At 39.8% G+C, this 144,179-nt stretch overlaps 2 protein-coding genes and 1 long non-coding RNA gene across 3 annotated transcripts; 1 reads left to right on the top strand and 2 right to left on the bottom strand.

Annotated features, from left to right (window-relative positions):
* Window positions 1–75,298: 75,298 nt before the first annotated feature.
* IL7 (interleukin 7) lies at window positions 75,299–86,380 on the top strand. The gene is made up of 5 exons (XM_048286343.1): window positions 75,299–75,421; window positions 78,483–78,625; window positions 83,028–83,114; window positions 83,909–84,061; window positions 85,349–86,380. The coding sequence occupies exons 1-5, from the start codon at window positions 75,412–75,414 to the stop codon at window positions 85,493–85,495; spliced, it is 540 nt and encodes a 179-aa protein (XP_048142300.1). The 5' UTR covers window positions 75,299–75,411; the 3' UTR covers window positions 85,496–86,380.
* Window positions 86,381–93,157: 6,777 nt separating this feature from the next.
* ZC2HC1A (zinc finger C2HC-type containing 1A) lies at window positions 93,158–124,932 on the bottom strand. Its single transcript, XM_048286342.1, has 9 exons — window positions 124,815–124,932; window positions 113,371–113,444; window positions 112,524–112,640; window positions 112,182–112,317; window positions 108,573–108,721; window positions 107,594–107,693; window positions 106,783–106,891; window positions 95,046–95,153; window positions 93,158–94,377 (listed from the first exon to the last, which is right to left on the bottom strand). The coding sequence occupies exons 1-9, from the start codon at window positions 124,915–124,917 to the stop codon at window positions 94,191–94,193; spliced, it is 1,083 nt and encodes a 360-aa protein (XP_048142299.1). The 5' UTR covers window positions 124,918–124,932; the 3' UTR covers window positions 93,158–94,190.
* On the bottom strand, window positions 120,914–123,353 carry LOC125316930. Its single transcript, XR_007199915.1, has 2 exons — window positions 121,581–123,353; window positions 120,914–121,103 (listed from the first exon to the last, which is right to left on the bottom strand). It is a non-coding gene; the product is annotated as an uncharacterized LOC125316930 (long non-coding RNA).
* Window positions 124,933–144,179: the final 19,247 nt, after the last annotated feature.

Raw genomic sequence — 144,179 nt, 5'->3', positions numbered from 1 at the left:
CTCCTTGGTTTTTAAGGGCTGTTTCCCAAGGTACTCTCTGAGTCAGCATCCTGGGTAATAATCAGAAGGCTGAAATAGTTCAGGGAGTGTCCTGGTAATATCCCATACCAGGGCCCCAGGGAGCCAGCAGACTTCCTGTGGAAGGGTCTGGTCAATATACGGGGTCCTCAGTTCCCCTCAGAAGGGAGTCACCTACTACGACTGCCCTTCTTTTCCTCTTAATACCTGAGGCTGTGATCTGTCTGACAGACAGAGTGCAACTGGGAGAACTTCCAGACAGATTTTTTTTCTCTAGTGTCATCTGTCCAACCCTCTGGATCCAGGGCCTTGTACCTATTCTTAAGGGTACCTGGGAAGCTGATGGGGGTTGGGAGGGGATTATTTTACCTCCCCTACTAGGGACCCATTTACATTCCCTTCCATCTATTGGGTCTCCTCCTTCTGCCAGATGGCAAGAGGAGAGGGGCTCCTTTGACTCCTGCTGAGCTTCTCTCAGGGTTGGAAGGGTGTAACTCAAACAGTCTATTTCTCTTTTCTTCTCCCTAATACTCCTTAGCCTTTCCACTTCTTCCTTAAGCTCTGCCACCAGACTCACCATGGTGAGAAATACTTCTCCGCAGCAATTTTGTTCTGAGGAGTCAAGTTTCCCCATAGCCCCTCAGTTTAAATCCTGCTATGCCAAATTTGTGACTGTGATGCTATGCAGCATTTTCTATCATGTTACAGAGGTCTCATCAGTCCACACTGAAAAACAGAGACACCTCCAGCACTATCAGTTTGGGCCAAGGAAGGAATTACTTCTATAGGGTTTTAGGTTACCTCATTTTTCTGCTTCATTACCTCTTACATATAAGTTGGGGGTTTTGTCAAATGTGAATGCTACTTAAAAGAGTAGAGCAGGTACCCAGTGTAAAAAGTGTCAGAAATATCTCTTTTTTTAACTATTTTCATGGCATTTGGCATTTTTACTTTGCTGCCAGGAAAAGGTTTCTTCTTACTTTTCAGAAGCTGAGTGTGGCACTTGACCAGTGTGAGCATTACTCTTGTACCAGGAGAGCATAGCAAGGGAAGGAGGTCATGGAAGTGTTACAGGACAATATTGTCATCTCAGAAACAGCAGCCTCTGATTGTTCCATTGGCCTTATTAAAGCTTTTATTTATATTATATCCAAGGATGAGGGAACTGCTTCTGATAAAATAAGTAATAATTCATGGGATGATGTCTCAGGATCACAGATAACAGTATATCTCCTCTGGATGCCGCAGTCATCCAGATATTGTTTGACAATATCTGTCTTGTCCTGGATATGCAGGCTAGAAAACTGTATTGAAGAACTGCCTAAATCTAACCATGATTCTCATCAAAACTCTTATTGTAGCTTATAAAATTTTTATTTATAGGCAAAAGAACTACAGGCATGTATCAATTTTTATTAAAGAAAAACAGAGCTGTTTCCTTGTAAAATTAACAAACAAGCTGGCATTTTAGTCTCCGAGGTATTTGATTTTTTAGATCAGTGTTAAAACTTTCACCACAGAGAAGGCATTTTTGCTATCGTAACAGTTAAGAAACCATCTCCTATATACCCACATTGTCCCTTTATTCTGGAAATGAAAGATATCATTGCTTTAGGAATCAGTATTCAGTATTTTTTCTTGCTCCCCTCCTGAAGTAAAAAAAGACTGGTGAATTTGAGTATGGTTAGAATGCTGTGCCAGGTATTACAGCTGCTCCCCTGAGAACAGGACAAAGGGTTCTCAAAGACCCCAAGGCACACAAAACCTTCTCCAGCAGAACAGCTTGTGCATGTTCCTACATACATATCTAGGTTTGTTTCCATCTGTGCAATGAAGATCAAAAGAACTGAGCAAATGTGTACTTTAGCATCCTCTGAAATAAATAGACCTTGTAAGAAAGAAGTATTTAAATGTTTTGCTCAGTTCAGGTTAGAGCTGATCAATCCTAGAGAAAGCAGAAGTCTGGATTTTATTACAGTCACTTGAATGCAAGCTAAATTGCATGGGTTTGATGTTTTTAATCAGTGGGTTTATATGAAATCTAAAAAAAAAAAGATTCATGACTTAAACAAGGCAACACGAATAGAATTATCACGAATGACCTCCTTTTTTATTGTCCCAGAAGTTGAGCAAGAACCTTTCTATATAAAACTATCTTTCTTTTTTATGGTCTAGTGGCACAGCAGCAAAAAGGTTACTAAGAGAGCAGTTCAAGATTTTGAAGCAGAAAAATATAACTGTATTGCAGCCTACCCTAGGAATAGCTTTCTTTTATTTAAGGTAGCTTTTGGGACTGTCAAATATTTGTGTATTTTGTTTTAAGAGTTTGGACCAATGTGATTTACAATAGTAAATTATGAAAAATATCTTTCTAGTCCCTGTCTTTATGCATCATTTGAGATTAAGTTTCCAGCATCTCTGTCACAGTATTTTGATGGTCTGTTAGCACTGGGCTTCCACTTTCAGAGCCAAGCAGAGAAGAAATAGTTAAGAATCTTAATATAAATAAATGCTAAAATAAGGTTACCTAAGTCTTAAAAGCTGATGCAGTATGCTAAATTCTAAATGGTTCTCTCAAATCCACAGTGCAATTTAAATTCTACCTGTTTTTTACTGTATTAAATTTTTTTGTTGTAAGAAAGTCTGGCCAGTTTTTTGTATTCTTCAGTTAACTGTGATGGAATACAAGGAAGAATAGTTTCCTGAATGACAAAAATTAGAGTAATTCAGGATTCTGGAGTATATTGCTTTCTCATAAAATGTGCAACTATCATATTTCAGTAATGTTTCTGAATTTATTCCCTTGGTTATGTGGAAGATGGGGAGCATGGAGCAAATCACTTGGCTCAGCCTTTGAGCCAATTATAAAAAATATTGGTTTAGCAGAGGCAGAACTCTTTTAAGGGATTTCAGTCTTAAATGGCATCAGATTGTGAATGTGGGAATACTTCACAACATCTACTTTCTAGACATAAAAAACTGAAAATCTGTTGCTGATTTGAGGAAGAGAGATGAGGGAGTGGAGAAGAGGATTTCAAGGCAATTTTTCTAATATTGGTCCAAGACCTATAAAATTCTGCAGTTGTGTAAGCCAGCAGAAGACTTCAAAACCAGGCATGTTCAGTATGAGTACAACACATCCTGTCTGTGTTCCAGCAAATGAATTGCTAGCAACATAATTAGGCTTTTAGTTACACAAATAACAATATGTACATACAAATGAAAACTTAGTTTTGAAACTCTCTGTGTTCCCTAAAATATCTCCAGCTGACAGTAAATATATCTGTTTCTACCTAATGGGAATATCCAGGTAATTTGCTTAATTTTTATCCATATTCCTTCACAAAAAAGAAATAGTAAGCTAGATTTTGAATCAGCTGTATTTTGCATGTAATCCTGGAAAGGGGAAGTACATGATTTTACAACTTCAGTAAAATAATGGGCCAAGAAATACACATTTTGATTCATAAATTCATTGTGAAGTTGACAGCTTTTCACTTAATCTGCAGAAACCCTGTGCTGGCTTCCATTTCTTTCCTTTCTAGGACAAGTATCATGTGATCCACCCACCAACTCTCCTTCTTTGCTCATTTGCACATGGAAGAAGAAACAGGAGTCCTTTGGATCTATATAACTGAATTTCAGTTCCCATCAGTTGGAAATTCAGATGTTTTTCTTTTTATGACCATGAGGAGATCATCCACACACAGCTCTTTACAGGGCTGCCAGCACCATCAAAATTACAGCCTCTGTCCTGGGGAAGGAAACCACTGAAAGTTCCCTCAGGGCATGCCATAGTGTTGTAGTGGGGATTCCTACAACACATATATACAGCGAGGCCTGTGGAAAAGAAATATAAGGACCGATTCTTGATAGATGTTTTCAGAGGGATGTTTATTTTTCAGCCGCATGGCCGGGATCTGCCGAGGACCTGCTGCAATCACGGGACCCAAGGGTCCTTGCTGGGTAGGGGAACACAAAACAACCAATGGGGAACGAGGCTGACCAGGGAGTAGGGAAACCCTGTGCCTCCACCCCAGGGTCCCCCTCTCCCCGGACCCCACGCCAGGGGGGAGGAACCCCAACACCATAGCTTCAGCAAAAGTATGATCAGTACGAGATGTTTTCATGCTGAATTATTCTCTGATGAATGAATAAGCTTTCTCCAATGAGTCAGTTGCAAAACAACTTTAAGTGGAGTGCCCAGAACAGTGTATTATGAACAACCCCACAATTAACACTAGAAGGTTAAGGTATTTTAAACTTTTCATCCCTGACTTTTGAAGCTACATTTGAATTTTTCTCTCACGCTATCCCCACAGGGCAGAAGTTATGTATCGATGCATTTCCACCCTTCTAAAGGTTTTCATGCTGACAATGATGTTTACTCTGACCTGTAGAAAGGTACCATATCTCTTAATTCCTCATCAATTTTTGAGCTGTCTAGGAATATCTTTCACTGTTAAATTTTAGCAATAATAATGCAATTATTAAGAAATCTAAGGACACATTATTTTTACTTTTTTTTTAACTGCTCAATTCATAATCACTTAGGAGTTGTTAAATGTAACCAGAGTAGTCTAGCAAGGCTAGGTTTCACTAAGCAGCTGGGTGACGTGTTACTTTTATCTTTTGCAATAATGACATTACTTTTTGGTTGTCTTCCTGTTACACATTTACTCTTGCCCATAGCTATATTTGTTTAAACATGTATGTAAATTATACCTGCACTGGTGGAAAATAAATATCTAAGGGGAATCTTCACTTTTGCTGCTGTTTCCAAAGCAACTACAAAAGCTCACACCCCTTGAGATCATGACCTGTCTTGTGAGGAGGTGCTGGATGGCAGCAATGACCATCATATAGAATCACAGATGCATTTAGGTTGGAAAAGGTCTCTAATATCACGGAGTACAACTATTAACCTAATACTGCCAAGCCCACCACTAAACCATGTCCCTAAGTGCTACATCTATGAGTATTTTGAACAGCTCCAGAGATGGAGACTTTGTTGGGCAGCCTATTCCAATGCTCAAAAACCCTGTCAGTTGAAAGAATTTTTCCTAATATCCAGTCTAAACCTCTCCTGGTACAACTTGAAGCCAATTCCTCCTGCTGGCCACAGAATCACAGAATCAATTAGGTTGGAAAAGACCTCTGAGATCATCAAGCCCATACTATTGCAGACACAGGCCAGGATGCCATTGGCATTCTTGGCCACCTGGGCACAGCTGGATCATGTTCAGCTGCTGTCAACCAGCCAGTTTTTTATCCAGTGAAACACTCGCTCATTCCAGCCATGAGCATCTTTGGCAAAGGAAGGTTCTGGTTCCATTTGCATCAAGTGCAGTGGGAGGTAGAAGCTCTTTGTATACACAGCAGAGTCCTCACCAAATTTTGTTGGAGTGTGACCAGCAACGGTGCTTGTTCTCCTGAAGAATATTTATTAGTGTACTTCAATTCTTTAAAATCCATCAATGGAGGATGGATCCTTCCCATACAGTCAGGCAGTTGCCATGGGGCAAATCATAGCTTAATTGCATTGCCTATAAACAAGCACTTGCATTGACTTCAGAGTCAGAAAGCCTTTGCAGGTCAGAACTCACAGCTATGGAAGGTAACAATGTCTCTTTTTTTTTTTTTTCTATTGCAGCCTTGTGGATGGAATATTTATCTTAGTTTAAATACAGTCTGTATTTATTCACATGACTCTGTTCACATGCTATTTCAACTCATTAATTTGACTACATTGTCTTTTTGGAACACCTAAATACTTTCTGTCACCTAGAGTTATGTTTCTCATATGTTCAACTACTAATAAAACTAGAAGCCAAGATTGCCCCTTGTTTGTTTCCTTCAAGCTTTAGAAGCAGAAACCAAGCAGGGTTTTTTCAGGTATTTTTTCCTGGATATGGACAGACTAGGTAAAATAACAAATGTATTTGCTATAAATACTAGTTCAAAGTTGCCAACACTAACCACAGTTTATCTATTCCTTTTATGCTTTGTATCTTAGCAAGAAATATTTATGATAATCATGCCCCATCTTTATTCATATTAACATTGAAGCCAGCTTACAAATATCTTGAGTTCTCAGGATTTTAACTGTACCAGCTAGACAAGTGCTGGAAGTTTTGTTGGTTAGAAGCAGCAAATAGATATTAGTGTTTTCACTCCTACAGATTATGTTCTAATCACTCATTTTTAAATTAACTAAAAATTAGGATAGAATAGCAACAACAAATTGAGTCGTGATGGTGTAGTGATAGATTCCTTCCTTAAGATTTCCTATGAATTCCTTTTCCATGCTTTTTATGGGTATACCAAATTCACTTTATCTGTTTACATTCTATCAGAGAAGAATTCTTTTTATCATAGAGATTTTGGTTTCAGAATATGCTATGTCTCAAAAGAGTGAGAATGGGGAATAATCATGAACATAAAAACATCTGGCAATACATTTCTCTTTTTTACTTTAAATGGATAACTCAGAGGCTTATTTTCAAAGGACCTAAATGATGCAGCTCCTGAGAAAGTCAAGCCATTGTGAAAGCAGGTCCTAAGTATTTTGAGAGACACATTTTGTTCTTTACTAAACAAATATAACTTTTAGTAATACTGTTTTTATTGTATGTTGAAAAATGCACTGTTTTCTCTGTAAAAAAGCATGACTTCTTAACATCTGCAATGCTGTGAGGTCACCTAGTCCTGCACTGACTTGTTTAGACCAATATACTCTATACATTTTTCTTTGTTGTAATGGTGACTTTAATAATAGTGTATATACTGAGTCTCTTCTGGCAACATCTTAGAGCATTCTCAAAGCAATTCTAGGACCTTGATATTAACAGTTTTCTTTGGTCAATAGTTCTCAGTTTTGTTTGAAATAGAGCTTATCTGGGTATACATACCCAATTTTCTGGATCCTTTTAGAGTCAGAGTTCTTCTTCTTGGAAATATAAGTCTTTGTCGTAAGTAGGTGTTTTTCCAGATAACCATTCCCAACACACACGTTTTAAAAAAAAGATCTAATGTCTCTTTATCAGACTATAGTTCTACTCTTTTTTACAAATATCAAAGGATGTCATTATTCTTCCTCTCACAAGAACTCCAATTTCCCTGTCACACAGGCAGACTTTTGGATGAAGATTCTGGTATTTGTTTCTGTTGCACTTAATCCACTGCCAGCAGAAGTTTCAGGGCAAGGGGTGGAGGTTGAGCTCTTTCATGAAACCTTTAAATTTCTGGTACTGCTTTTGTAGAAGCTTATGAATAAAAATTAGGAAAGGCATTTGATAATTCCATGCAATCTGTATTTCATCCTGGACTCAGAGTGGCCATTTCTCCATCCAAATTTGTGTGCTTAAACTCCAGTTAGAGTATATCCTTCAGAGTGGGTAGCGTCACTCCACACAAGCTAGATGGAGAGATAATATTCAGTGTTTGCAATTTCATATTAAAATAAGCCCAAGGATATTAGAAAATGTTGTGATTAACATTAGTAATGGCATAATATCAAAGGCAGAAACATCGGCTACTTGTCTGTCTCTACCACAAGGAATAATGAGCGACTGCAAACAACAGAAGGCAAATAGTATAATCATAAATGAAGAATAATTTTCTCAATATCGAGATGACAGTGAAGGAAAAATTTTTGCTGGGGACATAGTTGGCTGCTGTTACTTCATCTTACTATTTTTTCAGGTTTTTAGAGGATTTTCTTGGAAGAGAAAACTCCAGGGAAGAAAATAATGTCAAATAACAAGACTGTCAAGAATTAGGGTTTTTATACAGTTCTAACTGAATTATCCTCAGCTGCTATTATAATCTTTCTTTGATTTATTTTAAGCTTATGGTTTACCTAAGTAAAACTCTTTCAAAGTAAATATATCTTCAATAATGCATTCCCTTAATATGCATATTTTCTCAGAGTCAAGCCAGAATTTTATAGCCTGTTCCAACTTTTTATTTCAACATTTCATGAATGACAGCAGTATTTCTCTCTGGAGATTTTTGAATGTCCCATTAAAAAAAAGTAACAACCCAAAAATGTTGGGCAGTGGTCACTTGTGGGAAACACAAAAAATGGAAAGGGTCTTAGGTGTGAGAAAAAAGCAGGCTTCAGAAACAAAGCCAAAGAACTTAGGAATCAGCTCTGGCTGAGAAAACTTGAAGATAGAAGAAGATACAATGATATATCAAGCAAGGACACTAAAGCAATGGTTAGAGTTTTTAGGTTTGGCTGAGATGGGTCTTGAAGTTGCAGAAAATATGCTTAGCAAGATAGATAAGTTCAATCTTAACAATGGAATATTGTGCATTATTATATAAGGCATAACAAGCAAGTATTGTGTGCAACAGATATACGTGTGTTACTGAAGTTTGGTTAAAACAGTTGTCTGTAAACTTTAGAAGCATACTATTGGCTAAAAAGCCTTTGAGAATGCCTGTAACAGGGAAATCTTTGGCTGCCTGTGACGACGTGAGCCTTGTACCATCTCTTGTGTCTCAACTCTGTATGTGAGACTGATGCTGGAATAAAGTAATAAAAAGGCTCCTGGAACATCTGCCTGGGCTCCCTGTCCCGTTTGCTCTTCAAAAACGCTGACAGTCACTGAACTTAGGGAAATCTGGTAACACAAAGTCTGCTCCAAGCCTACGCAGCTGGACAGTGGTCTGGTGCTGACTGCTTATTAGAAGAGCTCCCTCACCCCTTTTTGAGAATGGAAGTGGACACTGTGAGGTCACAGCTCATCCTACTGCTTACAGAGGGCACAGTGTTATCCCTTTTCCCCACAGATGGTCAGGCTCTTCACAACATTCTGCTGCCCAGTGAAGTGCTGTGAAGCTCAGGCTGCAGAATCACATGTTCCTGCTTTGCAGAATCACATGTTCCTGCTTTGCAGAAATGTATTCAACCTGGATCCCATGCCAGAAATCTGCTATGAATTTCACTAAGCAGAGTCTTGTGGCAAGGCATTCTGGTCTTTGATATCTTTGCAAACTAAGCCATCAACACCTGGCATTACAACAGTGGCATGAAAGGTCGTTTTTGTAGGTTTTTTTTCTGTCTTCATTTTAGAAATCAAGAAAAAAAGCCTGGAGGCTTTTCTAATTGTAAACTTTGATTTTCACCTCACTGTTCAACTAGTTTAGCATTTGTTCCCACAATGATACATTACTCTGATGTAACCCTAGTCCCACATTGTTAAGAGCATGGGCAAACAACTGTAGTCTGTCTCACTCTCTCCTCCTCCTTTTTCTTCCTAACAATAAAACAAATGTAAAACACAGCATAAATATAGGATAAAGAGGTAATAACAGAAGGAAATTAATTATGCTGCTGAAAGTGTAAACACAAAGCGTACATAGAACTTAATCCAGTTTTGCAAGGCTCAATTCAAGTCTCTAGTAGTACGGAATATTGTTAAACTTACTAAGGCCCATATAATACATATGAAAGCATTATTCCACCCACAAAGGATAAATTCCTTGGTTACCTGTTGCAGGTAATTTTTCCATGAAAAGGATATGCAAATTCTAATAGTTTTAAAGATGAGCACAAACAGTAAGAGAGGAGATCAAATGTTTCAGATTAGGGATTGCAAAACAGAATCTGTAAAGAAGCTCTTCTGTGTCTCTAATCCCCAGAGTTCATCCATGCAGCATAATTTGACATGTACATGAGATACTGCAGGCTGGCATTCAGAGTGACAGACATAATGGAGGACCTTTTCTTTACTGAGAACTAAACATTGAAACCAAAATATTCATTTATCATGTGGGACTATCACCCTACATCTTTTTCATTACAGTCAGGTTCTAGTATAATTATCTTATCCATAACAGCAGTTAGAACTTGAAATCTAAAATGAAATAACTGAAACCTTAAAAAATTTAATCTGTAAAGCAAATAACCTGTAAAGGAAACAAACTTAAAAGCAAGGTAAAACAAATTTCTTTCCTTGCTCCAGTTAGTAGGAATTTAAAACACTGGACGACAGAATTTGCATTGCTAAATCCAGTGTTTAGATGTCAAGTCTCAAAATAAGTTAGAAATTATAACTGTTTAAATCATGACTCATAAGATGTGCAAGACCATGCTTGCTTTTTCTTTAGTCATATTCATTAAAAATACATGGATCCTGCATCAAAAAGATACCACACAAGGCATGTAACTTTATTTTGCTTATTTATAGTTCTATACAAATTAAAAAGCAAATTTTCTTATTCAGCTTGAAAAACAGCATTCTTTTCTCCTATGTAAATTAATGTAATGGTACAGAATAAGACCTTAGATGGTAACATGCACTCAGACACAAAGTCACGAGTCCTACTTACATGATTCACATTCATATGAAGACAATGGGATGCAGTAGAAAATTCCGTTTGCATGGAACTACATGCAGACACAAGTTCTTCATATTGAATAATTTTGCTTTTTTTTGCAACAGAAAATATTCCAGGCTTCTCTACATATTCACTACAAAATGTGCTAAGTTAGATCATGTCACTGCTGCAAAAGCAAGTAGAGGGGTAAAAATTCCCATTCCCAGTATATTTATTGTTACTGATAGTTCTTGTTCTTCATGCAGGAATCAGGCTCAGCTTCACAGTTCCAGCCCCATCTTCTCACATCATTCATGGCTTTCTCTGTTACAGAGGAAGAACAAGGTGCCTATGGCTCCTGTTCATGGTAATTTTGTTAGAGGCAAAACTCATCTAAGAAGTTCCCATTCGTTTAACCATTTACACTTTCACACAGAGAGTGACATAAATAGAGCTGAAGAGGGATGCCAGATGAATGAGTAAAGTGAAAAGAATGACTAGCTGGAAGTAAGCAGAGATGATTTTTTTTAAACTGGTATTAACACTTGGAAAATGTTAACATCAATCTGGAGTCTTAGCATGGGATCCACAAGGCTAGTGCACTGTACATAGATGTTCACTGTAGGAGATGGGGATCTGGAGACCCTTGCTTTTCTACAGGTTTTGAATACAAATCTCTGTACAGGAAGGAGTCATCTCCTGCTGAGGATTTGAAAGCATGAACCGCCTCACTGAGATAATCACTTCCTCTTTTTGACTACAGCTCCCAAGAAAGAAGAATGCCAGTCTTTATACCAGCAGTTCAGCAACCCAAATGTTCATTTAAAAGTAGATGTTCAACTTTTCTCCTACTTTTGCTAAGATAGCAGCAAACTAAGCTAAAATCTCCTACCTGTCAGAGAAAAGTGCTAAGCTCTGGGCTACTGGAGTGTCCTGTCATGTCCTGGACCATATTCAGTTGCTCTTCCTAAAGCTTATGTATTTACTGGGTCAATATTCCGCTAGGACAAGGCTAGGTATCAGGCTGAAAAATTCTTGGTCTTACATATTTTTGGCTCAGTATTTTTTGACACATGATACTGCTATAAAACAGAAAAACTAAAGGACACAGCTTCCCACAGCTCCATAATACAGGATTCCACCACTGTCTACAATGCTTACAATTATTATTGCAACCTTATAATAAAAATAACCAAAGAAAATACTATTTTCCCTACAGTTTCCATCTGACATAAGAAAAATAATACAACAGTCTTGTAGAGCAGAGCCCTGAGTTCTAAGAGGACTAAGAGGAATTGATTTGTGTCTAAAGTGCAGAGTGGACTCACAATGCACCATTTTTCAGCCTTGTACGCTGAAGATCAGATATTTCTTAGGAGATACCCAGAAAAGTGTTTGGTGGCTTCTCATATGCCTTCTGTTTTTAAAGTACTTGTGACTGTGGGGAATTGAATGCAAAGATTCAAATGGCACCTTTCAGTGCTGTACTCCTGAAGGCTTCACAATTTAAAAAAATATTTAATTGGAATGTTTTCACAGCCTGTTGAAAGTGAGAATCAACTTCACTCAGAAAGGCAGAAAAAAAAAATGTCTAGCACTGATGGATTTTGTGCTGCTTCAACTTGCTGTTTGCATCTCTGGCTCTGTAAAGAGTTAGTTTTAATTGCCTGAATTTCAGTGTCATTTATATTGTAAACAACACATGAGATGCAGTTGTAAGATTATCACTCAGTATAATAGTTCTCCCAAAGAGGGCAAAGAAAAAGGCACAGGCTTTACCATTACACTTTCACTGAGGGATACCCCATAGGTTTCAATGATCTTTGTAACCTCTCAAACCTATAAGTGTGATAAGACCTATGTAAAATGATATAAAATACCCTCATGCTTAAAATGTAGATATGGGGAAGCTAAAAAAAATAGAGTTTGAGATTAATTCACTTCCAGTGCAACAAAAATCTACAGAAGAAGAAATATCTACTATAAATATAGTGGAAGTAGGAATTATTGGCTTTGGTTATGGAATGCAAAGTCAATCACATTGTAATGCACTCAATCTTTTTTATATTTATTGACTTTTATTTGTATATACTACTCTCTTCCTCTAGTAGGGTTAATTTCTCTGTATGTTTTCTTCTGCTATATGTACTCCAGGTATCATTTCTATTTTAAAAGTCTGTGTGCTTGTAGACATACAAAATTACCAATGACACATTTTCTGTGGGGTGGGGGAGGGAAAAATAAGAAGGTACTTTGTTCACACAAGACACAAAATTTTGCAAAGCAGGTAATTTCTTTGTTCCCGTTTTGTTTTGGCATCTTTTATAATCTTCCTGCAAGTCCTGACGTGTTTTAACATTTGCTAATACCATTTCTTCCTGTAAGCACTTAATGCTCGCACAAGATTCCCTGAAATCTTTACAGAACAAAGCTCCTGCTGTCATCCTGTGGAAGTCACAGCTCCATGCCAGTGCTCCTGAGCAGAGAATTTCTCCTGGTCATTTCCATATCATGTAACAGATGATGTCATCACCAGAACATGCCTAGATAATATCCTCCTGCTATGAGAAGAGTGTGCCTCTCTGTTCACCTTTTAATTATTTTGCTCTTGATAGCATATATTAGCAAGTGTTTTAATATGCATCCAACACCCTGATTTCTCAGGAAGCAAAGATATCTCCACACAGAGATATGAACATACCAGCATTGCTGACAATACACAGTGCATTGGGATGAAAAGTCAATCCTCTGTTGTGACAACTACAGTGGTTAAACAACTTTTACAGATATTTTAGTGACAATAAACAATCTGCCAGTGTTTGATCAATTTCAGGTTCTGAATATATTCGCAGAACCACCGAATAGCAAAAGAGTTGGGGTTGAAAGGGACTTCTGGGGATCATCAAGTTCAATGCCACAGGTCAAGCACTGGAGCAGGTTGCAGAGAATCATGTCCAGGCAGGTTTTGAATTCTTCCAGAGAATTTCTGGAACTTCTCTGGGTAGCCTGTTCCAGTGCTCTGTCACCCTCACATTAAAAAAGTTTTTTCTCATATTCAGAAGGCACTTCCTGTGTTTCAGTTTGTGCCCACGTCCACTTGGAAAAGAGTCTGACACCACCCTTTTTGACATCCACCGTGCATGTATTGATAAATGATGTATTGCTTGCCCTCTGTCTTTTACAGGCTAGACAGAACCAGTTCATTCAGCCTTTTCTCATCACAGACATGCTTCTAATCATCATCGTAGCCCTCCACTGGATCCTCTCCAGCAGTTCCTCATCTTTCTTGAACTGAGGAGCCCAGAACTGCACACAGCACTCCACCTGAGGCCTCACCAGGACTGAGTAGAGGGGCAGGATCACCTCCTTTAACCTGCTGGCAATGCTCTTCCTAATGCACCCCAGGATACCACTGGCCTTCCTGGCCACAAGGACACACTGCTGGCTCATGAACAGCTTGTTGTCCAGCAGGACCCCAGGTCCTTCTCCACAGAGCTGCTTTCCAGCAGGTCAGCCCCCAGCCTGTACTAGTTATGCTTCCCCAGGTGCAGGATGCTGCATCTGCCTTTGTAGAGCTCTGCCCTGCCAAAAGGTGAATCTACCAAAGTGACAAATAGGATAGGAGAAGAGAGCTACAGATGTGCATAGAGCAAAAGGTTCAACTAAGACAACAAAAATCTGGATTAAGGGGTAGTGCTTCAGAGTTCTATAAATCCATACGTTCATTATCAGGACATAAATTATATTTAAGAGGCTATAATCTAGACAAGTAAAATGTGCTGATGGTAATTCACTGTAGCCTAATGTGAAGTAATACATGTATGAATCAAACATGATAAAAACTGCAGAAACTTACATTTAAGAAGTGGCCATACACTAGTTTATAAAGGATTAAACTAATCTGAATTGTATTTCCCTGTACGACTAGTTGGGAAGCTTTTTGTTTTACTAAAGGCTATTGCTTCTGAAAATGTTACAAACTTTTAATCAAAAGAAAAATGCAAGAAATCAATTCCTATGGTTTTCACATATTGAAACAGACCATCTTTATGCCAACACAGAAGAAAAACTAACTGAATCAATAGCAATGAAAGTAATGGAATAAAGTTAGCATATTATCATTTACACTTCCACAACCATTCAGGCACCAAGTTGGACAGTATCATAAATCATCTCAGGCTAGAGAGAAAGATCTGACAGAAAGGGGATTTTTGACAGAGGTAACTCCACATAAAACAGTGACCAGGAGTTGAAGGCAGTAAAATAAAATTTCTGGAAGTTTTAATCTTGATCTTTTCTACTACTTTATAGACAATGGTTTGTAATTAAAGAGCAGAGATTAAGCATTAAGGATTTTTTTTTCTAATATTTGTAATCAAAGTATCCTTTTGACCATTTAAGCTTTTGTAGGCAAGACCAAATGTTTTAAAACTACAAGGCAATGTCACCTCTTGTTCTTAAAGGCTAGTTTCAGCACGTCAGAAAGTTAACAATGACAAATTGATGTGGAAAGGTCATGACATTTCATCAAGAGAGGTCTCTTGTTCTCAGGCAATCAGGCCTGTAAATACACACAATTCTGGAAAGTTCTGCTGCTCCAGTAGCTGCCAGTTTAGAAAATGTTCTTAAATGCCATGAATCCCTGTTCTAGTAAATCTGTTTCTATAAAAACAAGAGTCTTACCAAAACATAAATTCAAAGAAATCAATCAGTTTAGATTAGCAATGCGAATCTTGTGTTTCTGTCAAAACTATTTCTTTTGTTTAGTTAATTTCATTTATTTCTGTCACACTCGTTAGAAATATAGGAATGCACAGACAGGTAAGAAAGGAAAATTCAATAGCAATCAAATGAGCTGCAGAAAGGTTTACCAATGGCATAAACTTTTGTGTGGCAATGAAGGCCACTTGTCATGAACACTGAGGAGTGTTGCTCTGTGGGATGCTCTGCCCAAAAAAAAATAGGATTCTATAATGCTTCCTTTCTGCTCTTATTTTGTTTCCATGGATCAGTAAATGTAGCTATTTAGGGAAGAGCAGGGATTAGCTCTTCAACACAGAAGTTATGTTTCCTTGCAGTTCAGGGAGAAATGCAGCCACATTTAACAAGGGAAAAAAGAGAACCTGGACACAAAAGACACACACGCCCTGCTAATTATGGTCTTAGGGCACCAGGAATTCTCTGCTGTATTTAGTACTGGCAGGGGGGGAAAGAGAAGGAGATAGTGTGTGGTTCTAAACTATGGGTTAACATAGCTGCCTACAGACCAAGAACAGTAATCTCTGCCATATAACACACCGCTTACAAAAAAGTGCCTACTGTTATCAGCTGAACTGGAGCACAGCTCCAATAGTTCAGAGTACCTTTACTGAAGGGAGAAAAACTAGCTCAGTAGAGGCAGGTGGAAATTTCAGAGAAAAGAATGAGGTTCTGCTAGCTTCCTATCGACAGCACTGTGTTCTACAAGTACTTCCACTGATCTGTGGAACTATTCATGCAGTAATGTTCTTTGTGTAAGGGAACAAAACTGGTTAAACGTAAATTCAACCTCAGCATGGTTAAGGTGCACAATCTGGCTCATTTGTTTTGTAGCTACAACCCACTGACTTTCTAAATTATTATAAAAGTATCAACAGCTGTTCTCTCCACCCAACTATTTCGTATTGAGCTGGAATGCACACTTATCCATCAGTAATGAGAACCAGCCCTTTCAAAAACTATGAATAAGCAAAGAAAATCATACTGGAAAAACTGGAGATGTAAAAAGTTATTTAGAGATAAAAATATCCCAACTGTCTCAGTGAAAATAACACATAGTTGATCCACATGAAAAATCACCCTTGTGAAATGGGGAAAAAAAAGAATGTTCTGTTTCTGTGCTAGGTGAATGAAAACCTGTGACAAATTTGGGAGGAGAGATTCATCCACCCCTGGGGTAGAATGTTATTAGCATTTACATACACAAAAAATGACAGCTGTTAACAGCTGAAACTCATAATTTCCTTCTGATCCTTAGCTGTCAGGGGACTTTACAGGCAGCCCAAGACAGAAGGACATTACAAGTGCAATGAAGAATTTTGCACTGCACAACATTTCTCAGCAAAACCAGAGCTCTCACAAAAATATCTCTACAGTATTTAAAGGTGTGAAATGAAAGGAAAACTGGTACCTCTGCTATTCAACAGAAAGACTGTTCAAGCCCAGGTTCAGAAAAGCATTCAAAAATAGTTTATTTTTGACAAGGTTCTCTCAATTTCAGTTTTCATTACATGTGCTATTCAGGAAGGAAAAGGGGGCAAAGAGCACCTGAAAATTCCTAGCAACCATCACAGGCACACTGCTTGTTCTTGACAAGACCTCTCAAGTCCTTTTTTCTCTATGAAATTACCTGAGTTAGAACTAAGATGGAGACTCTTGGACTGTTGTGCTTCCTTCCACTGTAAGTCCCAATGCAGGTTGCATGAAATGTCATCATCATCAACAGCACCCAGCTCAGCACCCAGCTCTGCACCAAGTGTAACTTTAAAACAAAACAAAAAAAACCAAAACCAACTTTGATATTAAACTTAGAAATATGTTACTTTATCCTACATTAAACATGAGAAATACAGCTAACGCACTTTTTCAGATCTTAAGCTTTAAAGTTGTGTTTCCAACCTGTTTGCAGGCCACAGAATCACAGCTGAAGACAACAGAGTGCAGATGGACTGCACATGATTAGGAGGATATCCTGCACCAGATAAGGCAGGTGTAGACAGTTGTGTAGCATGTAACTCATTACTGGACAGAGACAATGGCAGGAAGTAAGGTAAAACTCTCAAGCAAGTACATCTAGGCTGTGATTTAAGCAACCATCAGCCTGTTCTTGAAGCCAAATGTGTCTCTCATACTCCCTGATGGACTCTTTAGATGATAATTAGCGATAACTAGGGAGAAAATGTCACCCTTGCTACTCAATGCATGCACACATATATAGTTGAGGGGCAAGATTGGCATTATTAATCTCCTCTGCCCTTGTTTTGTTGTTGATGATGAACAGCCATTTGGTCCTGTAAGCTTTTCTGGAACTGCCCAATGCTGCAAACTGCCAGAGTAGTGGGATTTATGGCCAGTGCAAGCTAGAGCTGTCTTGCATAATATGGGGTCATAACTGCTTGGCTACAGGCACCACAAAACTGGCAGAGCGAGAGCTGGTGCAAAGAGCTACATTAACAAACAGGCACTAGCCCAATCCATTATCCAGTATAAAAGGATGGGCATGGGGATGGGGTCCAAAGGAACACTGTTTACTCTTCATCATTGCTAACAAAAGCAGGAGAGTCCCACACACAGTGGTTAGAAGGATAAAGAGCAGTGGGTAACTAACTGTTCTTTACTGCACCCAGCTGGCACAGGACAAGATGAAATAAATCCCTTGGAATAAGTAAATTCACAGGAAAACTATTCCTGACTGCAAGCCATCTGTAGCTGTAAATGTTCCATGAATAGCAGTTTATATGAGACATGTTTGAAATTACTGAGTAGGTTAGCAAGACTATTTGGCCTTAGGTTTCAACACAAGATTTTTAGCTGAATCACTGAACTGGTGTGCCAGTTTACTGCCTCCATATGGCATTTAGGTCCTCAGCACATTCATAGCTAATGAATACCAAATGCCCAGAGTGAGACCAGCAAAAACAACAGAAGGAAGAAAACAGCAAAATAGCAGGCCTAACTAGAGAATTAGGGATACTCTGGTTTTTTTGTGCAGCAGAAAAACTATGACATAGTTGCCATCACAGAGACATGGTAAGATGACTGATACATATGGAGTGGAAGGAAAGGCAAGGAAGGAGAGGCGGTGGAGTGGCCCTGTATTTTAGGGAGGGTTTCAGTTGTATAGAGCTTAGTGATGGCAAAATAGGGTTGAGTGTTTATGCTTAAAAATCAGAGGAAAGACTAACAAGGCAGATATCACAGTGGGAGGCTGTCACAGACCAACCAAACAGGATGAAGAGGAAGAGGAGATATTTTATTTCCATTAGAAATTAATATTTCTATTTCCTGCCAGGAGAAGTCAGAATCGCTAGCTCTTGTTCTTTGGAGGACTTTGGCTTACGAGATATCTGTTGGGAATAAAATACAGCAGGAAGGAAACAGCCTAGGAGGTTCCTGGAGTGTGTGAAAGGTAACTTCCTGGTGCAAGTGGTGAGTGAACCTATAGAGAGAGCCAGTTCTTGTGAACAGAGACAGACTGGTGGGTGATGTGATGCCCAGTGGCCACAAAATTATAGAGTTTTCTTTTCTGGTCAGCAGAATTGCCGCCTTGGACTTCCAGAGGGCAGACTTTGGCCTGTTTAGGTGACTGTTTGACAGAGCTCCTTGGGACGCAGTCCTGAAGGGCAAAGGAGTCCGGGAAGTCTGGACCTTCTTCAAGAAAGAAATACTGAAGGTCCAGGAGCAGGCTGTTCCCACGTGTTGAAAAATGAGCCAGTGAGGAAGAAGATTGGTCTGGCTGAACAGGGAACTTTGTATGACATTTGGAAGAGGGAGTAGACAATGTGGGAGGACTACAAGGATGTTGTGAGGTTATGCTTGGAGAAAACTAGAAGGGCCAAAATGCAACTAGAACTTAATCTGGCTACTGCTGTAAAAGCCAGCAAATAATTGTGCTAGAAATAAATCAGCAAGAAAAGGAGGGCTAAGGAGAATTACTGGAAGTGGGGGGAGAGGTAGTGATGAAGGAAGAGAAAAAGGCAGATGTACTCAATGCCTTCTTTGCCTCAATCTTTTAATATCAAGACCAGTTGTTCTCTGTGTCCCCGGACCCCTGAGCTGGAATACAGGGATGGGAAGCAGAATGAAGCTCCCGTAATCCAAAAGAAAATGGTCAGGTACCTGCTACACCACTTAGACAATTGCAAGCCAATGGGGCTGGATGGGATCCACCCAAGGGGACTGACAGAGCTGTTGGAAGTGCTCACTCAAGCATTTTCAACCATTTACCAGCAGTTCTGGTTATCTGGGGAGGTCCCAGTTGACAAGGAGTTGGCAAATGTAAAGCCCATCTACAAGAAGAGCTGGAAGAAGGGTCTACAGGAAGAAGAGGATCTACAGGCTTGTCAGTTGACCTTGGGGCCAGGAAGGGTCATGGAGCAGATCATCTTGAGAGCCATCCCACAGCACATGCAGGACCGCCAGGGAATGAGGCCCAGAGAGCCTGGGTTTAGGAAAGGCAGGTCCTGCTTGATCACTGGTGAGGTTGCACCTCAAAGCCTTTGTTCAGTTCTGGACCACTCACTACCATAAAGACACTAAGGTGCTCGAGCATGTCCAGAAAAGGGAAATGGAGCTGGTGAAGGGTCTGGAGCACAAGTCATATGAGGAGTGGATGAGAGATCTAGGGTTGTTTTTCCTGGAGGGAGGAGGGTCAGAAGGGACCTTATCACTCTCTATGACTACCTGAAAGGATGTTGTAGTGAGGTCGGGGTCAGTCTCTTCTCCCAAGTAACAAGTGACAGGATGAGAGGAAATGGCCTCAATTTGTGCCAAGGGAAGTTTGTATTTGGTATTAGGAAAAAAATCTTCATTAAAAGAATTACAAAGGAAGGGTTACTGGAAGTGGTTGAGCCACCATTCCTGAAAGTGTTCAAAAAAAAATGTGGTTGTAGCATGGCTTAGTGGTTAAGATAACAGTGCTGACTTAATATTGGACTCAATGATTTTAAATATCCTTTTCAACTTAAACAATTCTACGATTCTATGAAAAGTCCTAAGATACTCACTGTCATGATCTGAGCATTACTGATGCTCTTATAACTGCCTTCCTTTTGTCAGCAGTGCCAAACTGAGAAAGGTGCTCATGCTGCCTTGTAGCTCACTGCCTGCTCTGAATTCTCACCCTTGAGTAGAATGAGTTTAAACCTCCCTTTTACATGACAATGTCCAACATTGTAAAGCATGTTCTTGAGATGCTGGGGAATGAATGAAATTATTTTCAGCTCTCCCTCTGAAATGAACTTCCAAATCACACTGGGGGAAAAAGAGATTTATTATAGAGCTCCGCACATTCATTTTGGCTTTTCCTATTCTTTTTCCATTACTTGAAAGCATGCTTCTCCTACCCATATTAAGCACCTAAAGCTATTGCAGGCTTTATATTTAAGACACATAAAATGGTTAAAGTATTCTATGCTTTTGGTGTAAAGAAAAAAATTAGAAACTTTAAGGCAGCTGCTACCTAACTGTTATTGAAACATAATCTTTTCCAGATCAAAGTACATTTGTGTCAATATTTAAGTGATTTTCAGAAGCAGGGAACATTTTAGTGGTTAAAAAAATTACTAAAACCATTTTAAGACACAGATATTGCAACAAAACTCAAAATGGCAGATTTCTTTGAAGATCTGAACCCAAATTCTTAAGTAATGAATAGCTCAATTAAGAGTAGTTTTTCTTAAGAGTCCAAGTGTTTCTTTTCATCTTCTGCTTACAAAAGAAAATCAAAGAAAAATATTTGGCTGTGAAAACTTTTCCTTCTATATGTCTGGATGCCAAATTAGCAGTTACATGATTTATAGCTGCCATGAGATACATTAGTAGTGTGCATTAAAGTGAAGCCTCTTGTTCCCTCTTCATTTGCAGGGAATTCACATGTCTTAAATTACAAACTAATACTGGGCGTTAGGGTTTACTAAGGAGATCTGTAGTTATACTGCACCTCTGTACTACAAAGAGAAGGGCTGCTGTAACACCACGTAATTTGATACACTAAGATTTTTAGAAACTAAATGCCAGTGAAAAGGAGAAAACACATCAGAACATAGTACACATTCATGAAATATTTGATCTTTAATCCACTCACAACCTGTTTGTTTACTTGTGCTGTAGAAAATGTGGCAGGACTTAGGTCTCTCTCTCCCTCTCTCCCCATACACACAAACACCCAACCACACCCACGGCCATGCATGGCTTATAAAATTCTTTTTATTGATCTTCAATTTAACACCCTTTAACATAATATATTACTGAGTTTCACTAAAATATGGCAAAGTGAAAAGAAAATAATTTCTCTGAAACTTTCATCACTTACAGTATCTCAGGCAAGTGCTCCCAAATTCTTCTTTGCTTCAGGCTGAATAATATTGGCAATTTATTTTCAGTTTTTCATTGTAATATAATGGTATTTTCCCCTACAGATACCTGTAATTCCTCTATGGTTCATCTAGGCTATTATCCACAGGGGACTTCTACTTAAACACAGAAAGAGGAATTCTTCTTGAGATAATTGATACCCAGTATTTGTGATTAGGTGTAAGTCAGATCAATGCAGAGATCACTAATGATTACAAAGACACATTTTAAATCATAACAAAAATTCACTAGAAAAACATGGGGAAAATAAATAATTCTTTTTGCTGCTTCTTGGAATTTTTGTTTATTTTACTTTAACAAGAATAAAAAAAGTCACAGGATACTAGAAATTAACGTTTGAAATAAAGCCCACACCCGTCTGTGTTTTGACTATGCTTTCATCACTCTGTCTTGGTAATTTTGACCACATGACAACAGCATGCATTTGCATAGAAATATTCCAGACTTTCTTATCTAGATCCAGTAGTAATAATTCTTTCTGGCACTCATATGAGTTTGGTTATTAAATATTTGTAAAGCTTTTCATAGACAATTGCAAACCCAAATTATACTTGTTTTGCTTTTTTTTTGCTAACATATACCATTTGCCAGCAATACCTGGACAGCCAAACTAAGCAAGACACCTGCACAGACTGCAAAAGCATTTTGCCACCACACACTGTGAGAACAAGATGAGAGATGCAAGGCTGTCCCATTTTCTAGCTTTATTTAACTGAGAATGAATTCCTTCTGAAAATGTCATATTCCTTCTTTAAGTACAAAACTGATATATCCAAGACAGCCAAAACTGGGACTGGAAACAGATAAGTCCATTTTTAAGAGGTTTTTTTTACTGTCCCGAGACCTAGGGAGATGAACAATTTCTCTGACAAAGGAACAAAGCCCTCCATAGGAAGAGGTTGTGGAATAGTTTAAAACACACCACATGAATGAGATGTGTTCTCATGGCTAGGATAAAATATTCTTTGATGTATTTCAATGAGAAGTTTGAGTCATAACTGGGAACTGTGATGAATAACAAAGCAATAGCTAGAAAAGGTCATGAGAAAGGGAAAGGAACACATGCCTGGCTGTGGCAAAGTACTAATTCTGTCTCCTGCTACAGCCAGCCTCTACCGACCTGTTCCTGAGGGTCCTTCACCCAAGTCTAAAAACCTCTTTAAGGCAATGGGACATTTAAATCCTGAGTATTATTTTCTTCTAATAGTACTGGTATATACTGAGGTGGTGGTGTGAACTGCTCATGATGCTCAAAGCTCTATTTCTTTTTGCAGTAAAGTCAAGCAGTGGTGTGTTTGCTTCCCCTGGATGTAAATGCTGATGAAGGGTACCTTGCAGCATGAGTTACAGAAATACTGTCATGGACAAGACAAGATCTGCTTGTTCTCTCCAGTGACCTTATATAGCAGAGGGAAATGGAGAGAAAAAAAATCTGAGAGGGAAGAAATTCTCTCATCTCATTAAAAAAAATTTTACATATGTGAGACTATTTCCCAGTAAATCAGACAGAGAAAAAAGCGGACGCTGCCAAAACACACAAACAACATTCCTTGCAAAGTGGCAGGACAGTGATACCTTCATTCATCATGTGCCTGTGAGATCATAGCCAACACCATGTTCCAGATTGACAAACTGTCAAGATACAAGATAAGTACTTCTTTTCACACAGGGGCAGCAGAAAAACTGGTGCATTATGTGTTCATCAAATAATCACAGGGTTTTTTTGTATTTAAAAAAAAAAAAACACGAAAAAAATCAAAGAAGTTGGATGGGAAATCTCAGTTTGCTCCTCTTAAGAGTGCTATATAAAGTATTACAGCTTTTATTAAAAAAAAAATATGATTTTCTTGTTCAATTTCACAGTAGTACTACATCTTCAAACCAGGGCCAAAGCAGAGACTGATTTATTTATGGATCAATAAAAATCAGGTACTCTTATAAATCTCATTGCCCTCTCATCTTCTGTGGCTCAGTTAGCATTCCTAGTTTTTCACCAAATGAAGCACAGTGTCTCAACACACCTGGGAGACCCAGGGCCACCTGCTACAATAACAATTAATACTTTGTAAGACCTTTCATGGTTCACAAACCCAAAGTAACATGCAAATCATATGTATTATATGTGAATTATAGATATAAAAATGGGGATCATAGATATGATAATTTACATATAATGATAATTTATGATATTTTGGGCTTGAAGATAGGAATATGGTAACTGATTGAGACACAGAAAGTAGGCAAAATAGCTTAACTTGTTCATCAATGACTTGAACAATGGGATGGAGTGCCTCCTCAACAAGTTTGCTGATGATACAAAGCTGGGAGGAGAGACAAATACGCAAGTGCTGTGCAGCCACGCAGCAAGACCTGGACAACAAGCTGCAGAGATTGTCAGAGAAGAACCTAATGAAGTTCAACAAAGGCAAATGTAGGGTCATGCCCCTGGACAGGAATAATACCGCTCACCAGTACAGGCTGTGGGCTGAACTGCTGGGAAGCAATTATGCAGAAAAAGACCTGGGGGTATTGGCAGACAACAAGCTGTCCATGAGCCTGCAGTGCCCTTGTGGCCAAGAAGGCCGATGGTATCCTAATGCATTAGGAAGAGCATTCCCAGCAGGTCGAGGGAGGTGATCCTGCCCCTCTACTCAGCCCTGTGTCCAGTTCTGGGCTCCCCAGTACAAGCGTGACATGGAGCTCCTGGAGCAGGTCCAGCAGAGGGCTACAAAGATGACTGGGGGACTGGAGCATCTCTGTTATGAGAGAATAGTTTGAGAGAGTTGGGCCTGTTCAGACTTGAGAAGAAGAAACTGAGAGGTAAACTCATCAATGTCTATCAGTGGCTGAAGGGAGGGTGTCAGGTGGATGGAGCCAGGCTCTGCTCAGTGGTGCCAAGCCACAGGACAAGAGGCAACAGGCAGAAACTGAGGCACAGGAAGTTCCACCTAAACATGAGGAAGAACTTTACTGTGCAGGTGACTGAGCACTGGAACAGGCTGCCCAGAGAGGTTGTGGAGTCTCCCTCGCTAGAGATATCCAAGACCAATATGGACACAGTCCTGTACAACTTGCTCTAGGAAGACTCTGATTGAACAGGAAGGTTGGATCACATGAACCAGGTCCCTTACAACCTTCTGGGATTTTATGGAAAATCATGTTACTGCCTGATCTAGTATTTGGCAACCTCTAGTGCTCAGTATGCTTGCCTCCATAAGAACTATTCAATATCTGTAACTGGTCCTAAAACATACTCTGTTTCTATGATGGTTTTCCCCAAACTTGTTGGTCCACAGGCAACAAAAGCAAATAAGTAACCCACTACTTAGATTTTCTTATAGACCTGGGGAAGAAAATACATCTGCAGAAAGTGACATAAGACAGTTTCAGAACCTGTAAATTGGGGCACTCTGGCTTACAATCGTGGCAATGAGCAGAAATGGCTCTGTTTTATTCTCACTGAGTAAGGAATCTCTGGCAGTATTTCCCTTAGCCTTGTGCTGATCTACAGATCTCCACTAACTTCAGTTCTGATACTGAAAGGACTTAGGTCAGTCACCATGACTGCATACAATCACAATTATCTAGGAATCACAGTAAACAAACCACACAGGAATGACTCCTGCCTCTCACTGCAGGTATTACTTACTTAAGTAAATAATTAGGTACTTAATTAAGTACTTAAGTACTTACTTAAGTAAGTTTGGAAGATATTCTATTCAGTATTCTGATCCACCCCAAGCTTGCTTCATTTGGAAAACTTGACAAATGTTGTTTCAAATCTGTATTGGTATTTTTCTTCCAAGAATTCTGATCTTATCAGAGCAAGACCATGCCCAACATGACAAATCATGAGCCTGCATAGCAGATGTTATTCACTGAATTCAAAAGTTACCTTTGATCAAGCAGTGTGGGTATTGTCAGGAAGAGTATAAGCCTTCTAAGAGGACAAAGTTCATGTGTAACATGAGGGCCACAAGCCAAAAGAACAATTTTGTCTTTACTCCTCAGGAAACTTATTTCTCTTAAGAGTAATTCCTGCTGTGCTCAATCTTAATTACAGGGCAAGTAGATTGCAACATAACTAAAGGAATACATATGGGCCATTAATTTCTCCATATAGAAGTTTATAGTTTACTCATTGCACAAATTATTTTAAGGTAGCTGAATACATAGATACAAATGTTTTCAAGGATGAGGATCTGGCTATTACCTGTGGGACAATTTTACTTGCAGTCACTGTGACAGCTGCTATTGCAGGACAGTTTATGAATCCTCAGCAACTCCAGACAGCCTGTATAAATGCTTTTAAGTCTGAAAGATAAACAAGTCTCTTTTATTGAGATATATCCAAACCTTGGGAGCTGCTGATGGCAGAGCATTTGCAGCCTCGCCCTCCTGCGCTTGCAGCCGAGGAGCTGGGGCTGCTGCCCTGCCTGCTGCCAGCACTGTGATGCCAAAGGGGAGCATGGAAAGTGACTAAGACATACATATGCCTCTGTATCTATTGGTGAACACACACACTGGATTTATTTGCCTCTAAAACAATCTTTAATGATTTAGTACTCTCAAGTTACCTGCACTTAGCCTGGACTTGTGTCACTGAGATCAACTACTGGCAGAGGAACAGAGCCAGGGCAGCATGAAAGCATATTCCTAGTGCTGTTATGTTCATTGACACTTGCAGTTTGCTCTTCACTGACTACTTTTGTTCCCATGGCTTGCTGGGACCTGTTTCATATTGGACTGCAAGTTGCTATGAGCAAAGTATGTGTGTACTTGGCCATACCTACAGGACCCTGGCTTGGGGCTTAATTGTTTTTATTATAAGTAATGCATAATAAAATTAGTCACATAACCCAAGAGAACAAATAGCACTAGGAAGTTTCTAAACAACTTGCTGATGGGAATTATACAAATAATTCAACAAGTATTCAGTATGAGATATTTGACTAAAATAAAAATGTCTCATGAGTCACTATCTATAGGCAAAGCTGTCCATGACAAACTTGAACTGAGCTCTACTTCATGTGCAAAGGCTTTACTTCCAATTGCTTAGAACTTTTCTAATTGTTAGCAGTTTTAAATGAAAGTTGTCTATTCTACCTATTACCTGAGTTGTACCTCCCCCCCCCCCCCCCCCCCACCCAGTGTTTCTGTCTGAATATTTCTGAGAATGAGGTAGGGAGAAGAAAACCCAGCTGTTTGGTGTCATATGAAAATATTTTAATAGCGTTCAGGGTTTTACAGTTTGAAAGGAAACAACAAAAGACGTTTTTTATCTTGATCAAGAACACAAATCAAAGAGTTCTGCTAGGAAATATTTAGAGATATTTTGATGAAACCTATGTGCACAGTGAATATTCTTCGAATGTGTTTATTATTACTGTCAGAGAAATTAACCAGGGAAAATAAGTCGTGTCTTTTGGTTACTGACAAAAGCATACACACCTTGCTAATTATCAAAAATTAGGAGGATCCAAAGCATGTTGTTAGAGCTGGTATGTTAGTGATCTGTATGTTAGTGATGAACATACTGCTCACTGCAGGGGGTTCGGATTAGCTCACCTTTAAAGGTCCCTTCCAACCCAAACAATTCTATGATTCTATGAGTACAGTGTATGCTAACAAGGTCAAGCTAACCCAGAGTCTTATAATACAAAATTAATTATATTTCTTTTTTCTTTTTCATAGAAGCTATTTCATATTCACAAACATTGAAAAATGTCAGCAAATCAATTTGTCTTAAGAAAAAGTAAGTTAAGCTCTATTCTGATGGAGCTAGCATAGTGGGTAATCTCAATGTATACTACAATATGGTTATGGCCTAAAATGTTAACAGTTGAACACAGTAAATGACACTGGGTAGTCCATAAACCCAAGCATGGGCTGTGCTAAGTGTGCTGATAATAGAGGCAGCCCCATACTCTAAATTCAGTTCTCTTTCCTGTGCACATCTTCACTCCTAACATTTGTGATGAGTATGATAAAGTTGCCACAGAAACTGACTTTATTCCTGATGGTAGCTGAGTTTGAAAGCAAGAAGACAGCATGCTTTAAACTGGACTGACAAAAGAAAGACACTATGGCAGTATATACATTTTAGGACAAAGTATATATACATATATTTATATTTATATTTATATTTATATATTTTTAATAAACCTTTGTGTTATTTGCACCAAGAATTCACTTGCTTTGGAAAAAAGGTCCTAATTCTGATCTTACTGAACATGCAGGTTTGTGCATTGCAATGACATAAAACATCAAGATTATAATTTCTAAAGTTTATATAAGACAATTTCTAGCCATGTTCGTGAAAATGGTAGGGGTATGGTAGAAGTAAAATTATAATCTCAAGAAGAACTGCAGAATATATACAAAGAAATATGAATTCTGTACTACTTTCTTAATGATGAATGACAAAGATCATTAAAGCTCCAGATAATAGATTTCTAGACATAATTTACTTCATGCAACGTATAATGAGCCATCCATCTTACACGGTCTGTCATTCTGGAGAGACAAGACAGTGGAGTTGCTTTGGGTTTCTGTTTGTTAATTTGCTGTACAATTTACTGCTGAAAGCTTGAGCATAGTGAGTCTATGACACAGTGAGTCTATGGTCAAGGTGTGACAGAACTGGATCAAGATGAAACAGTACCCTAAAGTCAGAGGGACTTCAGGTGAAATCTCAAAGCCTGTGTAAATAAATCTCCAGGAACAATTCTATCAATCTTCTGTGTAGGTACAAAAATGCTGTTAGTGAGGATCTTCTTGTTATTTTTCTAAGTCCGTGAGAGACTTTTCTCTCTCACAGAAGAGGTAGCAGGGAATGTAAACAACCAAGCCACCTGCAACCTTGGAAAGTCTTGTTTATGGTATAGTAGAAAATATTTTGATAATGGATGTTTTAGGATTTTGGCCAATCACCCCCAAGGGGTGGCTGGTCCTTTGTCCAATTAGACTATGAAGAAAAAAGTCTATAAAAGAGTTTGTAAAATAATTAAATAAATCAATCTTGCTGCACAATTCCTGCCTGCTGGATCTTCTTCTCCTCCTCCTCCCTATAGCTGCGGGACACGGTGATATACCGTAGGAACCAGGCCTGCGGTAATATTTGGTGACCCCGACGTGATTTGCACTCTCTGACGTGTCCTGCTGCTGCGAGCCAAGCCGAATTCCTGTAGAGGTACGCTGTTCCTTTACCCCCCGGGACCGGGAGGTCCGACAGAACTGAGAAATGGCAAACAGCGGCTCACAGAACGACGCTGTCGTACTGGTCTGGAAAGGTGTGTTTAGCATATTGCGCACCTCCATTCCTGAAAACTCAGTTCGGGAATTATTAGACTGGGCTACTTTAAAAGGGATTTCCATGGACAGAGATAGTGCCTTGGACTTTGCCTTATGGCAGGAACTCGGCTCTGCTGTCCGACACGAGCTCCCGACTAGGGAGCCGGCGGCGTTAGAATTATACAAAACCTGGCGTTCATTATTTTTTCTGCTGACAGCCCTTGACTGTGATAGCAGGGCTGGATCGCCTGTCTCGGTGATAAGTGACGGAGGAATGTCCGAGGGGGGCCCCGCTGACTGGGCTTCTGGGGCAAGTGATGGCGGATTTGGAATAACCCCCCCGGCTCCACAGGCAGAGCCTGCGCCGGCTCACCCTGCACAGTCTCAGGACTCCGCAGCCCCCAGGGACCCCGCGCCGCCAGAGGCGGGGGGGTCAGGGCAGAGGCAGGGTGCACAGCCTGCCTTGCCGTTCGGCTGGACGGCAGCCACAGCTTATCCAGGGCCGCAGATCAGCGGCTTAGCCAACTGGACGCCCAGAGAGCGTCCTAGTTCGGTTCCGTATGCACCTGGATCTAACTTAGCAGGCGTAGCGCCGGGCGTGCCCCCCCCGGAACTGCCTGGCTGTGCTCCGCTGCCCTCCCTGGCGCTGGACTGTTCTGCGCAGTCGCAGAACCGAACCATGGACCCTTTTATGCAGCATTTGCCCTTTCTGTCAGAGCTGCGAAACCTATCCCGAAGGATGGAGGACTTGCTCAGCCTGTTAGAGCGGAAGATGCCCGAGCCCGCGCCGCAAGCGGCGCCAGCGCCAGCCGTGCCGCCCGCGCCGCCCGCGCCCCCCCCGCCAGAAGCGGGAGGCGCGGCTCCGAGCCGAGAAACGGCGCGGCCGGCGGCAAAACCGGGAACAGCGCTGCCGTGGGAAAATGCGGAAGCGGCGGCGGCTGCTGAGCGGCGGGCAGAAGCGGCGGCGCCGGGAGCGCCCGCAGAGAACGGACCGGCAGCGGCGCCGGGCGCGTCCGCAGAGCGCCAGCCAGAGACGGCGGCGCCGAGCGCGCCCGGGGAGCGCGAAACAGCGGCGGAAGCGGCGGCCGCGCAGAACGTGGCTGCTGTGCGGGAGACGAGCGCGGCGCCGACTGCGGCGCCGGGCGCAGCCGTAGTTCCAGAGTCGGCTGCAGCTTCAGTACCGGCTCGGTCGGAACTGGCCGAGACGGCCTCCCGTAAAGAGACTGCTATAAAAACTGCCACGCAGCCAGCTGCAGTCTGTCCTGTCTGTTCTGGCTCTGGCGAACTTAGCCAAAGCGCCTCCCCTCCCCGTACATTTCTGTTCCCTCCCAGCACCCCAAAGTTGCCTTTGCCTGATGATTCCTCGTCAGGCAGTGAGGCAGATGAGGTTCTGGCCCCAGGTCATCAGACGGCTGTGGCCGCGTGGCGAAGAAAAAGGCTGCGCCGGTCTCGCCCCTGGACCTTTCCGGACTGCACAGTAACAGTGCGTCCGACGCATCATAATCGCTTCCTAGAGTCTCTTAAGGTGCAAGCATTGGGGGAGGGTGACTGGAGGTTATTAGAAATCCTTGGACTGCCAAATAGATCTGAGGATTCTGGGGGTAACCGGGGAGCTGTTACACTCCATCCGCAGGCTGTGCCCGACGTTCAGGATGGTACTGGTTCCCCAAAAGAGATCCGAGCTTTCCCAGTGTATAAGGCTCTCCCAGATTCAGGAGAGCATGACAAGCATGAGGTAATTGCTTGGAAAGTTGCCCAGGACCTCCAATCCAAGGTGGCACAATATGGGCTGGGTTCTGCTGAGGTTATGCAAATAATAAGGGTGATAAATACAGATTTGCTTTCTCCATTTGATATCAGACACTTAGGTCAAATTCTATTTCAACCTGTACAATTTACAGTTTTTGAGACAACCTGGAGAAAGCTGGCCAACAAGACTGCATTAGCAAATTTGCAGCTCCCTGCTGCTGATCCTAGACAGACAGCAGGAGTGGATGCTTTGATGTGGACTGGTCCCTTCTCTGATCCCAGTCTACAGGGTAACTTGCCCTCTAGCATCCTGCAGCAAGCACAACAGGTCGGCATGGCTGCCCTGTTGAAAACCATAGAGTTGTCAGCACCCAGAAAGCGATATACTGAAATAGTTCAAGGGAAATCAGTCATTCCTTTCTCTCGAGAAGCAGGTTGAAGATGACGGGTTAAGACAGTTGTTGTTAAGGCAGTTAGTGAGAGATAATGCAAACGAGGAGTGCAGAAAAATCATAGATGCCTTACCAGGGGATCCTGAGGTAACAGACATGGTCGAAGCCTGCGCTAAGGTGGGATCTGGGAGCCAGAGAAGGTCTGCTTTGGCTGCGTTCCTGCAGCCTGTTCGCGCATCTTCTGGTCGTGAACCAAAGCAACCAAAACAGGTGAAGAAACGGAAGCGGCCTAAGCCTAGCCAAAAAGAGAACACACCGATCCCCCAGTGCAAAAGGTGTGGCAGGCCAGGGCATTGCACGGGCTACTGTAGATCCCAGACTCATGCCAATGGTCAGCCTTTGTCGGGAAACTTCCGCCGGGGTGCAAGGAGGGGGAATTGCTCTCCGATGCAGTCGCTCCCCCAGGGAGTGGCACAGGTACAGGCACAGGCCTACCCAGCCACCCTAGAGACGGCACCCAGGGATCAGACGGCACCCAGGGATCAGACGGCACCCACGGATCAGACGGGTTTGACGTCCACACCACAGCCGCAGTCGTCTTAGACTCTAGCGGTATTTATAAGGTTCCCTTGGATGCATATGGACCCTTAGCCCGGGGATCCAGTGCGATGCTGGTGGGAAAACCTGATGTTGCCCATCAAGGAATCTTAGTGCACTCAGGAGTTATTGATGCTGACTTTAAAGGTCAGATTTGCGCTATGGTCTCCACGCAAAAACCCCCTGTAACTATTCCTGAAAAGACCTGCCTTGCTAAATTGGTGCCTTTTAAGTCTTGTGTCCCCAGGATAGAGCAACAAACTCATGAAGATAACGGCAGTGGATCTACGGGACTTCCGCAGGCCTTCTGGACTGCAGACATCTCTGACCAAAGGCCACAGATGACATGTACCCTGATCCTGCCGAACGCCCATCTGCCCCGGATTCAGCTTCGAGGTTTGATTGATACGGGTGCTGATGTAACTATCATCTCCTTCTCTGCGTGGCCTCCCTCATGGCCTTTAGCCCCGGTGGGATCGGCCATCGCAGGATTAGGAGGATCCACACAGAGCTATCTAAGCGAACGGCCTGTGGTGGTGAAGGACTCAGAGGGGCACACAGCTACAATCAGGCCTTATGTTGCTACCACTTCCCTTAACCTTTGGGGGCGGGATGTGTTGGCAGCTTGGGGCGTACGGATTGGGACAAATTTTTAGCAGGGGTCACTGTGTGTAAGGGCGCACAGCATCCTACACTGCCTTTGCGGTGGTTGACTGACACACCAGTCTTTGAGCCGCAGTGGCCCCTACCAAAAGAGAAGTTAGACGCCCTTCATCAGCTGGTTCAGGAACAGTTGCAACAGGGGCACCTTGAACCTTCTACTAGCCCCTGGAACACTCCTGTTTTCGTAATTAAGAAGAAATCAGGGAAATGGAGGTTATTGCAGGACCTCCGGAAAGTTAATGCAGTAATGGAAGGTATGGGGGCATTGCAGCCTGGCATGCCCCCTCCCACCATGATTCCTACGGGGTGGGACATCCTGATCATTGATTTAAAGGATTGTTTTTTCACAATTCCTTTGCATCCTGATGACAAACCAAAATTTGCCTTTACTGTGCCTGCCATTAACAATGCTGAACCTGCTAAGAGATACCAATGGAAGGTCCTCCCTCAAGGGATGAGGAACAGCCCAATTATCTGTCAGTGGTATGTCGCCCAAGCTTTAGCCGGAGTTCGCAAGCAGTTTCCTGATGCACGCTGCTACCACTACATGGATGATATCCTGGTGGCAGCGTCCACTCGGGACGAGCTGCTGAGAATACAGCCTCAGCTGCTCGCTGCTCTGCATGCCTATGGATTAGAGGTAGCTCCGGAGAAAGTTCAACAGCATCCTCCTTGGAAATATTTAGGAGTGAAAATTTTGGACCAAATTATCCAACGCCAAGAGGTGCAATTCCCGGATTCGATTAAAACCTTGAATGATGCTCAAAAGCTGTTGGGTGTCATCAATTGGTTACGACCTTATTTAGGTCTAACTGCAGAGCAGCTTTCCGCTCTTTTTAATTTATTAAAAGGGGACCCTGGTCTGAATTCACCTCGGGAGTTGACTCCGGAAGCACGGCAAGCACTGCAGGAGGTCCAACGGGCTGTTTCCGCTCGTCAGGTTTATCGAGTGGATCCCTCCATTGCTATCACTGTTTACATTACTATTCCAGACCTCCATCCTACAGGTATCATTGGCCAGTGGAATGCACAATGGCCTGATCCTTTGCATATCCTAGAATGGGTCTTTTTGCCTCACCAGCCAAAAAGGACGGTGACCACAGTGTTTGAATTGGTCGCTTCTCTGATAATCAAATGCCGTCAACGGTGTTTGCAACTGATGGCTGCGGATCCTGCAGTAATTGTCATTCCGATCTCAAAGGAATACTTTGAGTGGAGCCTCATCCATAGTGCTCCTTTGCAAAGCGCGCTGCAAAACTTTTCAGGGCAGATCACTTACCATCTGCCCAGCCATAAATTACTGCAGCTGGCAAAATCGACCGTACTTTCCTTGCGGCCGAGAAATAGCCGAGTGCCGGTGCAAGGACCCACCGTCTTTACGGATGGTTCAGGGAAAACTGGGAAAGCCATTGTTACCTGGAAGGAGGGATCGGAATGGCAGGTGCTGAAGGGACTCGAGTCAGGCTCTGCTCAGTTAGTTGAATTAAGGGCTGTTACCATGGCTTTTCAGCGATTCTCACAGGAACCTTTGAATTTGGTTACTGACTCTGCTTATGTAGCAGATATAACTCAACGCTTAGATTGTTCACTTCTGAAGGAGGTGAACAATGCGGCTCTGTTTTCACTGTTGCAAACCTTGTGGTCTGCAATTCAGGCTCGAGTGCATCTGTATTACATTCTGCACATTCGAAGCCACACCAATTTACCAGGGTTTCTAACAGAAGGCAATGCCAGGGCTGACATGCTGGCCAACCCTGCGTGGGTAGGGCCTCAGCCTGACAAAATTGCACAAGCCAAGGCATCGCACGGTTTCTTCCATCAAAGTGCACATACCCTGCAGAAGCAGTTCCATTTAACGCCAACCGAGGCGCGCGACATTGTCAGCACTTGTGCTGACTGTCACGGACTCGCTGCGCCTTTGCCAGCGGGGGTAAACCCCAGAGGGCTAAAAGCCTTGCAGATTTGGCAAACGGATGTAACTCACATCCCAGAATTTGGTCGGCTGAAATATGTGCACGTGTCTATTGACACTTTCTCCTCGGCTATGTGGGCTACTGCTCACACTGGAGAGAAGGGCCGTGATGTCATTGCCCATTGGAAATTGGCTTTCTCAGTCCTGGGCGTGCCAGCTTCTGTGAAAACCGATAATGGTCCTGCCTACGCCTCGGAGAAGACGCGGCAATTTTTACACCTATGGGGTGTAGACCATACCTTTGGTATCCCACATTCTCCTACTGGCCAAGCCATTGTCGAACGCGCTCATGGTACCTTGAAGCGTGTTTTGGACAAACAGAAAAGGGGAATGCATGGAGAAACCCCACAGAGCCGACTAGCAAAAGCTTTGTATACAATTAATCACCTTACAGTACCACAAAATTCAAATAATCCTGTTATTCTGAATCATTTTCTCTCATTGCAGTCTGCAGGCGACAGACAACTGCCCCGGGCAAAAGTCTGGGTACGGAATTTACTCACTAACCAATGGGAAGGCCCACATGAGCTTATCGTTTGGGGTCGTGGGTATGCTTGCGTTTCCACAGATACTGGAGTACAGTGGCTACCTTCAAAATGCGTTCGCCCTGACCTGTGGCACCAGAGGCAGAACAGGCAACCTCCAAATGATGACCAAAACGCCAACCATCCAAATGGTGACCAGAATGTAGATCATCAGCCTAATGACTCTTCTGATGATGACCAGGATGTCAACCATCAGGCAGATGGTCCTTCTACAAGCAGAGACTGGGATGGTCCTTCCACAAGCAGAGACTGAATTTTGAATTTCTTGTTATGGAGTCAGATAGTTAAAGCCTTAAGGACATTTTTAGAATTAATAACTGGTGTAGATTTCTATTTAGGATTAATAGTAGGGTTGTTATCTTATAAAACAAAAAGGGGGAATTGTAGGTACAAAAATGCTGTTAGTGAGGATCTTCTTGTTATTTTTCTAAGTCCGTGAGAGACTTTTCTCTCTCACAGAAGAGGTAGCAGGGAATGTAAACAACCAAGCCACCTGCAACCTTGGAAAGTCTTGTTTATGGTATAGTAGAAAATATTTTGATAATGGATGTTTTAGGATTTTGGCCAATCACCCCCAAGGGGTGGCTGGTCCTTTGTCCAATTAGACTATGAAGAAAAAAGTCTATAAAAGAGTTTGTAAAATAATTAAATAAATCAATCTTGCTGCACAATTCCTGCCTGCTGGATCTTCTTCTCCTCCTCCTCCCTATAGCTGCGGGACACGGTGATATACCGTAGGAACCAGGCCTGCGGTAATACTTCTGTAATCTGCATTTTTTTTTCTGCTATCACTTCATGGTGTTTGGAGAATTGATTAGAGGTGTTATAATTGGACTAAATGCTAGCAAAACAGATACAAAACAAAAACGACTCAGAGTCCTCCAGGGGAGACAGGCCACAGGAAAAGCAGAACATTGTCTTTATTTCTTAACCTAAATTCCTGATCAACGTGTTCCATTGAAGGCAGTGAGGTTTTCCAATTTTTATTGCATTTGTTTTAATTAAGACAGATTCATACTTTTAAAAAATCATTTTTATGAGTCACTGTAGATTTTGAAGTTCAAGTATTGTCTGCCAGTCAGAATACAAAGGCTCAGATACATACCTCCATAGAACTAACTTTCTATCTTATGCTCTGATATTTCTAGGGAAAAAATCAGGGCATTTTCAGAACTTCTATTTCTCCTGTGGGGCCAACCACAGAAGAACTGAGAAACTTAGAAGTGATTCCCTTGGACACTGTGCTTTCTTTGCAAAGGTGAGCACTCAAAAAGATAGCTCATGATTGAGCCCAAATTCATTGTGTCAACAGCCAGACTTTCTTTTTTTTAGGGCTTTTTTGGCTGGACTTCCTTATACTTCTAGGAAGTTCTGAAGATCAGAAAAAATAATAACTCTGTGTGCAAAAGATATTTTTCTGGCTTTAAAAAGATTCTAAGGAATTGAAAATGTTTTATGCTGTTAATATTAATATCAAATTATAATATTATGAACTTCCCACAAAATATTCAGTGATAGAAAAGACACTGTGTCATTGGGCAGTTCTATTATTATCATGGAAAAAAGCACAGGTAATGATATGCAGTGTTTTGAACACCACAATTTATTGGCCTTGATTTACAATAAGACTGAAGCATATACTCACTAGGACTAAGCTTGAATGCTTTCCTGATTGGCACTTCATTAAATTTGAGGAAAAACATAGCCTGCTTTTTCATTTTCAAATTCAAGAACCATGGTATGAAAATTAATTTCCTTTAGCTAAAAGGAAGAGAAACCAGGTAGGAGCTAGTACTGTCCCAGTTCATACAAACCATAAATGAAAATACAAGCTTAACTTGCACTACAAAATCCATTCTAAAACATGCAAAGAACCTCTGTGAGTTATCTTGTTCTCCCTTGTTTCCGTCTCCTTTCTGCTTCCAAAAAAATCCTCTGAAGTTGGTGATGATTTGGCAAAAGCTCTGAGTTCCCCATCTGGTTCAGCCTTTGCTTCCTAGCTCAGAGCAGAATCACTAAGGTAACTTTCAATGCCAGACTAATGCTCCCTGAGGGTGCTCTGACAGTGCATGTGTGACTAAATGACACGTTACACTGCATATTTCACACTGCGAGAACTAAAGGGATTTAATAATGTTTATTGCCTAGTTAGAGTCCTCCTCTCCCTCTCTCTAGCCTTCCTTTCAATCCATAAACCTATGCAGAACTGATGGATTGCACAATATTGCTGAGGAGTATACCCATTGTTTCAGCAAAGGAAGAGCTATTTTTCAAACCACTCATCCAGAAATTTGGCTGATCACAATAGCACTCTAGGTCCCTTAGGGTATTTCCCTTTTCTTCTAGATAAGACAAGACACTGGAGAATATGTAATTAAAAAAAAAAAAAAAGCCAACCAAATAACAGGAACAAAAAAACCTCCAAACCCTACATATGGCAAAGTAAAGCAAACAGGCATTGGAATATTTTGCTTTTGTGACTCATTATATTCCTGAATTGGGTATGACAAGTATGCTAAAGAGAACATTTGGATGCTTGACTAGCTCTGGATGTCCTGAATTTCAGCCTTACTTCAATTCAGTAGTGTACCTCTGAGATGAATTTTCTGATCATCCTCGCTTACCAGTTAGATTCACAGGGGACCAGGCTCTGGATACCCATGTGTTGCGATCCGGTTTAAACCTAGAAAAGCAAAGCAAGCTAAGTCTCTGTGCATAAACCATAAAGAACTTAGAAGGTTCAAAATATTCCCAGAAACAAGGTTAAAACCAAACGAGGTTAGATGTTGATGCCAAAAAATGGATGTATTTGATTTAATAGTGAAAGAGGCAAAGAGAAGGGAAGAGAAAAGAAAGAAAGAAAAAAATAGAAAAAGAAGTGTGTGTGAGGGGTGGGGGTACCGGGAGAGGTGACAGGGGTTAGGTGGAAGCAGATCACCCATCCAAGGGTCCCAACGACGTCTCGTTGCTCCCCTCCATCTGGTCTGCTGGTGGTGAGGGTCCCCCATCGCCGCCATGGCCACGCCACCACGTGCCACACCATGCGGCCACACCACGCGGCCACACACCGCGCCACACCATGCCGCCACACACCACCACACGCCAGAGAGTGCAGAATCCCATGGATTAATGCACACTTTGGGCCAAGTGGGAATGCCCACGTGTCTCCCTTTGCAGGGGCCAGCTTGACACCGTCCCTTGCAACACTGAGGGTTTGTTGCATCATCTCTGGCGCTCTGGTGCTCGGTCTGGGGACCCCTTTGGGGGGCCCCTGTGCTGTGGATAAGCTTCCCCTCACCACAGTGAGGACCCCTCAGCTGGGCTCTGCACAGTGGAGGATGGCCAGTCACTGCGCCTCTCACCAGAGGCTTTTCCAAAATACCCAGAGCCTCTCCTCCCTCCACCCCTTGGTTCGAGGGTCTGTTCGAGCCTGGCAGTTGATAGCCCTGGGGCTGTGGTCCTCATCTTGGAGGTGTTAAGCCTGTGCTCAGTGAATGTCCCCAGCCCTGAGTTGTTACTTTATCTTATCTTCATCAGCGAGCAGCATCGTAAGGCCTCAGTCAGGGCCCCATTCAGGGTGCAGTAGTCTTTTTTGCAGCTTTTGTAATACAGTTTTAAAAGTCCTTCAAGAAAATATTTAAGTCTTAAATGATAATATTTCAGTCTCTGACACCATGTGAAATTTCTTTCAGATTAAATCAAACCTGAAGTGGGGTCCCAAAGGATGCTCCTCCAAAGTCTAAAATATTTGGTCCACGGCCTGTAAAGCTGCAAGTAAACTTCCCCTGAAGTCCATATGGTGTCAGTGTCAGACCTTAGCACACATTCATTTGCTCTCCAAGTGCTTCTGTAGTGCTGTACTGATTGTTGCTATGATCGCTGCCTCTATGGCCACATTAGGATACAGTTTGTGCGCACAGTCATGAAACCTATTTCTGCAAATAAGAAAGAGTTTTGCCTACAACCATTCTGGGAAATCAGGCTCAGTGAGTGTTCTTTCTGTGACACAGCTACTCTCCAAATGCTGCAGGTCAGTATTTCAAAGCATATGACAGAATGACTAAAGCTGAAATCAATAAAGGCAGAAACTCCGGGTGTTTAATCCCTTAAGATTTAAAGATCATTTTTATTTGTAAATAAAGATATGTCTAACAAAAATTGCTGTTCAGAGATTTTCAAAGGATGTCACAATTTTTACTGTTGTTCTTATATTAACATACTTACACCTATGTATAGCTTCAAACTGGTGAACCATCAATCCATTTGATTAAAAAGACCATTTGCAGACCCATGTTCATAGTGCTTCTATACGCCTGTAGGGGGAAGATCACAGCAAATTACTACAAAACCTGATGGAAGTCTCCAGAAGCAGTAAAATTTTAGTTTATTGCCAACACGTGTGACCCCAGACATGATGAACCCCACTAAAAGCATTTCGGGCAAGTATATATGTATGAACACGTGAGAATGATCAGAGAAAGCTGGATAAATTACTCTATGAAAGCATCAGTGTCTCATTACACAAAGAAAGAGTAGTTTGGCAGAAGCAAGTATTTCTGCATTCAGAAGAAAATGGAATATGTACACGTGAGTTGTTTAAAAAGTTGAGGTCATAATATTTGTGTCATATTAAAGACTTTTTTTGAGTATGAAAGCACATTTGTGCTGTGTTTCTTAAAAAAAAGTATGTACGAAAAGTAGATAAAAATGGAGTCCATATTTTCACTGTCTTTGGGGATCACACAGGTAAGAGCTGAAAATAGTTACTAATGGGAAAAGTTTTGTACAAAAGCTCTCGCTCCTTGCAAAGAACGAGAAAGAAGAAACAGAAGACAGTGCAATAGAACAGAATATCAACGCGCACAGCTGGTTAAGAAGAATTTTTGACTCAGGCAAATGCGGGAGGAAAAATTGTTGCTCTGCTGCAGTTTTCTGAGATGTAAAGCCCTAGATTTTTAAGCAACAATTTATGGAGCAAGCAGACAGTGTACTGTAGACATGAACTTGCATTTATAGGATGTAGAACAGGGAAGAAGGTAATAGGTCTTTTTCAATCCAAATACACTGTTCTTTTCCTTGCTGAAATTAATTCTGGAAAATGGGTCCATAGATGATGATCACTGCTTCAGAGCCAAAGTTGCAAAATCCAACAGAGTACAGTGTCAACTACAGCCAGGGAGTAGTTTCAAGAGACAAAATACAGTTTAATGTGACTGGTTTCTCAGCTCTTTTTCAGAAGGGTATGCTGAATTTTTTTCAGAAAAGCTCTAAAATATGAAGGAAGTTCAGAACACTGAAGTACACTTTTAAGGATTCTTTAATTACCTTGTTTCAGACATTTCAAACTCCTGACCAAGGCTACTCTCTGAACAATAAAGTCCCATATTAATATATTTTTCTGAAAAGTATTGTAGGCTGAAGCCAGAGATTAAGTTAAACTAACCTATGTTAGTGTCTTTGGAATATTGTTGCCTTTTCTCTCAGTGATGCCATAGTAAAGATGCTGGTCAATGTAAAGAACAAAACAGGGTGATTACTCAGACTTTTGTGGTTTCAGTGTTAGGTTGGAACAGAGTTTCAGTGGCAGACACAGCTGGATAAAACAGTGATTTTATCAAGATGGAGAAGAGGACTCCAAAGACTGGAAGAGTCCCCAAAGGTCTTCAAAGAAGAAAATATCTTCATGTTTTCAGACATATCATATTTGTCTTTTTGATTGCACTCTAAGGTTCATTAAGTGTAGGCAGACCCTACATTTAGCTCAGGAATACACAAAATCAGTTATTCAAGAGTGCAGTCAGGCCCTTAGGCACCAGAAAGCAGATCAACTCTGCATCCTGAACCTTGCCAGCTGCTTTTGTTCTCCCCCTCTCACTTTGTTAGGGCTTTGTTTACATGGAAATATGCTATAGGGAGTGTATCACTTTTTAAAAAACTATATTTAATAGAGTAAAATGATGAAATGGCCTTTTGGTGAAGATGGCTTGGACTGAAATTCATATATAGTGACGATCAGGATTAGGGGTTCCAAACAGAATGGGTGAAACACCGTGAAATACTGTAAGATGACTTGAAGTATTGATTAAGAGTTCACAGCTTTCCCTGATAATGAATGGCATCAGTCTATGGAGATTTTTTTGTTGTTTTTTGGTGGGCTTTTAGCCCTTTTCTTGCAACACTTTATTGTTTTTAGGTTAAATGCTTGTACTATAATATCTTAAGTTTATAATGGCATTCTAGAAGGAGAGCTGTCAGAAAAGCTAGAGCCACTTGCTTGTTCAATGGCAATATGTTTTGTTGAAAAGCTTTTTAGGAGTATGTGGAAAACATAAGTGGTATCTGTTCTGGTAATACCATAATTGTGTGTCCCACAAATGATACTTGGTCCTTCAAGGCTCCAGCATGGTAAATCCTGGTGATGCATTTCCTCATAAAACATATCAATACTCCAAAGCAGAGAAAAATACCCCACCACTTTATCAAAAATATAATTAGAAATAAATATGAGATTTCAGAGACTACCAGAATATTGATGTGTAAAAATCAATTTAATCATAATCATAGAAACCCATATTCTTTATAATACACATCAATGATTAGTAGAGTTAACAGTCTGTGAGGTAATTTTTCAGGTGATATTTCAATTGGCCATGCAATGATATTATTACCCCTGGAGGTATTTAAAAGACATGTAGATGTGGCACTTAGGGACATGGTTTAGTGCTGGATTTGGCAGTGCTGGGTTAATGGTTAGACTCCATGATCTTGAGGGTCTTTTTTCAACCTAATGATTCTATGATTCCACTGCCATAATGGCCTTGTAAAGGCAACCACTCCAAATGCTCCTTTCTGGAATTTCACTCTGACCGGAGTCCACAGCTGAGACTATTTGGCTTGGGTAAAAAAAACCCCAAATCAGCATAAAAACTCAAACATTTTTCTCTTAGGATTTGTTCCTTGTGAAACAATTTTTGCAAGGGCAATTGTGAGTCACCAGAAGGACACTATGACACAGCAGCCCTGCTGATGGGGTGCAGAGGCACATTGGATAAAATGGTGCACAGCTGAAGAAGCAGCATCAGAGGCTTTGCAGATGGAGTATTAGAGATCATGACACTGGCCACAGGAGTACTGCCAGGCTGATTGCATTGCAGTTCCTCTACAGTGACCTCCACAAGGCTTTCTTACCCTACTAAAGAAAAAAACTTACTCTTCATCCATATTATGGATGAGTAAGATGGATCCTTTTCATTTCCAATTCTACTCATTTTCTATGTTCGTTGTTTAAAACTGGTCACCCAGCACCAGCATATTTATAAAAACTGATTAGTTATATCAATCTAGCTGCTGGCTTGTTTATGAGGTTTGTTATTTACAAGATAGGAAATTAAACTTTGCATAGTGAATAAAATCAGATTGTTACTATTCCAGTCATTAATTGTACTTCACTTGTAATTTTCATACTGTCAAACATATATTCCAGTTTGCAATTAGTTTAACAGCTTTTGTTTATTCCATCATATCAACTTTCCTCTTAATTTTAAAAAACGTCTAGGTTTCCTAATCTGAATCCTGTAATTTCATTATAGAATTATGATTCCAATGCTGATAATACTTTCCAAGGCAGTGTTTAATTATTTTGGGGTGGATTGAACCAAATGTTCGGGAAGAAAAAGAGGACAGAGAATACAATATCACTTACTTGATAGTTTGGTGTCATTATGGATTTCACTCACTTATTCTGACCTGGATTCTCAAAGAGCCTTCTGCAGATGCAAAGCATGCCTGCTCACTTACAGCCTGGATATTCCACAGGCAGAAAGAGAAATTTAACTGGATAACTGGTCCCACACACAAAGTCCACTTCCTACATACATCTGCAGTTACTTACACCTAATCACATCAGTCTAAGTCTATTTATAAAATTGCTTACCTTCTCACATTGCCTATGCAAGCATAGGAAAAAGAAGCTATAAATGTCCCTTACCCCACTAGTCTGGCCACATAACAGATATGCACTTCCCATTTAACTTCCCACACTGTTTTCCACTTGAATATGAACTACAACTCTGTTACTTTAAGAGACAATCTATTTTTTGCAGAAATATCATACAAAAGCAAAATATTAAGGATATTTAATGAAGCCCCATCCTCAAAACATAATGGAAATTGGACAGATTACAAACAACTAAGTGAAAATTTGACAAATATTTTAGGCTTTACAGTATTAAAATTAATCCAGATGATCAGAATAAATTAGGTTAGGAGCTTGATTATTATTGTTTAATGCAAGAATAGCAGATCCTGATGGACACTCCTATTTTTATAAACTATATTTCATTCTGTCACTTTTGCCTGCTTTACAAATAATTTTTAAAATCTAATGTTAGACACACTACTAAAAATTGAATAGTTCAGATGTATAATTTGGAAAACTGAGCCATGAGACTTGTGGATGGAGAGCTTGTCACTTAAGAATGTGTTTGTTTGTCATTTGGTTAAATCAGATCCAGACAATGTAAGTACCACCAGATGGGAAGTATTAATTACAATAATAGTAATAATAATAATTACAATAATATTAATAATAATAATAATAAAATTTTAAAACCTTCACAGAAGTACATTTGAGTATGCACTGATTTGTACTGGTACATAAATACACAAATGAAATCTGTGGAAGTAAAGATACATATGGGGTCATCCTGAAACTTGCAAAAGCGTGGAGAAGCCTCCACCGAAGGAGTTCAACTTCTTCTGAAAGACAGTGGAAAACTCCAGCCAAGTTTTATAATGGCTGAGTGAAACAGTCACAGTAATTGAATCCTTCTCCAGCATAAAAAACTAGATGGCTTGTAACCCAGTATTACTGCATCAGGCCATATGTGCTGGATCATTAAAGGCAGTTAAATAAACAGATAAGCAGGAAATCCAGTCTGGCTTTAAAAATCTAGAGTGCAATCAGCCACTTCCACAAACTTAGTGAAGTGATCCAGAGCTCAGCAATGAACAATGAAAAATGTTTATGCATTTTACTCATGAATTGTCCTTCACTGAATGCTTGGGGCATGCAAATAAAATGCTTTGTTTGTGGGTTTGTGACATTGAGAGAACAGGTACTCTTAATCCATAATAAATATGTATTTTAAAATCTGTTCTTTAAAACAATACATTAACAAGGAAATGAAAATCAAGAAATATCAGTAGCCTGTTTTTCAGTGATTTTTTCAAACAGATATTAATAAAAAAAATAATTAATTAATGGAAGAAGCACAATTTTTACTTAGTTTAGGGTACAGCCAGCCAACATATCTAGGTGATTGATATCCAGTATGCATAGTCTTGTTCAAATGGTCTGCTGAAACCAGAACAAAATGTCTAAATCTGAGGCAAAATTAAACACTCTGAGAGACAGGAACAAAGCTAATTATTTGTAAGGCAGATATTATATATTGGTATTTTGAACTGATTGTTTATTTTGCCTGGAAGCAAGCCTGTCATTTTTATACAGCTTTTTGGGGATTTTTTACCAGTTTTATGCCACTGGGTAGTATCTACTGATGAAATGCAGTCAGAAGAGCTTTCTGCATAATTGCACTTGCAGTGAAGCAGTCAGATCCTCTTCTTCAGCACTTGCTTGCTCTCACACCCACATATTCTTATTCGTATGCAGTGTCTTATCTCTTGCTGTCTGGCCTGTGAATTATGTGTCTGCTTTTATGTTTTCTGCCAGTGTTTGCTCATCACTGGTTGGTCATTTTTCACCTCCTGAGCTACACAGTCATCACTGTTACCACTCATACTTCCATGATAGAAAATGAAAAGTATGTCCCTTCACTTCAATATTTAACCCTGTTTCTGCTGAAAGAGGCTGAGGACTATTCTAATCACAACATGTGGAAGTTTTTTTCCTAATCAAGATGTATCTAAAGCTGAAAAATAAGGTAATGTTTCCATAGTATATTGTTACTAAAATTATCAGAGTCAGCAACAGTCTTGGCCTCTGTCTATGAAATACTGGGCCATAACAGATGACTGTGAGGTTAAGTCTGCTCTTCCATATTATGGTGCACAGCAGGCTGAGTGGGGGAGAGACAAATTAAATGGAGATGCACACAAGTGTGTGCGAATCAGAGAACACTGCAGGGCAGCAAATGGCTTCCGGAAAGCAGCAAGAAGCACTTAATCAGAGGGACCATGTGAGTGGCAGGAATTTCTTGCTCCCTTAGCTGGGAGGTGTGAGAGCATCTGCTCCAATGCTGCCATTAAGTCATCATAAACAACCCCCATTCTCTGCCTTGCAGCACTAAGAGTCAGATACTGGTGGAATGACTGTCTTTCTGGTATTTCTGTCAAAAATACTTCAAGGGCATGTGGGAATGGAGGAAAAAACCCAACAGTTTGCTTTTCAGACTGAATTACCAGGACAAAAATACATGCATTTTAATGAAAATTCTGTTTACATAGCAAAGTGTTCAAGAAATTGAAATACCTATGGGATTTCCAGTAGTATATCCTAAGAGGATTCCTCTATTTACTGTGACTTTTATTAATAAATTAATTGCTGGCAAATTTGTTACACATTGTGTGCACAGATCTTCAATCGTCTTTGGCTGTGCATTTCTTTAAAAGCACTTTGTTCTTGACAACACCACGAAAGTCTCTAGACTGAAATGAGTCTAGAAATGCCAGGAATAGTAATATTTATGCAAATTCCTTGGCCCCAACTGAAAGTCAAGAGAAAAAAAAGACAGTTAACCATTTGCTAGAAAAACACCAGTATTGCTTACAAAGGAAAAAAAAAGAAAAAATACTTAAATGACTATTTATTTCTGAAATGCTGAGTCATGGAACCAGATATGCCAGAAACCTTGCCAGGATATGTTTCCCATCCTGTTTGGGGTTTTTTTACTGAAAATGGATTGAGAGAAATGAGTGCATTCTCCAGATCACAGACTCTTTGGCAGCAGTTACCAGAAAAAGATTGATCATGAGAACAAACTCATCTCCATCTGGGAAATGGGTTCCATGGGTTCTGTGCCCATGGCAGAAGGGTTGGAAACAGATGAACTTTAAGGTCCCTTCCAGCCTGAACCATTGTATGACTGTATGGAATTACAGTCTGACGGCCCACTTTGCACAGCAAAGCCCTGTGGCCAGACACAGGTGGGACTCCAGCTTCAGAAGCACGAGACTGTCTGACCTGACCCCAGGGTCCAGCCACACCCCTCCTGGGGTAGCTCTGGGGGAAAAAAAAATCCCCCCTCGCCCAGCCAGGGCACTAGCAGCCTGCCAACATGGGTGAAGCTGAGCTGATCAGAGGCACAGTCAAGTGCCTCTTACATGGTCAAGTACCATGACAAAGCTGGCCAGTCCTCAGAGAGCTACAGGCATGTGCTGGAAGTCATAGCCCCTTATTTCCAACAGACACTCAAGGAAAATCAGCACCCGAGGCAAGGTCAGAGGAATGCCATATAGGACAACTTCTGAAACACCTCCAGTTAAAGTTTCAAAAAGCACAAAAGCCTAAAGAGAAGCAGTTAAAAGCTGCCTTTCTGCAGATTGGAGCTAAATCGCAAGTCACACAGCAACTTCTTTCTCAGGAGGTCTCTGAGAACAATTAGCAAATTTGCTGCTGGGAAGTATAAAAGGTAACATATTCACAACTATGGTTCCCATTCCTGAAATGGCTGTGCTGCCAGCCATGGTCTACAACCCCTGTGTATTTTGTGCTGAAACTGCCCTTTCTTTCCTGAGAGCTAGAATTAGGGTGAGAATGTTCAGGCAAAGACTGTCTGGTCTGAAGACCAACACTGTAGAAATGAACATGCAAAAATTCATTGTTGTTTTCTGCAGTGTGCAGCAGTTAAGTATTCATACCCAACATTGTGAGCCTGAAAATGTACTGGAAGCCTAATTGAATAAAACAACTGCTGTAGAGCATGGAACAGTATCTTGTGCTGCTTTAGAATGTAGCTGTGTAGCTAAACAGTGCTGCTGGTGGGAGCCTCTTTTATAGAACCAAAACAAAGGACTGTGAGCAGCGTGTGGACAAAGCATCTTGAGTTTTGTGCAAGCGACCTGTGCTGCCAACACTCTTCTGACCAGGGAGTAATTTTTAAATGTATGGAGAGAAGAGTGCCCTAAATGAGGCTTGCTCCTTGCAAGCAGACCAACCTGAAAATGTGTGAATCTTGGGGTTTACAGAGCAAAAGTCTAGACAAATCTAGGAAATTTAATACATTTTGAAAGGCTCAGAGGGGACACATACTTGCTTTCTCTCCCATTCAGGACCTAGAAGCATCTTCCATAGTCACAGTAAAAGGCCGTAATTTTTCACCTTCCAGCTCACTGGAGGGCAGACAGGCCACTATTCACAATTCATGTTTACATTTTGTTATAAAAAACCGTGCCATTCTGGTCATCTATGTCAAGTACTTGCCAATAAAAACCTAAAATTTGAAAAATTTTCCTTACATGACACATGAATTTTCCTGAGGGCTGAAAGATTTTTAGGACATGTCTTTTACATGAGTACTCCATTGCAAAATATCACCTTCTGTTATCTGCAGTTTTGGAGGATGTGATTGAGTTCCACTGTGCTTGAAGAGAAGAAAAACAAGCTGTTTTCTCTGGCTCTGGAGACTGAAACCACTGAAACAACATGGTTCTCTAACGCAAGAGCCAATTTCTATAATGAACAACTTGAAAACAAATCCCAAACCTTTCATCACCTTGAATATTCTAGAACAGACAAACCTATTTTATCTCACACTTGTTATTTTGACTTCAGAAACATCATGGGTTCAAAAAGTGGAACAGCTGGGCAAAAAAAAAAAAGATAAAAAGGAAAAGGAAATCATGGCAAACAAAGCTGATGGGATGTTCAATTGTGGAGAGATCTGGAGATATAGGAAAACAAGCCCTTCCCTACTCCAATGGGCTGATTCCTGGTGCCTGGGTTTATGTACCAGTCATGACTTTTCCTGCTTTACAAAGGATGCTAACACCATAAGCCCTTGCCTTTCCCTCCACTCTCTGGCAAGGAGAACACTCATGGCAGGGAGAGGCTAGCACAGTTCGGGAGGCAGCGAGGCCTGGGAAACCCTCATCTCCCCAGGGATGCCTCTCCCAGCTGGCTTCCCTCTCAAGGCTCCCACTGTGCTTCCACATCATCTCCCACTGCTATGTAAGACTCTCAAATGCTTTGCTGTGGGCATCTAGCAGAGTATCACTTTCAGGAGGTGAGCAAGGGGGAAAAGTTATTCCACGCGCATAAGGTGAAATTCCAGGTAAAGCTCTCTGTGCTGCTGAGTAAACAGTCTGGTTTATCCTGCGCAATTGCCTCCTATCTCCCCATGAGATAAGGACTGGGGCAGTCCATTGGGACAGTGACCCAAAGTCTTTTCCAAAGCACAAGAGATAAGACAAAATTGAAACTGAAAGAGATTACATTTAATTTCCTAGCTGCTGCCAGAAGTCGTGATCCGGTGGGAAAAACTGTGTGTGTGCATACACATTCACATCCTCTGTGCTAAAGGGAATGGTCAATGTCTGGTGTTGCCAGCAATTGTTGTTTTGCCTTTCAGGACAAAAGCTCCAGAAAGGAGAAGGCATTGAGGCATAATTTTAGTCTGGGGATGCAATTACATACTTCCACTTACACTTTTTTTTGCCTTTTTTTTTTTAAAATCGGCAGTATTCTAGCAAGTTTTAGATGTGCTAAAACTTATGCCAAATCAACAGCACACAGTTGTGGACATGCACTTCTGACAAGTGAAAGAAGCCCTTGCTCCTGAGCCACTTGTTGTAAGCAAAATGCAAAATGTAATTGTGAAAAAGAACATGAAAATTCTGCTAAACCAGACCTTTACATGGTCTACTACCTTTCATTATGCAAAAGTTTTCAGGTTAAAATAACAGATTCAGTAGGTTATTTTTAAGTAGATAGACAAATCCTTTCTCAGGCAAGCACAACACATTCTGAACAAATTATTACCACAAATGCTGTTTGTAGACTATTCTCCTTTCCTCTTCCAATGTTTTTCATTCAAATTAACTTTTATAATTTCTCTTTTTTTTATAAGTACATTAGTAGTAATAAATACTCTAAAATAACATAAAATTATTGTTCATGTTTCAACTTTCACCTTTCAACTACTCTCAAAAAAGTAAAAAAAATCTTGCACAAAATTTAATTAAAATATGAAGTTAATAGTCAAGAATAAAAACAGGAAAATGAAAATCCCTTGAGCTATTATAACCTTCTCTGATTCAACAGACATAAAATACTGTAGCATAAAACCAATTTCATGCTGCCAGATAAATCAGTGTGTCATGCTCACATTACTATGTGTTCTTGTTAAGTAAATGTTCACTTGAGACAAAGGATATGCTACATTATTTTTTAAAAGCATGTAGAAATGCATGTATATATATATGTTATGTGGCACTTAGTGTAATTACAACTGAGCTGAATTTTGCAGGAAAATTGGGATTCACCTGACTTTCAAACCTCTGCAACAATAATTTCAGCCTGCAGACATCAGCCCCACAGTCAAGAATTCAAAGGAGAGCTTTATATCAGGATTCAGTTGACCCATCATTTATTTTCACTTCATGAGAAATATTTTTCTTCATTTGCAGTAATCATCTAAAACAGAGAAACATATTTCCAAACAAAGAGATGAAGTAATTTTATACATCTTTACCAGCTATCTCCTTTTGTTATGTGCATTGATAAAGATGACTTTTTAGCTTAAGATTGTTTTCACTAATCATTAACAAATGTCATCCTATCAAAGATGTTATTCAATACATGTGTACTTTAGAGTTTTCTAGGGAATATTTATTGCGAAATGTATTTAAAACCATGCTTTTTTATAAAACTTATTATACGTACATCAATGAATTCAAGACAGCTTCAGTTTTAATTATGTTTTTTATATTTTTTGCCTATTAGTCCTCTTATATTCCTGAATATATTAAAGCAATCTCTCGAGGCATTGTTTATAAATTCCAGAATAGCTTGTATTTTCTTATATCCTTTTAGTTAAAAGCTTGTTTTCCTTACTCTTTTCATATTCCATGGAGATATTTTAAAATTTCAAGTTTATCTAATTGTTCATTTCAAATTTTCAATTGACTTGTGTTCAGCATTATTGCCTGTATTCAGTTTTGATATACTTTCACGCCATGCAGATAAACCCCAATAATTCTGGAAAGCTTCCAGTTGTATCAGCACCATTGGCACATACTGAAGTCCCATTTGTTATAACAATGATCATAATAAGTTTGTCCTGTTCCAGTGAAAATTCCCGGAGGGAGCCCAAAGTGCATGGCAAAGGCTACAAAGGTCTTATTTTAGAACTTGTTTTGGGGTTGCCATTGCTTGGGGACAGTATCCAGCCATCAGAACACCAACACTTCACAGCACTCTGCAATATTCAGCTGTCACGTTCTCAGCCTCTGGCTCCTCTTTGATACCTGATTAATTTGTTTTCTCTGGCTGTGGGGCTGACTGCTGGTGCCAAGGCTCCCACAGTAGCAGCTCCCCAGTTGCTGGTGACCAGGAGCAGCGTGGGGTCGGCCAGGAGATCCACATTCTGTGGAGCCTCACTTCTGGGGAAGGCTGACAGCATGGAGAAGTCACAACATGAGCTCTCAGTTCCTGCATGTGTGGCACATGAGATGTTATACAGACATCAGAACAATCTGTACCAAAATGCTTTAACTTAAATTGCTTAGCTGGACTTTAACTCACACTTCAGTTTCACAGCAGAAGGCACTGTTTAGCTAGGTTACAGGGTCAGCACGGGAGAGCCAGGCTACGTTCCTTCCATTGTATTCTGCTCAATATCCACTGTGCTGGGTTTTGAGGCATTGCAATTTCATTTTTGTAATGATTCAGCTCTCATACTGGGAGTTAGCATCTTCTTATATACTTCTTTGTCCCCCTGCAGTTTTTCATGAGCTTCATTCAAATTCCACTGAATGAGAGCACTGCCCAAATGAAGCCATGATACTTTTTTAATAATAACATTTTTCAACCATGGTTTTGGCCGCCTTTATAAGAGAAGTTTTAAGAAACAAAAGAGAAAATGTGCAGCCATTCAATCTATTTTAAGGAAAACCAACAGAGACAAGCTGCTAACAGGTACCTACTACTCTGGATGTCCTCTCTGATCACTGAAGTCAGGATGTCTTTTTTACATGATATGTATTTTCTTTTTCTCTAAATAAATATGTACCATGCTGAGTCTGAGGTTCCTTAATTTCACAGGTCAACCATAATTTGTGTTTACATAATGAGCTTTAGTCCAATTGTCTGTACGGTGATTACATCTATACCTATTAGAGACTTCTAATTTTCACTCTTTGTTTTAGTAAATATTGATTATCTGTAACTATTTTTGATATCCAGATATGCATTGGGAACTTATGCATTTTACATAAGCAAATGATTAACAGAGAGCCTTGTAATATAGAGAAGACATGGAGAATTATGTAGTATAATAATCAGAATGTGAAATTTGGGATTATGTGCACAGTGAGAAAAATAAATACTGAAAGCAAAACAATAAATATTTTAAACTAAAAGATTACCTTGAAACACTAACAGAGAGGTAGCTTATTTGATTAAACTGAGTGTATTAGAGTATTTTATAGTTTTTGTAAACGAAATGATCTATGTAAGCACACTTTTAGCCTTAGAGAAACAACAGCCTGAGGTTGCATTTGACTCACTGGGATAACAGATGACTTAAACATCTTCCTTCACTACCTTTAATGGTTGAATTGGATAGCTTCCTGTCTGTCAGAAAGAAACCTTCTTTCCCCATGGACCTGTTCTTTCATAAAGGTCAGCACAGCCTCTGCTTTGCCTTTGTCACTTTAAAAAAAAAAAAGAAGTCTGTAAGTGTACCAGTATATTTGCTAACCCTTGACTTCCTAAGGGGTTTTTTGCCCTTTTTTAATCAACTAAAAAAAAAAAAGAAAGGAGAAAAAATGAAAGATACTTTTCACTGAAGATGTTTGCTTTATGATTTTGTAATATTTATATAACAACAATCTTTAAAAAAACCCCATATTGGTGTTTTGCAAGTATTTCTTCCCTTGTCAGAAAAAAAGTTATTTTTACTTAACAATTAAGGCACTTGCTAAGATGCTTCTCAAAGATATTTCTTCCCATGCAACTGTTTTGTCATATAAAGAGGATAAATGACTCTTAAGAGATGTTTTCAATGAAACAAGCTGGCTGAAGAAAAATATGAGTGCACTTCCAATTGCTGGGCACAAGGTATTTTAAATGCATTTTGGTTCTATACAGTCTTCCAGTTGTTTGCATTAGCTGTCAACCATAAGTTGACTATAAATTTTAGCCACACATTAGTTGGTGTCTGAGCTTACTAGTGATGCATTTTGTATTTTTAAGAATCAGTCATAATTCATAGAGCATGCCAGTGTAACAAAGAAGCCTGAATATGATCTTGCTCAGTGTAATTTGAGGTGGCACTGCTAGGCACATGCAAATGTCAATATTATTCTCTATTTGTAAATATTCCTTTTGTTCGCATAATCCTCATGGGTACCATGTTTCAGTATTTGGCTGCTTCTAGCAAACCAAAGGGTAAAGTGGTGGACAGATCAGCAGTAATGTATATTATAAGAAGCCTTCAAACAAGAAAGGCCTTGGCAAAACCGAAGTCACCAAAGTTAGTTTCTGGTTATGATTAGGTCAGTTTTACATATGACAAGTGATGTTTTCAGGAGTTAAACCAACAAGATACTGCCTAGGGCTTCACCCTTCTCCCACAACCCTCACTACAGCACAAGTATGAGGAGGACATGCTAACAATTCCACCCTGGGGTGCGATGCAGCAAGTGCTTGTACATCCACACACGTTCACACTCCTCCACAAATAAATGGAAACCATACTTTACAATCCAGAACATATCCCCTGCCTTAAGAAAAAAAATTTCATTCACTCTTTTTAACCAGCTATTAATGCCCCTCAGCTCTGGCAATTGGGTCCATCAGACCAGGCTCAGGCCAACAAGACTAACTGGACACACACAGTGGATCCCAGAGGCAAGGCAGCTGTGTCAGGGGACCTCATCAATGTCTGTCAGTATCTGAAGGGAGGGTGCCAAGAGGATGGAGCCTGGCTCTTCTCAGTGGTGCTGAGCAATAGGACAGGAGGCAACGAGCAGAAGCTGATGCACAGGAAGTTCCACCTGAATGTGAGGAAGAACTTCTTTACTGAGCCATGACTGAGCACTGGAAAGCCTTACCCAGAGAGGCTGTGGACTCTCCCTCACTGGAGATACTCAAAAACCATCTGGACACAATCCTGTGCCGTGTGCTCTGAGATGACCCTGCTTGACCAGGGAGGTTGGGCCAGATGACCTGCTGTGGTCTCTTCCAACCTCACCCATTCTGTGATTCTGTAATTGAGGGGGTTTGCCTCTCTTTCATACACACTACTTGTCAAATCCTGAAATTCTTCTACTTTATGCCTGAAGAACAGTGTTTGTTGCATTGTAAAATCCAGTGATACAATAAACAATAGTTTTCCCTGTAAAAATGACACTATTTTTGCTTGATATTGTTGACTTTAAAACAATGGCATTTTTATACTTTGTTCATTTAAAAGTTTTCTAAAATGTTTCATTCTCTTTATGTACCTACAGGCTTTCCTGCTTGCAGACCTCTGCCTCAGATTTTGGACACTTGTTGACCCAGAAACCTCCCTGAAAAGGCATCTTCACAGGATGCCCCTCAGTGTACAGCCTTGCTCAGTTAGCTCCACATTTCCAGCATGGGATTCAGTTTAAGCTTCATGTGTTCAACCAGCAGCTCCAGCTGACCTCCTTAAGGGACACTTACTTACCAAGGGAGTTTTTGTAGCAGTAGTATTTTTTAGTATCACTGACTCTTACTTCAGATCAGTTTACTTTTATTGCAGTCAATTTCAAAACTCCGAATTGTTCCAAAGTCCATTATCACCCACAATCTGGCTTTGTAAGTCTGTGTTTTTTCCATGTAGCACATGTATTCCTAGAAGAAGGATTACAATTAGAGACTCTGTTGTTTTTTTAGTCTTTAAGTCAGTAGGAAGCACATCTTTGCATATGCAACTCAGTGATCCAAAAAGTATTCTTGCCTTCTATTGCACTGTCAGGTGCTGAATATTTTAATTCCAGTTTCACCCCTCAGTTTGCCCCCCTCATTTACTGCCTCAGCTAAGCAGAATAATAAACTCCAAAAGCATATAAGGGACTGTATTCTTTGCCGATTATCCCAACAGGGCTAACAGCAATGAGACACACTCGTGTCTTTGCACAGCCACGGCAGAATTTCTTTGCACTGCTGGTAATTCCTCAGCACGGTACACACCGAGCGTGAAGAAGGAGAAGAGGAGGAGGAGTTGAGGATGGCAGCCGGGGTGGATCAGAGCATGTCCCTCACTGCCGTGCAAGCCTGGGCTGCCCTGATGCGAGCGGGGCACAGCCTGTGCAGCAGCAGCTTGATGGGTACCAGCCTTGGGCAAAACACTGCCTTGGCCAGAAGGCGATGGCAGCGCCTCGGGTCGAGCTTATAAACTGCATGATTATTTCACAGGGTTTACTGCTGACGTTTTAAAGACAGTTCTGGCTCCCTCTGGTGGAGCATGAGTCACAGGCAAGGTTTTCCCATGCACTGGTTACACGTTTACCTATTCCAGGCCCTAAAGTTCATAGAATAATAAGATAAGCCTTTTCATTAAACAGATGAAAAGGACTTCACACTCTGATTGCTAAAAAAAAAATATAGTTCCTTTATCTGCACTGTATTCCTACACTAAACTACCACACTCACCAGCATAATGCCCCAATTCTTCACCAGAGTTCAGCAAAGCTCCAGAAGGCTCCTTTCCTTCCTCAGCACTTCCCTGACTGCCTACCTGATATTCACCTTCCACCTCTAGCTCCTGCATGCACCAGACCTGAAGACAGAAGATGCTCTTGCCAGAGTTTTCCCTCAGCACACAGTATCACACAAAGTTCTACCTCTAGGATAAACAGGACCAATACTGAAGATAATATTTCTAGTTCATTCTTGTGGTTGTTTTCTGAGATGATTCAATTTTTTTTACAGCATCTCTTTCATATGAGTGAAATCAAAAGTGACACTGCAATGTGGTAAGAATAGCTAATGTCAGATACATAAGTAATGCATATTTTCCTTTTCTTCCTGTGTGTTTCAATTCAGCTCTCCATGGATCCATAAAATATGAAGATGACATCATCTTACTCAATGCTCATGTTTATTTGATGGTTCTTCGTGATCCGAAGTCCTTTGTTTCCTTCATTAAGCAGAAGAAAATGCAAAGTGAAACAAGAACCGGGGGAGAGAAAAAGCATAATTTAGACTTAAATCTAAGAGGATCCCATATTGTGTTTGACTGGTGAGATAATACCTTGCTGTTTCACTTCTACATGAAGTTTTCTATGCAATTTTTATATGAGGTATTAATTCTTATGGCATATCAAAATAAGCAATATTTTTTAAGATCAGAATTCTACTATGTGCCATGTTCATCATTGCACTCAAAGTACAGACCACAACAGAAGAAGTCAATTTTTTGTACAAAAACTGTTTTTAAAAAAGCAAGTTGTATAGCCTTATAGATGCAAAAAGGAAAGTGATGGCATTGCAGGATTGTTCTGCAGCACTTAAAATGCCATCCATTAGTCTTACTGTTCATTAATAAACTAAAGCAAGTAGCTTTTATATGACATGTTTTATTTCTGTCTATAAGTGGTAATAGATATTGCAACTAATAAGTGAAAAAAAAAAATTCACAAGACTGTCAATAAGAGAGGTGTATGACTTTACAAAGAAGCATGCCCCAGAAGAGGGTTACTTACATTTTTCCCAGCCTCTGCAGGCCTCCACTGAACCAGGGAAATGCTTCCAGCACAGTAAAGTGTTGTGTTTCCCTCCATGACAGCAAAGGGAACAAATGCAACAGCTGCTTTCTAGGAAATTGCAGCCAAAATGAGTAATATGGGTGCTCCTGGAAAAAGAATGGATACCTCCTACACCCCTCACATGTATTCTAGTCTTGAAAATGTTTATATAATCTCAATCCAATCTACAGCAGGCTACTCAGTTATCCCAGGCTGAACTGTTTGGTTAGCCTAATCCTTCTTACTGTGTAAGCACTCATGCCAGAAATCAAATAAATAATAATAATAATAATGCTAAGTAGTGCTCCTTGAGAGAATGTAATAATTTTGATTTGAAACTTCTGCACTAGTGAAAGCTGTCAGAGACAACAACCATCTTTGGAAAATTCCTGCTCCTCATAAATTAAGGCTGTTATGGTGGTTATACTTTTTCCTCTTACATTTTTTATGTGTTTTATTTTCATTTTTAATTTTCAGAAAAACAAGTACCCAAAGAATCTAGTTTGCAATAACACAAATCTGTGAAAGTACAAATGAATCCGTCAATAAGAACTCATTCATTTCAATAAGAACTCATTTCATTATGGTTGTGACTGGTCTTTGCAATATTTTCTTTCAGTATTTTGAGGCAGCTCACAATCAGCAAATTCACATCTACCAGGAACTTACCCTCTTACTCAGATGAACTGGAAGAATTAAGTGGCAAACACCGATTCTGCCAATATTGCTGGTTCTTAGCCAGTCAAAGCTCTCAGCAAAGATGACTTGCACAGAATTATACTTTTTTTGGCAAAAATATTTTTAAAATATGATATGACAGGATAAAAAAAAGCCAAAACAAAATGAAAACCCTCCGTATTTCACTCTTGAACATAAACATAAATTACATACTGGAAATTGTTCCACGCATAACAAGAGGCTTACAGGAATGTCAAAAACAATGCATGTGTGTTGCTAAAACCTTCAAAACTCTGATAAAATCAAAACTTTAGGCTTCTTACCACCATTACAGGGCAAGAAAATATTTTATTTGTATGTAAGGAATCAAATTATATCATAATTGCTTTTCACAGGGAAACCATTGATTTTAAGATGAGTGATCAGTTCTTGGGGACAAAGTAAAAACATAACCAGGAGTTACCAGTTAATTCTTTAAATAATCATTAAAATCAAAGAAACTCTCTTTTCTCTCCCCAGAAAACTACTCTTTTTAACTTCCACCTTCAAAGAATCAGCAAATACATTAGTGCAGTTGTGCTAAATCTGTTTTTGCTTTTAATTATGCAGGAGATATAAAAGTGTTTATATAAAAAAAAAAGTGAGTGTGAGAAACATGCTTTGAAAATATTTTCTATAGGACTGAAAGGTACTATTGGGTCATTTTATTTTGTCTCCAATAGCCTGCTAGCAACAGTATTTTTGTATTGTTACCACACCTTTTTTTTTTTTTTTTTTTTTTTTTAATCTCTATTTATCTCTGCCACAACACAGGTTAAAGGCTAAAACACAAAGATATGGGTTTTTTTCCCCTTGGTTAGAAGCCATCTTCCAGGATCTTGCCTGAAGTTATTTGCAAACTAATTACACACATCAATCACCCATTGGTTTATCTAGCATCAATTACCCATTAGTTTATCCAGCTCTTTCCCATAGTGCTCAGTCTCTAGATTTACCCTTGAGTAAACCCTGTTCTCCCTCTTTGGTAGACAATAATCAGCCAGGTCAGTTTGCTTCCTTTTGCACCAAAGGATCTCTGCCCCCTTGATATCGAGTGTCTGCATCAGTTCTTGTCAACTTTTATTTTTCCTGTGTATGCTCCAGTTGTCTTCCTTCAGATCTATATTTCAACGGCACCTTAGCACTAACGTTTCCTCTATTCATGGGAAATGCCTTTACTGATGATCTGCCTGTTCTCTCTGCCTAGAAATGAGAGTGATCTGGCATGATTATTCCTTAAAATAAGTCCTTAAAATTCCTTAAAATGCAAGCTGGAAAGGGAATGGAAATGAACAGCCCTTCTACAAAACACTTCAGACATCTGTACCAGTGAAAGAAATGTAGGATTCTGAATGGAAGCCCCTAAAAGTCTGAAATACTAGGTGTGGTTGCCCAGACCAGTTAGCATAGCTGAGAATGGATTGGGTAATTGATGTAGGCTGAATGTGGGGAGAAGAAACATCCTGTTATCTTGTACCAGGAGACCATACCACTTGGCAGAGTGGTATATACTTTGGCAGTGGGAAGTGTTATGTTGGAAGTGACCTGGTAAAGGTGATGAGACCCAGAATCCCGTCAGAGGAGTTACCCATGTAGTTGTCCAAAAATCTGTGTCCTAGTGTTGAGAAAGAAAAGCAAATTCTGCTAATGATTTCAGGGAGGAGAGAGTTTGGCAGAGAAGGTGAAGAAAGCAGGGAGAGAAGAAGACTTCCAATGGTCAGCAGTGCTGCCAGGAGAATCAGCTGTGCATACATAGGTAGGTCAAGTAGCAGAACATTATATGCTAGTTTAGCATTTCTAGGGGAAAAAAAAGAGGAAGAGGAACAAGGAACACCAAGAGAGAAGATACCAGTTTCAAGGAACTGATTATATTTCATTGGCAGAAAGGAAGTACACCTCCAAAAATATTTAAGCAATTGAATCATCAAAAAAAAAAAAAAAAAAAAAAAAGAGGAAACTTAAAAATTGAGAGCAGTTGTGGGTCCTCAATAATCTGAACTCAAGAAGAAAGTAAATAATAGGAAATGAATGAGGGGCAAAAATCATTTTGAAGCATGAAGGACAGAATGTGGCTGTTCAAAGTACACAAGCAGATCCAACAGGCAAAGGTCATAAAGAACAGAAGAAAACATGCTGTCCACACATATTGTAATGGGAATGTTTATTATTCATATTGTAAGGGCAATGTTTACTCATTGTCTGCTTTAGAGTCCCACTCACAAGTCTGTATTTTGCTTTGTGTTGGCTCATACCTACCAGGTGCATCTTCTTATTGAAATGCTTATTTTCCTACTCTTGCTCCCAGAATCACCTCAGTTCATCAAGGTTATTTACAGTATTTATCCTCCAGCATGCATTATACCCCTCACAGTTCCATGGCACACTCTCCATCACATAGCTAATATATGGGTTAGCATGGCACACAGAATACATCCTTGCAGAATTATTTTCTCCATCTTTGATAGTGCTCTCAGTGTCAAGTTTGTTTGAAATCTGAATTCTAGGTCATGCACCCAGCTAGTTATACATTGCCTTGGCCATATATCTCTTACAAGCCTGTCATAAATAACAGTATCAAAAGCCCTAATAACACCAAGGCAGATTAAATTTACTGCTTCCTCTCTGTTCAAATGACATGTTATCCTAACAAAGAAAGAAGTAATAGTGGCTCAACACAACTTGTTCATTATAATTCATCTCATTTTGATCTTTCAAGTACTTACATGTATTTAGAAATTTTATTCCAGAATTTATCTGGAAATTGGAGATAGCTGACTGGTCTACAACTGCCCACCTATTCCTACTTTTCCTCTTTCCCTTCTTCTCTTCCCTACTTAAAATGAGTTCCACATCTTTTTTCTCAGCACTTTTCCTGTCTTTCAAGTCTTCAGAGAGCGCAAGCAGCTCTAATCTTCAAACAATTTCAAACAATTTTAATTTGGGTTTGCATAAAATGTTGGCTGATGCAACATCCTTCCTCTTAATTGCTGCTCTAAATTCTATTATTTGAGAAGGACTACTATTGAGTAGCTCTCAATAGTATAAATTACAGACACATCTCCCTACAAAGATTATTTCCATGTAGCTCAGAATCAGAGGCAAATAGACATGTTTTCAACCCCTTGTTGAAATTAAGACCACTGATATAAAGTTCAAAAGTTTGCACTTCACATAAAGTAAAAAATGAACAGGAGTATGTTCAAGTAACCAGTAAAAATTCTGTTACTCTCTTAGAAAAGGTGTATCAGATAACCTATTAAAAAAAAAAAAAGGACTGGAAACAAAGAGTGAAAAAGATTAATATATTACAGTATTATGTTTACAACAATAAGCATCATAATTTATTTCATGGATGGCATATTTTTGTTTTCTCTCCTCATTTCTGAATCAAAGTCTTTGAATAGCCAAACACTTCTAATCACTACATTCCCAAAAGCAGAACACAGTGAGCCTGAGAAAGGAGAGTATTGGTGGAAATGGAAGACAAGAAAACAATCCATATCTCATAACAGATGTCTGGTCTTTGGCATTTTAGATATTCTTCCTTCATGTTTGCTGATTCATTTCTTGACTCTCTCTTTCTTGGAAGTCTCAGCTACTTAGTCACACCCTTCACTTTTGTATCTTTTGAAAAATAACATAATTTTTACCTAGTGCTGACAGCTTGTTATCTTTCTCCCAAGAATTCACACTGAGGGACGCTGATCTTGATGTGTATCCAAGATTGAAAGAATCTGCTTTTGGTTTTCACTTAATGAGCTAAAATCTGTAAAGAGCTGTGGTACATGAGATTGCACTGACATACTGAAATCCATTTTCATTTACAACTCTTCTCAGTGCAATTCTCTAATTTTTAACCCTTTATTTAAAGGAAGCTTGTCAGGCATAGCCTTCCCTGTTGGAGAAGAACTTGAAGAAGATTAGAGCTCAGGGTCAGAAGGACATAGATCTGTCTTCCCCCAGAGCAAGCATCCCTACCTGGACCCCGATTTTGCGAAACTGGTGCAAAACACTTCTCCTAGTTTCTTGTAACAGCAGTGTTTGACCTCCTCTCAGGAGTAGGCCCCCTGGAATAATTTTGCTTTTCCCAGTCCTTTGTTCTTTCTGCAGTGAACAGTTCAGAAATGAAGGGCTAGCCTACAGGAACCCTGGGGATGTACTGTCACCAATTTTCAAGCCTGAAAAGTTGGCTAAAAAGTCCACATCATTCAGACATGGCTATACCCAAAATCATGACAGTAAAGACAAATGAAGTTTTACTTATGTAATAAAATCCTCAATAATTAGGCTAGGGAAAAATCTATTTAAAATATATCTCATGTACCACCACAATGCCATGACATACCACTGAAGAAGATGAAGTCTAACAAACACACACGAAAAAAACCCCAAAAATCCTGAGAGTAGAGCGGATATGCAAAGGAGCAAATAAAACCCTGTAAAACTAATGGTTAGTTCAGGTTTGTTTAGTTGCTTTTTTTTAAATTGAGAGAGAAGACCTGGGTGGCTATAATTTCATTACAGGGAGCATTACCCTTATTTAATATTAGAATGGAAGTTCTCAAGTGCTTTTATGATGTGGTTGTATCACAGTGAATATACAAAACTCACTAATTCCATTTGCAGTCACACAAGATTCCTGTCTACCCTGCAGAACTGGATGAGACACCATCATCTAAGCATGAAGTGTCTGGAGCAGTGCCTGCTCAACATGAGCAACCAGCTGTCTTAAGGCCACCAACAAGTGTTTGCGGATCAGAAATTCCAAAATCCTTCAATAAACAAATATTTAGAGCATCCATGTTTACAAAAATATTTTCCTGCTACATTTTCCAAACCCACAGAATAGAGACAGAAAAGCGGTGAAAGGTCACCAGAAAACACCATTCCAACATCTGTGCTTCCTTTAAGCTCTTCAAAATGCAGACATGATGACTCGTACAAACTCACACATGATCACAAATGTAATACAGTTTTTCAGGGCAACACAAATCTGAGGACAAAAATATGAGCACACTTAGTGTCATCTACTTTTCACCTTTGCTGTTTAGAAAAGGGCAAGCAATTTTTGGTACTGCTCCATTAGGAAAAACCATCACAAAGAATGACAGAGCTGTGTTAGGACACTTCAGACATTCCCCTAAAGCCCTGCTCCTGCACAGAGTGGTGGTAGTACAGCACCACGAACTGAAAAAAAACAAAACAGGGACTGAACCATACTTGGTTTTCTCTAGCTTTGCTTATCAGGTTGGCTGCAAACTGCAAGGTTTCATAATTCCCTCTCTCATGTTGATTATCTGATTTACAACAAAGCACAAGTTTATATTAAAGCCACTCCTTCTTTCAAGGCATTGAATTTCTTTCACCCAGCTACCAATTTCACAAAACTTGGAGGAACTGTGTATCTTCATGATAGCCAGCTTGCTGTTCATATAAACCAATGAAACCAGCACTTTGAGATAATAAGGTACAAATCCTTTGGTAGGAGTGCTTAAAAGACAGCATTAGGCTAAGAGGAGGTGGATGCAGTGATGATGTAGTGTGTAGGGAAGGACTCCTTAAAAAATATATTTGCTTATGAACCAAGGATTAACTGGCTCTAAATAAATTCTCTTCAGTAAAGTATTGACAACAATTAAACATTTCCAAAATTTACTTAAGTTGATTCCATTTCTAAGGTTTGGAAATCTTGGCTTTAACAATCTTATGTATTCTATTGAGCCTTTGAAATTTTTTTCTCATGACCACAAAAATCTCATATATTTTTTGCACAAGAAACGGTTGATAATGAGGGTTGTCCAATTCCTGTATAATCCTTTCACTAAAAAGGAAGAAGATCTAATGGAAAAAAGTTGAGATTATAAATGTTTTATAGTTTGCAACCACATACAAAATGTTACCAGTACTATGACAGGGTGTTTTGCACACTGGTGATTGGTTACAAATCAACTGTACAATAATTTAAGAATACATTACACATGTATTCTTAAATACATTAATGTAATGCAATATTATATGTATAATATAATAAACAGGATTCTATCAAATGAGAAAGTAAAATGTATGCTTTTTCAAAGACACTGCTTTTGCAATATTTAAACAGTAACTACTGGTTATGGTCTAACTATGAAAGAAGCTTGACAGGTCTGTGTCCAACAACTACTGCATTATAGTGTGACTTGGTGCTACAAGGAAGTAAATTATTTAATAAGTGAATCACCAAAGTTTATAAAAGAAGAATTTACATCCTTCAGTGTCAGCACTTTACACCCTCACATATCAAATCACTATGCCACCACTTCTCAGAATAGTAACCTGAATAGATTTGCAGCCCAGAATTTTAGATTAATTAGGAAGACAAGGTATTTGAGAAACCAATCCACTTCTGCACTCGTTATTCTTTTTTTATTTTTTCTAATTTCATCTTTCCAAGAGTGAAGAGTATGGATCCAGAAAGAGACATCTTACAAATATGGGACATTAGGAAAGTTTGGTGCATTTGGAAGGAATTAGTAGAAGTTAAACTATTACGAAAAGTCACCTAATCCGTTTTTGAAGCACATACAGTTTCAGATAAACACATACAACAGGAAGTCAGAATGTTATAATCTCAAATAAACCAGCAGCTATAGGAATACTTATTAAAACCTCTAGGAGTACACAGCAAATCTGACCTTGTTAAATTGGCATCTGTTAAGGACATGGCCTAAGCCAGAGATGAGCTACAGGGAAAGTTTCATACCCACCGCAGTTTTGTACTGAAGTACAAATTTGATGTGTAAACCATCAGCCATTTAAGTTTCCAAATTGGCAAGGCTACAGCTCCAGTTATCAGAGCACAGTATTTGATGTAATCCCTCAAACATGTTTTGTGGCTAACAAAAAGGTAAACATGTCTATGCAGAATTTAACGCTGCAGGCTACCTAGACTGCCAAGTTTCAGCTGCATATGTTGGCCAAAATCTGTCACACTAAATAAGGATTGCCGAGCACATCTCTCCCAACCTCTGAACTGTGTTCCAGTCACCTAAATTAGGAGGCAGAAGACAGGAACTCAGAATGACCATTGGGCCTTTGTGGTTTTGGAGATGAGACTAAATATATATTCTCATTTTTTGCAAGTTGCTGAATTTAGGCAACTTTCTTTGTTAAAGACCTACTCAGGGTTCTCCAATGTGATTTCAGGTAAGACAAAAAAAGGCATTTTTGTTCAATAAATCTTTTTTATTCTGAGCTCAAACAGTTTTTGTTCTACAAATGCATTTGAAATAACATGGCATCTTGAGGTGTATAATTATTCACTTTAATTTAAAAATATCAGGTGGACCATCAGTTTTACTCAACACCTAAGTGGTAGAATTAAAATTTTGAATTTATTGAATTCATTTTTGGCTTACTGACCTGTTTGACTTGAAGTTCCACCAGAAATAATAAATGTGTAACAGAAAGAATTCTTCTGGTTTCTAACCAGCCTTTATATCCCATAATTACCTTCTACTTGGTGAAAATGTAGAGCATTACTTCTACCTAATGGGTCATTTTCTTCAGAGCAAGAGGCAAATGACCTATTAGATAAAAGATAATTTTATCTGCCTGCTTCTTTTTCCATGTCAATGAAACAACCAGGAGGACACTTAGCAGTGGTAGTTCTGAGCGTGCAGGCACCATGTTAATTTTTAATGACAGCACTGAGTGACAGTGGCACTTGGGTGAAGCAGTTAACTGCATAATAATCACTGTGGCGAAAGCCACTGGATTCAGTTAGCAATACACTTACCAGTTTATCACTCTATAAATCAAATAAACCATCTTTCAGCCTTGGCCCTTCTACTGATACTACTTTTCTGCATATCTTATTCAGAAGCATGTACCTCTGAAATCAATCTGTATTCATGGGCAAATCTGTATTCATGGGTAATCTGTATTCAAGGGCAAAAAACCTGATTGTCTCACAGATGACACAGAAAGGGGAAAGCAAACAAAATCTTCATTGGTTATTGAAAAGCAGGATAGCGAATTAAATTGCTTGTTGATAAAGTTCAAAACAAATAATAAATTACATAAGAAACAGCATGAAAATGTTTCCACTATATGCAACACCTTTGATTTTGTCCCTAACACTGTTGAGCAATGAAACACTTTCCATAAGCATTTGCTGCTTATTTTCATGCTGCTCCAAAGCAGGTCCTTCTTTCCCACCCCACTGTAGCAAGGGAAACAGCAAGGGAAGGGCACCCTTTAACGCACATACAGACAGACCCAGCCAACACTGACAGATACCTGCAAAAGCCAGAACAAATATTTGCTACAGCTGGCAGATTGTATCAAGTTTTAACTGGAATATTAGAAATGTTTTGTGTGAACTATGCCAATTTTCTCCCATTTGTGGGCAGCTAGAGTGAACAAGTTCCATCCTAGCAAGTATTTTTCTTCAGCGCTTCTCCTCCTTTCAGAAGTCAACCAGCCTGTTTTTACTTAAATTTTCCTGAAATAATCTATCAATAGTATTGTCAGGCTGGGAACAGACATGTCTTTATTCAGCTTAAATAAGAAAAAAGCAGCAGCCAAGAAGCTCTTGGATCAACAATTTTACATATAACTAATGTCAAAAATTATCTGGGTGGAGGGGGTGTTCCAGCTTAAAAACTCTATTCTAGTCGATTTTCTCCCCTCAAAGTAGCCTTGGAAAAAAAGACCTTCAACCTTTTTTGGTGAAGATACTAGTAAAGGATGACACTTGAGATATCCTGATAATAATAGAAGCTAAAGACATCTTACTTAGAGAAACATGCTTTATTCTCTTTTACCACACTTGTATTGCACAATTTTTTTTAATCTTCTAATTCTTCAGCACTTCTTACAGAGATATTGAAAACCAAAACCTGTATGTCAATCCTAGTCCTCACTTCCAAAAGTGTTTTCAAATTGTAAGAAATGGATAATTTAATTTTAAAAAGCATGAGCACTGTTGAGAGCACCAACAGGCAGATCTCCCCTAGTAAGCAAGGCAACATATCAGCAACTTCATTCTCTTGGGGCTAAAGTATCCTGCATTCCTGATTGCACCTTAAGCTTCTCCACACTGTTTAGCTTACAGCCTTGTTCCAGAAATCACTGTGAGGCACATAAACTTGTACAGCAGCAACTGCACCCTCATGCATGCTGCCAAACCCCTTCCAGCCTGCCCTGTTTCAGGAACAGCCCTCACCTGACTCCTGGTTTTGTTTAGCTGCTGGCTCTGTTCGATTGCCACGCAGCACATGGCAGAGTTTCACATGCAGCACTACCACAGCCTGTCTCACATCCAGAGCATCATGCAGAAAGCTGCCTGGCTGAAAGATGAGACCCATTTCCAGAATACTCACTTTCCCCCCTCCTCCTCTTCCCATTTATTTGGTGCCCCTGTTTGGACAGGAACAATCAATGAGTTTCTTACCATCTGGTCTGGCACTGGCCTGCTTTTAGATACTCCTCCTGGTTCTACCTAAGCCACTCATCCAAGCTGTGCTCCAGGGCTTAGCAGTGGTAACTCCAACCTTGACAATCCTGAGCAAGTTTTAAATTTCTGGACCTGAAAGCTTTTTGAAATACTTCTAGAAAAGGGCAAAGAATATATTTAATTGGCACCAGAAGGACCTGGGAGGCAGGTATCCTACTGAATCCAGACATCCAAGGGAGGGAAGCTGGCATCCCATTGAATTTTCTATTGATGTGCCTGGTGAAAAATGTCTTGATCACTTTCTGAAGCTTGTGTTGGAAACACCTCCCCAGGCAAGGAGCAAAAGGATGTCGTCCTGTTCCCCCTCCCTAAAGGGGCTGCCCTGTCTTGTTCTGACCACAGCAATTTCTGGACTGCCTGGGTAGATCTCCATTTGGGTTGCAGACAAGCTTGAAAGGTCACTGTAGGATGTAGGTTTTCTCAACAGGCTCTTAGGTAATTTGCCAAGCCAGAAGTTACTGACAATGGAGGGTTTCTTTGTGGTGCAATGGCTAAACAGATCTTTTGATAGAGTCAGAGAGAAGCACTTTTCCAGCAGTTTAAGCTTCCATCACCGGTTAAAAATTATTCCAGAATCCTTCCTCAGGTGGCTTCTGGATGAACAGAGGACACTTGTGACTTGACTTGTTACAGCCTTGTGCCACACATCAACTCCAAACAGTGTGAACAGGAAGGACAGAAGAGACATAATCTTTCAAGGAGAAAAATGGAAAAGCTGGTAATTCCTAGCACTTGCCATACACTAAGCAACTCTTGGTAAGCTATATACACACTAATACCAACATGCAAAATGCACTGAGAACCCAGCCCAAGAATGGCCAGTCTTGGGAGATGGAGCCTAACTGGGGGTGATGACAGGGGTGCCCATGCACCATTGTATCCTCACATTGTTCTTTATGCAATCAAGGGAACATACTTCTGATCTTCCAGTGCAAACTCTTGTATAATATAGTCTTCACAGCTGCATATGCTCCACTGTATCAACTAAAACACTTATTGTGAGACAAACTTGGCTTTTGAACAATTTTGTAACCCATGCAGATAGCACCGGTTTGTTTCTGCTATTTTACTCAGCTATGGTGAGGTGGCAGGAGTGGGGGGTTCATGGTCACTGGCTGCTGTGGGACCAAGGGAGTTCATACAATAGTTTGGGTTGGAAGAGACCTTAAAGATCATATTGTTCCAACTCCCCTGCTGTGGGCAGGGACACCTTCCGCTAGAGGAGGTTGGTCAATGCCCTGCTGACCTGGCCTTGCTGCCTCCATACTGAGACCCTGAGGGCAAGTTCTTCTGGGTCCATTCTCTATTTACTATCTCCAAATGCTAACAGGCCAAGGTGTCTTGATTTATACAACAGTAGAGATTTGTTTTGTTCTTTTACAAGGGTCAGAAAATTTAGTACTTTCTTTGCATCTGTCTCCTAGACTCACATAGGAACTCTTTTCCTAAAAGCACACAAACCAAGGAAGTTCCCATTCTTCTGCTTGCTAAACAGTAACAGTGACCAAGGAAGTTCCCATTCTTCTGCTTGCTAAACAGTAACAGTGAGCTCTGATTCCCAGTGAGGAGAAATTTACATGCCAGGGAAATGGAGGGGATGGCAATTTCAGCTTGTGCCCCAGGATCTGCAGCTAGAGGAAGCTGTCCTTACATCTCCTTAACGCCTCAGTCCAAACCCATGGAAGCAAAGGTGCTAGCATATTCACCAATTGGCACTGCAGAAGCCTTTTGTCTGGGTTCACAAGCTGTGTTATGACCACCAGTGGGTAATATTTGCATTCAAAAAGACCCTTATAAACAGAGTGGGGCACAAGGAATACTGAATTGGGGCAGGATAAGTGCAAGAAGAATGTTGCATGGATTTGAGACTGGTATTTTTCCCAGGAATACCCCAAGTAAGGGTGCATTTGCCGTACCAGAAGTCCCTTGAGGGATCATAACACAAATATGCCAACACTGTGCTACAGGGATCTCTTTCTAAGGTATTCTTCAGAAGCAACTGAAGACAGTGTATATGATGCCATAATATCTGCAAGGCTCTGCCTCTGTGGAAGATGGGGCAGTTCTACCCCTTACAAAGCCCTCCTGATTTGCCACTAGTGGACTAGCATTCCCAAAGAGACCCACGTCCCCCTGCCAAAACCCCTGTTCACCTCCTTAAATGTCCTGGTCACACAGTCTTACCTGAACACATCTTCAGCTGCCTTGCTCACAGCCTTGCCCTAATCTTAGCCATACACAGACAAAAGGCACTAAATTGTATCATCTGGGTCAGGAAAGATAACAGATAATGCTGGATGTGACACACAGAGAAAATGCCACAGCTTCTTAGTGCCCATATAAAAACACATCAAATAAAACACGTGGCAAAACGGAACTCTGCCTGTGAAATGACTTGCAAATTACTGGCCAGTTATTTTCACTTCCAAAACTGTATGGCCCAGAATTCCAACAAATAAACCAGGGATAAAAAGTAAGAGATGTGTAGTATATTTCTTTAATACCTCTAGAGAGGAAGGAGTTAAAACTCCTGAGTCAGGAAACCTTTACTAGTACTGTACCAGCCTTTATTAGCTGCATCTCCTATTGCTGTTGTTTCTTCATAATTACTTGCCTTTTTAATACCTTGAAAGAGACCCAAACCTTTGATGCAAGGTGGGACGTTCTAGAATATGTTTCTGAAATCACAACAGCCTATTAAAGAGTGATTAATTAGACAGCAGTAATTGTGGATGCAAGGCAAGGAGAGTCTCAACAGTCGTGTTTAGCTTTGGCTCTTCATCATCATTCTGAAAAGTGTCACTTGAATATTTTGGGGACAATTTTTGAACGTGATTTAAAACAATAACAAAAGAGTTACTACTGGCACTCATTTCTTCCCTTTCATTTTATAGCTCACATCATAATTTGATCTATTTTCTGTAGGTTAGAATAATTTCAGGTCATTTTTTTAGAGCTGGTGTTATCTCTGCTGAGGGAGAGAAAATAAACCAAAGGCAATAAAAGCCTCAAACACCACAGAACAAGCACACACATATCCACTCACTGTTTCAAATTCAGCCCTTTAAAATGGATACAATAAAGCAACTAACTGCTCTTGCAAAATACTGTGGCTAGATCTTCATGTAATATATAAGTGTACATTGTTAAAAAAAGAAATTCAAGTCTCAGCGTGCATGACTTTTGATTTCCAAGTGATGCTTATTGGGCAAACTGCATCATATTTTAATTGTAATTTTTCTTCTTTCTTAACCACCCCCTCCCACTCTAACCATGCACAGATCACACACTCACTGCAAATAAGGAAGAAAGGTGCATTTGTAATGGTTTACACTACTATTACAACATAATTTGTAATCTTCAAAGATATAGATGTGTTTGGAATTACTTTAGGGCAACTCCAGACAGCAGCAAAATAAATGTCAGAAATAACTCAAATCTTCAAAGGGGAAATGCTCTATTTTCATTCAAGTTTCAAATCTGCAAATTAATCTTTTGTTTACAAATAAGCATGCAAGATAGGTATGTTAAACTGGGGCTAAGCAGGCATAGGCTTGCAGGATTAGGCCCACAAAATCTGCATTTACAATAAGAGTTCTCTATTTTAAACCATTTGTCTTGATTTTTTTAAAATTAAATCAGTTTTAAGAACAGGCTTCCTCTTCAGGATAATTTACCAACATGCAATAAATGCAGCTTCTTGATAGTAAAGAGTACATCTCATAAGGTTTTTTAAGTGGGTGGATTTAAACATGTTTCTGGACTAAACAAATCAAGTCAAAGGTGATCAAGTAAAACCATAGCAAGGCTGGAAAGGAATGATTAGCAAAATAAAAAAACCCTGAAGTTCACAGAATTCATCACATTTAAGTAAGTTTTCACACTGTGAGAAAGGAGTCAGCTTTATGTTATGTATGAAGGACACAGAATACCTTTTTCTAAAACAAACATTCAATCAGAAAAGGGATTTTACAAGGAAAACTGGAGAAAAATCTAACAAAATCCCCCACACCTCTTTCAGATGGAGAAAAAAATGTCTTTTAATTAATTTAGGAACAAATCTAAACCCTTCATCAGAACTATAACAGACATTTATTAATACAAAGCAAGGATAAAATAACCTTTAGCGTCCTGCATTATATTTCCAAGATTTAAGACCCGAAACTCATTCCTCAGGTAGTCCTCTGGTTCTAAAAAAATTGTAGAGATTTAATTTTACTCCCTGGCACAAGGGCTCCAATTAAGTTGCTGTCACTTTTCAGGGTGATTTTCTGGCTGCCTTTAAAACCAGGAGGAAGACTTCCAGTTCTCTTAAAAAAAAAATAAAACAAAAGCATATTAAAAGGAAAAAAAAGGAAAAGAAAGGAAAATGGAAGAAATTGAGTACTATTTCAGTGACAGTTTGCCTGAAATCAACTCAGTAACCACATTTTCTCAAAACAAATAATGGGCAATGAAGGAGAGGAGATGAGAAAACTATAAAGTGCAAAAAATGCTTTTTTGTACTTGTATAAGTAACATTGTAAAAAGAAAGACCACTAAGACACAGAGGTTCACTCAAATAATACCAAATATTTTACTATAATTTTGGAAAAGAAACTCTTGAAAGAACAACACCAAACCCAAATGAAATTCCACAACCCTGAAACGCAATGAAATTTTCATAATTTCAATATGGATTAATGTCTGCAATGATTATTGCTGTTACCAGACCTCCCCATCTCCCTAAAAACGCACTTGTTAAAGTAGGAAAAGTAAAAGAATATGCATTGAGAGAAACCAACACCCAAATCCTTCTTTCTTCTGTGCCTCACTAAAGCAGGAACAAGATTTTCATAATTTGTCCTGGTTGAAATATTCATTTCTCCCACATTCAGCCATGTCTGAAGCATGAAAACAAACAAGAACCATCTCAAAACCTCCATGCAGTGAGGAGAACGGTCCTGCTGAAGCCTCTCATCGCTCCCAAGCTGACACAAGCAGATGATGTGACCCAGGGGCACAGTCCCAGCTGGGTTTCGGGCACACCCAGGCCCCAGCAAACACAGACCAGGAACAATTCTCGCGCCTGATGGAAGCCGGGGCAAAGCCGGATTCATGCAGCGGGCTCTGGGGCAGTGGCCCGGCAGCCAGGGATGAGGAGCCTCATTGCCACCATCTTCTCCATACTGCTAGTGCTGCTCCTGGGGAACTTCCCCTTCCTAGTGGTGGTTTCTCAAAATACCCACGTTTGGCATACTGCTCTTGCTAAAATCTTTATTGGCATCTTCCTGCACAGCACGACAGGAAGAGAAAGTAATTACCACTTCTGTTTCACAGCTTGATAACAAAACATTCGTGTGAGCTTCCCACACTTCCACAAAACTTATCTTAATAGTTTTCCAGAAATATTTTTGTTCTTTTTTTCTTTAATTCTCACCAAAGGAAAAGAGATTCATACATTACATCTGAATTAACGTAAGATATAATTCTGCATTAAAAACAGTTTATCAGTCAGTTTATGTAGTTTTTTTCAGTGGTCACCTCAGTGACAGGACAAATGATTTGTACACAAAAAGTAGCAACAATAATTACAAAAAAAAAAAAGGGTGTTCTAGTGCAATGATAAAATTAGGTCCCTTGATCTTGCCTAAATACAGCAGATTAGAACTTCCCAGACTTGAGTACCAATGAGAGTTTTGGGTGCAAAATAAACAGAACCCTGAATCCCAGTTAAGTAGGGATCCTCTTGTGGGTTCGGATTAATTTGGAGGAAGGAGTAGGGGGGAATATGCCTCTTCTTCTTCCCATCCCCCCTAGTTAGTTGAGAAAAAATTGTCAGAGATATTTATTCTTAAAAATAAGAACATAATAACAGTGGTCAGACTTTCCTGAGTTCCACCAGTTTGTGACAACTGGAGCACATACATTTCATTCCAAAATGACAGAAAAAATGTGTAACTTTTTAACTAATGTTATTCAATAATACAATAATTCACTAATGGTACTGTAAGTTTGCAAGCAGCCTAAAGTCAAATCTAAAGTCATGATCAAAAGAGCTTTTCAAGCTGACAAGCAACAGCTGGATAAAGACAGCAACAGTCCCAGAAGTACTTAGTCTTTGGAGAACTGAATCTTAACAAGAAATTATGTGCTTTGCAATCATGTAGCTCTCACATAGCAGTATTAGTATTCTGGTGGAGGTTAATATGTAATGCCTGCTTTTCTAAGAATAAATTTGACCATGTCAGGAGACAACTGGATCTCTAAATTTAAACTTGTTTAGAGAAACTGTCCTCAGGAAAACTACTGAACATGAAATACGTTCATATATGAACAGCTAAAATTACTGGTGCCTTTCAGTTGTTAGATATGCAATTTGCAGTACCCTCCTTTATGGTTTAAAAAGCTATTTTCAAAAATAGTGTGAAAGAGAAAACTGCACACATTTGCAGCAATGCCCTGCATTGGACTACATCTTTCCAGAGATTGCTTATTTGGAATCTTACTTAGTCAAATTATCTACATAATAAAGCTAATATATCTCCTATTAAAATAGTCAGCTCTATAAACTGCCAAGGTATGAAAGTGAAGTGGGACACCTAGTGTCTCGGGCATTCTACAGAAACATTTCAGTTTTATTCTCCCCCCAAAGGTTTTACCCACAGCCCCTGTCAAGCTGCAGTTGAATTCCACTCCAGAGGGGAGGCCTCCACTACATCTCAGCACCAACCGTGTTTCAAGAAACAGGAAAACTGATACCAGTCATTTAAACAAGGTAAGTCTCAGCTGGGATAAACTTTTATATGTGCAGGACTCCTTCCATGATTCCTTGATTAAAATGGGTTGTTAAGATGATATTCTCATAATTGGTCTTAAATTCCTTCTTTTAATTTTTCAACTGGTAGGTGTTTGTTTTTCCTTTAAAAAATACAGTATTCTCTGAACATTTGAATTTGATCTTTCTGCAGGCAATCTTTTCAGAAAAAAGCCCCACAACATTGCTAAATTAAAACTTTGAAAATAAAATGCATATAGCGATTCAAAATGTTTTTCAAAGCACATAAAAGTTACAGAAAAAGTTTGAATATTTAAGCATGCTCTACATACAAATACATCAAACAACATCTTTATCACAAGTTTATGCCACGGTCCAGGGTTAGGTCACAAAGGAGGGATTGACCGGGATCTAAACACATGATATGGGGCAAAGTACAGATCACACCATCTATTTCACTTTGACTGAAGAGAAAGTTTCCCATACATTTAACAGGCGTTTCATCCTAAAAAAAAAAAAAAAGAAAAACCGAAAAAAAGAAAAAAAGAAAAAAAAGAAAAAAGAAAAAAAGAAAAAAGAAAAAAAGAAAAAATGAAAGAAGTTAAAATCCTTCCACTACTGAAGAAAATAGCAAAACTTCTGTTAAAGACTCCAGCATCACCTCTCAGTCATGTTTCCGTTAGTGTTAAGCCACTATGCTGACTTCTTCCATCAATTACATTATTTAAAGAAAAAATTAAAATGAAGCAATTATCAGTCTTCCTGATGTTTCAGCCAGAAAACTAACACAAACAAAGCAGCTAAAGAAGCTTTTCCTTTATATTTTGCACCCTGACAATCTGCATAAACTATCTCATTTTCTGAACGCACATGTACTATCATAAGAGATTGGAAGAACTACTTGCCTAGAAGTAAAGGTGATCTTGGTGATATGATTTTGTGTGACTGGAGCTTCATGGTGCAGCTTTTTCAAAATATTTAACTATTGAAAGTGCAAGTCTGTAAGTACCAGACCCTAGAAACCATCACAAATTTGCTTGCATTACACCTGGCACTAATCTCCCCCCAAAAGAAGAGCCCTGTAGCATTCTCTGAGTTGCACATGCCAGCAAATTGGAATGCACAGAGATGTTTTCAGGCAGTATTTGACATAAGACAGAAAAGAAAAAAAATAAATGAAAACAAGCAAAAAACCCCCAACTTAAGACACAATAAGAACTAGATAATTTAGCCATTAATGAGGCAAATTCCTTGTTCAAATTCAAGAACTGAACAATCCATCACATCCAGCCTGGCATTCATTAAAGGAACAAGCAAGGACAGGCGCTCCTTGTGTGGAACTGTGTTGACATTGATCCCTATTCTTTGCCATCATAGTGATGGGCAGTCATTAGTAAAGTCAAGCAGCTCAAAGTAAAGGGTTGGAAAACCACCTCCCTCTGGAATCTTGGCAGAATACTTTTGAAGAAGAATTGACTAAATTCTTTTCCAAAGAAAAAGATATGGGAAATGTATAGCCAATCTAAAGCAGAGTGTAATTCACAGACAATGAAGAGGACTAAGAACCTCCTTACACGGGACAGAAGCAGCACAACTTCAGTTCAAGAGAATGGGAGGAAATTATCCTGAGCATTCCACATATTTGCTCCCTAATAGTCACACCTCAATATCTTTCTTTTCTTAGAAAAGCACTCTTGTGTGAAGAAAGAGGGGTTGTGGAATCAGCTCTCTGTGCTCATGTAGAGCAGGAAAAGTGATATAGAACTCAAAACTCAGAAAGTATTCTGGGCAGGAGATGTGAAGGGGACGCTACTAAGAGATTTCATATCCTGTTTTATTCCAAGCCTTTTCAACTGCACATGACAATTTTTGCATTCTGAATTTACCTAGAAAAACACATCTTGCTACACGTTTGCCTCTTACAGTTTGGGTTTTAGCGTGTCTTCCACGCTAAAGCACCTTCCTGAGCCATTCACCATCCTTTCTTAATCCTCTCAGATTCCACAAGATGAACTTTGAGGGGGAAGGGGTGGGGTGGAGGAGGGGCGTAGACGACGAACTCTGCTGAAACCATTCACCTTGCGCTTCTGAGCCCATGCCAACAGCCTGGGGTAACCCTTGACCAGAGACAGAGCCCTCTTGGCAGTCCCTCCTCCCACAAACCCATCCAAGGGCAGCCCATCAGCTTTCAAAGCAAGCCGCTCTCCTCCGAAAAAGCGACTGCACATCACGGAGTGATTTTTTTTTTTTTTTTTTTTTTTTTTTTTAAGGATATCCTCCCCGCGGATGAGCGGCTCTTTCCACGAGTAGTGCCAAGATCCATCATTCCCTCGCCGGCCGCACACATGGCACTGGGCGTGTAGCCGGGGCTCTATGTAACCCCCGCCAGCACGGCCCGGCCCCGCCACTGCCGCTCCGCCCGCCCCGAGGTGCTCGCCGACCCCGCCGCGGAGGAGCGGGGATGCCGCCTGCCCCGGGGGCCGCGCAGCCGCCCGCGCCCGCCGCCGGCCCGCGGGCAGCACCGCCGCGGCGGAGCAGAAAGTGAAAGTAGCCGCGGCCGGCGGAGCCCCATGGGAAAGGCAAAGCCCGGCCGTCCCGCCGCCGCCTCGGACAGCGCCGCGGCCCCCCCGGGCGGGCGGGCGGCGGGGGGCTGCTGAGCCCGGCCCGGCCGCCGCGGCCCCTCTCGGCCTCTGCGCGGCGCTCCGCGGGCTGCGGGCGTCATGGGCGAGGCGGCGCCGCCACCATGACCGCGGACCCGTCGGCGCAGCTCCCCGACAGCCTCCCCACGGACCATGTTCCATGGTAAGGAGCGCGCCCCGCACCGCACCGCTCTGCAGAAGGCGCCCCGCTTCGCCTGCCCCCGGGCTGCACTGGGCTCCGCCGCGCTGCTCCGCACCCCCGGCTGGCTCCTCACCTGGTCCGCTGGCTCCCAGCCGTCGGCCCCGCCGTCTCTCCTGCTCTGCCGGCGCGGGGCTGCCCGGTGCCTTTTAAACCCCTGGTGACGGCCGGGGAAATTCCCAGTTTTGCTTTTCTTTTCCCTTTCCCCCGTGGAATGAAAGTAAAAGAGACCGGTTCCCATCACGCCTGCTGCCGGGAAGGGCAGCTCGGGAGTGGCAGAGGCAGCGGGACAGAGCGGGGCGGGGGAGCTGCGGGAAGCATTGCTCCGCGCCGGTCCGCGCTGCGCCCACCGCCGGCACCTGCCTTCCCGCGGGCATCTGCCTCCCGTGGGCACCTGCCTTCCCGCGGGCATCTGCCTCCCGTGGGCACCTGCCTTCCCGCGGGCATCTGCCTCCCGTGGGCACCTGCCTTCCCGCGGGTGCGCCCGGAGCTGGTGCCGCGCAGTGCCGGGGGTGCCTCGCCTCCGGGCAGGAGCGCTCGCCCTCCCGCCCCTCCGCACGGGTCCAGCGGGGCAGAGGGAGAAGAACTGGCAATGACCCGCTCCCCGCGGGAACTGCGGGCTGCGGAGCGGGGCCGGGGACAGAGGGAGCCGCCCGCCGAGATTGGGGTGGGTTGTGGGGCACCGGGGCTGCTGCAAGGATCCCGCTGGGTGCGGCCGAGGACGCGCCTCGGGTTGTATGCACAGGAGGGGATTTTAACATTAAAAAGCCAAGAGGTTTTTTTAAAGTATTTGGAAATACTGGAATACTAGCTCTTCCTGTCTTTTCTAGGAGAATTTTTGGGGCTTTCCAGATATGACTTAGGAGTTTCTGGGAGTTCACTGGAAAGATGTGCTATTACCAGTAATACACGCTCTCCTTCTTTTGAATTGCTGGTCATATGGAGTGCCATAGACTCCATTCTTTGGAAGTTACCTAACTTTAAGAAAATCCCTTTCAATTTTCAGTCTACATCTCCTAGAATTTTTTATGACACTTGTCTAATGTTTTTTCTAGAGGACTTATTTAGGAATGTCTAAAAAGATTTGATCACCATCCTGCAGTGGCTCAAGGGACTTCCTGAGTGTGCAACTCGTGACCTGCTTTTACTCTGTAATTTCCTCATTTAAAAAAGATTTGCAATCTGTATGGGACAGAGAAAGTAAAAATGACAAAATAAAAGTGGCTTTGCGTGTTTCACCTCTTATCCCCACTTGTTGCCAGACAACCAAGTTTAAAGTGATGGAGTCAGTAAGGTTGCTTTAATTTAGAGGATTGCTGTTTTTGTCCCTTGAAGCATGTTTGTGAAGCAGCATATCCAAGTTGTTTGTATCACCCTATTTGCAAACAAGCATCACAGTTTATCTTTCGCACTGGAATCGACAGGTGCAATGAGAGATTGGGAAAAATGTTGCCCTATAATTGAGTTCTTGAATGTTTTTTGTAAACATCTTTTAAAATATTAAATCTTAGTCCTTCAAACTGATAAATCATTCAACAGAGATATTGTTAGTGTAGGGATTTACAAAGATAATGCTCTGTGGAAGTCAGATGTGTCCACTGGGAGCTTGAAGATCATAATAGATTCACCTTACAGAGTTTTTAAATTTATTGCATGTAGGACCCATTTAAGATCCACTAGTCAGGAAAAGTATGCATTCTTCTTTGAAGATTCATTCTGCTGTGTGTGGTGGGATTTGGCTGGAATGGGCTGTAAATGGACTGTGCTTCTTTTAATGGCAGTGAGCATGTGGTGTGACCACAGTTTTTGCATCACAGAAGTGGGTGGGTCAGTAAAAGTTATGGTCAAATTTTATTGCTTTCTTCTTAATTGCTCAAAATTTCTCTCTGAGGCTGTGATTTACTAGTGATGCCCAAGTCCAGAGGTGCCTGTCTCTTGAGTGCTGAACTGGCTGTACCCAACAGCCCACCCTCACCAGAGAGCAAGGAAAGTAGCAGCTGGAGCCAGGACATCCCTTCTTCCTTTCCTGGCTGCTATCCCACAGCTACTCTGTATGCAGTTGTTGTTCTTACTCAGTAGTGGAGATGGGTAGAAACAGTGCATACTCCTCCAGAATCCTGCTGGGGTCTTTACTAGTCCTGCAACATAAATTTCTAGCTTTGGGGTTTTTTTCAAAACCTTCCATTTAAGCATCATCCTAGCCAGACTAGCAATAGGCCAGAGTCCAATTATGAGCTTCCTAATAATGTATTATTACGTGCTTAGTCTCCCTCATTCCCAGTGCCAGGTGAATCACCTGCAGCCTCCTATCAGTCCCTTCAGGCTTTTTCGATGTTTCGGTCTTTTCTCTCTGCCCATCCTCACAGAACTCATATTTTCCTGGATGTCATACAAGGACAGAACACCAGGGGTCTGAGCAAAGCAAGATGGTCCATTAAAGGGAGAAACAAAGTGAGGGGTAGTGGCAGAGAAGGTTGTGTTGCTGCTTTATCTCATTTTACAGCCAGTAGCATGGATTTGTACATTTGGTCAGCCTGAAAATGTGCTTAAATACACCTTTGTTGTAAAGCTGTGTTCATGGGGATTTGTAGAAGTTATCAAAGGAAAAAAGGACAATCGACAATCAAGGTGAGATTCGTCTGCCGATTAAGACACTTGAATGTCTAAACATACATGATTAAAACACTCCTCTACATATGTCCGATGTGGTTATGGTCCAATAAAAGTCAATGCTTGCAGTGACGCCTGGAGATGAATTCAGCCCAAGCAGTCACCAAGTATCTGGCCAGCTCAATAGTTGTAGGCTCTTATCCACGCTGGCTAAATCATTTTTGGGTGTGAGGGAGTTTAGACACTCAAAGAGTGTCTTAATCTGGAGCTGAATCTTTCCCTCAAGCAAGGCACAAGTCATTTGGTTGTACAAAGATCCCTTTTAAACTCTTTCACAGATTACAGAATGTATTTGTTAATACAGCACACACACTGTGACATTAATATGTGCCTAACTGTTCTTCTTGTAATCCAGCCTTTTTCAGATCTACCTTACCAGTTCTGCCACTGCTCCTTGTTCTGTCTCCAGTGAATTCATCTAGTTGTGCAATGGGAAATAAAACAACTGAAATCCGTGTGAAGTACGAGAATATACTAAGTCACGACATCAATGAGCTGGTAGGTAATAGCTCTTGGGCTTCCAAAAAAATGTTGATTATTTTTAGATGCTAACAATTAATAATAAAAGCTCTAATGTTAAAACATGATAAAAGACCAATGTAAAATCTCACGTTATGATGGAATGGTGGTTTTATTTGAGGGGGTGGAGCAATTCAGTCTCTTTAAAATCTCTGAAATCTGTAGGTACTGCCTATTGGCATGTACAAATACTATGATACAGTTTTTTGTGCCTGTGCATCATGTACCATTTGGCCATGTCTTGGTTTGAAAGACAGGTGTCTGCTAAGGAAGGCAGAAGCCTCCCTTGGAATAGCAGATGCAACCCCCTTCCCTCCGAGTTATTATAATTTTGAAATCAAGGGGCTTTTAGGCAATGATGTGGAAAATAGGAATAACAGTTCTTTACTATTATATATGTGTATAACCAGTCAAACAAACAACAATAACTACGGCAGTAACAGCAAACAATCACAAACCCAGTCCCAGCCTTCTCGGCTGTCGGGCCCTTTCCCCTCGGGTGCAGTTCCGCTCGCAGCCGGCAGGGGCGCTGGCGGCTCCCGGTGAGCAGGGCAGGTGCGATGGTTCCCCCGCGGCTGCAGGGGGCGCTCCGGAGCGAGCTCGGGAAACCCGCGGCTCTGGTGCCCTGGGATCCCGGGAAGGATGGGACAAAGGCTTCACAAACCCCTGGGCAGCCGATCCCGGTGTCCGGCCAGACCCAGCAGCAGGCTGGAACGGCAGGGACGAGCACAAATCCCGGGTGGCAGATGAGGTGTATCCAAATGGGGAACCCCCCGGAGGTCTGGGCAGGCAGGTCGAAGGCTCAAAGCAGCAGCGGGGCAGGGCGGCCACATCCCAGCTCCCAGTGGGGTGGGGAAGGAGGGCTTTGGGATCCCGGGGCTTCTCCAGCAGAAGGAAAAGCAGCCGAAGAAAGCAGCTTCCCTCTCTGTCCAAATGCTGGAGACCAACTGCCCACACACCCAGGTGTAGACAAAGGAGTAGCCAGCTCTTTTGTTTTTCTTAACTACCCAGCCATTTGTCCCCCTACGTATGGGAAAATTCTTTTAACAGGAAAAAAAAAAAAACAAACCAGGAGAGCTCCTAAAACCCCAACATTATCCACTCCGAATTTTTCCCATACTAACATGTTACATGAAACTTAACCCTTTTAACCATATAAATATATGCATCACCCAAATTATATACATATATACATGCTGATACTGATACAAGTACAGAGCCATGGGTAGTTCACCCTAAAACAAGGTCCCCTTGAGGTATGCATCGGGTCTCTCCATCCTTTTGCATCACCCACCAGATGCAACCTGGTCCCTGAGCAAAGACAACACCACGGATGGGTCTGTCTTTGCTCGAGGCAGAACTAACCCCCCAAACAGTTTTCCAAGCATACCTCTCATGTGCACCACAGGCCATAAATCATGTATTTCATTAAAAAGTACTATTTTCTAAAGTAGTTTCATGACTACTTCTGTTAGTATATTTTTATCAAGAGAAGAGAGCATTACACAACCTGTAATTTGTTCTACTAATTAGAGACTTCTTGAGTGAAGTTTTATGTTGTCCATTGAATACAAATGCACAGAGGCACAAAATTCATATGACAGTAAAAGTTTCTTCGTATCTTAATAGGTTTCTTTGTACCTATTAACATACCTTGTTTAGCCAACAAAAATTATCTTTTCTAGATGGCAGAAGAACTTAACATTCTCGTGTAAATCTCCTCCATTATGGCTTTATCAGCCACATTTATTGCAGCTTCGCAAATAAGCTTCATAAGTTTACCAATCCATGCCCAAAATTTACCTTCCAACTCTTCCTCATGAATTACTAGCAATTAAAATCATCTGTCAAGAACACTACCATGTGAGAACACTTACCACAGTTGTATTAGTAGAGGCATTCCCACAAAAATGAGATTTTCTGACAGGTTGTCACTAAATGAGAATTCACCATTCTGTTGCAGTCTTAAATCAAGATCTATTTGCATTAAATACAAATAATATACAGTGCTTTTCCAAGGGCAAAATCAGGAGTCATTGCATTTCTTCACACGTATGAAGCATTATGGCAGTGGTTTTCAACCTTTCTGTACCAAGACACATCAACCCTCATCTGGAAACAAAATACCTTTAGGGTCAGGGAAAGATCTTTTAACATTTCGATCACGTTATGTTTGTTGAGATTATGAGAGAAATGTACTTCTCTGCAGATAAATTACTTTATCCTGAATGAGGCATCACATTTGGGGAGAATATTAATGGCCATATTAGAATAGATAAGTATTCCCTTTAGTTTGCTGTCTTATTTCTGACAAAGATAAGTATTCCCTAGAGAACAAAAATAAACCCTCTTGGTGAGCAGTTAGAAGATAGCTGACCTATAAGAGAGAATGATACGAAGGAATAACACCCTCTGGTAGGCAGATCCTGCTGCCTTTCTGTGGTGGAGAGCCACGAGGCGCAGCCCAGCCCTGCTCAAGATGCAGGGTCAGGGAGGCTGGGGGACTGTCCCAGCGTGGATGGGGCAATGCCTTGCCACTATCTTGTTGTAGCATAGAGATTGATGCAGTCGGTGCCCCAGGTTGCCATCAAGGATTGGAATGGAGGAATGCCATTATTCCAGATATATTTTGGAAGTATTTTTTTCTTTTTTTAGTTGCAATAAGTATTATAGAGATTTTTTAAGCCATAGAGGTTTTTTTAGAAGACTGTATGAAAACTAGAAGAGTTATCAAAATAAATACATAAATAAATAAAACCTTCTTGAATTAATGTTTGTGAAAACTAATGGGAATGTACTGAGCTCTGAAGCTTTTACTTCCTAGAAGACATACACAAGCAACTCCTGTGCAAGTTTCTTCATTTTTTTGTCTTTACTTTTCCCCATTTAAGAGAAATTTGTCTTCTATGTAAAATCAGTGTATTGTCACTATAAGTTAACAACAAATATTATGGATTCTGTGTGAGTGATAGAAACTGCCCACTAGGCACTTTCCTGCAATTGCAGAGTCAATAGCTTTCAGTCCCTCAGCCTGATGGTTGGATCAGCTATGGGTTTGCTACAGAGCAGGCTAGTGAGTTATATACTAGATCTCTGTAAAGTAATTTAATTTTCACTAATGCCTTTTCTGAGGTCAGGATTTCCCTTAGGTTGGTTTAGTCACAGCCAATAAACTGCCTTCAGACATGGTTACTGTACATAATACTAAAGGTGATCTGAGAAAACTAGTGATGATGGGGAAATCCCGTAGCAGTAAGCAAATGAAGCAACAGATATACAGTTTCTAGGGTGAATATATGTATATATAATTATAAATTTTGGTGCTGTGTGACTGCAGCAACATTTCATTCTGTTCTGGTGAAAGAAAAGATGTGCATTAGCATCCAGATATTGGTGGTTGGGTTTTTAAATTTGGTTTTGTTGTTTTGTATTTTTTTTCTTTGTCAGTGAGTATTTGACTCCTCAAACTCTGGTTTTGAAAACCCTTTCTGGACAAAGTTCTATTTATCTTGAATGAACTTCTGAAACACAGGCAATTTCTGCATAAAAACTTTAAGAATTAACTGTCTAATGTGTTCATGCACATGCCTAAGTGAAGAGATCTAAAACAATACTGTAGTGAGCTAACTTTTTTAAAGCCCTTTGGCTTAACTGGATTATCTGGATACAGGCTGAAGAAGACGACAAAGGTTCTGTTGAGTTGGCTTCCATTGTCATCTTGATCACAGGTGTGAAAGTGGAAGAAAAAACAACAAGAGAGCATAAACTATTGATAAAATACTACGATCAGGCAAAACACCATGTGATGGTCATATGTTATTACATATGCCAAGTGAGTGCTACCATCTGTTTAGAGCTGAGACATGTATTTATGGAGACTAACATTGACAAACACTGTATTCAGTGTATTCAATGTTACAGTTCAAATGTAAGATTTAAACATTGCTCTATGCTCCAAAATTTCCAAAGAACAAAGCAATTCAGTAGAATATGAAGATTTAAATTGAACAGATTTGTGTCCAGTTCTGGGCTCCCCAATATGAGAGGAATATGGAGCTACTGGAGAGACTCCAGCAAGAGGCCATGAAGATGCTGAAGGGACTGGAGCATCTCTCTAATGAGGAAAGGCTGAAAGAGCTGGGACTGTTCAGCCTGGAGAAGAGTCAGAGGGATTTCATCAATGTGTAGAAATATCTGAAGTGAGGGGGCAAAGGGTACAGAGCCAGGCTCTTACCAACAGTGCCCAGTGACAGAACAGGAGCAGTGGGCGCACTCACACACAAGAGGTTCCCTCTGGATATCAGGAAAGAGCTTTTCATTGTGAGTGTGACCAAGCACTGGCACAGTACTTCTATGTCTAAACATGTATGATATTTTACAGGTAAATATGTCTGCAGAGAATCGTGACAGGTGCTGCAAGAATAAAAAAAAAGAAAATATCAAAGAGTTTTTCTGCAATGATACTGAGGTAAAATTTAACTTTTCAGAATTTAGAGAATACAAACTCAAATGAGTTCTTTGTACAGTCCAGTCCCTGAATAAAATAGTGTGATATAGTAGTATTTACTTTTGAAAGTCAAATCACAATGTTCAGGATGGTTTGTTTGTTGAATCTGGAATCATATGACGTGTTAAGTAAATTGATATTTTAAACATTTAAATATTAAGCAATTCCATATCCAAAAAATGTGGGTGTTTTTTTCTTAGAAGAAGAAAATAATATAGAAGATTCTTCTATATTTTTAATGCAAAACAGGCACAACACTTTATTTTTTGCAATAGAAGTAAACATGAAAATTTCTCAACCTCTGTTTTTATTTCTCTATAGAAAATTATATTAGCTAAGCTTTTCACTTCAGATCTGAAAGCTTTCAAATAGTAGTTTGGGCAGATCCCAAATGCCAGAAAGCACAATTGTCAGCTGTTGCTAAAGATTTTATAATAACTTGATAAAAGGACTGGCTGCAAAAATAATTTGTTTTCCTAACTGCACCAATTGATTTCATTATGGCTGTGATTTCTCCCTAACATCCTTATGCTACTATTATTACTACTAAAAATTGCTGCTTTAAATATCTTGAAGAGATGGCAGGTAAGTTAGATTGGTTATGTGTTTTATTGAAAAAGATTTGCACTGTGAAAGCAAGAGAAACCAATAGTAATAGATGGAGGGTCTGGGGTTCTTTTAAAGACAAACCAACATTGCAAAGAATTAATGGTGCACAAACTTTTCAAGACGTATTTTCCTTGCTCTCTTGACAGGAAATAGAATCACTACAGAGCATGGCATGCAACATGCTCAGATTCTTTAATAAGACGAGAATCAGCAAAGCCTTTAGATGGAAAGCAGCATTTGTCTCGTGTGGGACATTACAGGTTCTACAGTGCAAATGTGAAAGACCTAAAAAAGAAAAGGTGAGTTGTACTCGTTCTACAGTTTAACTATTTGACTTATTTTCTAGAGGCCTTCAACACAGACTATCTGAAAGATAAAACTATTGTGCACATGCTCCTCCATGCCAGAGGAATTTTGCTCTGTATAGCATTTGTCTTGTAGTAGACATTAAGCCCAGTACAAAGACTAAGACAATCATCTGTAAGTCTATGGTGAAGATTTCTTACATGGTGAAATATCTGAGTTAATTCTCGTGAGAGACAAAGACCAGACTTGTGCAAAGAAGGCGTTTAAACTTCTCTAGAGTATAAAATCGTAGCTGTTACTTTTCACTAACCCTAAGAGCAATGTTTAATTTGATTTGTTTCAACAGTTAGGGTGAGTTTCTCTCTTTTCTGTAATTTCTCTGGTCTTTATTTTAACCACAGTATCTCAAATTCAACAAGAACAATTAAGTATGATAATATTTGGATTTTTAGTCATTGGCAGAATATTCTTTTTGATGTGCCACTCAAATGTAGCACAGTGATCTACAGACTACTGTAGCAAAGGAAGAGTGTTAAGTGTGGCTCAGTGTTACCTATTGAACACAAAAATATTAAACGACATCAAAAAGTCTCCACATAGGCACCAAAGAATATAATGCTTAAACAGATGCATTGAAGGCTTCATTTAACTCATTCTTTTTCTCCTTGATGTGGAGAGACTTATAATCTGGGACCAGATCTTCAAAGTAATATTGGTGTGTCTATATTTTGCTTTGTCACCTCTGGTGAATCCAATATTTGCGTTACATTAAAAGGCATCCCAGTCAAGTTATAGAAGTCAGAGTCATCCTTGCAACTCCTGCCTAACCTCATGGATTCCTGTTTTTATTTAAAGATCAATAAAAGTAATTTAGCAAAGAATTATGAGCAGTCATTGAATATGAACAAGAACCACAATAGTTTTGTCTGGCTGAGATCCTGAACACTAGGGCACAGCACCAGCCCCTGGAACTGGTCTTTTTCCACTAGTCTCAACACATACAGTCAAAGTTTGGCTCACAGTTTAATTGGCTTTATTTTCTCAGTCCTTCAGACAACAGAGGATAAATTTTAAACTATGATAGAGGATGTATATGTTCTCAGTTGGACACACTGGGTTTCAAGTGTCCTTATTTGCTGTGTGTTAAAGCCACGCTCTCACAGTCCCATGGGCAGGGTCTCTCCAGTATTCAGATGTAATGCAACTGGTTTGCTTTGAAAGATGGCTATAGGAATAGAATAAGCAGTTCTCAGATAACAATACAATCTATTCTGTTTCAGGTTTGCCCACGTGTATTTAATACAGAAGATACAGAGACAGGTAAACAGTCCAAAAAGAAATGTAACCAAGAAGTTTGTGAACTGAAAGAAAATATATCTAGCCTTCGATCCTGCTGGAATAAATTTGAAAAAATAATTTCCAGGTGATTCCAGGTGAATCCTGCTCTTTTCTTTCAAAGTGGCATTACTTGGTATCTTTGCATTTTATATGCATTCTTCAAGTAAACTTGCTCGCTTATATGAACACTTTATGCCAGAATTCTGATGGAAGGCCACTGCCTTGTTCCTGGAGATAACAGATATGGCTGAACCAAGCTGCTGAACTCCAAGAAGTGGAAATAGAAGACCAGCATTTGAAACAAAGAACTCTGCAGAAATCTGTGTCCAACCTTTGGGCTCTGGAAATGACTTTGAATTTTCTGACTTCTCAAGTAACTTTATAATACTGTCATATGAAAGCAACCACTTACATGTCTACTGCAATTTATAAAAACATCTTGGAAGCTGCAGGTGAAGAAAACAGTATAAAAAAGTAGCTGGTTTCTTTATAGCTATGAAAAAGTTATCAAGGACCAAAAGTAACAATTTACCAAAGCAGCAGCTTATCTTGAGTATGTTCTCCTGACACAAATGTTTTTGGTACGGGTCTGATGGGTCTGCAAACTGATTTGGGTTTGGAAAAACAGGGAGAAATTTAGCTTTTTAAAAAACTTAGGAAGGGTACTGACTTTTAAGACATGCAGCATGCTTCTGCTGGCTGAAGCAGAGGCAAGACAGTGAGGCCCGTGGAAGAAGAAAAAGGACATGCCTGAATGTAAATTTGTTCAGTTGACTGGAAACAGCACTATCCTCATACATTTGGTCAACCCACAGGTAGCTGCAGGAGGAGCTAGAATTCCTCAGCTTTGGACTATGATTTCTCATATACAATTATTTTATATAACATGTTTTAAGATGTTAGACAAACATGACTTAAAATGTGTGAATATTGTCAGAGAATAATATATTGGCATTTAACTAATAAAGTACTCATATTTAATTTTGAATAAATATAAGTATTTTTATAGTTGTTTATAACTCTTTTGCAGTTTCTTACTTTGATATAACTCTTTTGGTAATAAAATATTTGTCTTCCATAGAATTGGGCTGTTCACTTTTTGACTGCCATTACTCCCTTTTTATCTTTTTTTTCAGAGATAGTCAGTCATTTGAAGCAAAGCTGGGGACTTCCTGTTTTAAAATACCTATTTCCTAGCTGCTTGTAACCTGCCCAGTTTAGGTAAACATTTCCATACCAGCCATCTACCTTGGACTAAATACTTCAGGAAAGCTTTAGTTAAGCCAGCCTGTTGTTTCCTGGTTGAAAGTAAACTAATATAAATTGTTTTATCTGTGCTTAAAGAATTTTTCTGTAAAACTACTCTGTACAAATTTCGGTGTTCAGAACAATCACCTGAAAAAGCAGTAGGATGTGCTTCAAAGAACTGTTTGCTCAGTTGACTGTAAACAGCACTAGCCTTATGCATTTGACTGGAACAAGATGGCTGTACTGAAACTATGAGGGAAGAGGTTAGGAGCAAAGCAAGCATGCCATGCTTTCCTGGAATACATCTTCTCCAATCCCCTATCTATTTATGGTGACAATGAGGCAGGATTGGTAACTTTGTAAAACTGTGATTGTGATTTTCACATATGCTCTTTAGCTCTTCATGTAAGAGATTGCAACTTTAACTCCTAACACTTTAAAAAACTGAAACCAACCCCAACCCATAAATCTTTTATGGAACAGGGAAAGGAAACATTTCCCAGGATTATACTGCAGATAAGAGAATGCAATCACAGTTACAAACCCTTCTTCTGAAATGTGACCCAGGAGACTGCAGATTCAGTTGGTCTGTGAGACTGAAAAAAAGGTGTTCTGATATTTTTTGGAAATTCAGGAACAGTTAAAAGCCAACACTTATTTCCTAATAACCACTTGGCAAGGAAAGGGCAATGTGAATTAAAGCAAAAATACACAGATGCATTATTAGCTGCTACAAAATTCAAAGGTCAGTCAGTTTAAATTAAGCCGCAGTTCACAACGTAAGTCTTGAGAGAAATAAAGCAATTCCAGGACTACCCTGGGGAAAGACCAAGGGTTGATCCAGAGCAGAAATTTACATAGTGATTATGAAATAGTGGATTTTTTCTGACTACGTCTTATTAAATATCCTGCCCGATTCTTGTTGCCAAATTTCTTGAGTCACTGCTTACATGAAAACACTAACTGCTAAATGCAGTGACTGGTGCTCTTTGGTTTGTTCCTTGCATTTGAGAACTTCCTCTTGTGTCCTGAGCTTACAAATGTGGCACTAAAGTGCTTTTCAGGAATTGGCAAAGGGATGAAAACCATGCATGGTATTACCACCATCATGCCAACCTCCCTGCCACTTTCACTTATGCATTTATGTATTTATTTGGCCATAGAAAAGAAATAATATGAATAGGTCAAAACCATGATTTAGAAGTACATGGAATTTTTTGGGAAGGTGTCAAGGATAAAAAAGTAGGTATTTAAATTAAAAGAATTTTAGCACAAAACAACACAACCTCTTGCTGTTGCAAGAAGTTCGTTTGAGACCATCTAAGGAACAAGTCCATAGGACCTGATGCGATACATCTGTGGGTTCTGAGGGAACTGGCAGAGGAAGTGTCTAAGTCACTATCCATCATACTTGAGAAGACATGGTAGTCCAGTCCCTTTGGATGGCATCCAGTCCTTCTGGTGTATCAACTGCACTGCTCAGGTTTATGTCATCTGCAAGCTTGCTCAGGGTGCACTTGGTCTCACTGTGTCATAGATGAAGATATTAAAAGAGCACCAGTCCCAAAACAAGAGTCCTGAGGGACAGCACTCGTTACCAGCCTCCACCTGGACACAGAGACACTGACCACAACTTTCTGGCTGCATCCATCCTGTCAATTCCTTTTCCACTGAACAGTCTACCCTTCAAATCCCTATCTCTCAAAGTAAACTAAAGAGGTCAGTAGAAGGAAGTTCCCCCTAAAAAAAGGAATGAAAAGAGGAATTGATTTCTATTCAATCCATATTTAGCAATCCAAACCCTTATTGTAACTTCTGCTCACATGTGTGAACTTCTGAAGAAAAATACAAACTTCTGCTTTTTTTTTCTTAATAATTTCATCAACAAAATAGTGTTCAAATGTCATGAAGGAGAACAAATCCAGATCAAGCTTAAGTTTACTATCCCTTATAGTTTTATTATTAAGAAAAAGAAATACTACAGATATCACAGTGATGAGCTCTACATAAACTAAATTCACAGTATAACTGGAGAAATAGAGGAGACACAGAGTTAAGTTTATATAAGCAGATCACACTGATTTAAATATCTGGTATGTTTTTCAAGGTGACTTAGGAATCCAAATCTCATCTCACTCAATTTAAAAACCCTATTTTTTGTGTACCTGAGATCAGACATCACAATATTCTTAAGGTTGAAATTATATTACCTACCTGTATGCTATGTTATTTAAGATAATTTCACATTTGACTACAAAAATTTGCACATCACAAGAAGTTTTATTGACATATTTGCTTTATTGTTAACAAGTGGCAAATTAGCATTAGGTGGTGATTTACATTTATTAATTAAAACAGAACTGACACTTTAAAATAAACATAATATATGAAATAAGATGCAAACAAACCCAGGAATTCTGGCAAAAAAACCCCCACTGGATGGTCACAAACAAATATTCCACATACTGAGGGGCAAGGCAAACATAATAAATGCAATGATGAAAGAATTAATCACCTCCAACACACGAATGAACACGCCATTGAAAAACATGGAACATCAATAAATAAACTTATGAAGAGAAACATATTAAATGTCATGTGAAGGATGAACACCAAGAGCTAGAAAGATCATATACAGTAGGTTTTGTAACAGTTGCAGTGTGCTCAGCACTTCACAGATCCTACCCAAATCCATTCATAGTTCTGCCAGAAAGCCAAATAGAAATAAAGAACTATGGTAAAACATGCACTTCTATTCAGAATGTGGGTTCAATATTCAGCTATATTAAACTGAGTATTTCATTTGCTGACTCCAATGTTCAAATTGGGGAAATTTAATTTCCCTACTACTCATTTTTGTAAAGAACAATCACTAATTAAGAGAAAATACAAAGAAACTGTTTTCTGGCAAGATGAAGTGGAATGGGACTAAATAGGATCCTCCAGAAATGTGTATTATTCTGGAATGACATAACACCAAAAAACCAAACCCAAAACAAAACAAAAAACAAACTAGTATGCAAGAGTAATCTCTTATACTGTGAATACTGGAACAAAAATATCAACCAAGTAACTACTGAATCCAGCTAATGGAGTCTTTTACCTAACACTTCTTCCAACAACACAATTAGGTCACTCAAACCTTACTTAGCGAGTTGGAAAAACACCAACCAAACCAACCAGCAACAAAACAATCACAAGTTGGAGTAAGCTGTACTTGAAAGGCAATAAAACTATTTTCACCAGAGTCACTAAAACAAATTTTACCAAAGATGAAAATTCTACCTTCTCATACAACCCATACAACTATTCATAGCTTAGCCAAACTGGATAGAAGTAAAATTGAAAAAAGTGCTCTTACTAACCACAAATTTTTCAGCCAAGATTAAAAACACTCATAACAGGTTTGTTCTTTGCAGATATACAAAGTCTATGTGATGGAAACTAGCACTTGTGACCTTTGTAATACATAGACAGTACAATTTAATTTTATATGCAGACTAATTACATAGTCTGCATCAGTGTGCACACACCTTGTTTATTAGCATTTAAAGTACTGCAGTCATACCTCCTTCCACTGACTCGGTGAGCAGGCATCATGGAAACGCTCCCTGCATTTCAGGCACTAACTCTCAGCTGTGATGGTGAATTAGGAGCTAGTCGCTTTCAGATGACAGAGAACTTCCATGCTGGATAAAGACCAGTTTAGGTGTTACAATAAAGTTTGGAGCTCCCATCCTGTGAAGGCGCAGGACACGTGGCTGCACTGGAGCAGCTGCTGCCCCAGCACCGCGGGAGAGGCTCAGCGCCAGAGCACCATGGAGAGCTCCCCCTGCCTGCTGCCCTCCCGGCCAGGGAACTCTCAGGTGGAGCTTCCCCACTCCCTCCAGGGAGTTCAAGGGCTCTTCGAGTCTCTTTGGCAAATTTGAAAAATTCTGCCTATATGTTTGTTTCATAGTTACAACCTGAAATGGGGGTGAAGCACCTCCCTGAAGTGGTGTATAAGATTAATTATCCATATAACACATATTTTAATTGCTGCATATTTAGAGATTCCACTTCTGAAACTACCTAGGGTGTGGGCATCATGCATAAATATAAACCTCTGTAAGGTACATCATATAGAGATTAAGCTATATGCTATGCTGTTTTTACTGTTGAAGCTAGTATTTTTCATAACTCCATTGCACTTCTATCAGCATAGTTCCAATGATCCTGCACTACTTCCTGGCACAGAGAGGTCCTTTGTATAAGATAGAATCACAGAAGTAGAATGGGAATGCAAACTCCCTCAGGCCAAACATCAAAACCAGCCTCTTCCTTGTTTCTTTAAATGAAATTTTACCTTTGACTTTCCTCCTCACCCCCACCCCCACCTTTCTTTAATAAATGGAAGAACCTTAGTAAGAACATTAGGAAGATAAAATGGCAGACAGTAAAAGAAACTCTGTCATAGGGTTAGACATTGGTATGGGAATCATCACAACGATTGCATCACTAAATTTCACTATCAACAGACAGTGCATAGTCCATGTTTTTTCCTCTCATGAAAACCAAGGCATAAAGGTGTGGGGAAGACTAGGGCAAGACGGTCTGGATGTTGATTACCAATAAATTAAATCTGGGAACTTCCTGACACATGTAATACACTAAAGATTGAAAATTCAGTCCAACTCCCTAAACTTTTTTTCTTTAAATATAACAAATTTGTTTCCCACATTCAGTTCTGCAGGGACATTATGAAAACCAAGCTACTTTTTTGTATAAACATCCATTGAGATGGAATTACAATGATCTGTGCTGATAACTTGAGTAATACAGGTCAGGGTCTGCAACATCACAGACTTCAGAAACCTATGTCATTCAGTAACAAAACCAGCTGAGGTAACATAGAACATATTGGGCCTCCCATAAGTCTTACCATACAGCAACAAACTACACAGTCAAGAAGAATTTCGACGTCTGCTTATATTTACTGTAGATTACAACACATACATATTATCCAATGTTACTATCAACAGTCAATTATGTTTCACAGACCTTCTTTGTAAGGCCAAATTAAAAGATCGGTTTTAAAAACCTTTGTTTCCGTTCAGGTTAATTCCCTATCTAATCCCCATGATAAATCACAGAAGTGTAAATGAAGCAAATGATGTGCTACTCAAGTAATTTACTAAATATATTCTGCATTGAAAGCAAAGAGTCTCACGAACAGCTCACAAAGCAGAAAATACAGTAATTGTATGAGGATTGATTTGAAACTAGGAATCTGCCACCTACAGTTCAAAGGAGAAACAGTCAATATTTTTTTTCCTACAGTTACAATAATCCTGGAAAATCTGAAAGGTATTTAGTACCATACTAAACATTCCCTTTGTAGAAAGCATTTTTAATAAATGGTAAAATGCATTTTCCAGCAGAAACAACTAAAAATTCATCAGGTCAGAGTAGATTCACTACCTAATCAAACCTATTCTGGACTGGTATCTTTGCTGATGGACTCTCAGCTCGCAATAGTTCAAGTCTACAGACCTCCATGGCCCAAATCCAGGGCAATTTTTCCAAAGCACGCTTATCTATGGAAAGAACACAGAATTCCAGTTTTTCCAAGTACAGATACGAATGTGCCATAATATGGATCCTAGAATCTAAACTACCTAGAAAATAAATTGGCTAGGATTTGTCAGTTCTATCATAACCAGTCATCCATTCTATCATGCTCGGTAGCCAGCTTACACCAATAAGACCACATTGAATGAAGGATAATTAAAAAAAAATTGTATAAAAAGTGCAAGACATGCATTGAACTAATTTTAAAACATCAGTAGCTTGTGGCCTGCAACAGGACTACATCAAGTCTCTTAAATCTCTCATTCTCTTAGACTGGTATCTGCTTTGAAGATGCTTTTCTTCAATCACGCTTTCTTCCAAAATTGCCCCATTGATAATCACAATTTTTGAGAATGCAAGCAATGACCATAATACTATAATGGAACATTACATTATATTTTGTATAAGTTACAAAGAAATTAAATGAATTGAAACTAATGGTGTTTGTGAGCCGAAAGTACCAGTTTCTGACAAAAAATGTATTTACTGTGGGGAAGGCACAGTTGTTTCAGATTGTTTTGTCACGCATAATGAAGATGGTGCAAGTACTTCAAAGCAAAACTTCACAAAATAAATTACTACATTAAGATACAAGTTAAGTGATTTGGCTTGTGAATGGTTTTAGTATCCTGTGTATTTAGTAAAAAAACCAACAACTTCAAGTCTCTCCCTTCTTCCCAATGGATAAATGTGAAGTCTATTACTAACTTGAAGAGGTTGTTGTTCTGAAATCAAGAGTACACAAAACTGCAAAAAAAAAAAAACCCCACCACGTCAGGTATTGACACATAAACCTGTGAAGCACAGTTACTCCCCTATGCATTCATATGTGTAAGTTGTGCTATTTTCACAGGAGTAAGAATAAAAAAAGAGTCACTACTTACATCAAGACCTACTGCTCTAATAGCATTCATTTTTATAGAACTAATTTTTTTTTTTGGTATTGGATACATCAAGAAGGCTGTTTTCAAAATAAGAATTCAACATTTAGGTAGTATAAGCATAGACTTCGACTTTCAGGAAATGAGGGAAGAGACAAAAAAAAAAAAAAAGAGCAGGACCTTTGGAAATAGGACAAAGACAAAGCACAACACCTTTAGATATGCTAGTCATGGTGGAGCACAGGAGGAGGAAGACAAGTATTTCAAAACAAAAGGAACTTAACAAAATGAGTCATAATAAAGTGAATACCATATTTTTCATTATAAATAGATAAAAATATGAACATGTTCTTACTGAAAAACAAAACATGGAAAGCCACAAAAAGAAAATCTTGCCTTTCTTCTTACATGCAAAGAGAATTCTCAGGTAGTCTTTCCACTTTGATTCTTTAAAAAAATCCTAGGAAGCAACTGGAAAGTCCAATTAGCATATTAATGTTAAAGAGTTTAAAGATCCAGACTTTTTACACTTTTATCCAGGAATTTATAAGGAGTTGCTCATGGTGTTTTCACTTAGAAAACAGCATCTAAATTACTGTCACAGATGCAGGAAATGCCTCCACAGAGAAACTTTTGAAGCCCAAGTTGTTCATGGCTAGTTCCCTCTAGGTGAGTATTACCCTACATAAGTGATTTAAAAAATCCTTTGTCTAGTAGGATTTACAAAAAAAAAACCAAACATTGAACCACTTCTGCTACCTAGGTTACTTAACATATTTTTACCTTACTTTTAAATATTTTCAACAAAGAGTAAAGAGTATTTCCTTGAATGGCACAGTTTTAGGTAGCTGCTATTTTTATGTACAATATATGTATTTGTTTATAAATAACTGTGTAACCAGAAGATTGCACTCAGAAAATTACAAAATGGTGTTTCAATGTTTGCAGCATGAAGTCTACCTGGACGGAGTGCTCAAGCTTTCCATGCAACAGTACCTAGCAGATGTTCCAATTTCTTGTTTTCTTTCTGCTTTTAAGAATGTGTTCACACAACCATTCTTCGAATTCCACACTCACAGCAGAATTTCGCCCATTCCACTGGATACTTTGTTCCACATTCATGGCAGAACTTGGATAACTGCACAGGTGAAATTCCTTCACTGCTTTTTGCACTTCCTCCGTTGACTGAGGATGGGCAGTCTCTACTGTCATACCCAGTTTTCCCGTCAGACCTGAAAGTTCCCAGATGAAGAACATTCTCTGTAAGCCAGTTCAGTATAACTTGATGTAAAGTTAGTCTAATCCTTGCAATGAATATAGTTATTGTTACTGTCATTTTCATGCCTGCACTTCCTATTTACAGTGGTATATCTTACATTCAACGCTATCCAGGCTCCCATAAATATCTCCAGATACCCACCTTCCGTGCAAGAAAACAAAAAACACCAAAGTTCTAGGAGCAGAATCAAATATTTCACTGACTACTTAGATTAACTGGAGTGTTTGAAAACTTAAAACTTAGCGTGTCAAAAAAAGAAAGGTTAAACCAGCAATACAATTTTCATCCTACCCTTTTAAAGGGTAGGACAAGACAATTTGTGTTCTTAGCATGCAGAATTCAGTTTCAACTGAAAGAATATTTTCTTATTTTTTCAACAGCTCCCAAGTGGTTTTTGACATTTCTAAAAGGGTCTTCTGTGCACATCTGAGACAGCTGATGACAAAGGTGTGCTGTCAGATGATAAACATGCAAAATATATTGAGCATCTCAAACAAGCCAAATAGTATTGATCATCTATTAACTGCAGAGAATAATACATTCCCCAACTTCTTTTGTAGTATGTAATCCCCTTTAATGAAGGCTCTATTGATGACAAAAATCCATGAAGTTAAAAGCTACCTTAAGTAAATGTCTGAATTGCTAGTTTTTCTTCTGTTTGTTAGAGCACCCGTGCTCATGGCTCTTGCCACGCTAGGAGGGGTTGATGTCCGGGCTTTTGTTGTGCCCCTAAAATAGAAGAAATACCTGATGATTTATACACACACAGACAATACATGCAAGAATATGCATTTTCAAATTTTATATATATTTATATATATATAATATATAGAAAAGTGCATCAATCTACACATAAGTTAATTGTATGAAAAATAACTAATTTCCTACCAAAAGCAAACAGAGGAGCTTTGGTATGAACTTGCATGGTTTGAACTGTTATGACTTGAATCTTACAATGACAAATTAAATGAAACAGCAAGTCCCTTCCTGTTCATGTGTCTCACTTCCTAACAGGTAGATCCTGCACTACTGGCTGCTCAGTGGATTCTAATGTCTGCCATGACAAATCACAAGTCACTTTTTAGGACTGGCAGGTCTTTTAGAAAAATAGAGAGCAGCTGACCGCAGGTTTTAATAGTTTAAGATCTGTAGAAAGGATAACATTCTCAATACATTGTGACCAATATGAAGTTAGTCAACAAGACCTTTTTCTTCTTATATAATGCTGTAAATCCTTTTTCTTCAAAGCATAATTATATTTATGAATATAAATAGAAGGAGAAGAAAGAAACTGCATCCAGCATTAGGGCCTCAATTTTTTCTAAACTGTCACAGCGTTCCTAAAGTTGGCGTCAATATTATGATCACACAGATAATGAAAACTGCTTTCCTCAGGACTCATGAGTTTTATGAGAAGCCAGTATACAATGAACAGCACATCCCAAACATTGAAAAAATCTTGCTGCTTGCTTTGATGAGTAGAGAAACATCAGAATCCCCTGAAAAATCTGAGTAACACTAAGAAAAATAAGTGGGAAAGGGCATTGATTTATCTTCAGTGACCAAAGACAGAAGTTTTCATCATTGCTCCAAAGAATTACCATTCACTGGGATTTCTTCTGCTTTGGCAAGTCTTCGACTATGACATCTTGTGCATGACCAAGTTTTTCTGTTCTCATTCTTGAACACCAATGCATAAACTCAATTTAAGTTGGGACTCACTCAAGGACATTAAAAAAAATTAAAACAAGACTCCATTAAAAAAATTAGTCCCAAGAGACCATCCATTCTCTTCAGATCAACATAATTGCTCCTTTCAGAATTATAAACTATCTGGTCTTGGTTTGGTTTTGAAAACACATATAAGGAAATGCCTTCAACTCCAGTAGCTTCAAATCCAACAGTGACACAACTGAGGAACATGTAATAACTCCTGAATTATAGACATGCTGCATAAAACATTTCTCCTTTCATGTCATGAACATGGAATAAAGATGGCTTTTCAGCTCCTTCTATCACTTCAACCAGTGGAAAAGTGATCAAATAATTAAGCACAAAGGTGGAAATCAGCAACTAAATTTAAGATTAAATAAATTGAAATTATATCTAAGTATTCAAGTCTAACAAGAATGGCTTCTACATGAAACAGGTAGAGTGCAATGATCAAAGATTATGGATCATTGGGCAGAACGCTAGCCTTCTCCATTAGTTTTCCTGTCTGCCCCCTGATTTAGCAAGGAGATTCTAAAGATGGACTTCACTGAAAATAAAAAATACTGTGCAGATTGAAAAGCACTGCATCATTTATATCAGAATTAAAACTTACTGAAAGTTATGTCAGCCTTTCAGAAGTTATAGAATTCCAGAATAAAAGTTCTAAATGTAACCTAAATTACACTGTTATGATGTACAGATGTTAAATACTCATCTTGTGCTATTTTCCCCATCTCATTATACAATGAAGAGAGACCTTTGCTTATAATTGAGTAAAAACTCATTAGAGCTCAATAGTAGAAAGAACATACTGGACTGCTACTTTACCTGTCATTGAAGACAGAAAAGCATATAAAGGAAAATTCAACTGTACACACAGAAACATTATGGGATCATCATGGATCAGGGATGATCAGGCAATGAAGCACAGAATAGAATTGTGTGTCAGTTTCTGTTTAGACAGCTCCAAGTAATTTAAAAAAATTCAAATTTATTACTGACTCAGTTTTCTCTGGATTTTCACCTTGGGACCAACATGCTACTTTTTCAAAACCAACAGCATTAATTTCTTAAATTGAAGTCTCTTCAGAATGTACTTTGAATCAGTTTTGAACATCATGTTAGGAGTCCTAGATATTTGAAATAAATTGACGTGAAAACCAGTCCACTCTTCTTTCCTGTATTTCAACTGTATCATACAACCTTCATCCCACTAGGTACTCTGAAAATTCACCTGCTGCTTTAGTACTAGGTGTATACTAAAGAAATTTCAGAGAAATCAGTGTCTTAATACAGCATTCAGGCCACTGACTGAGCTGGGGAGGGGAGGAAATTGAAATACTGAAAAGCCACATTCAAAGTGCACAGTCCACCCTGTATATCAAAGGAGGCAAGGTCTCATGAACAGATAAAACATCACTCATTAAAGGTTTAACAGGACATCTCCATTCCAAGATGTTTAAACACAGCTTTCTGCATAATTTCTGCAGTCTTTTTGCACAACTAATTTTCTAAAAATATAGAAGAAACCCCAAATATATTTTCAGACTAGAAACTTCCCTTCCAATCTTATCCATTCTGTAATTTCTGACATTTTTGATAAGTAAATCAACACAAGGAGTAGGCTGCCACTGTCTACAACTTTATTCAGCCCAAATCTAGACACACAATTAGCATCACGTTTCATTTATGTTTGGTGAAAAAATCTTGAAATTACTTCCTTAAGCAGCAATCTGATCTCTGGAGACAGAGATCAGATATTTTTGGTTATTTCAACTTGTGCCACCACAGCTTGGTTTCTTCTGATCTGCCCCATCTCTGCCTTCGCTATCTACTTGACCACTTCTGTTGTTTTTCCTGTTTGGTTGGATTTTGTGTTTTGTTTTTAGAAAGCTATATAAATCCCTGCTCTACACTGTATCACATGAAGTATGAATTGAGCATGACAGGAGATGAGACTGTGTACCAATATCAGCTGGAACTCTTAAAACCTAGACATACTTTAAAGGTATTTCTTATCCACTCCCTATTTAAAAAAAAGTACGATTGAAAGTGAGTTCCCTTCCTAAAGCAGCTCATGTTGTACATCTAGTTGAATTACCACTGCTTGCAAAATAAAAATCTGAAAGTAATTTGTAAAAGAAGCTTGTCTTTTTCTAAGTATGCATTCGTGATTTGGTTGAATTCTATCATAAAATACTGCTACATAAAGCTTGCTTCCTAGACAGAGCGTTCAGATATTCTTGACAGCTGTCACTGTTACGTAACCACAACAGCTCATAGTTCTGTGCAAAGTCATAAATAACTTTCTGCTGACTAGTGGCATGCATCCTAAAGTCCAGAAACCTCTGCCATAAACTGCAACATTCCACATTGCTATGCTGAATTTATGAATGGTTAGGAACTATTCGCACTTGCTGAATGCTGTTGACATGCAGTGTACTGAATATCCTACTGCAAGTAAGGCAGATTTAATTCTTCAACTCAGTAGATACCAGAGGAAGAACAACAGGGATGGTATGAAGAGCAGGTAAGAAGTACCTATACTTTAAAAGAATTTCTCTCAAGAAGAATCAAATCACTGGTCTACGGATAGGGACTATTTTAAGCAATTGTAGTAACTCATTAAGCTAAATTTTCAACACCTTAACAATGTATTGCAGAATGAAAAACTGAGCTAATTTTTGATGGTTCACAGGACTCATAACTCTAACCAAACATGCAAAGGAATAAATAAAAACATAATGAAATTCTGTTTGTCTAAAAAGAGCTCCCATTCCTTTAATTGCTTTTGCTTCTTCAAATAAAAGCCAAAGTCAAATATTCTTTCCCTGTCTCAAAGACACTAAAGCTTTGGTTACAGCATTAAGTGATTCAGACACATTTCTACTATGTAAAGCAATACATTTCATGTATGTGCCACATAATTCGTTACTTATTTCTCTTTTACAATATGAAAAAGCAGCCTATTTGAATTTGGCATCTTCCAAAATAAATCAAAGGCTTAACTACAATTTAGTACCTATTTCCTTTTTAAAAGATTAGAATAATTGGAATAACCTTCCTTCCAAACTTACCTCATATAAAGATTTCTGGATATTCAGAAGTCTTTATAAGATCTAAGTTAGACTTAACCAAAGACTTTACCTTTCATTACAAAGTCTGCCTTTCTCATGGTTTTGGACCATCACATCTACCATACAGATGTAGGAGTTAGAGAAATATTTGACCTTAAGAGAATAAAATTACTTTGTCAAAAACCAGTACAGTTATCAGGCTTAAATGCTTACTTCAGCTTTGCATTATGCAAATCAGTTTTATCTCGGGTTTAGAAAGACAAGTTCATTACTTTTAATCTGTAATCAAGCACTGACAGAAGAAATCAAATCTGAGGGAAACCTTCACCTTCCCTGTCCTACTGTGAAGCTGTTTACCTCATGCTGATACTAATTATATAATCTATTCTTCTCCCACAGCACTTCTATTGAAGACATACTGGGCACCTGATGTTTGTCAAGGACATATGTCTCTGCTTAGGAGAAACATTTCTGCAAAAGAGATAAACCACACTGATTTTTAATTCTTACTTCTTTACAAGCAACAACTCATTTGGCCTTTGGATGGTACGGTCTGTTTTTGTATCAGTGTCATAAAACCTTTGCACACCTCTTCCAGTTTGCAGTGGTGGGCCTAACTTGTCCATCTTACTATTAAAATATATGAAGGGGTGCTCATAAGGACAGTGCTAAATTGCTATTCAAGTTACGCAAAAAAAAAAGAAATTAAAAATACTCACAATTCAATACTGATATTGCCAAAGAAATCCCATTGACTTAAAAAAAAAGTACAAATCAGACTTTAATTGTCCAGCAAACAAAAGGGTTTCTTCTTGTTTTGATAAGGAATGGATTTCATAGACATTGGATTACATTTCAAATACATTTTTAAAATTCTTTTTCAAACAAAATATTAATGCCAGTTATCCTCACACTCTGCACAATGTACTCACATTTAGTCTCTTTTAAGAACAGCTTTCATGATGTCATTCAACATTGGGAAAGGGGGGCTCATAATTACAAGTCATAGTAAGTTTAAAACATTAGAAAATAAAAGATATATAAGTACAAGCCACCTTAACTTTAGAATTAGCAAGAAGAAAAATTTTTCCTTTTTTCTTTTTTTTTTTTTGTTTTTGTTTTGGGAAGGCAGAATAGAGGACAGCCTGAAAGAAACCCAGCTTTGTTTTAACAACAAAACTCCCATTCACAATAGATAGTACTACATACACAGCCAATACTTTATTACTTTTTTTTTTTACTGTTATGGATAAAATTTCAAAACCAGAAAGAATAAATCAAAAAATCAAATTTTAAAAACATTTAAAAAAAAGTTAACTAACAAAATAATAATTAAAAAAAAATCCCTTCCTCACATCATCATAAGGAAAACTGTAGCTTTTCAGAAATCGCACTTAGACTGGAAAATTAGATCAAGTTAAGATCTGCATTTTTATAAGCTTATCATCATAAAGTAAAACCTACAAATAGCCTCCCAAACAGATGTTCTAGTTCAAATTAATTAACTATAGTTATACAGTTATCATAAACTAATGTTTGACCCAATATAAACTCTTTACATACTCCCAAGAAACTGAGAAGCAAGATTGAGGTCTCTGACACTGCAAAACACATACCTCAACCTAACATCGTCTTGGTTATTTTTGAACTTTAACAAATTATCAGCATAACCTGTGAACTCCAGGCACATACAGAGTAGAACACCAAAGAAATATCCTAGAAGCAGTCATAATACTATCAAAATAAAGAACTACAGTATTCTTTCACACCTTAACAAAACCAAAAACCCAAAGCTGACAGCCTTTTCACATTCTAATGGAAAAAACCATGATCACAAGAATCTTTCAAAATGCAAAGATCTCCAAGATGACTCCTTACATATCTTGATTTCATTGAACAAAGCCCTGTAAGTTATGGTATTCATAAAAGGAACAAACTGGTTTAAAAAGATAATGTTTATAAAGGGTACAAATGCTTTATGGCAAACATGTAAGTGGAATTTAAAATTTACTGTTATTGATTTGGTGTGCGGTTCATATTGTATTTCAGCTGTAAGACAGTTGCGGATGTGTCACTAACAGACTTATTTTCCAGGAGGGAAATATTAACATTAAAGTGTATGTCTTAGCCCCAAAATAAAACATAAATTACAAATTAAATTCTATGGGTTCATTTGCCATATTAAAAAATATAATGTAATTTTCCAAGTCCCATTAAAAAAACAAACAAACATAACTGTTCACAAATGAAACATGAACAGACAATCTGTACAAGCAAAAGATCCCTGGCTGGCCACAAACAGTGGTGTCACGTTCTGCTGTGCAAAACAGTTTGCATGTGGGTGTGGAGCTCACCTGTTTGATTACCTTTTTTTCCTCCTGAACATCTGATTATTTCTGGCAGCGTCTTGGGGTGACTTTATGATGTGTATCCCATATCGCTGCCTATGCCCAGAAATTGATTTCTGTGCCTTTCTATACTTCTAAACTGAGCCTGAGAGGGGGAAGAAAAAACTGAGCAAAACTTCTTCAAAGCAGTTTGCAGCTTGTTCAAGGTCACACACAGATAGCAATTGGTTTCCCAGCTGTGGCAGGGGAGGGAGGAAACACCCGGCTTGCTGTTTCCCAGGACAGTTTTTTTGGCCAGTGGTTCAGCTGCTTTTTCTCTGGAGAGAGACAGAGAGTTGAATTTTTCCTTCCCTGGAATTTTCTACTGGACTGCTTGATTGCTGTAACATCAGAGCACATCGGGAGGACTTTCCACCGGGCACAGAGGGCCTGGCCCTGGGCCAAGCCCCAGCTCTGAGGAGACCAAAGGGAGGACTCTTAACACTTTCCCAGGTTTTTTCTCCACAGTGAGAGATTTTATTATTTAGCATTATTATCCTTTTCCCCTGTGTTTGTTAAATAAATAGTTTTATCTCCTTCACTTTCCTTCGAGGAAAATTTATTTTTCCCGAACCTGGTTGTGCCTTCTCTCAGAGGATGTATTTCTAAATTTGGCCAAACCGGAACAGGCAGCTTACTACAACTGCCATACGCCTCAAGAAATGCAGGACACTGCTAACCTCTATACTATTATAAAATACATATCAAACTTGGGTTCATAACGTGATATCAAATTATAAGCCTAATGACAACTTATGTAGAATTTTCCTTTTCTTAATTCTTTAGTATCAAAAAGATAACCTATTTTCACCCAAATGAATGAAGATTTTCTTACTGACTACAACAGTCACACGCTACTCTTGTACTCTCACTTGCTCCTGTACCACCCAGAAATTATGCCCTTATGCAACACTTCCATTCATACTGGAAGAACTGTCTGTGTTCTTACTCTGTCCAGGCAGAAAAACAAAACTCGTAGCAGAACTCAGCTGACACATCCTGATCTACACGTACAAAGTAAACCTCACTGGCACTAACACAGCTTATGTTGATGATACCGTGCTGTGCTCTCTCAGTAGTCCTTTACCTGGGGAGCAGAACAGGAGAATTCAAATTTTAAAAAAAAGACACCGCATAGTAAAAATAACTTACAATAAGTGAGCTCATAAAATAGGGTTCCATTGCTGCTCATACAAAACAAAAGTGCTTGCTGCGATGGTGCACATGAGGTTCACAGGCGATGAACTCCGAGCTCCCTCCCCTTGCGCAGCTCCGGGGCCAGCGCTGTGCCAGCGCCACCTGGCGGGCGCGGGCGGCGCAGCGGGCTCGGCGCCACCTCCCGCCCCTCCGCGCATCCCCGCAGGAGCAGCGACCGCGGCTCCACAGGAGGCAGCAGTGTCCCATTCCATCCCCCTCTCCAACGTACATACAATTCATCCTTGATATTGCACAATATAATTGTAATTCTACTGTTAAGCCTCTCTACTATTACCTCTCTGGAAAATCCAGAATTACAATGATCTGGGTAAAGACGGAAGTTTACACACTTAAGTAATACCTAAAAAAACCCCAGAAGTTAGTTTCCCTTAGTGCAAACTGCAGGAACTTGCTTCTAACAGCAAAACCTGGAACTTAACCTGGCCAAAATAAAGTGTGTAGGCTCTTTAATATTTGTCAAGGAGAAAAGAAAAAGTGATTGCTTACCATTCCATTTAAAAGACTGCCCTTAAAACAATCCCCACAAAACACTGCTCAGTAAAGTGTTCCACTAACAACTCAGAAAGAAGAACATGACATCTTATTTTACAGCATAAGCTCTCTCTCACTTAGGTATAACAGAATCCCAGATCTCACACTAAGGCTTGTCATTCTACTGGTTAAATCATAAATGTAGTAGCAAAAGAAATAAATCTTCTTTAATCCTACTGAAGGTTAATGTTCAAAAGGTCTTCTATTTTTAGAAAATAATTCCAGCTGTGTTTAGCTACAGCCTAAATTATAAGATGTTTTAATGTTTAAAATCTGTCACTGCCGTATTAACTATTTTCACTCTGATGTAGGACATTGACTGTTGGTGTCTCGGTCCTGGCTTTGGTATAATTTTGTAGGTATTTCAACAGAACCCAATATATTTTCCCCTCGTGCCCCAATACTAAGACAGAAGTTGAGATGATTAAGGCCGAAACTGTCACCAGTGACCAATCTGAGGAACCTAACTCTTCCATGTTGTAACTGCTCCTACACCTCTTTGCTATAATATACCTTCTGACAAATTTGTTCCCAGAAGTGAATGCAATGAAGCTAAAGAAAGAAATGGCAGGTCACAGATAAAACACTCAGAAATGAGACACATTTAACTGGTTAGTATAGAAGACTGGTTAGTATGAGCAGCATATACCATAAGGGCTAGTTAGAAAACAAGAGAACAAGTTTTTTAGAGCAGTAAGGGCTGCAGGCAGAAACACACTCATCCATACTCTTAAAATCTGGAAATTGTGTAGGCAATTGAGGTTATAAACCAAGCTAACATTTACTGCCTTTCAGCAGAGATTGTTATCTAGAGCTGTGCCAACCAGAAGCCATCTATATGTGCTTAGCAGAATGCATAACCAGAGAGAACCTGGGCAAACATCTCCCCAGTTGCTATTTGGCTTCATCATGTCACAGTTCTTTCTCCAAGCAACAGAGGAGAAAATGGAAGACTACAGAAAACAAAATGCAGTAAGCAATTGTGGAAAACTGCTAGACTTAGTATGTCAAGATACAGAGATGCTGTGAGTTTGTGGAGAATTCATGAGGCTGTTTGGGCAAAAATGTGAGCTAAGCCACTCGCTTTTCTTGCACTAGGCTGGAGCGAGGCTTAACAACTGAACGATGCCTGGGGTGAGGCAGAGCCTCACAGCCCATTGGTGTCTCAGTGAAGGCCAGAAGTGCACCCAGGCCTCGGTACCAGCCTCACTCCCCCTTATCCACGCACAACCAGCCTCTGTTACAAATCTGTTCCTTTGCGAAGATAATGATGTGAGGCTGTCACATGCTGACAGGAGTAATGTCAGGTGGCCTTCACTGCTCCCTCACCTGGTGGAGGACGACACTGAGGTATTAGGGATCTGTGCTGCCTTTGTTAGAACCAATTCAGCCAAAGGTATCCAAATGTAATTAACACATTGAAAAATGCACCCACCAATACAAAAATGAGAAAAAAGCTGCCTCCCCACCTACTAAGACCACAGCAACTGGTAACCAACTATATTTGGCTACAGTCACACCTTTTTTCCAAAAAGTCTAAAATTGGTATTTGAAATCCTCCATTTTTGGAGTATTGAGAACATGACCTCACGTCATGGACAATGGGCTTGCTCCTCTCTCCCCTCCCCAAAGCAGGGATGACCCTTTGGTGAGATTTGTGCCTCCGGCTGCATCGACAGTATAGCTGGGAACAGTTATACATAGCACTGTACACTTACATTTTGTAGATCTAGAGCATTTATCACCAGCAATCTAACAAGAGTCAAGAATCTATTGCTTAATAAACTACATTATTTGTGAATCTGGAATTGTAGTTCTTACTGAACACAACCAGACATAGTGCCTAACTGGTTATAATCAGAAATTAAGCCAAGCTGCACCCAGCCCTCCTGATCTCTGAGGAGTAGCTAGAGAACAAGGGGGTTTATTTTCTACCAAATTCCATATACTTACTGCAACAGCAACTGACAGGTAAAATTAGATAGAATTTCCTTGTTAACAAGTGAACACCAAAATTGCTGCACCCTCAGAGACAAATACAGATTTCACTTAGGAACTTTCAACAGGAAAAAGCTTTTCCAGACAGTTGGGATACACTACTGGGCTCAGAAACATGCCTTCAAATTATCGCAGCTGAATTTTTTGCTGTGGTTTGCAGACCTGCTTGTTTGCCACTCATCAGTAGGTGTTAATTCAACTTCTAAAACTGGAGAAATAAAGAAAAACAGTGAATAGAGGCTGGGATTTTCTGACAGTCACAGCATAAATGCCTACAAATGGTAGTGAAGCTGACCAAAGACTAGTGAGACACCAGGAGAGGGGGGAAATAAAAAAGAAAAAGGTATCTGTCAGCCTCAAGGACTGTGTGTGTGACCTGTGTCTGAAACAGTTATCATGAGTAGGTAAAGCAAGCAGGAACAGAACTGAATCCTGATGCTACAGGGCATTAGGAGGGAAGCATGACAGAGCTGTAATTCATATTCATGCATAACTTGTAAAACTTTAGAGTGATAAACTAAAAATCTCTAGTTTTGTGTAATTGCTGTCCAACCCCATGAGTTTTCAGAATGTCCTTTTTCTTCCTCACGAACTTAACACATTGGTTTTTTTCCACCTTATACTTTCCACCTTATACTTTCCACCAATCTGATACTCATTTTTATAGGAATAAATCTTTTTCGATCACCTATGTTATAACTGCAAGCATGTCCTTCTATGTTTTGTGTTCTCAGTGCCCCTTTGAGGTGCTCCTCAAACTTCTGCAGATTTGCACTGCTTTTCTTCAATCCCTTCCACAGACTTCTCTTTGAGATTCTGTGAACTCCCTACCCCTCCAGCAAAGTATGAGTCACAGCCTTGATCACACCAGCACTTATACTGAACTCTAGTAATCTTCATGTAGCACTCCTTGCTGTTGTAAGTGCACTGGTTTCCATTTGCCTTATTTGTGCTCATTCATTTGCTGCCTCTTAAGACAAGAGAGAAAGCATCCATCCTTTTGTGCTAAGAGAAAGATCCTGTCACAATTGGCTTGCAGTCTGTGGCAGAAGCCTCTTTCTTCTATTTCCATGGAGTGTAGGAAATTATGCCTAATGCTTTCTGCTTCTTTAAGTCCCTTCACTTTTACCAGGAAAAAATTCACTGCTCCAACCACTTCTGCCTATTCAGTGATTTTTAATATACTTTATATTTATTTTTATCGCTTGAACTCCTTTCCTGTTACTTCAACTTGATAAAACCCACCTTTGCCTGCTCCAGTGGTCCTTAAACATATAGCTGTATTTACAGATAAAGAATAAATGCAAAACACTGTACTTCTGAAGCTCATAGGAAAAAAATAAAAAGCAAGTGAAACAAACGACAGAGATTTCTAGAACTAGAACAACATAAATATGAAATTAAGCAAAAATGACGACATGAGATAGAACTTACCCTGCTTGTGGGTTCACCATTCCCAGTGAGTTCTTATGAGCTGGTGATAACGTTTGAATTTTGCTCCCACTGGATCCAGACGAAGAAGAAGCTTTACTTGAAGAAGCACCTTGCAGTTGAAAGCAAGCATGAGAATGTAAGAAAATGTAAGATTTTCCTGCTGAAATGATACAATTTATTTTAAAAATTTTCATTGCAAAATTCAAAACAAGAGTTTCAGAAATACAAAGATATGAGCCAGTATCAAGATAATACAAAAAGAAAATATGTTCCAAAAAATTTATAGAAAATACGTAATTGAGACAGTGTTTTATTCTAAGAAGAAATACTGTATCTCAATTACTTTCCTCAGGAAAAAAGGAAAAGTCAAAGTATGTACAAGCAGAACATGTTTGATATCTGATGATATCTGAAACCCAAATTAGACCACTGCTTGCATAATTATAATATACATGCCTTGACTATGTATTTTCACCAGTTCATGATCATATTCAGCATATAAATTAATTACAGAATTAAACATCAGATAAATTTCAGGTGAGAGATCAGTATTCAATACAATCATGCATTACTACACCGAATGATTTTTCATATTCAATCCAGAAAAAAAAAAAAAAAATCTGATATATAAACCAGAATCCTAAGTGCTCAAGAGTCTTTTTAGATAGATGGCAATCAGTGCCCCTTCCAACTTTATTTTAAATGAGATTTTACAAACCACTAGATCAAATAAATAATAAATTTTTACTGCATACTTTGAGGACTAATATTTAGAAGGGAAATGGAACAATTCATAACATTAACTTCATACCTACAACAGTTTTGCTAACACCACTTGGCTGTGGTAAGCGTGATGATGGTGATGGTGTTGATCCTACAGAAGGCATCTTCTTAACCGCAGCAGGTTTGTACTGTAACAAAATACAACCTAGAAATTTAAGCAATTAAATCAAGCTATCTATATAACACAACAGGTAGTTCTTTCAGGTACTGTGGGAGAACAGATGATGATTTCCTACTAGGCAACCTGTTTCTTGTATGGGAACATGCAAATGGTTTCTGATAGTCTGTTTTCTAATACTTACAGATGATACTAGCAGGAAACATTCTCTAACTTAGAGGCTTTGTTTTGTTGTTCAACTGTATGTCTCTCTGCATTTTTTGCTTTTCTACAGATTTTATCATCTTTTTCCATAGCTGGAATCAAACTCAAGTTAAGATAAAAAGTATCACCTCATTACCAATTAATTTAGAAAAGAATACTCAAGGGCAGAACTATTTTTGTCTTTCAAACACAAATCTTACTTTCACCTGTGGCGTCTGGACCAGTCCCTGCACTGATTCAAAATACTGTGTAATACACCTGAATCCTCCTAAAGCCTCTAATTAGCCAAAATACTGCTGACAGTTGTCCTGTAGTCAGGTACCTTTGTTTGCCCCCTAAGCAACTGTCTTTAATAGGATTCAGAAACTAGCACAACAGAAATTCAACTTCCTTTACAAAAACTGCATCTCTATTTCCTCCTGATACCTTTACCTGTCATTTGCACATTTCTCAATTACATTTATGACTGGTTTTGGCTTTGCAACTGCTGCCATCTGACTTATGGACCTCTGCAGTTTAAGAAAGCAAAAAGCCTCATCCATACTTAAGCGTCTAATTTCAGTCAGTGCAAATAATAAAATTACAGAATAAAACAGTTAATTCTATTTAAAAGCAACACACTATTTGACAAGCTTCATTTGACATTGAATACAAGTTCCAAGTTAAGAAAAGTGTTATAGCTCACCTGTGTTCGAGCAGGAAGCTTCCCTTTGGTATCAGCTGCCAATTTCCCCTTATTAGTAATACGTGCAGCTTGCTCCTTACAGAAATTGATGTGTCTGTCAGCTGCATTTTCATTAAATCTCCTCTGACAGTACGGACACTGAATGTAATCTTAAAAACATAAAATCTAACATTAATAATATGTTTTAAAACTGAGAGTGTTTGAAAGTCTTTTAAAGAGCAGCCCCTCCTCCAGGGGAAATTATGGCTTCTTGAATCTGAAAATGAAATACAGATTTCTAAGTAAAAGAATATTATCCACATGTAACACAAAAGACGTTTCTAGTTTGATGGATAAGAATAAGAGTAGTTGAGGGTTAGAAGTAACCTCAGCAAAATCAGAAACACTTTAAGAGATGCTGTTCTGCAGAGAAGGTAGCCAAAGAGGTACAAGGACATGGCAGAGACATCAGCTAGAAGGAAGTGGAGAAGAAGCTAAATAAACAAACAATCAAAAATTAAAAAAAAATCACAAACAGCTCAGTTTGTTCAAGATAATGGGAATACATTAAAACCTTTCCCACACAAGCAGAAAAAGACAACAAAATCTGTTTCCTCTGGCAATTTTGAAAGAACTGAGAAATAACTAACTGCAATACTAGAAGTGATCATTAAAAAAAAAAAAAACAGAAATTTAACAAATAAAAAGAATCTAAAGAAACTCAGCCAAAATTAGGAGCTGTCTCTAGAGAGATGCAAAAGAAAGTAACTGGTGGCTGTATTACTTTTGCATAGTACACACTGCAAATAGTATTACATGCAGGAAATATTACTCTCATTGGGGAAAAAACAGAAAGGGCAACATAAATGCTTAAAATATTAAAAGAAACATCACCTGTATGCTGGAAATACAGACTTTAAAATACAGTGGCCTTGGAAAATTGTATGTTTGGACTGCAGTTTCAGACAGGTATTTCAGTGTCTAGAGATATTGATGCTGTATGCCCCAGGTTAGAGTATTCAAAACCATGTAAGCTTCAACTTAAAAAAAGCTTGATATTGGCAAAGCAGGTTAAATTAGTGTGTTTCTAGGTCATTTTAGAAATGTATTGAAGAAAATGAGGTGAAATTCAACAGCCACTGCCTCCAAAATTACAATTAGATATTATAAAATCTAAAATAAGTTTTGGTTTACATGTTACTAGTCCAAATGTGGCAGATCTGGCTTAAAGACTTGTCCCTCTAAAAATCAGTAAACTGTTTTGAGTAAGTTAAATGATGTAATGGCCACCAAACCATGAACTGTGACCCAAGAAGTGTGAGCTAAGGACACAGGAAGAACACAGAGAAGTGACAGCATGGGAATCTCATGGGGTAAAACAACTACTATTTATTTATTTAACATATACTCTGCTACTGTCAGAACACTCAAACATCAACTATACCTTAAGAGAGAAAAGCTCAGAAACAGAATTGTAATATCTATGTAGTCAAACTAAAATTGTTCCAAAGAAAGTAAAAAGAAGAAAAAAAAAATTAATAAAGCAGCTGTGAAAGCCCCTAGATAATAAGCCATTTCTGTCTGGTGCAGAGCTCAGTTCCCACAGAAAACTTTCAAAGTCCACAAACGTATCAGACTGTAGAGGATGAATGTATACTCTTAAGAATCAGGAATTGTATCTTAATCCTTTTGTCAAACACATAGTACCAGTCAGACACTTGGCTGATGCCTTGAAGTGGCTACCTGAAAACAGAGGCTAGACAAGATTAAAAGAATAAAAGCAAAGCAGGTACTTATTGAGGGCCTTCAATAGGAACACCTTGGGAGTCAAAAAGTCTCCAAGGGGCTACATCTACAATGGACGCTGGGTCACGGGTTTTTCAAACTTTTATAAGTTTGGTCCATTTGCATACCAGGGTTAATTTTCCAATTACAATTTCGGGTAATGATGTAATTACCCCAAGTTTGTTCCCCCTCCCCAGAGGCTTAGTTTACATATTTTGGGCCTGGGACAACAAGGTGTCCTTGAGTCCAGGCCCAGAGAGGGTTTGTTATGTCTAACAGTAGCTAACAGGCTACATGAAGTTTTAGAGCTATACACTAAACCAGTACAGGGTCTGAAAATACAAAAGCTAAATCCTATGGCACAATGGCTATCTGAAAGTACTGCTCATACTGTCCAGATGAACTTCTAGGATTCAGTGTAAGCTTCACAAAAAAAAGCTGATCAGAATAAGAGGGCAGTACACACACAGTCAAGTTCAGGGAGATGGAAGAAGCAGCAATACTGTTTATTTGCCAACTCAGAGCAGTTAAGTAGAAAATATGAATATGAGATTCTTTCCATTAAAAGGAAAAAGACTTGCTGCTTGTTAGAAACAAAGACAAGAGTTGACTAGGAGACGATGGATACATTCATGGTACCACGCACAATCTTCTCTCTCTCCTACATGAGAAGTGGAAAAGGAGCAACAGTAGCTGCCTCTGCGCTATTTGTAAGAAGAGTATCCACTGATCACTTTGTGCATGGTCTCTTCATTCCTGGTTTCCTCTCCCTAAGTCTTACCCACTGCAGCAGGATGAAGCCAGGAGACTAAAACCAACTACAACTAGATAGATTATAGATATGCTATATAGATTATTAATGATTCTTTCCATAATCAAGCCTTGTGATTCTTATCCACAGCAAAAGCTATTAGCCATTGGCTTTACTTTAAGATGGCTTTACTTTAAGATGGCTTTACTTTTTAAGATTAGCTATATCGCTTTTCAAGATTGTGAGTACAGAAAGCTGAATAATACAGCTTCTTACAGTGAATGCACAATTACAATCCTAATACTGGACTAACACATCTCCTGCAGAGAAACAAGGTAGGGAACACTTTACATCCTCACTTGACCACAGACAGGCAGAAGCAAACATGTTTTTTTCCCAATCTTTCTGAAAATAGCCATTAAGCTGATCAAATGGTTTAGCTCTTAGAACAAGAGGAAAAAATATATTCTTCAACCTATTATCACATCCCAGAAGTTAAATGAACAGTGTATTTCCTTCTCATTAACATCAGACTGCTTGAACACTTTATCCAGTCTCAGTTCTGAAGGTACCCAAGGACTGTCACACCCTTGGTAATACAAACTTCACACATCTCACATACCCAAAACACAAGTACCCCCACTGCATGAGGGATTAAGGTGTACACTGCATACATAAAACCAAATGTGAATTCAGCAAGAAATGGGAGAGATTACATTTGAAGAACACAAAAGTGCATTCCCACAACATAAATATGTTGTGGGTGTCAGCTAATTAAAAAGGCAGTCTGCTATTTCTGTGCAGTTCCACTGTTGTGAGCACAAACAAGGTATTGAAACAATTTGTCCAGCCTATGGTTTATAAGACAGTATCAAGGTGCAAGTTGGCCACAGCTACCTTTCCACACATTAAAAGCAAAGTCATGGGCTTTGAAAGCTACACAGGATGTGAGTCAGCCAGATCCACAGTTACAACCCAGCATCTGCATCTTCAAGAACTTGTGAATGTTGTATTCCAACAAATTCCTTTTCAATTCAAATTTCTACACATTAACTTAAAAAAAAGTATGTAAGGAACTTGACTACTTTACATACCAGGGTCATATGATGGTGGGGGTGGTGGAGGGAGTTTTCCACCATCTTTAAGATTAAGTCCTTTGGCTGCTCGTATAGTTGCTATAAATTCCTCATGCTTTCGTCTCCAGTTAGACGGTTTTTTGGGTGGTTCTGGCTAAGAGGCAAAAAAGAAAGCTTCGTATGTTTGAAGTTTCTACTTGAAGCTAAGTATGCACCTTATTTTAGTATATAACATCATAGTTCGATTTCTTCCAGATTTTAGTAGATCTAATTAACACAAACTGCCAGCAGAAATAAGCCTTATTAAAATGCATATATATTTGCCTAAAATGTTCATATGCAGAGTAAATTATAACATACCCGTGGCTTAAGAGGTTTTACTGTGGGAATGTCAGTTCCTTCTGCTCTCTGTCGGCTGGAATCGAACGTCTTCCTTTTCTTGGCAGAAGTTTTTTGGCAAATGGGTCCATGCTTTTTCTACAAGCAGAAGCAAAATAAAAGGAGAGTACAAAACTCACTTTGAAAACAGAAGTTATTAGCACATTAGTTCCCTCTTTCTTGATACAAAAATTAGCAAAAAAGGCCCAAGTCTTGATTAATAAGCTCATATTGTTTTAATTTAAACATTTATGCCAGCCACTACCTTTAAAACAGAACGACAGGAATTCACGAATGCATATACACAGTCACAAAAACATGGGTGATAATGAAGAAGAAAATTAGAAGGCAGCTATATTTGCTCCTTGTACATAAAAAATTGATAGGTAGGCAGCATTTGCATTGAGTGGCAAAACAAATCATAGGTGTCTGAAACTCATATTCACATTTAAGGACAGACTGATTTTTATTAACAACGGAGAAGAGAGTTTTAGAGATGGCTAACAAAACATTTCATTTACTAGCTGAGACTTAAAACTGCAGAAGACCAGGATTGATTCTGTAACCCTAAAGAAGATGCTTTTAGAGGCATGTATTTCAGAAAATGATGGGAACCTTAAAATAAAATTAACTCCCTTCCAAGGAGCTTCAAAACTGAGACAACTGGAATCAGTAATTATTTGGGGGGGGGAAACCCAAAAACAAAACCCCAAAAACAAAATCCCAAAAACAAAGCACCTAGATCTATTTTATTTAGCTATAGTGAGCACTGCTAAACTTTCATAACAGCTTATCAAATCTAAAAGCCAACAGCGCTCACACCACTTACCAGTGCTGCTGGAAAGAAAGTTCTTCCACAAATCTTACACGGCAACAGATCTCCAGTTTGCACTGCAACCTCACCTTAAAAAAACCAACATACTTCTTTAAGAAAATGTGATTAAATTAATGACAAAACATTACTTCAAAAATGCTAACTTTATATACACTTAGCAATAATAACAGCTGCTATTACTGTTGAAGTATACATCCTTTGACTTGCGCAGAGACTATGCAGATAAGAAAGGCAAAGAATATACTGAAGTCCTTAGGTACTTTTGGAAGCTGTCAGGCCCAGCAACATGTCAGCAGCAATTCTGTTAATTTAAAATACAGAACTCCACTCCCTTAAAAGGATGCATATCAACATGCAAATAACAAATCCCCTGTAAGTCCCAATGACAGCTTAAATACACACCAAGAATTGAGCTATTTAGTGGGTATTTCTGTGTCTTTGGAAGAGATCAAATTTAGTATCAAATATAAAAAATACATATTCCATCATTTATTTTGCTCTACTAAGTCAAACTATTCCACTTTCTCTTGTAAAGGAAACAGTATTTTATGCTATTTTTACTATATATTTTATTCAGATTATTACTGATGCTTTACAGAAGTGTTTCTGATGTTGCTATTCAAGCACTGGTAACAAAAATGTAAACAGCATACTTGACATACAGCAGATCCACAGAACCAGACAAAAGACCAACAAGTCGAAGTATCAGACCTATGCAAGCAAATATATTTATATAGCATGCATTATGCAACGGAGTCGTGGCAAAACTTTTATTTCCCAATAAAAGGCATCTAGTATATCTAGTACTATACCAGAGGAATGCAGGGATATTTTTATATCGTGTATCCATCAAGACAGAGGCAGTAAGTTCAGATTAATTTTGAGACTTACTAGTAGCTTTCTCTGTACTCAATCTGACAATTGCAGACAATGTGACTGCCTCTATTTAAACCACATTAAAATAAAAACACTTCAAATTGACTTGTATTTTAGGCAAAGCAGCATCTTAAAAACTAACAAAGTTATCAGCATAGCAATGTTCACTGATTTGATCAGCTTTTGTTCCCAGTTTCCCAGTGGAAAATTGTTTTCCACCTAAACATACACACTTGCTAACTAAGTGTACGACCAGTCCTAAAAAAAGGAATAATTTCATGAAATACTTCACAGCAAACAAACAGACAGATTCAAGCAGGTAGTTCCCACTGAAAACCTTTTCCGAAATGCAAAGATTAAAACTGAGTGAGATTTCTACTAACAATAAAGAACTATTGTCTACTTTTGACTTTTTCAATAACTTAAAGCAAATCCATCACCAGTATGTAACTACACACAATGTGTTAGTTGTATGAACATAATATGGAGTACAATGCATTTTAAGAATTATAAATCACAAGAAAAGTGCAGTTTAAAACATGTATGTTCATACCTTTAATTAATTTATATACCTTTTCCATGTAGATATGAATAAGCCTGTCCTTACAACAGCATAGCAGGACTGCACTGACAGTAGCCAAATTTTACAACTTGAAGTCATAATCAAACTTCCTTTTGTGCCACCTAAATATCTGTGCATTTAGATGTACACAAGTAGGAGAAGTAGGAAAAATGCAAAACATGGAGATAAATCTTGGTTTTCTTCTATTCTTGCATTTGAATTATACTTGAACGCTATGAAGATTTACTATGAACTTATTTTTTAACTGTATTTTTTGAATGTCTTTTTTAAAAAATCATGTGTGAAAATTTTTCCATAGGTCTGTTTTATTAAATCCACAAGTCTGAGCACATGAACACTGGTACAAAGCTTAGATAGCTGGGAACCTGCCCTCAACACTGATCTGAAGGGTAAGAAGCCATGGTTGTAAGCTTTTCTCAATTATTCCACTCAAAAATACCAGGCATGCACAGATTTGTTTGTTTATTTCATGGCTTCATTCTTCATCCCTAGCACTCTTACTAATGATAACCTACATCACTGCAAACTCACTTCTGCTAAAGAGTTCAACTTCTTTTTATGACACCATTCTAATACAACCCTCAGCTTTGCAGAAACAAGTGAGAGGCATTTCCCAAACCCACAAAGTGACACTGTCTGTGTCTTCAACAAATTAGCTGAAATAAATCAGAACTAGTGATCTTGAAATAAGGTATACAGTATATGATTAAGGATTTGGCTGAGAAGATAATTCATTCAAATACCTGCCTTTTTAAAAGAAGCTACATGCCCCACAGTTTTCTTCTGTGTTCACTGAACTCTAGAATTTGAGCTGGTGTTTAAATTCCACATTAAAAGAAGCAGACTTGGTAGTTGCTCACCTGAACAAGCAGTATTTACATACGACGTATCAATGCACAAAGAATGCCAATTACCACTTAGTGCAGCTACAGTTACAGAGCTGGATTTCCTCACAGCATTCCTACCCTCCCTTGTTGCTGGCAGGTAATCACATTTGCCTAGAGCTATTTCTACTGCCAACCCCTCCCATGTAACACAAATCACTGACCCAAAGCACGTAAGGAAGTTATTTAAAAAAATGAAAGTTCCTGAAGTTTTGTTGAAAATGGGAAGCCAAGTGTCCTTTATATTTGCATACTTACCCCTTCATCTTTTTAATTCCTCTGTGATTTTCCTCACTTTCAAAGTAAAAAAAAAAACAAACCCAAACTAACAAACCAAAACCACAAAACCTTAACATTTCTCTCTAGGAGTCCATGAGTCTTCCCTCACAGAAGGGTTAGCAATGTTATCTGATAACTTAAAATAACACAAAATCTGATAAATTAAAAGAAAGACATGGGAATAAAATTGTGAAAGTTGCAATTGAGTTAATTTTGGCTTTGTTTATTTTTTAAAAAGACATTCATGTGTGATCTCTATTGCAATTTTTTTCCTGAAAAATGTTAACCGAAGTGGTTTTTAATTTGGGATGCACTGGGGGGAGTAGGTTTAAAAAAAAGAAACACTCAAATCAGGAAACAGAAGGAAGATATGCTTGATAAATTGGTCTGAGAATAGAAACTGGTAGTAAGATAGTTTCATGGCAATTTTCTTCAGTCGGTAAATTTAGCAACAATGCAGGACTTCTTTTTAAAATCATTTTGGTTATACAGCCACAGGAAACCCAAGATCCAGCAGGTACACTTCTTCTCCTTTTTACCAACTTTAATACCGCTAATCACCAGCAGTTTAGATGCTTGTATTAAACATGAATGTAGTTAACTTGAAGAAGGATTGAAATAATTACTACTGCTTATCTAATCAAAACACATCTAGAGAAAAGATAAATATGATCAAAAATGTTATGTGAATACCACAGAAGTGGTATTTCAGTGGAAGTGATGACAGAACTACAATACAGAGCTTTACACCCTATTCTACTGCCTGCCTGAGACCAGGTCTCAGATAAAAACAAAGTGTACAGCCTAGTATGATGCTGGGTTTCTGACCTAAACAACCAGACTGGAAGCAGCAGGATATACTACAATAATCTTATCATTTGTGTTTATTAACTGCCCCTGTCAGGGCTCCTCCTCCTCCTCCCGCTATTACAGCTGGTGATGGGGTCCGCGGCTCTAACCCAGGAAGAGGTGACCGGTCCGGGGAGATGGTCCCGAAAGGAATCGCCTTCCCGGGGTCCGGTGTCTTCCCTCAGCTGCTGGCAGAGGAGCCCTTGCAGAAGCTGTCAGCTCTTTAGTGATTATCAGCTCGTGATTCCAGCTCAGCTCTGCAGGGCAGCCTCCAGGCCAAGCCAGACCAGACAGAGAGACGAGAAGGCTCGTGTGGCTGGTTCCGCACAGAAGGTAGCTTTATTGTGGGTCCCCTCCGGCGAAGGGAAGGCCAGGGACGAGAACCCTCTCTCTCACAGGGGCCCATTGGGCTTGCTTTTATAGGGATACAGGGGATCAATAAAGGCCAATGGGTTACAGGGGATCTGGGATGGGAACACACCAATGGGTTACGACGAAATCTGCATAGTGTCTCCTAAAGGATTGTGGGTCTGTCTTTTCTCGACGTGACCAAAGAAGTGGTTGCCTTTCCAGGGAGTCCTGCTGGGCGATTGTGAAATCTTTTATCTCAGCAGAGATCCCTCCAGGGCAAGGGCTGGGCATACCCCACATCCCGCTACTTCCAAATCACTGGGTTTGTACCTACACAAGTTATCACACACATTCCTTCTGAGTATGGTCACAGTCTAGTTGCCTATACTTTCTGATCTTGAAGTTAAGAGTTTAGCTGTAAAGTCTGAGTGGACCACTAAGTCTGACAGTACAGCTATACAGGCAGTCTCAAGATGTATCAAGGTGCTTTCAATATTATAGATAAGTTTAGACTTCCTTGAAACCTAGATTTCCAGGGAACAACAACTTTTTTTCCTCTCCTCTCATATTCAAATACCACAATTGATTTACAGCAGAAAGGGCAAGCTGACAGTTCTCAGTCTACCTATCTCAGTACAGCATGTAGATCCCATCAATATAAACAGGTTCGATCGGACACAGTCACAGCCATAGCACTTGCTCTTGCTGCCATGTTTACAAATAAAGCAGTTGTGTTAATAGACCTAGAGGGAGAGGAAGTCCTCAGTATTGCTGAACAGCTAATAACTGAAGTTTTGTTACACTTTTCTCTTTTGGAGAGCTCTATCTAGCCAAGTATGTGTGTGCATTTAGACATAAATTGCAGAAACAAGACTGCACTTCATAACAGTATTTTGTCATGCTGTAAAATCTGTCTGACTGCCCTTCAAAATCTTTTATTTATCTACAGCAGTGACAGTACTAAACTATTTGGGCCAGAAAACTGTGATAATCAGAATCATCAAGCCTCTCTGAATTCAAACGTGCAGAAACATGCTGGTACAATTCCCTGCCTTGGGACTAGGTACCCGTTTGAAGCCAGTAAGTAATCTCGAAGTGTTGAAAGTTGTTGAAAGTCCTCCACTTGAAGAGCACTTGCCAAATTCTTTTGCAAAACTGTATTTATTGCTTTTAGCATAACTCCATTCTCATCTCCAAAAGCAAGGTATTTTTCACTTAAGAGTTGCACATATTTATGGTACAATAAAAAATGCAGTTCATTTCCCACATTAGTTAGAATCTGTATCAGCAAGCCACAGCGTATGGTTCTCTAAGTCTGCCCAGTCTTTAACGTATGTCCAATAATCAATAATGACTGGATTATACTTTTTTAATAAACATATTAAATAACTGTAGCCTAACTAATGGCAAATACTGCAAATCAGAGCCACCTAAAAATTACACCAATGCAGTGAGACAGGTAGGGAACACTTCACAGAATCATAGAATTGTTTGGGTTGGAAGGGGACCTTGAAGATTATCTAGTTCCAAACCCCCTCCTATGTGTAGGAACACCTTCAACTGGACCAGGTTGCACAGACCCTTGAACATTTCTTTAAACAGCCAAAAACAATATAGAGCATTAATTTTTTAAAAGAAGTTTGAAAGAGAATTAAAAATCATAATGAAAATATGAATGTACCAAAGTAGGAAAAAAGTATTCCAATAATGACCTAAGTTTTGCAAATTTGCATTAAGTTTGCCAAAAGGAGTTTTGAAAGGCAAATGCAACTCAGGCGAATACACTGACTGTAATTCTTAACAACAGGCAGTACTTGCCATACTTCAGTCAAGTCTGCTTGATAAATGATGACGTGTATGTTTTAGCCCACCAAGCACATCCCTTCTCCTCTGCTATTCTGCAGTTTGCATGAAAGAGACAAAGGAAGAGGAAATCATAGCAAGCCCTGCCTCTTAGTATTCAACTATTCATATACTTTGAAATTTTTAAGCAGCTAAGTTTTCACAATTGTCTAACAAATAGTAAATCAATCTACTTTTATCCATCTACTCCCAATTTTAGAGGAAAGCCTCATGAATTCTTCTCTACTCCTGTATTGACAATCTTGTATGAACCTGTCACTTCTGCTTCAAAAAGACAACAAAAAGCATTGTAGCATCCATTCCTTTGAGTTGAAAAGACTTTCATAGTACCTCTGCACGTTTTTATATCAGCTTTTCATCCTGACAATGAAAATGCATTATATTTGTCAAAAAATGTGTTATTGCACTGTACATGAATGAGTCTGATGATGGGGAGTTTGGTTTTAGTTCCTTGAAAATAACGTATCAAGGCAAGACCCATTGCCTCAAAGTGACAGCCTGGAGGAGGATTCTATACAGGTTTTTTTTGTGACTGAGAAATGAATTGCATGCAGTCAAGAATGACTGTAACAGCAGCACACACACAACTCACATCATGGTGTACTCCCCTTTACTACAACTGTCTGTCCTTCTTTCCTTCCTTCCTCCCTTCCATGAAGCATGACTTTTAATATGAAAACATGCCAGTCACATTATACATCCTTAAAAGTAACCAGCTCTCCTGGACTCCTCTCTATGGCCATATCTCATGGGACTCTTGCAAGCAGATCCCTAAAGTCTCAGCCTGTTCTCCTGAACTCTGGGGCTGCGGTCCTGCTATGTACCCAGCTCCCTCCTCTCAGAATCCTGAATTCAACCATCCTATAGTCACTGGAGGAAAGGCTGCTGACATCTCACATGTCTGTACACATGAAGTACTGCAGGACTGCTTCCCCTTGTCAGCTCCTTGATCACCTGGGTCAGGAATTTGTCATCCATGTATACCAGAAGCCTCCTAGCTGCTTGTGCCTTGCTGATTTGTCCCTCCAGCATATTAGTTTCTCCAGAGGTTAAAGTCTCTCATGAGGACCAGGGCCTGTGAATGCATGGCTCCCTCCAATTATGAGGGAGACCTCATATTTTTCTGATCAAGTGGCTTTTAGCAGACAGCCACAACACCTTTTCCCACACTGGTCTGCCTGCTAACCCTGATTCATACTCCCCCAGGTGGTTCTAAAGCAAAGCTCCGTTGCATTCTCACTGCTCTCCCACATAAAGGGCAACTTCCCCCCTTGCTGTCCAGCTGGCTCTTCCTGAAGAGCCTGTACTCATCCACCACAGCACTGCAGTCCTGTGAGCTGTCCTACCACCTACACATGATCCCAACTAGATCCTAGCCCTGCAACTGAGTGCAGACCTCCAATTCCTCCCATTTGTTCCCATACTGAGTATTAATGTCGGCATTCTAAAGAGTCACTCAGTCATGACAGTCATCCAGAAAAATCTATGAAACCTTGCCCTGCAAAGCCTATGGAAACACAACTAAATCAAAGGCAAATAAGCAGCACTATTTGATCAATCTGAATTCCACATATTCTGGTACTGCACTTCCCCATATCTTACCAGCCTAAACTCAGCTTTCAAGATTTTTCCTTAAGTAAAATAACCATTCATTAAAAAAATAAAAACATGACGGCTTTAAAAAGAGTAAATACATTTAGCAGTTAAAGAGTGTTAAATGTCAAAATGAGCTCACTTAACAGAGGTGCAAGTATGCCCAGTGCAAGATCAGTTCAGTGCAAAGTCACATTTATCATTGTGTTTTAATGGCTAACAGAGACAAATAACTTCTTAAAAATAATATACAATAATATTAGTTTTGCATTTCCATCTTTAATAGTTTCCCAGTTGCTGATTTAAGAACAGTGTACAATAAAACGAATTTTTTCTTCTGTTGGACAAAAGATGTACGTATTAAAAAAAAAAAAAAAGCTGAAGTCAACTGGAGCTAAAGGAAATGGCTGCCAAAGTAAGGAAGCTGCTGCATGGATCCAGTGACAACTCTAAAGGGAAAAGAACACTCACGTTAATATTATTTTTGTTTTAAAATCCAATAATTTTCTAGGCTATTAAGGAAAAAAATAAGACTGGGCATTCTGAAATTCTGTCAAAGCAAGAATAAGCACTTGCTCTCAAGAGTCACATTACTAACATTAAACCCCAAAGGAGAAATCTTGCACTGTCAGGGGTGGAGCAGGGCATTCTCAGACATTCTGCATGCCAGGGCAGGGTCCAGGGACAAACGCTACCACAGCACAGACCCCAGCTCTCAGCAGACGATGCTGTACGGAGAGACCTCGAGGACACACCCAGGCTGTTCAGAGTGCACATGCTTAATCGCAGTAGTCCCTACGCAGATCCGCAAGGGTTTGACACTGCAGGCTACTTCCTCAACAAGCAGCCACCCATCCCCTTCCCATCGCAACCAGACTTCCCTGGCTGCTCGAGCGTGGGGCTGGGCAAGCCCTGCTGTTACCTACCACAGAGAACTGGACTTCTGCCCTCGGGCACAGCTGCCCCTCTGCCCCTTATTCCTTAGGCTGGGATGGGCTGTGAACAAGTGTGGGAAGCGGCATTTAGCTGGCTCAAGCAGCTGTTGTCGGCATCCTCCCAGAAAAAACAGACTGGAGAGAAGCCGATCGATCAAACACCACCACTGGACTGTTCTGGCTTAAATGAAGTCAGGAATTCAGTGCTTGGCTCCATCTCGCTCAAGCAAAACAGAGAGCAACAAACACGCCAGTGTGACAGCTTTTTTTCTTGACATCCAGCAGTGAAAGCAACAAGAATATGTTGATCCATCAAAAACGGTCCTGAAATTCAGCACATGGTGAACTACTCATGAATGGATTTTTAAGCTCACCTTAGAGATCACTACATTTTCAGACAGAGCCAGCCTATTGCTCTATTTTCATCAGTAAATTAAACGAAAATTGAAAAACAGCTGAACAGTACACAGACTACAAAGTAACAAATGCTAGTGACTTTAGACTTAATATCAGATTTGTCACCTGTAATGACAAGCATGCACTCATTACTTTTACAAAACTTTAAAGGTACAAATTTGACTCAATCTAGTAATATAACAATACTGATAAAAAAAAAGAAGTATTAAAGCAACAGCTTTAAAGGAGCAACAAAAGTAAATTTTAGAAGAAACTTTTAAGTGACACAGAAACCTACTTTGCCATTTCACAAAACATTTAAACTTGCGCAGAGTGAGAAAATGCAACTGCAACACTGAAAATATTATTTAGCGTTTAAAATGTCATTAATGCAGCTCCACATGCCAAGTATTACATATTCATCTCTCCACTTTCTGGAAAGGATCATTATAAACTGGGTAGAGTTCTTTCTTATTAACAGCACGCTTATATAAACCAAAATAAAACAGATCTTTCATCTATAATGCTGAGCTTCAGCAAAGCAAAAGCACCAGATTCTGAGGCTGGAAAGTCCCAGACAACCATCTTGAGCTGAGGGGGTCTGAGACAGTCATAGACATAGCAAGAGACTGCTGTCAACAGATAAGTCCTGCCCTTCCCCACAACCATGTCCCTCGCACACACAGCTGCCAAGCACCTACTGCACCAGTCAGCTCTGGGAAATGATTTTATTAAGCACTAATATAACGAGGCAGCACGCTGAGCCAGATTTCAGAAGCTGCCCATACTTCTATGTCAGATGGGTATGACACTGCAATTGTGCATCCAAACACAAATTTAATCAAAGATGGCAACCAGTAAGGCTATTCTGGGTTGCCAATGGAGCAATGACTGAATAAAAACATAATACCTAATGAAATAACTTATTATTATTATTATTATTATTATTATCATTGGCTTTGCCTACATTTTTTCTGTCCTACGCTGACCTTTCTACAAAAACTTAATCTGAGCCTAAGCTAATATGCATGAAGAGAGACAGCCTCAACTGAAAAACTAAATAAAAGCAAACCCACTTGCTTCAAATATTTGGAAGCAGAATGGGAAGTATTTTATTTTGTTGCAGTTTTTAAAAAATAAAAACATGGCACAAAATGACCCATAAAAATGTAGAAAATTGTTTTTCAGTTTCAAGAACTTTTGCATTCAAGGATGCTGGATAACAGTGTGAGATATGAGTGTTCTCAAGGCAAGGACAACAGGAGTTTTAGACATGACTTATTTTCTGTGGTATTCTGAAATTAATCTCTAGTGTTCAGCTCTAGCTTTTGAAAGTACTTGCAAGAAAAGGTTCAGTAAAACATGAGATTTCACCTATTTAGCAGTTCTTCCTCCCTCCACTTCCAGTACCTTCTGAAAAACAAACAAGATATAAACCATTTCCAACAAAGTCAGAAACTGGACAAATTTTATTGAAAAAAATCACAAGTTTTTTCAGCATTCTGCTGTTATCTGTACATCTACTTTCCTCCTATCCTCTGTAATGAAGGTGCTAGAGCTTACACAACACAGCAAGCATAGCTGGCCTTGGTAAATTAGCACACAGCCAAATCAATTGATAGATAGACTGCAGATGATGTACAGTCTCAAATGCAAACACATAGCTTACTCAAAATTAAGGCAAACTCTCCCCTTTTGGAGAGGTAACATACAATTGTCCTGAGAGCTGGAATGCCTGACAAGGCATTATTTGATAAACACTGGACATCACCTTTCAAATTTCAAAGGCATTAACAGGCAGCAAAGAAAGCCAAGTGAATAAAAGAAATCGCTTGGGATTTTAATGCCAAATTATGTCCAAATTTAAGAGTCTTGCTGAAGTCACTAGGCACAAGATTAGGGTCTGATTACTGTAAAATCTACTAAAAACAGAACACAGGTATTCTGTGAAAATTACTTCACTACTTCAACTGTTCTAGAAGGGATAAAGAACAGAGACTAGTTTGTGCTTACTCCTTTTTAGGCACTCAGTTACCTCTAGAGAAGTAGAGCACGGAAGACTTAATGACTGTGTTGTATAGTTTCTCGGAACAGGTCTCTATTTTTTTAAGTAGTACGGTTAAAGCAGCACGCAAAACGCAGTACTGACAGGCCTACCAAAATGCTCAGATTGCAAGCTGTAACTTCATGAATTCCAAGCTGGTATCTATGTTATGATGGATAACATCATCGATGAAAATGATGAGCATCGGAGAGCAAGGATATTTTCATTAATTCAAAGGGCACAGGATAAAGTTGCAAATACCCTGTCAGCAAATTCATACCCAGTTTTCTTCACCGCACTGAACATTTCCCTAGCATGATAAGAGGATCTTAACACCCACCTTAGCCATCTGTTACCACAAAAAAAGGGCTCCTGGCAAAGATGCCCGCACGCTGCGCCGCACCCCGCCCGCAGGGGCCCCGGCGAGCGGGCTCGGAGCGCGGCCGCCGCAGGGAGGGGCCGGCGGGGCTCGGTGCGGGAGCCGAGCAGCGCCCGAGACAAAGCGCGGGCAGCCCGGTCCTGCCGCCGCCCGGCCCCGCGGGCTCCGCACAGGGGCCGCTGCCTCCCGCCTTTGTTCCCTGCCCCGTCCCACGGCGCTCGCCCGCCTCAGCGCCGCCGCCCCCCAGCACTCCCGGCCGCAGGGCTCCGGGAACGGGGAAGGCGGTGGCCGGGCCCCGGCTCCCGCCGCCGCTACCGCCCGAGCACGCCCCAGCCGCAACACGAAGCACACACCCGCCTCGGCCCGGGCGCGCGTCGGCTGCCCCGGCCCTGCCGCCGCCTCTCACCTTCCAGCCCCTCCATGGCGCGCCCCGACCGCCGGCTCGGGCTGGGCTCGGTTTCCGACCGCCGCTGCTGTGGCAACGCCGCCACCTCCCGGCCCGCCAACATCCGCCGCTCCCATTGGCCGGGCGGGCGGGCGGCCACAGCCCCGGGGCGGCCTCTGCTCCCCGGCACCGCCGCCCCGCCCTGCCCGCGCCCTTCGCCCCGCCCGGCCCGCCCGCTCTGCCCGCCCGCTCTGCCCGCTCTGCCTCGGCGTCCCGACCGCGCCCCACCCGCCCGGAACCCGGCGGCCCCCGGTAGCCGCCCGTTGCCGGGGATCACAACCTCGCTCCGCCTCGCCGGGCCCGGGCGGTGTCACCCGCCCTTAGGCTGCGCCCCTAGTTGGGTCTTCCCAAGGGAGCAGGGCACCAGGTCTGGGCATCTCCCGGCAAAAACCGGGCTTATCCTGACTCAGGTGCGATCTGACGGGTCCTGAAGCCCATACGTTGAGGTTATGCTGTGATCAGGATCTCCTTCCAAGAGCAGCGCTTGTACATGAAACACAGGATCACAGAATCATTACGGTTGGAAGGGACCTCTGGGGATCATCCAGTTCCAACCCCTGCCAAGGCAGGGGCACCTGGAGCAGGTGACAGAGGAACGAGTCCAGGTGGATTTTGAATGTCTCCAGAGAGCAAGACTCCACGACCTCCCTGGACATGAAGACCAAAGCGAAGCACATAAGGAGAAATGACCATGCAGTCGACAAAGCATCTGAGCCTTCAGTCTCTGGATGGATATGGGCAGCAGCTGGGATGGTGCCAGGGACCCTCCACCCTCAGCACCCAGTAGCTGAACAGATGGGTGCTGATGTGTGGCCATATTGGGTGTCCCCCTGCTTATGGGAAAACCAGGACAACTACAGGAAAACCACAAAAAAATTGTTTTCAGGTTCGTGTCCTGAAAATAATTGCAGACAAAGGATTCCCCCACCCTTTTTTCCTCCTGTTATTTTCTTAACTGAAAAAGATGCTAATATAAGATTAGTATCTTGAGGTAATCTCCTGCTACAGGGTAACATTTGAATAATGGATGTTTTTGGGAAATAGTGCTACTAAATTGACGTTGGCTAATGAATTTAAATAATTCTTGATACATATTGAAATTCTACTGTTCCTTTTACAAAAGGTCTCTACATTTTTAGCAACCAAAACATTTCAGTATTTCTTTCTTCAAGACATTATTTTAAAATTAATTCTTAAGATCTTTTATTTGTCTTTCTTGTGGCAACATGCCATGAGCAACTAATAAAGTTTTTCTAAACTACAATAAATCTTATAGAAATTACTGCTGTCTTTACAGGCACATGCAAATAATTTCTCTTCTTATGCTAGGCAAGTTGGTTGATACAGATTCACTGCACATCTGTGAATGCAACCCAAAGAAACAATACTTAAAAACTACATTAAATTGGAGATTATGGTCATGTTGTTTTCTCTGCATCCCCTTAGCATGGAACAAATAGATCCAGATGCTGCATGCCAAACAGCCAGTATGTAAATAATGATTAATATATTATTAAAATCATCATTTGAGACCAAAACTTGGATATGTATGGTAATTGTAGCTGCAATTTTTCTAGTTAATTTAGTAAAAGTACATTTCAGATTTGCCTTTGGTCTCTAGAGTTTATGCTTATAAAATTACAGACCATGCCAGAAGTAACTAGTTTGCTGCCAAGTTGCAGAGTTCTAAACTTTGCAAACAATCCTTTACATCTTTTACACAGAACTTAAATAAGCCTATAGCTAGCAAGCATTTGCTGATAAGCTAACCATTAGGATAGTGTACCAGAAGTGCACTTCCTTTCATGCTATTTCCATATGTGGATTGCAAATTCAAAACCAGAGGAGAAGATGTTCTCAGTTTAGTGAAGGGTTTCATGTTGGAGGTGCATTTGATTTGGTTTGGGGTTTATTGTTTCTCTTTGAAATTTGAGGTTATTTATGTTAAAAACTGTGGCATGTCACAGTAAAAGTAAAAACTTCAGGTCACCCACCTTTAAGTGTCTACAATGTGGTGTTCACACCTGAGGTACCTGTCAACTCCCCAGCACAGTTTATAGAGATTTGTCTCTGTAGCTGATGTGGTGTATGGGGTCTGCTTGGCCAAATGTATTGTCTGTTCCAGGGTGAGAGACAAGTAAATAGTCAATACCTGCCTCAGAGTAGGATTCTGCTGCAGAGCTAAAAGATTCTTCTGGCTCTTGTGGCTGGTATCTGAACATTTGTTGTGCACCTATTACCATGGACAGCATACTTTAAAGGACTCCTGATGCTGAAAAGTAGCTGTCTTTTAACTGTATTGTCTGTGTGGGGAATAGGGGACTAGTCCTCTGTGATCATAGCCACTGTATTACATGAATGCCTTCATAAATTTGCCTTCATACTGAAAAAAACCCCAAGCCTGTATTTTCCTTCTGTAGAACTACCATGCCAAACTCATGGCTTTGATGCAATGACATTCCTCTAACATTCAGGATTTTTTTTTCCAAACCATATGCTAAATTTGGCAATTGCTACTTAGCACCATGTATGCTTGTGCCAACATTTATTTCTGGCTTACATATTTTATTGTTTACCTCTTTGATGCATTTATAGGGAATTAACATCCATTCTGTTTCAGTATTTGGCTTGTTAGCTGTCTTGGGGTGACTTGATGTTGTATTCCCTATTGCTGCACTATGCCCAGGAATTAGTATATGTGCATTTCTATGCCTTTAAACTGGGCCTGAGAGGGGAGAGAGAAAAGTGTACTTTTTCAAAGCAGTTTGTTTTCATGTTACAAGGACACAGAGATAAAACCTGTCTGCTTCTGCAGCGGCAGGAGCGGGAGGAAGCAGCTTGCTTTCCAGCCAGTTTTCGGCTTTCTTTTTCTCCAGAGAGAGATGGAGAGTTGAACTTTTTTTTTCCTGGGACTTCATTTTTTTTCCCTTCCTCTCTGCTGGACTGTTTCAACATCAGAATACATTGGGAGGAATTTCCACCGAGGCCTTGGCCCTGGAGGTGGGCCCTCAGTGTCCTAGCTCCAAGGAGGAGGACAGAGAGATCTATGGAAGGACTCTGAAACTTTCCCAGGTTTTCTCTCTACAGTGAGAGGTTTCATTATTTAGCATTAGTATCTTTTTCCTGTGTATTTGTTAAATAAATAGTTTTTATCTCTTTCACTTTCCTTCGAGGAAAAAGTTTTTTTTCCCAAACCTGGTGAGGGAGGGGTGGTTTGTAACCTGCCTTCTCTCAGAGGATGTATTTCTAAATTTGGCCAAACTGGCACATTAGCCTAAACAAAGTAGAGCTCTTCTGAACTGTCTTCAGAAACTATGCTTTCCATTTCCATAGCCACCATGGTACCCTTTATTGGGCCTATTCCATGTTAGTTCATATTTCACGAGTGATCAGAATCTTAAAGTGTCCCTGAGAGGTGATCTTACTGCATCACTTAGACTTCTTTGCCTCTTCTGGGAATATTTCTACTAATACATTTTAGGTTACATTTGCTATGCTATGGTAAGCCTGTAGGCACCAGTATATATTTAGCTTCTCTTCCATATCAGTTGTTTTGCAGAGCCAGCAATGATGATAGAAATTTTTGCCTCTAAAAAGTAATGCAGTCTGAACATCTACTGTTCAGAGTCCTGAGTGTCTCTGAGAAGAATCAGGAAAAAACAGCCCTAAATGCAAAAGCCACATCTTTCTTACTCAAACTTTCAAAGAATTGGAATACAAACACTAGCACAACCACGCCTACCTGTGCCCAAACTCCAGAAGGAATTCCAAAGAAGAGAGGTAAAAGTTAATCTGAGGTATGCTCAGATATTAAGCAGGTGTACAGAGAGGCTGCCTAACATTGACACAGTTTCCAAAAATACTCAGGCCTCCTTCTGCTGGCCAGTAAAGGGAAAGTTTTTCATTTTCTGTTGGTAAAAAAGAGGAGTTTGCCCACAGGGATAAGTTACAAGAAATAAATTATGAGTTTGTGATAAATTAGAAAAACACATTTTCCCTATGGTTTGTGGGCATAGCCAAAAGTTACAACTTAGTCTGGATCGTTGGTTGGATAAGTCAGCATTTTCAAAAGTGCCTAGAGACATGGAATCATGGGCTAAGATTTGAAAGGGTCCTGAATTTCAAAACTTAGGGAAGCAGTGACACCAAATCTTTCTGCCATAATCTGTCAAGGCCTCTTGCAGAAGAACTGGAGGACTGTCCTCACAGATCCCAGGTGTATTACTGAGACATAAAGTTGTCTCTTTGTCTGCTTATGACTGGCAGATGTTTATGACTGGCACAGCCTGACTGGCAACAATAAACTCGACTCATTTCCTATGTGTAAGCCCTGTTTGTCATGTAAACCTTCACGTGTGAGAGATACCTGGGTTTTGCTCATCTGAAAGGTGCATATTGATCACAGGGCGTATTTAGTAAAATGCAATGCTAAAAGAACTCTGACATTTACCAAATAATCATATGCCCAGCAGTCCCTCCAGGTAAGTGGGGGCTGCTCTGGGAAATGGGCTATGAATTTTACAAGCAGTTTAGACAGGCCAAGAGGAACTATTGAATAAATGTGGCTTCCTGTATATATCAATATAGAAAAATCCCTACACTGTACTGTTCCAAATCTTTAGTCACTTTAGAAAATGACTCCAGGATCCAGAGTTTTGACAATACCTTGCCCTTTGTCTTTGCAAAGCTGTGCAGATCATTCGTTTAGGGCAGAAGTGTCAAAAAATGACTAAGTCCTGTAAAATGATCCGAATTTCATTAACATTTCAAATGCTCTTTTTCACCATTTGAATCCCTGTCACAACGACTAAAATCTTTATAAAAAATCAAAACCTTTCCACAATCTTTCATGTTAATAATGAACACTGGATAAAGAAGGATCTCCCAAAGCAGTATTTTAATTAATACACTTTGCACTATAACTAGCTTCTGGGAATTCAGATATGCTTGCACAGGGGGACTTTAAAATTTAAATTTTCCTAATAAGCTTTTTCTTACAGTTAACGCTAATTGAGGACTACAGACAAGAATGATTACTCTCCTACTAGAGTAATGCCTCAGTTGAATTCCTACAAGAATGCCTTTTGTTCTTTTGTGGGTTATAGTCACAATTTATATTCAGGAATGGAGTATTGTGATTTTGCTATCAATCTTTTTAGCAACCCTTTTTTTCTTTTTTTCAGTACAGTTTTATAGTTTTGTTTGCTGTGGTTGTCCCATATTAGACAGAACAAGACCAGAGACCACAATAAAACCTGGTAAGCAGTACTGGAATAAACAGTTTTTGCTCTCTCAGAACACGAGTTGCTCAATTTATAAAGCTGAGTCTAAACTGAACATATAAGCATAAATGAATTACAATAATGCCCAAAAGACAAAGAAAATATGAGTTTAAATTCTAGGTTGCCATGCTGTAGGGTAGATTTTCTCAAGCTGAGTAGCCAGTAATAGAAAGAGACCAGAGACTGTGACTTTATCACTGGGTGTAGTACCTCTGCAGCTTTCTTATTTCCATATATTGGCCTTTGTAGCCTGCATAACAGTCTTTATATGTGTGGTGGTACATGCCTCCTTTCCAGGCATGTGTGATCTGAGAAAATGCTTGTTAGGCCTTGTCCTTGAAAACACCACCTGGGCTCAGCTCTTTCTGAGCTTATCAGAAAACGCTGTCCGCTCTCAGGAACTCCTAACAAGCTTCTGGTTTTTGGCATGACCAGCCTTGGAAAATAGTTCTCTGGCCTGAATGGCATAACATTCCTGTTCTCACACTTCCAAAGAAAGTGCCGACCCAAACGGTGGCCAGGATGAAACATTGTTATGATTGAAGCCCACTCTCTTGTGACCCTATAAACAGCGGTCCAAAATGGGACCCTTTGAGCTCTCCTGGACCACAGCAGGCCTGTGACCAGCATCTCCCTCTAAGGGGGACGCCTCTCAGAGCCAGCAAACCCTCAGGTCTGCAATACCTGGAGGATCGCCGAGACACGGCGTGTCCTGGGCCGATACCCTCACTCCTTGAGGCCCGATCCTTCGCCCACCAGGAGACAAAAAAGCATCCAAAGTGAGTATTTTCACTGCCCCCACAGGTACCTTATCTTGCACTGACTATTTCTGTCTGTGTGCACGCCCCTTTGCACATATGCTATAGCAAATCTGGAAGTCACGTCAAGTTACAATTTAGGCTAAGTGATGTTAAGTGTTATTTCTCTGTTAGATAGTTAAGGTTAAGATATAAATTAAGGTAGAAGTTAAGTTAAAGTACTGTTAATTTTAAGCGTTGTTAAACTTTAGGCCACACTCCTTTTCATCCTTGTTTACACTGTCTTTACACACAGACACACACACTCCCCTAGGTAGTTTCAATTCATTTCTGTTTTGATTGCCTGGATTTGGTTTGGTTTTGTTGTCGCTTACTTTCCCTTGTTGTGCCTTAGTTGCCCTTGTAAGTAGAGTGAATCTTGCCAAGGAATCTGTTGTGCTTTGTAGTCTAATATTAAATCTGACTTTTGCTCATAACCTTGCTGGTGATTCTTGAGCGATCTCAAGCACACTCATTCAGGATATCATACAGCACTAAAAATAAGATCACTGCATGCATATATTTAATACATGGCAACTAATTAATTTAATATAATGGTATGCATTATTTACATACCTCCAAGTTTTATCCTTAGGACAACCCCACCCTGAGGACTGACATACCCATGAACCTGAATAATGACAGCTTTCTACGTCATCCTCACCATTTTTTCACTGGGAAGGGTAAAGAGGAAATTCTCATATGCTAAATCCTTTTTACCAGAAACATGGTGCTTTTTTTGGAACTTATTAATGATACTTGCTGAGGTCAAGGGATGTCATCAGTACACTTGACTTTCTCATTGTCCAAAATAGGGGCTTTATAGGACAGCAGATATAATTTCCTTCTAATGGAAACCATTAGAGTGAGTGAGAACAGTGAGCTGGTACAGAAAGAAATTTTACTTCCCTGTAGGACCAAGGGCACAAGCCTGAGTTCTACAATTTAGATGTTCAGTGCTGTGTTCTATGAAGATTCATCCCATGTCTGCTAGACCCTACAGACCAGATCTTTTCTAGGATATGATGTCTGGTAACTGTTCCACAATTTTTGTTCACTCAAAATATGCAGAGGAAGGTAACTTTGTCAACATCATGTACTTCCAAGTTACACTTAATTACAGTAAATGTATGTGAGATCTATTGGAGGAATTATTCATGATTCGAGTGCTGTAGAAGAGATGACAGAGGACAGTTGGAATTTAAAACATTGACTAAGCAGAGAACACAGCAGACAGTGTGCACAGAGATTCCGGAAACCTTATGAACATCACACTTTTGGTTCAGTTTCTGGTTTACAGCAGTATTTTTAAGAAAAGGTAGGGCAGTTAGATTTCTTTGCAATGACAGTCTTATTTGCTGGTTTTGTGAGTACCCTTCCTCTGACTTTCCCAGCCTCACTCTTCTTTTTGAAGTGTGTCATTAGCAACTCTGGTTCTAGAAATGTTGGGCTTTGTCTCCAGTCCTGCTGGTCACAGAAAATGTTACCTTTCTCTTCCAGCTGGGTCTGGACCTCTCCAACAGCAAGTCAGACATCCCAAACTGGGGCATCCTCCAAGAATTGTACAGACAAGTCAGAATTTTGTTTTCCTGTATAACTGTAGATGAACCTTCCCTCTTAGACACTTCACCATGTCTCATTTCATCTTTTAAGTCTTCTAAGCCTGAGTTATGGAGTGAGATCCTTTTCTTTAGGCATTTCAGAAAGCCATTTGTAGTCACATAGCAGATGGATGCAGCATAGCATTCTCAAGCTATGAAGTCACATAGCAGATGGACGCCTATTAAGGCAGTCACAGATCATGACAGTCTCTTCTTCTTCTTCATTTTTACAAAAAACCATTTCTTATCAAGTTTCTCAAGCATTTTGCTTGACTGTATTTCATTAAGGAAAGAACACTTACAAAGCTTCTTCTGTAAGCCAGTACTCTGTACCCAAAACAATGACAACTTACACTTCTGGGGACCTGAGTAGAAAGGTAGCACAGCCAGTCAGGCAAAATCTCCTCACTGGGCAGAGGCTCAGATGCCAAAGGACTCCACAGTCACTTTGGCAGCACAAGCTTTACTGTTACCACTTTTCATAAAGTCTTATCTGGAAGAAGCTACTGCAGAGAGAGCTCTGTTCCCCTCACAGTTCTTGACCAAGTCACAGGCTAACAAACATAGAAGAACTCACTAATGAAAAAGTTACAATAGAGTATTACAATTATGATAGTTATAATTGGTGACACATGCTTTTCGTCACCCGTTAATAAGATTTGGGTAGAGAATGATAACTCTTAATAAGTAACTAAGTCTTACTGGTTAATTAAGCAATGTAGAAGTAAGATAAGACTATGGAGCAGCCCCTTCATGCCTTACTAAAAAGCTCTGGGATTGAATGCCTTTGCTGTTTAATATAATATTATAATAGCTTGTATAAGAAGGAAAATGAGTACTCTTTAAGGGCCTGCCTGGATTTCAGGAGGGGTGTTAGGCAAATACCAATAGAATTTTTGTAATGGCATTTGACCACATCATTGTTTCACTCTCTGCTCCTACTTACAAGTTTCCCGACTACACTGAACCTTCTGCACAACTCCTTCAAGCAAAATCCTCTTTGCAATGAAGGAAATGTTTGCACAGTAACTATAAGAATCTCAGAATAATGTAAGAAACTGTAAGAATGTGAGGTCAGATCTCAGGCTGATGGCTTTGGAAGCACATACTGAATGCACACTTTAGCATCTACTAGTAACAAGGGGTCACATTTTTTTCTACACCAGTTATGTGAGTGTAGCCTTCTTTAGTCAGAAAGTCAAGCACCCAGGTCAAGCCTTTTAAGAACCACTTTTCTAGGTATTATTAAGGGAGAAAAAGTTCACATCTTGCAAAATGAAAGGCAGACCCTAAAAAAAAAAGATTTCTCAGTCTGTTTTTCTACCCCACAGCAGATAGATGAATAGTTATAGACAGCATGATCAAAGCATATAAAAATGATATTTCACACCTACTCTCAACTGTAGAGAAGAATTTATACCTTTTTATTATTAATATTTCTGGAATTACAGAGTTGCTGTGAGAAAAAGGCTCAATAAGCTTGTTTTGTTGTTCTGATATACAACAACAATGCATGCCCATATCGAGTCACCTGGTTTTCACCTATTTCTGGTTGGATAGTACTTTTCAGTCCTTATTATTTAGCATGCAGCTAACTGGACCAAGACATTTTTTCATACCTTTAAGGATGTCCTTCCACTCACACAAAGGCTTTCTACTGGTCATTTAAAAGAACTGTAGCTAAAACAGATTACTGGGAAAGAAAGAATTTTTGTTTCTAAAAAATCTTGTCTATCTGAAAATGAAACCAAAATAGTTTCCTTGCCAAGGCCTACAATCATATTGCAAGTAGGAAACCTTGTATCTGTCAATATCACTTCACAAAGCATTACTAAAAGAAGCATAAGGACATAAATCATCTGTACTGCAGCAGCATCCAAATTCAGCTCCTCTGCTGTTTTCATGGTGGTTTAATGATCCATAGCAGTAATGGGAATATTTCATAAATAAACAAAGCTTTCTTTTAAAATGGTGTTTCCTCAAACTAGGAATGGCAGGAGTTTTAAAGCTGCAAACAAAAGCCTTGAAATGGTACCAGGAAAGAAAGAATTTCTCTTCAGCAAACAAAACTGGGAGAATTTGCCTTACAGGGTGTGCATATGCTATTTTGATAGCAAGTACAGATTTCTGAATTCATGGTGCAAACAGGAACAATGCAGAGCTCCTGTAAATTACTGTATCAAGTAGAGTACTGCATGATGATCCATATCTCCATAGATATGAAACAGTGACCTCATCCCTTCTACTAGAACTATGCAATCTGTTATATACAAAAATAGCTACACAGTAATTGCAAGGCATTGGCAAGAAAAAACCAATTACCTCAAAGAATGTCAGTGGCAGCATTTGCTTTTAATTTTTGTTTCTGTTTATGGCAAAAATACTAATAATTTTGTTAGCAATAACCAGATGTTTATGCATCAAACATATTAACTGAAGTGGCACGCACACAACTATAGGATAACATATACAAAAGATGACTGATTAAGATAATGGATGATTAAACACATCATCTGATGGAAGTTATATTTGAGATTTCTGTGGAGAACTTTGAGGGAAGTACAGAGCTAGAAAGAGCTAAAATGACAATTCAAATACAAGGTCCAAGGTCCAAAAAGTTTGAGGTCTGAATGTCGGGAAACTGAAGGACCTAAAAGGTATCTACTCATTCATAATACACTGTAGTTCTGACATAGAAATATTAGTGCAAGGGCATATTCAGGTTCTGCCAGGAACTGTGCTGGATTTTTATGTTTGTAATGAATTATAGAATCACAGGACAACATCAACATCAACATAGGATGGTTGAGGAGGGAAGGGACCTCTGAAGGTCGTTTGCCAACCCCCTTGCTCAAGCAGGCTGCCCATGACCATGTTCAGGTGAATTTTGAATATCTCCAAGAATAGAGACTCCACAACCTCCCTGGGTAACCTGTGCCAGTGCTCAGTCACCCTCACAGTAAATAGCTCTTTCCTGATGTTCAGAAGGAACTTGTGTGTGTCGGTGTGTGCCCACTGCCCCTGTCCTATCACTGGGCACTGTTGATAAGAGCCTGGCTCTGTACCCTTTGCCCCCTCACTTGAGGAATTTCTACACATTGATGAAATCCCTCTGAGCCTTCTCTTCTCCAGGCTGAACAGTCCCAGCTTTCTGAGCCTTTCCTTACTGGAGACATGCTCCAGTCCCTTCAGCATCCTGACGGCCCTCCACTGGAAGGCCCAGTATGTCCATATTTCTGTTGCACTGGGGTATCCAGAATGGGACACAGTACTCCAGATGCAGTGTAGCACTCACTGGTACTGAGTACCCATGCTGAGTGGGGCAGCAGAGTTTCCTTCCTTCACCTGTTGGCAATGCTTTGTCAGTGCAGTCCAGGATATCATTCCCTCTCTTTGCCATAAGAGCAAAGACACCAAGACTTGAGGTAACGTATTCTGTAGGACTGGTCAGTAGGGAGGGTATGCCTATCAGTAAATATGGGCTAAAGGCTATATTCAGCAGGTACGCAAAGTGCTGACTTGTGAGACATAAATGGGGCTTGCTTTACAGTGACTCAGCCACCATGCTCTAAGCAAAACTCTGCATTTGTCTGCTTGTACAGCAGGCACTTTGAAACCCACTGAGTCACACGTTTATCTGAAGTGCAAACAGCCCCAGCCCCTCAGACATGGCTGAGCAGCCTCCATCTATGCCAACTGCATATGGTGATTTTATGTAGAACACAGGATGGGTGAGAGAACTTGGGGTACTTTGAAATGCCCAAGAATCTTCTTTCACAAGGTCAAATCACATTTGTATGCTTAAGTTTGGTTTCAGGAAAAGGTAGGTACAAGTAGTCTCCTCTGACTGCTGTCCCAAATTTTATTTATGGTGCATAAAATGCATACAAGGGTGTCATAGGTTAGCAAGCATAGTCCCGGAAGGGACGTCCTTGCTAAGGGGTGCTTACAGTTTCCTCTGGGAACTGATAGAACCTATCAGCTGGCCAGTTTGAATATGGACAATTCTTTAAGCCACTTAAAGTTGTGACCACCTCTGTGATCCACATTTAAGAATAGGCAAACTCCCCCTCCAAGCTCTCTCTCGTTTCTGGTGCTGGCACAGGTGGCTGCAGGCCCCGAGTGGGGACCAGCGGGCCCGGCCAGGCCCTGCTTGGGCCAGGCCGGGCCGGGCCACGGCCATCCTGGAGCCGATGGACCTGTTCCAGCCATGGAACCCCCCCCACTGCCTTGCTGTGGGCAGCCGGAGCAGCTTGGCTCTCCCCCCTCTCCACTTCGATAAGAAAAATTCAACATTCCAGCTGCAAAGCTGCAAGGCCGAGGTGAGATTAACCCTTTTATTGCTGTGAAGAGCTGAAAACCTGAGGGAAGAGAGAGAGGAGATGCTTAAAGCTGAAATTCTGTTGTGAAGCTATGATATATCAGAGTATCCTGTTGTAATTCCATGAAGATATGGGGGGTGGAGTGTTCAACTCGTAAGCAGAAGCACCTGCGCTGAGATAGGCAGATGCTGACGCAGCTGTAATTTCATGAGAAGTTTGGACAGGGAGAGATGGACCAGATGAGGACTTTTGCTCCAAACGGGAAAGGAGAAAACCTCAGTCCCTAGAGATGAACCAGATGAGGACTTTTGCTCCAAATGGGAAAGGAGAAAACCTCAGTTCCTAGAGATGCTCCCAGAGATAGTCCTAACGATGAAGATGATGAAGACCCTTTGCTCCCAGGGAAGGAGAAGGGCCTCTGTTTTTGTTTCTGAACGGCTCAACCTTAAAATTGTACCCCAAAAAACTTCAAGAGTGGACCCTCGAAAGCAGTTGCGGGAAAAGCTGCAAGTCGGGGGAAAGGACTCACACGCAGGCAGAGAGACTCCTCTTCCTAAATGGACTGAACAATATTTGGAAGTGGGCGGCTGTCTCGTTGTGATACTGTTTTCATAGCATGAGCAAGAAGAGACTTCTCTTTCTAAATGGACTGAACAAGGTTATTATGGAAGTGGTAAACAGACTGAACATCTTAAGGGTTGTCTTTTCACATTGTCAGTGGGAGAAGGGAGGAAGGTGGGGGTAGGAGGAGAGTTCTGAAGGTGGTATAATTTTTTTTTTCCTACTTCTTTTAGGTCTGTTAATAAACTTCTTTATATTCTTTCAAGTTTGGTGCCTGCTTTGCATTTCTCCTAATTCTTATCTCACAGCAGATAAACAGTAATGAGTATTTTGGACCAAACCACTACACTAAATTGGTGTTTCCGCCCGGTTACAAACCGAACCCGCGACAAAGGGATAATATAGACATAGTCATCCAAGCCAGATCAGAAGTGCCAATGAGGAGCTGGCCTCATTTGGTTCTGCTTAAAATACAGAAATCAGTGAGGGAAATAATAATGAGAGGGAAGTGAAGAACCTGAGGTTGCAAGAGCAATTCTTGAGAGCAAAGTCCTGGAAATAGTTGTTTGAATACCTGGACAGAGTACTTAGGAAATAGCCCAATCTGAAACACTGAGAGAAAATCAAGCCAAGAAAGTAACACGAGAGACTGATTTCAAAGTATTCAGAGGAGTAATAGAATTCAGTGGGCTTTCTCCCTGAACTGCCAGTTGCACGGCATCGCTAAGCCAGCTCTTTCTGTTGTATTGCTAATGAATTAGGTCCACAAAAAGCAAGAATTTCACACTGGTGGAAATTGAATGAAGTCACTCCTAGAACCAAAGGGAGGTAGACAGAGATGCAGGTAAGAGGACACTGTATTGCAAAATTTTCAGGAAGTGTAAGTGGTATCCTAGAGCTGTAAAAGATTTGTGCTAGTTTAGTGGCAGCTAGATGCACACGAAAAGGGTATTCGAAAATAAAAAATTGGGCTTGAAGCTGAGTTTGAGTTCCTTGTTTCTTCCTTCAGTTTTAATTAGACTTTTTATAGAATTAGTTCTCCAAAAGTGTTTAAAGAAAAATCAAAGGAAGGAATCAATAAGAAAAGAGAAAACCAGTGGTGCCTGCCAGCAAAACGCTTTTTTTCCCCCTCATTACTGCCTGTGTTTGATCTCTGACTAACTCCTTTGCATTTTAATTGACAATACTTGACACCACCTGATACATTTATGATCTGAACAGCCTTCCCAAATGGACACAAAAATACAGTGAACTCTTAAAACATGTTCATATGTTAAAGACTAAGAAGAGGCCCATAAGAAATACTGACACACAGAGACACAAAATAAAAAAAATATTTATTGAAGGAATTTTGCCCAGGTCATTTTATCTTATTTTATATATAATCTGTTGAGAAAAGAAAATTGAATCCCACTTAAAATCAACAAAATCCTCATAAATATCATGGAAGTGGCATCAAGAAAACAAACAAACAAAAATCCCATCATGATGTGCTATAGTCAATGTGGATTACTGTCTCCTCAAAATCTCCTTTGTACCCATTATTAAATGAAAGCCAAAATCACACACTTAAGTTTTTATTTTGCATGTATTTACCTCTCTTCAAGCAAAAGGAAGATAATTGTGAGTAAGAAGGCAGAGGGGACAATTTCAGCTCTTTATTCTGCTTGTGGTTTTTTGTGCTTTCATTTCCTCTTTCCATGTCTTACTCTGCCAGTGTCAGTAACAGCTTGAGATCAAAAGAATTCCATGGTTGCTGGATATTATTTTCATAAGTAACAGCTTCTATATCTGAATAGGTTTTTTTTACACTAAGTTCAGCCAGAATTTCTAGCCTTACTACGATCTAATATGACCTGTTCCTCTTCACAGTGAAGAAATACACTATCAAATTACAATATAAATATAAATTAATTTGTAATGCCATTTTAATTTCTTAATTTAAAAAAATTGCCTAAAAGGGTGAAATCATTTCATTTCATTGACAGAATCATGGCACATATGTATAAATTTAATTTTATTTACTGTTGCAAGGCATTTGGAGGGTTCCAGAAGAGCAGAATATTTCACCAGCTGGGTGGTCAATTTGTTGGTACATTACATAAATGCACCCAAGTTTTATATGTCTACCTAGCAAAGACCATCTTCTAAGTGAGCATTTAGGAAAGACAAACATGTAAAGTGCTTTGTGGAACTCTCTGGCTTTGCAAAATCAACTTTGAGGCATTGTTTTGATTCTCAGTAATCTCTCACTTTTGGCTTGTGCTGTGCCTTATAAAACAGATTGTGTCCTAAACCAGCAAGCTGAAGCATGGAAGTGTGTTGGAAATGAAATACAAATGGTGCAGGGGATTTACCAAAAGTCAGTTTGTTTAGCTTGCATATTCTGTGCTCTGAATTGCCCACTTATTTTTTAAGAATTTGCCTGCTAGTAGAACTGTAAAAAATAACATCCCAACATATTGTCCTGAATAAGTGTGCTTGAGATCACTCAAAAAATCACCAGCAAGGCTATGAGCAAAAGTCAGATTTAATATTAGACTACAAAGCACAACAGATTCCTTGGCAAGATTCACTCTACTTACAAGGGCAACTAAGGCACAACAAGGGAAAGTAAGCGACAACAAAACCAAACCAAATCCAGGCAATCAAAACAGAAATGAATTGAAACTACCTAGGGGAGTGTGTGTGTCTGTGTGTAAAGACAGTGTAAACAAGGATGAAAAGGAGTGTGGCCTAAAGTTTAACAACGCTTAAAATTAACAGTACTTTAACTTAACTTCTACCTTAATTTATATCTTAACCTTAACTATCTAACAGAGAAATAACACTTAACATCACTTAGCCTAAATTGTAACTTGACGTGACTTCCAGATTTGCTATAGCATATGTGCAAAGGGGCGTGCACACAGACAGAAATAGTCAGTGCAAGATAAGGTACCTGTGGGGGCAGTGAAAATACTCACTTTGGATGCTTTTTTGTCTCCTGGTGGGCGAAGGATCGGGCCTCAAGGAGTGAGGGTATCGGCCCAGGACACGCCGTGTCTCGGCGATCCTCCAGGTATTGCAGACCTGAGGGTTTGCTGGCTCTGAGAGGCGTCCCCCTTAGAGGGAGATGCTGGTCACAGGCCTGCTGTGGTCCAGGAGAGCTCAAAGGGTCTCATTTTGGACCGCTGTTTATAGGGTCACAAGAGAGTGGGCTTCAATCATAACAATGTTTCATCCTGGCCACCGTTTGGGTCGGCACTTTCTTTGGAAGTGTGAGAACAGGAATGTTATGCCATTCAGGCCAGAGAACTATTTTCCAAGGCTGGTCATGCCGAAAACCAGAAGCTTGTTAGGAGTTCCTGAGAGCGGACAGCGTTTTCTGATAAGCTCAGAAAGAGCTGAGCCCAGGTGGTGTTTTCAAGGACAAGGCCTAACAAGCATTTTCTCAGATCACACTGCAGCCTGGAAAGGAGTGGGTGGGGGGCGGGCATGTACCACCACAAATAGATTTCACAACAGTTCCATTTAGGTGACTATTTTGTGAGAAAGTTTTGCATAATCAAGCTATGATGAAAGAAAAATGAACTCAGTATTATATAATAAAAACAATAGCAACAATAATAGTAATAATAATCCTCCCTCATGACTCCTTAAAGTCTCAAAGCGGAATGTCAAATAAATATGAGTGGAATGAAAATAATCAAGATTTTGTTTGAAGAATGGGGATTTTATTTGTGTTTCAAATGTGTTGTTTGGTGTTCTGAACTTTTAGAACAATATGCTGTTCTCAGATGCCGCCATACAGCCCTGGTGCTGCAAGCAGTAACAATATTTGTAGTCATATGTTCAAAGAAAGAAGTGAGCTCTGAAATATCTTCACTGGATTCTGTTAAGGATAATTTTCTAGGATACAGACATTTTGCATTAAAAGGAACCATGCTACATCGTTGGACACCTCTCCGTCCCCTCCACTGATGGACCTGTAGTAGCAATTTTGCAGCAAATTCCCTAAGAATAAGTGCATCTATGCACAGATTTAGATTCTGATAAAAGATTAATCTTATTTACAGCATGGGCTTGATGCAGAAATTACAGGGTACAGTTGATTCCTGCCCTCAAAGCCAATAAATAAATTTAATATTCACTTCAACACCATTAGCCTAGATTTACATCATAGGAGCCGAATTTGCCTCAGCAGCCTCACATCTACTCAGGAACAACGGATTTTAGAGAGATGGAGTCAAGGGAAAATGCCCTCTTGTAATTTTCTTTTTTCAGACGACCACTTAATTTCAGTGTCTCCCTTCATCAATTCTCCAGTCACACTTACAGATTTATGGTATACTTTTCTGTCACATAAACACCTATTTCTATTCATATCAGATAAATCATTCTGTTAAACACAGCTATATAAGTTACATTTTTCCTATTAGTTTTAAATGTAATTTCTTAGTGAAGAATAGGTCTTTATTTTTAAAAGTGTTGTCAAAATATTTGTTTGGAATACTATAAAAGCAACTGCCAGGTCAGAAAAGGACTAACTCCAAGGATTTTGTAGAATTTTTTTCTTCTTCTGTCCCCAGATTTCATTCTTCCAGATGTATGTTTCTCTTGATAAAGGAGGTTTTGGGATTTTTTATGAATTATCAACATAATACATGAAAAAGGCAGGTTGTGTTATAAATTTAAAGACCCTAGGATGGAGAAGCAGTGAGTAACTGACAGCTTCAAAAGCAGCTGTTTGTCACTAACCTCTCCCAAAATTAGCTCGGAATATTAATGCTGGAAGGAAATCTGCTCCTGGATGCCAATGCTTGGTTGAACAGTTATAGTTTAAGGATGTTTTATTAGTCTTGTTGTAGGACAGAAAATGTTGGTTATATCTAAATTTCAGATCAGCTGTGGCTTGTAATCTCTTCTGTGAAGAGTTAATAAATGTTGGACTGTGTTCATGAGGAGGATGCAACTCTTGCAGTTCTTTGTCCTTTGAGGATGCCTAGACTGACTCTGGGTTATGGGCATAGAAATGGGATCTGCAGAAGTCACGTGCCTGTACATAAGCCTGTACAGATTAGCACAAGGTAGTGTCGAAGATCTGCGTGTCAAGGATGTAAATGTCTCCCTTTGAGACTGGGATGCCTTTCTCTTGTTTGGTTTGACTGCTCTCATCAAGTATGTATCTATTTCTCATCAAGTATATATTCCTTTGAGTAGTTACCTTTGAAGATGAGATTATCAATCCTAGTCTTTTTCCTTAAAGAAAATAATCAGTGTAGTTTTGGACCCATTGCGAGGTAATCTAGTGGTTGTGGCATTCACCTGGGAGAAGGTAAGTAAGGCCTTTAATTTCTTTTTACACAGTGGGGAAACACTTTAAAAGGAAGGCTTGAGAGTCTCAGCACCAGAATACTTTCTTGTCTAGCAGGTAGATGGTGGAGATTCAAAGCCTCAGACAAAGCATGGGAATTATGCTAAACCTTTGATGTCACAGATCAAAGCTTTATTCTTCAAAATGTTGTGGAAACAGGCACTATTGCTACATCCTTTAATAAAGTGGTGTCCTAGGAAGAATGACTGTTAGATTAAGACACAGTGAACTGTCATGATCATCTGGCCTTTATTTTGTTTCATGTATGCTTGAGGTACTTTCTTTAAAGAGCAAAATGCCCCAAAGTTTCTGTGGCTTTCAACAGGAAAGAGGAAGAGATCTCACCTTCAGCCACAATGGGACATGGCATCTGGACTTTGAGTTATGTTTAGGACTCTTACTTAAGGTTTTGAGTTTTGACTTTAAAAGATCATTGGTAAAGTGATGAATACCTGTCTAAAAGAGTAGGAACTCGACTTTCTGGAAGAATGAAGGGTTTAGGGAGCAGTTCTGAGTCTTGTACTCAGTCGCTGTCACATTCAGAGCCTCTAAATGAGCTTAATCAAAAATAATCCTTGTGAAGAATGCTTCCCTCCAACATTTATTTCATGTCTCTGGCAAGGACGAGTGAGCATATTGGCTTATGGCTAAAAGATGGTAATTGAAAGAGAGGGCTAACCTTTCCCAATTGTGAAGTTTTAAGGTTACATGCGGCACCTTCGCTTCATGTACAGCACGTTTGTACTTCCTTGTGATGCAGCCTGGCAGACTGGCTCATAGAAATCACAAATTTCAAAGCCCAAGCTGAAAGCTTTTAAGATAAAATTGCTTCCTTGTCCAGTAATGTGTCTGCAAAAAGCTTAGTGTATTATCTTTACTGGAATATAAATGCTAACAAAGACTTTTGAACAAAGACAAAAATAAACTCATCCTACCTGGACATGTTAGGTATTATAATGCTCAAGAAAAATAGGTTCAGCTTTTCCTGTTGCTGAAGCTGAAAAAAATAATAACTGAATTGCCATGTGATTATGGTTGGTGAGTTGAGCAATTACTCTGCTTGGAAAATTGTACTGTTGTACTCATTATAGATTACAGAGATGTATAATCTATACCTATAATATTCCTATATATCTATATGATTGTATCTGTATAAATGTAGCTAGTATATCTCTATATGGTTATATCTAATCCATATGATTAGATGGAGATATAGATATAAATAAAGATATATAGGTATAGATATAAATACAGGTATTTTATTGATGCACTACATGGTCCAAGAAACAAGTAGTAAGAGAGGGAGCCTTTCACTGCTCTGAACTCATTCACATATTGAGTGGGCAAAAACCTGTTACTCCTGGCTGAGCAGTGGAATAGATTGATGTTCTTAGTCAGTATGCCTCC

This window comes from Corvus hawaiiensis, chromosome 26 (genome assembly GCF_020740725.1).
Source record: "Corvus hawaiiensis isolate bCorHaw1 chromosome 26, bCorHaw1.pri.cur, whole genome shotgun sequence".
Lineage (NCBI taxonomy): Eukaryota > Metazoa > Chordata > Aves > Passeriformes > Corvidae > Corvus > Corvus hawaiiensis.
The sequence above is the reverse complement of the archived record's forward strand: the minus strand, read 5'-3'. Positions and strand labels throughout refer to the sequence as shown.

Coding starts and splice junctions, on each gene's coding strand:
- IL7 (XM_048286343.1), top strand. Junction 78,626..83,027: donor GTCACGACATCAATGAGCTG/GTAGGTAATAGC, acceptor GATATTTTACAG/GTAAATATGTCTGCAGAGAA. Junction 83,115..83,908: donor TTTTCTGCAATGATACTGAG/GTAAAATTTAAC, acceptor CTCTCTTGACAG/GAAATAGAATCACTACAGAG.
- ZC2HC1A (XM_048286342.1), bottom strand. CDS start 124,917: ATGTTGGCGGGCCGGGAGGTGGCGGCGTTGCCACAGCAGCGGCGGTCG. Junction 107,694..108,572: donor AGCTTCCTGCTCGAACACAG/GTGAGCTATAAC, acceptor ATTTTGTTACAG/TACAAACCTGCTGCGGTTAA. Junction 94,378..95,045: donor AATTCAGACATTTACTTAAG/GTAGCTTTTAAC, acceptor GGGAACTTTCAG/GTCTGACGGGAAAACTGGGT.